This window comes from Amia ocellicauda, chromosome 9, assembly GCF_036373705.1.
Source record: "Amia ocellicauda isolate fAmiCal2 chromosome 9, fAmiCal2.hap1, whole genome shotgun sequence".
Taxonomy (NCBI): domain Eukaryota; kingdom Metazoa; phylum Chordata; class Actinopteri; order Amiiformes; family Amiidae; genus Amia; species Amia ocellicauda.
The window spans coordinates 42,356,799-42,485,059 of NC_089858.1; the positions used below are offsets into that span (position 1 = coordinate 42,356,799).

The window sequence follows — 128,261 nt, forward strand, 5'->3', positions numbered from 1 at the left end:
GCTGAAGCTAGTGTCACTTAAGACTGCTTTTTTTTCCAGCTCTACAGGTTGGATGTGACAGGACCGGTCCCTTCCATTGGGAACCTGGTATTGGCTGCAGTTGAGCCCCAGTAGTTCACGGGCTCTGTCTGTCCCTGTTAAGCGCATCCTGATGGAGCTATTGGAACCATGTCTTTCCCTTCCACCGGACTATGCCTTCCAGTTGAGCATCCATGCAAGCTGCTCCTGGACTTGCTGACAGCCTGTTGATGTGTTCCCAGGGTCTGTCATGCGGCCTCCAGGTACATTGCCTTACGGGGCCGCCCTGTATATAGTTTGTTAATTATTGCATTGTGTTGCGGTGGTGCATGCGTCTGGCCTGTACCCTGCTATGTGTATATAACATGTGTAAACAGCAGGACTGTGGCTCCATTCTAACTTGTGTAGCTGTTCCCAGATGATGGCACTCCAGCTGTTCTCGCTGTGTATATAGTTCCATGGTCAGCAGGTCTGTGGCCTGCTCTGGCTTTGTGCCATAGAGCAAGAGGCCACTGCTGCTGCCCTCAGCAGTAAGCACTTAAGTGGGCTCTCATTCCGCTGTGTACATAGTTCGTTTGTCAGCAAAGTAGAGCTAATATTGTCCTGCGTTAGCTGGTCTAATCAGCAGGCGTCAACTGCTCCTGCATTCTGCGGGTGGCGCATGAGATGGTTCCTGCGCCCCGTGGTGTATGTAGTTTGTTTGTATGGCATTGTAGAGCTGGTGTGGCCTCGCTCCTAGCTGGGCTAGTGGAGCAAGCGGCCAATGCTCCCATGTTATGCAGAGAGTGCATTAACTGTTTTCCTGCACACTGCAATGTTTATGGTTTGATTGTCATGGTAGAGCCTGCTGTTGTCCTGCATTAGCTGTGCTAATAGGTGACAACTGCTCCCATGTGACGCGGTGGGTGCATGATCTACTTAAGAACATAAGAAAGTTTACAAATGAGAGGAGGCCATTTGACCCATCGTGCTTGTTTGGTGTCCATTAATAACAAAAAGATCCAAGTCTATTTTCAAATGTTCCCAAATTTTCAGCTTCAACCACATCGCTGGGGAGTTTGTTCCAGATTGTGACAACTCTCTGTGTGAAGAAGTGTCTCCTGTTTTCCATCTTGAATGCCTTGAAGCCCAATTTCCATTTGTGTCCCCGGGTGTGTGTGTCCCTGCTGATCTGAAAAAGCTCCTCTGGTTTGATGTGGTCGATGCCTTTCATGATTTCGAAGACTTGAATCAAGTCCCTACGTAGTCTTTTCTGTTCCCGGGTGAAAAGGTTCAGTTCCCTCAGTCTCTCCAAGTAGGACACCCCCTTCAAAACTGGAATAAGTCTGGTTGCTCGCCTCTGAACTGCCTCTAGTGCAGCGATATCTTTCTTGAAGTGTGGTGCCCAGAACTGTACACAGTATTCCAGATGAGGTCTATCTAGTGCATTGTACAGTCTTAACATTACTTCCCTTGTTCTAAGTTCTACACGTTTTTATTGCTTCCCCACATTGTTTGGATGAGGAGGGTGAGGAGTCCGCATAGACTCCTAGGTCTTTCTCATGCGTTACTTCATCTAGTTCTATTCCTCCCATAGTGTAATTATAGTGGACATTTTTGTTACCTGCATGTAATACCCAGGGCCGTGTTTGCCAATTTTGGGGCCCCAATCAAAGCTCAGTTTAGGGCCCCCTCCACCTCTACCTGTCATGACAATTTTAGCATCACCACACACACCAGTGTCTGCCACAGTCCTGTGTCATTATAAGGGTGGGCTAGAGTATCATCAGTGCACTCGAACTATAAAATAGGAGAGTGAAGGATTTTCTTACCATTGAAAACTTCTTCACTTTGTGGTCTTTCAATGACTGAAGCTGGCAAAGGTACGGTGGCTCAAATGTGTCATGAGGCTAAATAAAATTACCGTTTGTAAATAGATAGACGTGCAGATGGGGTGTGTAGGTCACTATGAAATCCGGGTTGTGGAGAACACTGACAGAATCGCGGAATTCAGGGGGCTTTGTTCCGCTTTCTGAGAAAGTAGGAGGAGTCTTCAGTTTTATTGTTCAACCAAACAGTAGAACTAGTTACTACACAAATACAAAATAAAGGTAGTATTAATAAATACACAACACAAACTGAATAAAATACATATTTAAAAGACGGATGTGCAAATTACATTGCAAATGGTTTAATTGTTATAAAATTTCCGACTTTAAATCCCGACTTTAAAAGGAGCATTTGAAATACACTTTTTAGATTAAAATATATATTTTAAAGAACTATATATAAATGAATCCGTTTAATTGTTTTTATTGTTGTTTTTAAGTTTTACAAATGTGTGATTTCAGTGAAGTTGTGTGTGGAGGTTCTGTGCCACAAGTACTGACATAACTGCTGCAAAGTACACATTTCGTTTAAAAAAAACAATTATTATATGGAGCATAAGGTATCCCGTCAATTTGCCACGCATATTTCATCACAAGCTGTTTTATCACAAACAATAAGGTCGCTGACAAAAGATTGTCATCAAGTTATCTTTTGGAAATCACTACTTAAGCTGTGCTAAAAACAAATAGCGCTATAATAAATAATACATAACAGATACAGTATGTATTCTGTTCAGTAGCTATAAATAAAACCTGATCACTTACTGTCTCGTTTGATTTAGATTGAATACTTCTTAATGTCCTACACGGCCTTTAATTAAATCATACAGTTAGCCACGCAGTTGTAGTCTTTTCAACTCTTTAATCCTTTTTATTGATAAGTCCAGCTACATGGTTGTAACAAAGCAGGCTTCCTATAGAAACTATAGAACTACAGGCATCACTCTGTTGGCTTGTTGACATGGGGTGTGTTCACATTGCACAGACTTTTGTCATTCTGTGAGGAATCTGACCATTGAGTCAATGAATGCTCAGACTTTCGTCTGATTCGTGTGACTTCAGAGCTATGAATACAAACACACTTCTTAGCATAACTATACTAAATACTGAAACAAAAATAGCCCACAATGTTAAAAAATAAATGAGAAAAATGCCCAAATGTATTTTCTGGTATAATAGGCTATGATGATTCTAACGTAAAATGAAACTCAAAAACTGCTCATTGAACGGCTACAGTGAGATTTGAACCTGGGTTTCCTGGACATGCAAATCAATTCATAACTTTTTTGAAATGCATTTTTCTGGATTTTTTTGCTGTTACTCTGTCTCTCACTGTTAAAATACACCTACCATTAAAATTATAGACTGATCATTTCTTTGTCAGTGGGCAAACGTACAAAATCAGCAGGGGATCAAATACTTTTTTCCCTCACTGTATAATAGCTGAGATACGAGCTGAATTGTATAAGCCTCCCCAGCTCTCTGGCCCTGCTCGGTCTGTAACCTGACACTTATCTGCTGCCTGAGACAGGGTTTTTTGGATTGGCTAGTAAAGGCAGATCTTCATGGCACATGACACACACAATAACATCATCTCCATTGGGCAATTCCAGCCCCATGTCCTGCAATGTGCATTGAATTTCTAAAACCAGGAAGAACGCGATGTAAACAAACCGTACATGACTCTTTTCAGCAGAATCTCAGCTACGCAGCTAAAAACACCGCACGTCTTTATCTCAAATCGTTTATCAGATAATTCATACTTTGTAATCGATGCCCGAATTTTGGGCGGATCCGCCTTAGTCGTCCTTTAATCAAACAAATACACGCTAATTAAACGTTTTACCTATCGTGCCACTGTGCGTGACAATTTTCCCATCAGCCTTAAACGCACCATCCCCAAATGTAATACCTACAGCAAATTTACGGTAAATTGAAGACACTTTATGACCTTTTTTATTTTAAGACCTTTTAAGACTTTTTAAGGAGCTGCGGGAACCCTGTGTTCTGTATTTCCATTTCTTTTAATTTCATCTATGTTTAGGGTATCTGAGGAATTACTTGGTGAGAAGAATACTTAGAAAAACCCTAAAACAGTCAAGGTCTCTATACATTTCTCATTATTAGACATTACTAATTAGCTCTGTGTAAAGAAAATACTTTTTTCTTCTTATTTTCATTTTAATTATTTTTTTATTATTATTTTCTCCCTAAGTCCACTGATTTCTCGAGGATGTGGTCAAGAATCAGAGCCATGTGGCTCAGAAGCTGCTCCCTGGATTGTGAACAGACCAGCCACGTGTCCCTCATGCTGGCCCGGAGAGAGCACTGCACTGCAACGGGTACCTCACTTGCGCTCCACACCACAGCTTGGAAGGGGGTGGATGGGCCTGAACTGTAATTAGTAGCCAACTGTTATAATTTGGAGCACCCAGGAGTCCTGGGTGCAGGTTTGCCAGTTGCTGTGTGCCTACAGCTGGAGTTGCTGTTGGGTGTACTAGTGGGTCAGAGGCTGTTGGAATGTCTCAGGGATGTGGCGCCGGAGGCAGAGGGGGCAGGTGTTTGTTACCCTTCTGTCTGGCATGGGCATTGGGGTTCTGCCGGTGTTGCTCACTCCTGATGTCTGCCTGTGGGGCAGAGTCGGGGGCGTGGCATGGGGGTAAGCCTGTGCCAGCTCCCTCTCCTGGATGAAGCAGCTCAACATCGCCTCCACATAAGGGATGGACGTAAAGGCAGGGTAGATGGGCACGTACATCAGTGACAGCCACAGTTGACAGTGAGCTGCCATCATGGCAGCCAGGGAGCAACAGTTGGCCCGAGCACTGTGATGCATGACAGTGACCAACAAGTCACAGGCCTATGGCATGTTGGCATGTTCCGTAGGTGGGCCGCTTGGGCTCTAGCCATGTAGGCCCACCAGAGCAGGTTTTCAGTGACACTGCACTGCCTATTAAGACTGGATAGCCACAGCTGGATAATTCAGTTAATAATAATGGAACTATATACACAGCGAGGCAACAAGAGCCAACTCAAGTGCCTTCCGCTGGACACAGCAGCAGCGGCCCCCAGCACAGCTAGCATAGGCCACAAACCTGCTGGCAAAGGAACTATATACATAGTGGGGCACAATGTGCCTCCACAAACAACAGGAGCAGATCTCCAAGCTCATCTTAAGAAAGCAGCAGACAAGGTCTACTGTATATACCAATGAACTATATACACCGCTGGGTGTAGGAGCCAGCTCCTGCACCAAACGTGGGACACAGGAGCAAGTTACACACTGCCGACCAGCAGCTAGCAGCAACAGGCGATGAACTGATGTCAATAATAAACTATATACACAGCGGGGCAACAAGAGTTAACTCAAGTGCCTCCGGCTGGACACAGCAGCAGTGGCCCTCAGCACAACTAGCATAGCTAGGGCGGGGCCACAGACCTGCTGACAAAGGAACTATGTACAATGTTGGGATACAGGATGTAAAAACACATGCACTTCTGCCTACAGAATTAACTATACACAAGTCTGATAGGGAAGGAAACTTCTCCAAGCAAACCCAAAAGGGGCAGACAGTTATAAAAAAGCCAGGAGCCAGTGCCTGATGGGCTACTGAAGCTCAACTGAAGCCAACACCAGATTCCCAATAGAAGGAACTGGTGCTGTCAAGTCCAGCCTGTAGAACTGAACAAAGGTGTGCGGCGAGACCCAACTCACAGCCGCACAGATGTCTGCCAGTCTGCTTTGAAAGGGCCTGGGCCTGTGTCCGTGCTCCTTAGGACACAAACAATTGGTCCGAGCGCTGAATGTCCTTAGTCCCGCGCAGGGCTCTCCTCAAACAGCTTATTCTGCTCCTCTGAAGAGAATGGAGGAGGATGGAAAACCATCAACTCAATAGGCCTCTTGATATGGAAAGGAGATAGCACTGTCGGAAGGAACGCAGGATTAGGTTGAAGCGTAACCCAGGACCCATCTCCCGCAAAACGGACACACAAAGGGTGAACGGACAGGGAGTGTAACTAGTTCACATGTTTTGTGGACGTGATCGCCAACAAAAACGCCGTCATCAGTGACACTAACCTGAGGTCAACTGATTGCAAGGGCTCAAACGGGGCCTTGGAAAGCACGTCTAGCACTACATCAAGGAGCTACGCGCACCTTTCAGAAACTGCTGCGCCAAGAAAATGAGACCCAGGAGGATCACTATCAGTACTGACATGAGGAGAAGGCGGGCAAATAAACCTTGAGCGTGGACGGGGACTTGCCCTGGTCCAACAGCTCCTGCAGGAATTGCAGAATGACACCTATATGGCAAACACCAAAGTTTGAAAAGACCTCGTAGAGGGAGCTCTCGCCTACTGAATAGTGGCCACTACCTTGTCCGACAGACCCCAAGCCATCAAGCGATCCTGCTCAGGGGCCAAGCCCAGAGCTGGAGCAGGCCCAGAGTTGGGATGCCACATTGTGCCCTGCAGCAAGTCCGCCCACAGGGGAAGCTGCCAAGGCTCTCCGTCCAAGAGGGACACCAGGAAGGGAGACCTGTCCTGTGTCTGACTTGGGTAACTCCTAAACAGTTCTATTCACTAGCTGTTTTTCAGGAGCAGCTTAAATACCTTTGTGATGAGCTTCTTGCCACCAACTGACACCTCTCTGACTCACTTACTTCACCTCCAGTTTCCTAAACTAGGTCACCTTTCCTTCAATCTTGTTACTCTAACAAACAAACAAACAAAATAATTAATTAACTACAAGCTGAGCAAGACAAAACAAAAACTATATCACTCTAGATAAGCAATTATGTTTTTTAGCTAAGGGATATGCAACCCAACCTCCTGCTCCTTCTCCTAGTCTCTACTCTCCCCCTGACTGGTTTCCCCCAGTTTATATTCCTGGAAACCCAACCCCTTCTGGTCTATTCCAACACTGAATTCATAAACCCCGTACTGAATATCCCACCACCATGAACAATCAGTCATTTATAACACGTTTCTCATAATTACTCCAATAAATTCTCCATACCAGAAATGACTGTACAGCTACACCTGGTACATCTAATCTGGTAAGTAATTGAGTATTATACACTAAAACACAAACAATGTATGACTTGTTCCCCCTAATCATGGTAATTCTTTCTGGCATAAAATCAAGGCAGACGTTCCACTTGGGCTTACCATCTTGGGTCCTAAAATAATACCGTGCACGTTTCCAACCCTGTGTGCACCCACCGCAAGAGGAGCCGGCGGCACTTTGCACAGCTCCGACTTACACCACCAGGAACAGAATAGATGCAGAAGAAAAGGAGAGATAGCATACACCATGTAAATGTATATTCGGGGTTGTGTTTATGAAAATGTACTGTTTATGATTATGAGCTGCCCGCAGATAACGTTGTGTACCTATGATCGTTCTATCACACTCTCTCACTGTCCTGTGTCGGACTTGGGTAACTCCTAAACAGTTCTATGACCGTTAGCAGCAAATTTGCCACCACAGCGAACTCCCCTGTAGACTGTGCGGCCCCGACACCATGGGTGTTGCTGTGCAATGTAAAAAGCCAATAAGGACTCAGTGGGTCAGTGCTTGGGCAGTGCTTCTGACTCAAAAGATAACCAGCATTTATCTTAATTCCAACAGCAAAGTGCCAACAAGCCTGCAACTTCAAGGTTGACCAGTGAGATCTCTAATGTATGGCTGGTTTCCAGTTGTCCTCTAAGGGAAAAAAAAAACGCCTGCCATGGAAATGTAATGGTACCTTTCTCATATTTGCTAAAGATCGTGCCAAAATTGAAAGAGGAAGTAATAAAATAATAGGCCTAAATAAAATAATAACTACATAAAATAAGAAATAAATACACACAATACAAAATAAATAGATACAAAATTGATATTTTGATGTATGTCCTTTTTTAGTCATCTATGTATTTATTTATTTCGTATTTTATTTATTTATTTATTGCACGGATTACTCTTCATACACTGGTTGTTCATACTACTAAACACTTTGGTATATTTCACCTCCAACCGTTAGGGTGCAGTAGTCCACTGAAAAAAGCTCTCTCTCTCTCTCTCTCTCTCCGTGAGTTGGTGTGTACGTGTTTCGGCGAGGCTCGCTTCCTGTGTTTAAAGCAAGGCTAAGATACCAATCAACTGCTGTAGCTCTCATAGCTAACAATATTGCATCCTATTGAGTTGCTCTGTATCTCCACAGACGAAAATACACAGGTAGTGAAACCATGTCTGTCAACCTGAGCAAAAATGGCCCGGCACTCACAGCTGCCTACAAAGAAGTAGTGGACGTAAAATCCAAAACGGACTGGTAAGAAACCTTAATAATAATAGATTCAACGAAGGATGTCATTTTTCTTTCACTGTATATTTTCACTGAGCTCTCATGGGGAAGCAGAACAATTCCCCACCCGTCTCAGCATGCCTTTCCTGGTCCTCCGCACTGATTTCTGTATTTGCTGTTATCAGGAAACACCCATTTATTGCTTTGCATGCCTTTTAGCACTAGATATCTTTGTTTATTAAACCTCTTTAGAAAAACGTAAACGTAAAACTCCTTCGGAATTGACCTTTTTTTAATATGTATCGTTGCAGTTTCACTTTTTACAATATACTTCCTGTTTAGGCTAAACGATGTATAAGTTAATATTTATTACTATTAAGAATACGAAACTATTGTAATTGGATTGAACATATATTATTAATGGAAAATCTAGGCGAAATAGAAACCTTTTGTGTGTAAACTACTGCACTGTAGTGAAGGAGGTGTTTCGTTAATACCCTTCATCAGGCACAGGTGATGTAGTATATATCTTCTATTTCTGAAACTTGTAGTTATTTATCAAACGTCGTGACTGAGTTTGCATTATGGAAAGGCGTTTGCTGGTTTTGTTACACAGGCTCTTTATATAAGGGATAAGAGCTAGAGTGAGTCATTCCTAACACAAGATAAGGTCTCTTCCTTACGTCCTGGAACTTGCTAGACTGTAACAAATACAGTTACGCAAACGGTAGTAACGTTTAAAGTTTAAGCCTTCATAGATTCTTAAGAAACCTGAAAGTGTTCAGGTTTTAGACTTTTTAATTTTAGGTTTTTATTTATCCTCCATATGCAGCTGTCTATATATCTAAATATGTGTAATGTGCACACATTACCGATCTGCAATGGGTTATTAGCAATTTTACTTCAGAAATTAGTACATTAGTTAGGAAGCCCATTTATACCAGGCTGCATGAGAAATAGAACAGACATGGAGACAGTAATGATAATTGTTTAGTGCAGTTTGAGATTGAAATGTCTACAGCTTACACAACCCTCCCACCAGCTGAAAAGAAGGAATAATGTTGACCTTTTTGTCAGAAGAACGAAGAAAAGCAGGAATGCTTTTAAGTTCTAATCATAAGTCTTAATTTTCTTTAAGGCAGTTTACATGATTTAACAAATAATATCATTCAATTTTTACACATTACAAGGGATTCAACTTCTCTTAAGACGTTTTCTATGAGAAGTTACTATTCTAAAACCGTTCGAGTCTGAACAGTGGATTTGAGAGGCATAATGAAATTGAATACTTTGTAAGTACTACATTGTCTGGGAACAACATACGTAAGATAGGACAAAGGCAGACTGAAGTATTTTCTGTAAAAGCTTTATATTTATACTATGGCTGAGGGAATATAGGCCAATTCCAGACTGCTTTACCTGCTTTAATATATTCCAAGTGTGAATAACAAACCCAACATGGGTTAGAAAAGAGAAATTCAGTCAAGTCTTCTAAAAATGTGTAACTTCAAAGAAGTGAATACAGACCATGCATCTTCAACATGTACAGGCGGTAACAGAACATGCTGTAATCTAAAGTTCCAGCTGGGTAATTGTATTTTGGTACATTATTGACATACCAGTGTGTGAGGAATATTCCTGCCAACATCTGACATCTAAGCTTTATTTCCAATACTATAACCCAATAAGTAAAAATTGGGTTTTATTAAGCCTGTGATTTATGTATTTGAAAAATAGCACTGACCAGAAGTGATTGATCTAACCAAGAAAATGTCGGGTGAAAGGACAAGAAAAAATGTAATCATAAGCTTACAGTAAAATTATGACTTTGTTAGTTGTGCTGTTCTTTATGTATCTCTGTACACCAAGCCATACAATAATCATAGTAATGGTAGTTTGCTATAGAGATTCATGTCTGCTATATGTTTCCCATTTCATCAGGAAGAGGCATACTTTGTTGTTCTTCATGCTAACAGTGACTCTTGATACTGACATCTTTCAAGTACAAGAAGCTAAGCCAAAGAGACGTAGGATCTTTTATTATAGCACATCATTAAATTACAGCCAAACATTACTATTAGTGTTTAAAATGGAATGCATTAATTATACAAATGTTGAAAATTATTTTAAAAATGATTTAAACAAATTCAGAAGTGATTTTTTTGGAAAGACTACACACACATGCTCATTCTGTGTTTACTTAGTTTCAATCAGTGTTTCAATCTTAGGTTAAATGTTAATATAGGCCTAGTTGAGTGAAAATGCATCTTTTGTCAAATCTCACTTGTCTAGTCTAGTTCCCCTATTTGCACAAACACTGAAGATATTTTTGCATGCTAAGGAGCAACAGTAACATATTAGGCCTATTACCTGTTTCAGAGTCATAGGGCAAATATTGAACCCCATTTTGCAAGAAATCAATGAAATAATGTATTAAAGTTCCCTGCGTACTGAAAATATATTTTTTAATTATACCTGTTGATTGGAGTGATTAAGAGCATCTAGTTTTAATTAACCTCAGTTCAGCATCAGGGATATTGGTGCTGCATTACACTGCCAGAGTTCATTACAGTATTCATAAAGCAATCAAGGCATGACTAACAATTGTTTGTGGGATAAGAGACATGCCCCACCCATTCTTTGGTCAAAACTCTCCTTTTGTTTTTGTTGTGAATTGTCAGCTCGCTATTGACACACACATTGTGTTTTTTGGCTTGTTTTAGTGTGCTATTCTGATGATAGTAATCTTGGATTTAGTTTGTTTTTTAAACCTGCTTGTTACCTTTGCGAGACTCAGTTCAAGGAAATTATCACACAGATGAGCAAGCACTTTGATTTTGTAAGAAACAAAGTTTACAAAGTCAGGGGGTTACTGTGTCTTGCATTTAATTTAGTCAATTCCTCAGAAGTACTGTAGTTGCTGAGTTGTCGTATGCATCAATGTTACCTTTTCAAAATGTTTCTTGTGAAATAAACTACTTAGAGCAGGAATTATTTTATTAATCTACAATGTTTTAACTGATGGCAGACAGTGGAATTACAGTGGAATTCTACAGAATGGATCTCGGGAGTATAAGCTGTGAAAAAGTCTTAATTCAAGTCGAATTAAACCTCTTCTAATTAGCCTATGTAATTCAGTTAATTCAGGAATGAAATACTATTATAGGTTGCAACATAAATCCTATTGAAAAGCAGTCTTGGCCTCTTGCATTGAGATGCCAGTGAGTCTGATAAAAGGTGGGACACATTTCCTGTATATTTTCATTTATAGGATTTTGTCCTAAAAATGAATGCAATTGTATTATTGAAAGTGTTTTTAAGGTTTTTAATTGCTTACTCATGTTGCAGTTAAATTGTATGCCAATTGTTTGAAATTAGTTGCCATTGAGATTGTTATATATATAAAAAAGCTGTTAGTGTTTTAATTTAATGCAGTTAGTCTGATACATTAAATAATTTTCTCAAGCTGTCTTACTCTTCTTTTAATATAAAGGCATACAGTCCTTTATTATTTTCTTCCTCATTATGCATATTTTTTGCAGCAGCTCACTTCCTTTAAAAAATGAGATGTGGTTGTGCTTTAAAAAAGGAAGTTGTAAGAGCTTGTACTTCAGCTCATATAGGCCTACAAGTTGTTAATTTATTTCATGAGATAAATTTGTATCTGGTACCCAGTTAAAATAATACCTAAACGATGTTCACACATTGGGCCAGGATTCTTGTTCTAGGTTTGATCAGAGGTTGACTCTAGGCTTGGTTATAGCATATGGTATAGTCTATATGCTCCAGAAAATGAATTACACAACCTTCTTATACTAGTTTAAATTTATTGCATTAATAATTAGGGTAATTTCCTCATAAATTATAATTATTTGCTTTACAGCTTTCTACAAGACAATGTGACTCAGATTGAACAAGAAACTGTGAAAATGTTAAATGCAGTTGGACAAAGGTTACATATTATGTAGTGGTGTAGCATAAAATGTAATTTAGAAAATGACCAAAAGGAATTGCAAATGATTTTCAGGGGTACAGTATACTTGAATAATTAACATAAAACTACCTTTAATGTTTGTAATCTAGTAGTCACAAAGCAAACTATAATAAACGAATATGATGCAAAACAGATTGAAGGGTCTGCTGTGGTTTGAATAGCTGCGTTTTCTGAATGTGGCAGGAAGTGAGAAATTATGTGATCAGCATACTGTTGTTTTAAATATATTGAACAGCTGTCTCAAATGAGGGCAGTATCTCCTTGCTTTTGTTCCAAGCAAGATTCAAGTAACTGAATTGTTCTGATTAGTTGACTAATTGCAAGAATTAAATGTACTGCTTAAAGGGAACACTTAAATCATACATCGGATCTCGATGAACGAAATATATTAAAGATCAAAATCTTTACTGTACATTGTGTAATTCGTTGAGAACAAAATGATGTAACAATGGTCAGTGGAAACCAAAATCAACAACCGATTGAGGGCTGGATTCAAACTCTCACCGTAAATCAAAGTAAATAATTGAAATCACAGGCTTTTCTTACTTGCGTGAATTTCATCATGGCAACTCATAATGTGACTCAGTAGTGTGTATGGCCCCCACATGCCTGTATGCACTCCCGACAATGTCTGCGTATGCTCCTGATGAGACGGCGGATGGTGTCCTGGGGGATCTCCTCCCAGACCTGGATCAGGGCATCAGTGAGCTCCTGGACAGCCTGTGGTGCTACTTGGCAGTGGCGGATGCACCAATACATAACATCCCAAAGGTTCTCAATTGGATTCAGGTCTGGGGAACGTGAGGGCCAGTCAATGGCATCAATGCCTTCGTCATCCAGGAACTGCCTACACACTCTGGCCAAATGAGGCCGGCCATTGTCCTGCACCAGGAGTAACCCAGGGCCCACTGCACCAGCGTAAGGTCTGATGATGAGTCTGAGGATTTCATCCTGGTACCTAAAACCTGTCAGGGTACCGTTGGCTAGCATGTGGAGGTCTGTGTGACCCTCCAAGGATATGTCTCCCCAGACCATCACTGACCCACCGCCAAACTGGTCATGCTGGTTGATGTTGCAGGCAGCATAACGTTCACAACGGCATCTCCAGACTTTCATGTCTGTCACATGTTCAGTGTGAACCTGCTCTCTCATCTGTGAAGAGAACGGGGCGCCAGTGGTGGACCTGCCAGTTCTGGTGTTCTCTGGCAAATGCCTGTAAGCACAGGTCCCACTAGAGGACATTGGGCCCTCATGCCACCCTCATGGAGTCTGTTTCTGACGTTTTTTTTTGTTTTGTTTTTTTTTTAAGCAAAATTTTATATTTTTGTGGTAATGTTCTGTTTTTAATAAGTTGTAGTCTGCTTAAAACAATATTTAAGTACATTACAATATGCGTTTTTATCTCATGATAGTTTTATTGTGTGTTACATTGACAACACATGAGTCAATAAACATGTTTTGTAAAAAATGCAAAATGATAAATATATAAAAAAGTAAAGCTATTCAATGTTTTTGTGTAAGTGTGTTGTACAGCATAAATTGCCGTCAATCGTTTACTTTTGGTACTTAAGTGTTGAGGTTCTTTTCTTGTGTTTCAATTCCTAAACTTAATTTAACAGAAGAAAAAAATAAGTATCTGGTAATACTACTAACTAGGTACAGTTGCCTCCAGAATAATTCAAATCCTTAATAGACTACAGTGGGTTCCCTGCTAACACACAATGTTGCCACAACGTTGTAGCAATGTTGTGTGTTAACAGAGATTTAGGGACAAAAAGTGAACACTCAGTATTTCTTGCTAAAATTTATGACAACTGTTTATTAAAGTGTAATATGTATTAAAGCATATTCAATTAATTTTTAAACCCTGAGACTGGAGTGTCCCTTGAAACCAGCTGTAGTAGTAGCACCAGTGATGTTCAGAAAGGTAGGAAGTGGTGATTATTGTTTATACTTTAGTAATAAAATTGAACTTTGTAAAAAAAACTTCAGTTGCAATTACATTTACTTAATTATTCTTATAGTTTGTACAGTGCATTATGCAAACAATTTTAAAGGACTTTTTTTCATGATCAGAAAAAGACACGTTTCATTGTGCCAGAACATCGACTGGCAAGAGGTTAATAAAGCCCCATTCACACTGAAATGGTGCCAAATTGCAGGCAAATTGCCGGCAAGGATGCATTCACGCAGAAAACGGAGATTGCCGGCAAGAGCTGTGTGGCCATGGGGATGAGAAGTATCAAATATGTTGGACAACATGAAGTAACTTTATTGCCGTCATTATTATTTATTTATTGGCAGACGCCCTTATCCAGGGCGACTTACAAATAAGAGCAATACAAAGTGCAAAAATACAGTACAGTTCAAAGCATAATGCAATTTACACACGTGTATAGGAAATATACAGTAAACAATACAATGTAGTCGTATGTATGACTACATATGTGAGGGGGTAATGTTTGCCTGTATAGAGATAATATATTTTGTATTATTTATGGTACATAACTTCTGTGACAATAGTTAGCAATACATACGCCAACCTGTTGGTTTATCAATAACCCTCAGAATTGACCTTTTGCAAAAGCCCCGCTCACTTAGTTAGTGTTGCTACGCCTGTCAAGCTGCGCTTCTTTGTAAGTGGTAGCTACTGTAAACACTTAGCATGGAGGGGAAAGTAGCATATTACCGCTCAGTGCAAGTGATTATTTTTGGAGTAATACCTCTGCGATATCCTTCAGATCGAGGCAAAAGGGATTACAATATGCAGTGGAAGGATATGTTCAGAATATTCAAATCAACAAGGAAGGGGACAAAACAATAACTGAAGCACAAGCATACAGATCTCAATCAAAGAATGTTAAACCCCATAAACTCATCCTAAAATGTGATCAGCAAAGCCTTGTGGAGCAGTCTTGATCTTGCACTGCCAGGTCAGCTCTGTTTATATAGCTATTATAGAAATCTTCTATCGAATCGAATCAAAGAATGAAGAAGTAACTCTGCAAAACCCTGTCAGCACCCCCCCCCCCCCCCCCACCCCACATGCAGCCCCATGAAGCCCCCATAAAACCTGAAGTCTAGACTCGCTGCTGGCATTAGCTAGACAATGGCAACATCATTAGCTGCCTAGCTTACCTTGGAGCAGACAAATGTATGTTTGTTAATCTTTGTGGTATTTAGCTGGGAATGGGGCCTCCCACACTGTTTTATCCACTGCCGGCATTTTTCCTCTTGGGTTTTGGGTTTTGGAAAGGGGAAAAAAATTACTCCCCGCTCTACACTTCTGGGGTATCTGATGTTGGGTTTGCAGGTGGCGCAGGCACAGCGTTTCACCATTGTGAGTATTCATGACGAAAGCTTGACGGACCTTCTTCGAGTAGTGACCGGTTGCTAAGGTAGGATTGGACAATTACCGTTTGAGGACGGGGCTTTGCGAAAGGTCAATTGCTGCAACAATATTATTTTCAACCTCCGGCTTTTCTAACAACACGGTCCGTTTCTCGTTACGGTCACAAGTTCTTGGTCAAAGGTGACTTAACCTTGTTGGGTTGTGGTTGCAAAAATGTGCCTCTTTTCTGATTGGTTACGGCAGTTAGCTGACGCACTGCGTCAACACGCAGGGACTTGATGCTGAATTTGCCGGCAATCATTTTCCTGCTCCATTCACATAGACACATTGCCAGCACATTGCTGGCAATTAGACTAGGACCCTTGCCGGAAAATTTACCCATTCACACACACCTTGCCAGCAACAAATTGCGGACAAATTGCCCACAACTGTTTCAGTGTGAATGGGGTTAAGAGAGGGTCCCACTTCAGCAGTGTTCGATGTCTACCCTTAGCAAACCCCAAGCGAAGATGTTTTAACTAACTGGGCTGAGTAGGGCTGTCACGATTCAGTAATTAGATTTACAAAAAATCCTGGATAACAATTTCCTGCCTTGAGGCTTCGTTCTATTAAGCAAGCAGCATGTGCGCTGAGTCCAGTATGAACAGTTTTTAAGTCACAATATTGGAAGATGTGTATGGAGTCCGGATAAAATGGTTTTGGGGTCTGCATTCAGAGCGTGGTCCACCAGTTGGGAACCCTTGCCCTATACAGTCATATAGGCAACAGAACATGGGTATCATTTCATACTAAATATTTTTTGGTTTGTAAAATTTCAGTTTTATATTTTATATGGCAGATTTATTGCTAAATTAGGCAGGGTAATAGTTTCTTCTGTGTTGTTTGTTGCTGTCCTTATTATGTGATTCATGTAATAATATTGAAATATCAAAATTTAGGCTAGACCACAAGTCAAGATACAAATGCACAAACTCATCCTTTTGGTTTTCAAAAGGCACATCAGATTACCCTATTCATTGTCTGTGACTCTTTTAGGGCTATATTTTTTTCCATAAGAATATATTTTTAAAGCCAAATTATCAGACTACTTTGTAAAATATCAAATCTCCCTTGTTTTATAAACAAGAACAAATCTATTGGCCTTCCTGTGATTGACTGATAACACCATGACGTGGCATATATTTGAAATGATTAATGATTTTTGAAAGACAATGTATTCTAAACCTAAATAGAGAAACAAGTGGCCTGTTTTTGCAGAACTACCCCATGATACTTCACTTTTTCATGTTTTTTTTCATATTTGTTATTGATTATAGGGCTATTAGTGATTTAACAATTTCATAATTTTTTGTTGGTGATGAACTGTCACTGGTGATGCAAAGTGTGTGACAAATTGACCAGTACCTTAGGCTACCATTTAATAATTGTTTTTAAAACTAATAACAAAACATTGCAACTGCAATTTAAAGCTGGACAAAGTAGATAAGTTTGTATTTTTGGCACAGAACCTCCACATACAACATAACTGAAAGCATATGTTTGTAACCCTTAAAAACAAAAACAACAGCATAAATTAAACTGATTTAATTTAAATACTTTTAAATATTTATTTGAATCTAAAAAGTGTATTTCAAATGCTCCTTTTAAAGTTGGGTTTTTAAGTCAACGACTTTATAACACTTAAAGACACTTGTGTTGTGTATTTGTTAATTCCTTTATTTAGTATTTGATTGAACAAAATTAAAACACAAGCCCTCTTGGTCTTGTTCCGCACCCTCCCCGCTCTCTCATTCTGTAGGTAAATAAATAACATCAAATGTGTTAACATCTCCATAATCTGTAGTTTGTGCACCCTCTTTGAGTTTGAGACTAAGAAAATTCATCCTCTGGTCTTTAAGAAAAATCTGATCATTAAACACAATTCCAAGTGTCAATGAGAAGCAGTTTGCAAATTCATACAAGGTTTGCACAAGGTCCATGAAGTACTTAAAATGCTTGAATTTGGGTCGCAGAAATTGAAGTACTGGCATACCTGGAAAAACACCCCCTTTTGTGATTTAAGTCCTTGAAAAGTCCTTGAATATAAATATCCAATATCTTAATGCCATGTTCTGATTTTCAGATTAAGTAAAATACTATAATCGCTTAATATATCTAAGCTCGGTATGAGATTCTAAGGCTGCATCAGCAAGGTCTCTCCCAGGCAGTTATTTCAAGGTAGACAGGGGTTTCCAGATGTGCTGTCCAAGCTCTTTTGAAGAGAAGCACAACGAAACAGGCAACGTTGAGGACTGTAGACGCAGTGGTCAGCCAAGGAAACTTACTGCGGCAGAAGAACGACGCACTTCACTTTGCAATCGTAAGATGTCCAGCAGTGCCATCAGCTCAGAATTGGCAAAAAACAGGGAGACCCTGGTACACCCATCTACTGTCCGGAGAAGTCTGTTCAGAAATGGCCTTCATGGAAGACTTGTGGCCAAAAAGCCATACCTTTGACATGGCCAAGTGACTCAACTATGCACAGAAACACGGGAACTGGGGTGTAGAAAAATGGCAGCAGGTGCTCTGGACTGATAAGTCAACATTTGAAATATCTGGCTGTAGCAGAAGGCAGTATGTTCGCCGAAGGGCTGGAGAGCGGTACACGAATAAGTGCATGTAGGCAACAGTGAACCATGGTGGAGGTTCCTTGTAAGTTTGGGGCTGCAAATGGAGTTGGGGATTTGGACAGAATGAATGGTCTCCTCAGTGCTGAGAAGTACAGGCAGATACTTATCCTTAATGCAATACCATCAGGGAGGCATCAGATTGGCCCCAAATTTATTCTGCAGCATGACAACTATCTTCAGCGTAAAGAAGAACAAGGAGTCCTGGAAGTGATGGTATGGCCCCCACAGAGCCCTGATCTCAACATCATCGAGTCTGTCTGGCATTACATGAAGAGAGAGAAGCAACTGAGGCTACCTAAATCCACAGAAGAACTGTGGATAGTTCTCCAATAGCGCTTTTCCGCCGACAAGGAGACGGTGCTGGAGCCGGAGCTGGTGCTCGGACTGGGAACCAGCTGATGTTTTTGCGAACCGGCCCGCTTTTCCACCAGTTTTGGAACTGAACGCTGACGTCGCTGGATGTGGGAATTCCCAAGCATGGAGTAGAAGTGAGAAACACTCTGCAATAATAATCAGCACAGAGGCGACTGCGTCTTTAAACCCTTTTTAACCATCATAATCAAACTCATTCAGTGTCTATACAGCACACATACACTGTAAAAAAAAAAAAAAACGCGAGATCACACATGTAGCAGAAACTAAAATACAACTACGAACATGATCAGATAACTCAGCCTTTTATTTGTATTTATTTTTATTGATGCATTAAGGGATTTACACCGATTCGCTATTTCAGACACTTTTACTGTCTTAAAAAAAAAAAAAGTTAACATGCATTCGTCACCACGCACAAAGTTCACATTTTCATTCATTTTGTGGCGTATTTTTAATTTTATTTTATAAATATAAATATAGGCTAGCCTATTGATTATGGATGCGGCTGTTTTGGGGGTATTCGTGGTGCAGTCGTGCGCAGATCAATAAACTGTCGGACGATCTCGGGTGATGTTAATGGTTTGATGGGAAATTGTGCTTATTGATGAAGTCTGGGATGATGGTCCCAAATCACTGTTGCATTGTCCCTGTTGCCAGACACGCAGCAATGCTCTTATGTTCTGAAAGTCACCCTGGATAAGAGCGTCTCCTAACAGATACACAATAATAATAATAAAAATAATAATAATCCATTGTCAGCACTGCTGGCGTGTGATCGCTCGCCATGCGCATCACTGTAACAGATCTTCCTGTGTATTTGATCTTCTCTTACTGTAAAATATGTTTTGTGTAGTTTGCCCTGTGCTAAGAAAATGAATTTATTCATAAATTATTAATCATGTTCAAACCAACCCGGGACACATGACTCATAGGGACACTGGATTCGGCATCACACCGGACCAGATAATGACCAGTTCATTAACAAACATTTCCGTCCAATCTATATCGTCGTAATATCATCATAATATCACTGTAACACGTCTTTGCTTTCACAGAAGGTGAGCTCAGTCATCTCTCATTGCTGCCATTTGCCAACTCCTAACTAGTGAGTGGACCTGGTGAGACCATATTGTTACTGTAGTGTCTCTCTCTGACAGACTGCTGTTTGCTGCTGATTTCCCTCATTTTTAATCAAAACTCTCCTCACTGCTCACGTCTCTGCTGACATTTTAAACATGGCGGCTGAACTCCAGCAAATAACTTTTGGTGGAGACGACTTTACCCCGCCCCCCAGCCCCTGATGTTACTGGTTCTTAGGTTCCAGACCAGCAAGTTTTTGGTGCCAGCCTGGAGCCAGTTCTTTTGCTGTGGAAAAGCAAAAAATGGTTCTAAATTAGGTACCGGCTCCGAACTAGCACCGGCTCCTTGTCGGTGGAAAAGCGCTACAAGATGTTTGGGCCAACCTACCTGCCGAGTTCCTTCTAAAACTGTGTACAACTGTACCTAGAAGAATTGATGCTGTTTTGAAGGCAAAGGGTGGTCACACCAAATATGGATTGGATGTAGATTTTTCTTCTGTTCACTCACTTTGCATTTTGTTAATTGATAAATCTATTTTTGAAAGCATTCTTACTTTTATAGCATTTTGCATTCTGCCTAAAACTTTTGCACAATACTGAACATCATGTATTGTTTTGCACTATATAGACAAATATAAGAATTTGCATTTTTTTTTTCCTATGCTGCCAATAAACCACAATCGGGCAGTGTTTTCATTTATGATATCATCTACTAAACATTACTATAAACAAAACGTGTGGGATTTAAAATACGGTATCAATTGTAGATATGGTTAAATGGTGTGTGGTGAACTTTTTGTGGGCAGTGGACAGTATATAGTGTAGTACAATTTGTTGAAACAGTATTTTCCCTGGTCAACAGATTATTCACCCCTCACAGCAAGTAATGAGAACATGAAGTTTACAAACGAGAGGAGGCCATTCCACACATAATGCTCATTTGGTGTCCATTTAAGAACTAAGTGATCCAAGGATACTATCCAGTCTTTTTAAATTTTCAAAAATTTTCAGCTTCAACCACATCGCTCAGGAGTTTGCTCCAGATTGTGACTTCTTTCGTTGTGAAGAAGTGTCTCCTGTTTTCTGCCTTGAATGTCTTGAAGCTCAATTTCCATTTGTGTCCCTGGGTGCGTGTGTCCCTGCTAATCTGGAAAAGCTCCTGTGGTTTGATGTGGTCGATGTCTTCAAAATCATGAAAAGCAAAGTCACCACATAGTCTCCTGTTCCAGGGTGAAAAGGTTCAGTTCCCTCAGTCTCTCCGAGTAGGTAACTGCCTCTAGAGCAGCGATCTCTTTCTTGAAGTGTGGTGCCCAGAACTGTACACATTATTCCAGATGAGGTCTAACTAGTGCATTGTACAGTCTTAACATTACTTCCCTTGTTTTAAATTCTACACTTCTGACAATATACCCTAACATTCTGTTTGCCTTTTTTTTTATTGCTTCCCAACATTGTTTGGATGGAGAAAGTGAGGAGTCCACATAGACTCCTAGGTCTTTCTCATGCATTACTTCATCTAGTTCTGTTCCTCCCAAAGTGAAAGTATACATTTTACATGTTATCTGCATGTATTACCTTGCACTTGTCCACATTGAATTTCATCTGCCAGTTGTCAGCCCACAACTGAACAGTCCCTTTTGAATAGCCTGTGCTGCTGAGATTGTATCTGCTGAGCCACCTATTTTAGTATCATCTGCAAAGTTTAACTATCCCAGAGTCCACATCATTAATATAGATTAGAAAAAGCAAAGGCCCTAGTACTGATCCCTGTGGAGCTCCACTAACAACCTCACTCCAGTTAAAAGCAACTCCTCTAATTGACACCCTCTGTTTCCTATACATCATCCAGTTCATAAGCCATCTACAGTGGGGGGAGAAAAGTATTTGATCCCCTGCTGATTTTGTACGTTTGCCCACTGACAAAGAAATGATCAGTCTATAATTTTAATGGTAGGTGTATTTTAACAGTGAGAGACAGAATAACAGCAAAAAAATCCAGAAAAACGCATTTCAAAAAAGTTATGAATTGATTTGCATGTTAATGAGGGAAATAAGTATTTGACCCCTTCGACTTAGTACTTGGTGGCAATAACCTTGTTGGCAATCACAGAGGTCAGACGTTTCTTGTAGTTGGCCACCAGGTTTGCACACATCTCAGGAGGGATTTTGTCCCACTCCTCTTTGCAGATCCTCTCCAAGTCATTAAGGTTTCGAGGCTGACGTTTGGCAACTCGAACCTTCAGCTCCCCCACAGGTTTTCTATGGGATTAAGGTCTGGAGACTGGCTAGGCCACTCCAGGACCTTAATGTGCTTCTTCTTGAGCCACTCCTTTGTTGCCTTGGCTGTGTGTTTTGGGTCCTTGTCATGCTGGAATACCCATCCATGACCCATTTTCAATGCCCTGGCTGAGGGAAGGAGGTTCTCACCCAAGATTTGATGGTACATAGCCCCGTCCATCGTCCCTTTGATGCGGTGCAGTTGTCCTGTCCCCTTAGCAGAAAAACACCCCTAAAGCATAATGTTTCCACCTCCATGTTTGACGGTGGGGATGGTGTTCTTGGGGTCATTCCTCCTCCTCCAAACACGGTGAGTTGAGTTGATGCCAAAGAGCTGGATTTTGGTCTCATCTGACCACAACACTTTCACCCAGTTCTCCTCTGAATCATTCAGATGTTGGCAAACTTCAGACGGGCCTGTACATGTGCTTTCTTGAGCAGGGGGACCTTGCGGGCGCTGCAGGATACAAATACTTATTTCCCTCATTAACATGGAAATCAATTTATAACTTTTTTGAAATGCGTTTTTCTGGATTTTTTTGCTGTTATTCTGTCTCTCACTGTTAAAATACACCTACCATTAAAATTATAGACTGATCATTGCTTTGCCAGTGGGCAAATGTACAAAATCAGCAGGGGATCAAATACTTTTTTCCCTCACTGTACTTACATTACCCTGAATGCCTACAGCTTCCAATTTGAGGATCAGTCTTTGGTGTGGAACCTTATCAAAAGCTTTTTGAAAATCTAAGTATATCATATCAGATGCTTTCACATGATCTACAGCTGCAGTTGCATGTTCGATAAATTCCAATAAATTAGTAATACATGATCTGCCTCATATAAACCCATATTGACTATCTCCAAGAATATGGTTTTCATTAAGATGCTACTCTATTTTCTGGCTAATCATTTTCTCCAACATTTTACAAGTAATGTGGGTGAGACTGATTGGTCTGTAATTTTCTGGCTTAGTTTTGTCCCCTTTCCTGTGGGTTGTTATGACATTTGCTGTCTTCCAGTCAATTGGCACATCCCCTGTTCTAAATGTCATTTGGAATATTTTAGTTAGCGGCCTATACATAATGTCCCTCTTTTTTTTTTTTTTTTTTTTATAAGTACTATTGGTAAGATCCCATCTGGCCCAGGTGATTTGTTTGTTTTTAATTCTGCTAATCCCTTTAGTACCTCCTCCTCATTTATCCTGATCTCTCTTAGGATTTGTCTGGACTGATTGTTAACCTGTGGCATGTTATCTGTTTTTCTTTTGTTTAAACCTCTGTGAAATACTCATTTCGAACATTTGCCACATTTTGTTTGTTTTCCAAGATACTTCAATTTTTGCCCTTTTATCTGTTTCACTTCCTCCTTTATTGACCTCTTGCTGTTGTATTATTGAAAAAGCCATTTGTATTAGTTTTAGCTCCGAGAGCCATGTTTCTTTCTATTTCCCTCTTTGCTTTCCTGATCCCTTTCTTAAGATGTCTTTGCAGCTCAACATATTCTTTGTATTTTTTGTCTCCATCCTTTTTGTATGCGCTACACACCATTTTGTTTCTCAATATTTTTATGCATACTTCTATTAAACCATTTTTTCCAATGTTTTTTGTTCCTCAATTGGGTAGAAATTTCTCCTGAGCCTCAAGTAGTATATTCCTAAAATATAACCATCCATTTTCAACTGAATCTGTATCTGTTGTGCTCCAGTCTAGCTCTTCTAAGTGCCGCCTCATACCTTCAAGGTTTGCTTTTGTAAAATTGTAGACCATTGTTTTAGACTTGGACCTTGTTTTTTAAAATTATGCCTCAAAGTTAACCATATTGTGATCACAGTTTGCCATTGGTTCTCAAACTAGTGTCCCTCTGACTCTGTCTTGCAATGCATGCACTCTCCCTGGTTGGTTCCCTGACAAATTGAGTTAGAAAGCAGTCATTTACCATCTCAACTATTTCTATTTCTGCTTCTGTAGTCCCGACTAGGGATGTCGCGATTACCTGATTTCACAATTTAACCACGATTTAAAATGGTCACGGTTATTAGACCGTAAGAATTTGGAAGCTAAGGCTAAAAACCGGAAAAAACGACCATGTTGTCTATTTATTTTAAAAAATGTACTGAAAATGTGTCTTTCAAGTGTGGGTCTAACTACTTGCGCCGCATGTGCGTGCTGCATGTGAGGCTGTTACTATGGTAACGGAGTTCACAAGGTGATTGTCTAGTTAAGGCCGGGCGAGTGCAGAGCGTGAACTTTCAGCGCACGTGAAACTCTCAAAAGGAGAACATGGTGGAACAACACAATCTCCTGCACTTGTATCCGCCGAAGAAGCTAATTAAATCAGTTATTTGGGAGCATTTTGGCTATCGAAAAAATGACAGGAGTTTTTGAAGAAGGGTATCCAGTATGCAAAACGTGCAGATGAAAATTGTCAGCAGAAGCGGGGAACACATCTAATATGTTCCAGCACGCTTTACTCATTCTTATTGACCACCTGCATAGCCTCTTCTGAGGACTGTATTATGCATGTGCAGCGCGCACGAACGAGTGCTTTCTGCTTTCATACGTTACATTTGCACTCGTCCATGCGTGCAGCACATGCATCATAATGTCCTCAGAGCAGGCTATGCAAGAGGTCAATAAGAATGAGTAAAGCGTGGGTATGCTGTTGTTAGAAGATGTCTGGAGTGGGCTATTCACACATTTCCCAAGTTCCCTGCCCTGAGCAACCTGGCAAGATATGTTCTTTGATTCCGGCCACGAGTGTACCTTCAGAGAGAGTATTTAGCCTTTGTGGTCTGATTTTGGAGGAGAGACGTTTGGTACAGAAACCGTCATCAGTCAGCGACAATCGGTTCTTGCATGGATGTTTTAAATAGTTAGGTAAAAAAAAATAAAAAAAAATTGCAGTGTAGCTAGTAAGCCAACAGTTTTCATTTGTTTGTTTGTATTTTTTGGCTTATAATTTTGAGTGACAGATGTCACAGAAAAATAAACAAAACACGACATTTTTCTACTATGTTGACAGTAAAATATGTTAAAAGAATTCTGCATCTTGATAAGACGAATAACAATAATTATTGTATAGCCTACATTTTATATTTGTTATCCCCAATCTCTCTTTCTTTAGGGGAAATTTTAAATGTGAGATTCTGGAAACAAGATCTAAATTTAGCAGGATCGGTCGGGAAGAAAATCAATCTAAGCCGATAGCGGGTGAACACAGAGTGAATTTTAAGAGGGAGCGGGCGGGTGCAGAATAGAACTTAGTGGGAGCGGGCAGGAGCGGGATGAAAAAAAAAAAAAAAAACAGTCCTGTGCAGATTTCTACCACAAAATGTATACTGTTTAACTGTTACAGCTGATTAAATATCCTAGAAGACAGTGGCTGAATTATGTCATGAAGGCAATGCTTGATTGAATTAATCCCTCACACAGAAATGCGTTAAGAGCTAATAAGTAGCCCCCAGAACAGAGTAAATACAAACGAATTGTTTTATAGACCAGACTGAATTAGCAACATGAAACCATTAATAATATATAGAGAATACAAAGGAAATAAAAGTAAATTTTCCCACTACAATATCCTAATTCTAGCTTTTTCTATGTACATGTCAATGATGCTAAAGCCAAACATACTTGCATCGTATATGAAAATATGACTCCAGAACCTTCCGTTTGTGAAAGTATGTTATAATTAAAACCCATAACCACTTCTAACAGAAGTGGATAGAAGTTGCCAAAGCCAGACAGGACAGGTGAGAGAGCAATCTTGTTGTGTTTTCTACTTTCAGACACTTATCATTCCTAATCTTTTTTCTAGTTTGCCTTAATTGTAGTTAATTTAGTACAGCTGCTGTGTTGGTTATAGTAAATGGATTGAAGGAAAGGTGATCTAGTCAAGGAATTTGGAGGAATTCTGGAGATTGCATTGTGCCAGGTGCGGCCAGTTAGATGTCAATTGGTGGCAGGTAACTAAAATAAAAGGTAAAGTAAAAGGCAGCTTTCTTGGTAAGACAAAAGTCGAGCACTTGAATTGGGGACAAACACCAAGAGAGGTTTTAAGGCACCAACAACTTGCTAAATTTAGAATCATGTAGCCACTACAGTGTCAGGTTTGCAGAAAAATTGCCTCCAAGAAGATTGAATCTGAACGCAGTCCATGTTGGTCAATCAGAATTGGTCAGTGAGCCCATGAGAGAGATGGTGTGCATACCAAAACCTAGGAAGGTTGAGCCCTTAGAAAAGAAAAGTGTAGAGAACAGCTGACTTTACAGTATTTTTAAAACATTATTTCTATTTTTGATTAGCTTTCTATCCATGCTAAGGTAGATGGAGTAAAGCCATAACACCTAAGTTTTTCCCACTAGTAATCTATGATCGATAACGTAAAAAGCTGCGATAAAGTCTAACAGTACTACAATATTCTTTTGATCATAATTATTTATCGAATCGTATGTCATTTGTGTAAGCGCTGTGCATGTGGCATGCTTTACTCTGTAAGAGTGCTGGTAGTCACTTATCAAGTTGTTCACAGAAAAATAGCTTTGCATCTGGTCAAATTTTTTTTCAAAGAGCTTGTAGTCTGTAGTAACCACAGAAAAGGGTGTGCAAGCATGAGCCAAGAGCTAGAAATGCCCAACAGTTGGACAATGACAGCTCAAAAGGTAATGGGAGGGCAGTTGAGCTCCATGGTGCTCACTCCCCCCCCAGAACAGAGAGGTAATTATTGAGGTGTAGATCACACAGTGTGTTCTAGTGATAAGGAGACCTGCATAGTATCTTGCCTGCCTGGTACTCAGGTTGCGGATCTCCCTAAACTAGTAGATGGGCTACTGGCCAAAGCCAGGGGGGTCCACTGGTCATGGTACACATTGAAACCAATGACATAGGAATGGGTAGGCCATAGATCACACACTGATCTGCGGACACAAATGGAAATTGGGCTTCATAAACCATGAGAGACCTAGGAGTCTACGTGGACTCCTCACTTTCCACATCCAAACAATGTGGGTAAGCAATAAAAAAGGCAAACAAAATGTTAGGCTATATTGTCAAACGTGTGGAATTTAAAACAAGGGAAGTCCTGTAAAGACTGTACGATGCACTAGTTAGACCTTATCTGGAATACTGTGTACAGTTCTGGGCACAACACTTCAATAAATACATTGCTGCTCTTGAGGCAGTACAGAGGTGGGTAACCAGACTTATTCCAAGTTTGAAGGTAATGTCCTACTTGGAGAGACTGAGGGAACTGAACCTTTTCACCCTGGAACAGAGGAAACTATGTGGGCACTTGATTCAAGTCTACAAAATCATGAAAAGCATTGACCACATTAAACCAGAGGAGCTTTTCCAGATCAGTAGTTACACATGGACACATGGAACACACATGGATAATGGACTTCAAGGCATTCAAGACCGAAAACAGGAGAGACTTTTTCACAGTGTCTTCACAATCTGGAACAAACTCCCCAGCGATGTGGTTGAAGCCGACAATTTGGAAGCATTCAAAAATACTCAACGTGATCCTTGGATCACATATTTATTAATGGACGCCAAATGAGCATGATGGGTCGAATGGCTTCCTGTTTGTAAATGTTCTTATGTTTCTTATATAAAAAATATATTAAAAAATCTACAACATGCTGTTACAGAGAAAGTAAGCTTGTGGGACATATAGAACTCTATTTGAATTATGTATTTTATTTAGAAAGGCTTTTTTTATTTTTTTATTTAGTACACACATAACACTGTTTTGTATACCTGCATGTTTCAATTTGTGTGTGATGTTTGGGATTTCTTTTTCTTTTTATAACTCTTAAGGGCCTTATTTACCTATGAGGGAAACAGCAATGATATTCGACTGGCTGCAAAAGGAGGTGAGTAGCCCACCTGGACACATTCATTCAAAAACACTGTATAGTCCTCTTCTGTATGTACATGAAATGATTGTTGCATAATAAGTAAGCTTTGAGTGGAAGTTATTTATTTATACAAATATATTATTCTTTGAGATTTGTCAATTATTAGTAGACTCAACCACATTTCAAAGAAACCTATAGTAAAAAGTGTAAATATGTACATGCGTAAAAATATAAATATGCCTAAAAATACCTCACAAATCAGAATGTAGTTTTGTAGATAGCTAAACAAGGTGATTCTCATTCCCAAAAGCCTGTCTTATCCATGCTGAACAATCAGTTATATGCAAGGTCCTAAATGTTGTACCAGTCAATGTTGCTTGTGATTTCACTACAATAGATTAAATTGTAAATTGCAATGTAGAACTAACAAACACTGTTCACTGTCATGGGACTCTACATAGCTTTACTTGAGCCTGATCCCTGCCTCTTAACATTATGACAAGTCATTATTTTCTGGTGTCAAATTGGAAAAGGTGAAGTAACTAACGCAAATCTGTGTTTACCCCATAAAGTTGCATAGTCAGGGGGTAGTCAGTTACTAAATTGTGGAGGCCGGGGATGTCCTAGCAGATCATCGAACAAGAGTGAGGGGTGGAGCCTGTGCGCTTGTTTAATTTGTTTTATTTTTATTTCCGGTTTATTTAAGGGGGGCGTCTCGTGATCTTGGTGCTGCGGGCCGCTCGCACGATATAATGGTGGGGGAAATGCTGGGAATTAATCTTAATTTTGACCACATATCTTGTATTTATGATTTTATTTTTTTTTCTTAACGTTTTCCATATTGTAATTTGTCTATGGAGTCCAGTGTATAATATGTATTTTGCCCTTGATTGTGTAATTTAGGCTGCTCAGCATATAGTGGACTTAATTCAAATGATAATCCAAAATGGAACATCGTTATGCAATCCCACAATTGTATAATTGTTACATTTATGCACACATTTGGGACAAAATTTAAATGAAAATGCAATAAACCTATTTGCATTTGCATTTTCATATACTAGTATGCACATTTGCTGATGATATTAAAATGTTAATGCAAAAGCCAACTGCAATTTTATTTTTGGGTCTTATCCCTGCTGAATTGCTTTATCGGATTGTAGTATTTTAATGCCACAATTAAATGTAATCCTAATGTATTTGTATTGCTTAAAGCAGCGTGATGGAATTGACTGAATTAAATGTAATGCGTCAGTTTTTTGTTTTTACACTATGGCTCTGTGTGAAGAGTTCCAAAATGAATCGCAGTGTATCGGTGGGGATTGGATGCGATTAACATACGCAGTCAAAACAGCAGAGTCCTTGACCTCCTTCCGGTGCTTACTCAAGACACATCTTTTCAGACAGTATTTGTAATATTAGTCCTTTTAATCCCCTGTGAGACAGCACTTCACAACATTTTATCATGCTTCTTGCATTACAAATACTTGTATTATTGATTTGATTTCCCCCTTGCTCCCTTTCCTGTAGCCCTTGACTTTGACCTAACATCTTGACAGCACTTTCCAGGATGTATGACCTCATGTACTGTACTTACCTGTGCAAATTGGAATTTGTAAAGTGTATTATACTTTGAATTGCTTTGTACAATGTAAATTTGAATTTGCAATGTTTGATGCCTTGTACTTAACTTTATTCTTGCACTTGTATTGCACTTATGTTGTAAGTTGCCCTGGGTAAGGGCGTCTGCCAAGAAATAAAAATAATAATACGGAGGCAGGATTATAGGCGTGCCTGGAGTTAAACTGATTGACTTTCACAGCCCAGCGAAACCTCCACAGTCAATCGGTCTCGTCTATTATGGAATCAAACGAGAGAACAGTCTGAATCAGTAGCAGATTTGATGCGAGAAGCGGCAATCGCTTTGCAGCCGCAGAACCAGGGCAGTCCGGCCCGAACCAGGCTAGTTGTTTCAAGAGATTTAATTCTTTCAAGGCAGTAATGTGAAACTTACACAATGTAATGTCATGTTTATTTTTCATTTAAGTTTAGATAATTTAACTTTGCTGGAGCATGTTAATACTCAAATTTCACCTAACACATTTGCAAAGTCACCACCTTAATCCGCAGAGGACTAGCGGGCCGAAAATCGGCCGTCCCAGGGGTGTAGCTAGATGACTTTTCAGTCCTCTAACATTTGACCGCTGAACACACCCACACAGGACTCTAAGCACTGCCATTAGTCAGTGGTCTCTGTTCACGGTTCTCTGCTCTGTGGTCTCTTCATGAGAGAAGCGCTCGATTTCAAGTATAAGTATTGATGCAGACCTGGAAATCGGACAGCTCATGGAATTACGATTATTTTGAATGTTGCTCTCGCTTCCTTTATTTAAATAAAATATTCCTTTGTGTTAACTATACCTGACATACAGTATACAATAAACTCAATATAAGTGATATTTTAAATGCTCTGTTTGCACAGTGTTTCTGATGTCAAAAGTGATTTGGCACGAGGGCTGGCATTATTGCGTTCTATATTAACAATATAGGTCTTGTTTGGGATATGAAATTAGCCCACAGGACCTACACTTGTCGCTCTGTACAGGACACCTCCACTTCTAATTTTACTTCGCTTTAATTACAGTCAATGTTGTCTTATGTATTCAGGTTTTATTTAAATAATAGAAACGAGAAACATTCAAAATCGTAATTCCACGAGCCGTCAGACCACGATTTCCGGGTCTGTATCAATACTTATACTTGAAATCGAGCGCCTCTCTGAACAGAGACCACAGAGCAGAGAACAGCAAACGGAGACCGCTGACCATTGGCAGCCCTTCGAGTCCAGTGTGGGTGTGTTCAGCAGTCGAAGGTTAGAGGTCGGTAGACCATGATCATGTATTTGCAATGCATTTTCATTTTGTCCGGAAAACGGCATAAGAGCTATGACATGCATTTGTAAAGATGGATGCTGCTTTTCTATTTTCATAAATGCATTATTATTTGAATAAAGTCCCCCTTAAAGCGGGGGGAGTCTCTGAAAATGCAGTTGCAGTTGGCTTTTGTCATTCACTGACAATATTAAAATGTTAATGTGTGTACTAGAATATGAAAATGCAAATGGATTTATTGCATTTTCATTTGAATTGTGTCCTAAATGTGTGCATAAATGGAACATTTATACAATTGTGGAACATTTATACAATTGTGGGATGCATAATGTTCCATTTTGCATTATCTGAATTAAGTCCACTATATGCTTCCATAACAAACATAATGCTTAATTTTATCTTATCCCTGCAGCCTTGTTCATGATAATTTTTGTTTCAAATGTAATATAAACATTTCCATTTAATATTTGCTTATGATATATAAATTTGTGATATGGTGTATGTTTTAGATGGGGGTCTAGAGGAGATGGTGGAGGAGTTGAGCAGTGGGAAGGTGATGTATGCATTCTGTCGTGTGCAGGACCCCAACTCTGGACTCCCCAAATATGTCCTTATCAACTGGGTAAGTGCCATTCTAAGACGTATAGACACCCAGCCCTGATTTTGACTGGTCCTCATTGTGTTTTTTTTTTTAATCTTATTCTGTACCACGCTACATATTTCAGGAAGAACCAGATTGTGTTTTGTATACATTTCTCAATGAATTTTCAAAAATAACAGCCTTAATTAAACATACTATAAATATGCAGAATATTAAATCAGTAAAAAAATTACTAAATTACAAAATTGAATGGATGTATTCTATTCACTTTGGATCAAATGAACTCCACTTGACCTACAGAACTTTTCATATAAACCAGTTCAAGGAAGCTTTGCATTTGTGTTCAATACCATTTCAAGTATTGTTTCCAGCTAAACTTGTTTTGTTTTGTGCAGCAGGGTAAATTATTTTTTGGGGGAATTGTGCCCTTTGCAAGGTTGCCACAGAGTACTTCAGAGATTAAATGAAATACAAAAGTGATTAATGGAAAATGTAAAAGTAATCCATTAGGCACGGAAGGCGTTCCACAGTTTAGGCCTAGGCTTAAACTGTGGAATCACTTCCAAGCAATAGGCTATAACATAAACAGGCTGCATGAAAATCTAGTTTCCACTGGCGAAGGGGCCATACACGGCTGGCCGTGGCTGGCCCCAGCCGCACTACAGCGCTTTTTGTAAAACCTGGCCGTTGTCAGAAGTTCATCACCTAGGCGATTGTGGGATACTGTTACCTTTTTCAAGAAAATACATGGAGAGGATTTTTTTGTGGCTGTTTTATTCTTTCTGCTTTACATGATTGTAGACCATTTGATAAATACCCAGGTTTAAACATTAGGAAGAGCTAAACGTGTCGACATTTTATTCAGACAAGCATTACATTACTTTAAGAAAACGCTTCCATTTGCATCAATGAAGTAGAGATTTGCTATAGATCGCTTGTTTTCTTCTCCAGTACTAACTAGTATTGTGCTTCAATCATTGCAATGTTTTTTTTTTTAATTAGTTCTTCTTCAACCTGTTATTAATCATCAACTAGATGGAACTCTGGGGAAAAAAATCAATGTTAAGTGGTCTCAATTTTTTCCAGAGCTGTATGTGAAGGTAGAGGAAACACGTGGCTTTTAAACTGTGCAACTTGAGTCCCTTAAAGGGGTCATGAACTGATAAATCAAAATTCCCTTGATCTTTTGACATACAAGGTCATTGTACCATAAAAACATCCTGTAAGTTTCAGAACTCAAAACTTTCTCGTTAGTCTAAAAACAGCTTATATTGAAGCCAATCTGCAAAAACGACAGGATTTGGAATGTGCCACTTTATTACGTAATAGTGTGGCTAAACCACACCTCCGCAGAAAATCAACGCCTGCATCTACATTACTGCCTGTTGAGCCCCGTCCACCAATTAACACATATAGTAGGTAAATAACGAGAGAGGCAAACGCAGGTCTATGCAGAAACCAAAAGATAAAGATGGCTCCGAAGACAACAATTGACAAGTTTTTTACTTTAATGAAATTGATGGACATTGAATATAAGAATGACAGCTTGACAAACGATGGTACATTCATTTATACTTTGCTTACATGTAGCAGTGCGAATTATCCTTTGTCAGATATAACTGTATTACGCCTAGTATCTAAACTTTATATGCAACAACCAATGAAATATAAAACGTGTAATATGCATAAATGTTAACATAACTACACAAACCGCTTTCTGTAGCGTCTTCGGCTAAACTCTAATATAATGTAATAGGCTAACTGCCTCACAAATACATAAAGTATAAATAAAGATGATTATTTACCACGCTGTTGCAGGCTGTAGTATCCTTGCCATTTGAGGTGCAGGTTCGATGTCTTCTGATTCGGGATCAGACTCTGGATCAAACATGTTTGGCTGAATTTCACAAGCTGCCATTTCTCAACATTGGACATTTTCAAAACAATTCCACACGTGTACTGACGGGGAGTTGAAAATGTTTAAATATGCAAAATTGTTAGCCAATCATACCAGTGGGCGTTTACAATCCGCCACGCCTATTCAAACGGTGTGTTCCGATGAGGGGGATCAAAACGGGACAGAAAATAGCCTATAACTTCTAAATGATGTTATTTGATGTAAAAATCTTGATAACATTATAAGTGGACCTCGGAGAACAGTACAAAATAAAAACAAAAGGCAGGTCATGACCCCTTTACTGTATTACTCTACAGATTTGTATAGTATAACTGCAAACTACACCGTATTCTTATTCTGTTTCATTTGCAGGATCTAATTTGAGTTATTCTGCCTCAATGGAATTGTTGATCTATAATGCTATCCAACCACCTCTTTTGATTTATGCATGTCTCTCCTAAATTGTGTGTATCCTTTCAACTTGTATTCATCCCCATCATTTTCTGTAAGCCATGTTTCTGCCACTCCTACACCATCATAGTCACACGCCAGTACTGTGGCTTCTAGGTCTAGGTCTGTTCCTTATACTCCTGGCATTGAGGTACAAACATTTCAGGACTTTCCTGCTAGCAGTTTCCCTTTGTTTTCTTTCTTTAGTGGAACATCTCCCATTGTCAGATCTCCCTGCCTCCCTGGTCCCTAGTTTAAAAGATCCTCAATTACTCTGAACATACACTCTCCAAATGCATTAGCCCCCCTTCTGTTTAGATGTAGACTGTCTGGTTTGTACAGGTCGCATCTATCTGAGTAGAAAAACCAATGCAACATAAATCTAAAGCCCTCATCCCTACACCAGGATTTCAACCACGTGTTGAACTTTCTAAACTCTGCCTGTCTCCCTGACTTGGCATGTGGTAATGGTAGTATTTCAGAGAAAACTACCATGGAGGTTCTGCTCTTTAGTTTCTTACCTAACTCTTTAAATTTGTCTTGCAGATCCTCTGGCTTACCCATTCCTATGTCATTGGTTCCAGTGTATGACCAGTGGATCCCCACTGGCTTTGGCCAGTTGTCCATCTACTAGTTTAGGGAGATCTGCAACCTTAGCACCAGGCAGTCAAGATACCAAGATATGCGGGTCTCCTTATCACTAGAACACACTGTGTGATCTACGCAGAATCAAGAATCAAGTCTCTTACTGAACTAACTCCCTGTCAAGATCACACTCTGTTCACTAGGACCTCAACATGCTCACAACATTCACAGATTAAATTTTTTTGGATGAGTTCATCCAGGAATGCAATGATTCGGCAAACCTGACACTGTAGTGGCCGCATGCTTCTCTTGGTTTTTGTCCCAAATTCAACTGCTTGACTTTTTCATTACCAAGAAACATCACAGCTGTCTGAAAGTAGAAATACAACAAGATAGCTTTCGCTTGTTCTGTGTCAGACTTTGGCAACTTCCAAAGTCCCTTTTTTTTTAAGGTAACTGCCACCATTTGACACCCACCCACCTCCAAATACCTTGACTAGATCACCTTTCCTTCAGTCTATTTACAATAACCAACACAGCAGCTGTACTGAATGAACTACAATTAAGGCAAACTAGAAACAAGATTAGGAATGCTAAGACTGTCTGAAAGTAGAAACACGACAAGATGGTGATCTCTCACCTGTCCTGTGTCTGACTTTGGCAAACTTTGTGTTTGACCTTAACCAAAAAAAGACTTGAATTTAAATCACCTGCTTATATTTGTGCATTGTTACTTGATCTTTTGTTACATCTTAACTAATTTCTATGGAGAAATTAGTTTCTAAAAAAACTGACTGTTAAACAGTGTACAGGTGACATCATTGTACAGTATTAGATTAATTGTCAGTTTTCAACTAATTTGCATGTGAAGTATAATGTACCCCACCTGTGTGCGTAAGCGCAATATGAATTCGGTAACAATGGAGAATGCCAGCATGCTTAAAATAGCATATATGTTGTTGCACTCAATGGAATATGTGAAATATAAATGGTAAAGTACAGCTGAAGTGGCTAGTGAATAATCACACTGTGCTAATCTTCTCCACAGTTCAGTTGGAATACTGAAGAGTAACACTAGTCTATGCATCTACATTTCAGACTGGTGAAGGGGTAAATGATGCCAGGAAAGGACTGTGTGCCAATCATGTCAGCACCATGGCAAACTTTTTGAAGGTAGGTAGTTTCCCACCCATTCTGATTTCATGTGTCTCCTCTTGTTTTCCTTAGCCCTGTTACATACCTATAATACCTGGATGGAGTTACACAAGACCCTGTAGGATCAGCACTGTGGAGTTTACCTAGTTTGTACAGGCAGTTTCTGTTCTCCATTATTAGTTATTGCTTGCACACTACAGTATACTAGTGATCGGAAAACGAGTTCTATCATCTAGTGTGTGTGTGTGTGTGTATGTGTATATATATATATATATATTGTTTTTTTCTGATCCAGGGATTTGGAGCAGCTATATTTGAACTGGTCTGCTCCAGCTCTGGCTCAAATTAAATAAACTGTATAATAATTTGAAATAAAAGGGATATAAAAAAAAAAATTGCAAATCAATTTAACTTAATTCTGACTGTTTCCACCTGCACTAAATCCATCAAATGCTTGAACATCGTGAAGCATGAAACAAGACTGGAAGAGCCATTCAGTGAAAATAAACTTGAACGTAAAATGGTCAGATCTTTTGTAAAGTTATTTTCAAATTTGTGAATGATTGTATTGCATCAGAAAACTTACAAACTTACAAACTTTGAGATAAAATGCAGACCGGTAAAATTGTACAAAAGTGGAATTTTATTCCCCATCTCATCTAAGGTTTTCAGCAAGACATTAAAGAGAAGAAAAAAAAAAATGCTCCAGCTCTGCTCCATGCACCACAGCCCTAAAAAAAAAATAAAAAAAAATAATAAAAAAAAGTGAATAATTTCAGTAATTTTTTTTTTTTTTTTTTTTAAGTGTTCAGATAACTGGATAGTTAAGTTTAGCTTGTTGTTGCTGTTGTGATTTACTTCAGGCCCGGCGCCATTTGCCCCATCAGTCATGTCCACCCGTTCTGTTGCGTTGATTGTGTTGTGTAGCGGCATAGAATAACATCAAACCTGATGTTTTCAGGAGCACACAGCTCACTTCCGGTAGCTCATTAATATTAATATTAAACAGTCTATATGCTTCATTCATGCAATTTCCTAGCACCATTCATTCTATTCACAAACATTTTACTAGTTGTATAAAATCTAATTTTATACCAATTTAATATATAATTTACTAGATTATCTGAGTAATTGTTAATGTTATGGCATCCCTGTATGTTTCTGAAATTATGCATTGTTTAGTTTTAGTCCAGAGCATAGCTTAGAGACCTGTATCTGCTGCTTAAGATCATTTGAATGTTGATTTAAAGTAAGACACATGGCTTTAAAATGTCAGTAGGTGGTATTTTGAAAAAACGGACATAAACAGGTAAGCGGCCAGGTTTCAAAATGGCTGCCAAAATCCAAGGAGGCCCCCCTATAGCAACCAGATGAAATAGTCATATCTCAAACTGTTTGATCTAGAGGGGGAAAATGTTGTCTTTCCAACCAAATCAAAGTTGCCTCATTGATTTTAATGGTTTTTGAGGTTCGTTTGGGTTTAGTTCACCATATATTTCAACATGGCTGCCCATAGCAACCAGCTGAAATTTTCTGATGGTCATAACTCTGAAACCATTTTACTTAAATGGGTAAATAGGATGTCTTTCCCAACTAAATCAAGGCTGGGTTTTTCAGGTTGTATCTAAGTTATCTAAGTTATCATAAGTCAAAGCTGGCAGCCCATAGCAACCAATTAAAATTTTCCAATAGTCATTGAACTTTGAAACTATTTGAACTAGACAAATATTAGAGAGGAGGCCATTTGGCCCATTGTGCTCGTTTGGTGTCCATTAGTATCCAAGTGATCCAAGGAGACTATCCAGTCTATTTTTAAATGTTCCCAAATGTTCAGTTTCAACCACATCGCTGTGGAGTTTCTTTCCCCAATAATTTGAAATCTGCAAACACGGCTAAGTCGAAGGTTCATTATCTCTTTCATCAGACGATATCTGTGAGGGTCTGGTATGGAAGACACCTTGAGACAGAGGTGTTTTGCAGGCTTACTTTCAGTTCTTTGTTGGAAGGCACCCATTATGTCGGATGTTATTATGAGAAGAGCAAGAGCAGACCGACAGTGAAGTTTTCTGAGCTGCTTGCACAGTCTGGTCCTATTCAAGAAATGTTTCAGTCCTTCCTGCAGTCTGAGGTATGCCAGTACTGGGGGGGTCTTCCAGCAGATGGCCCTTATTATCAAACAGGTCATCTCTTCTGATTGTGAAGGCAACTTTTTGCTGCACATTGCATCTGTTGAGAAGTCTCTTTCCATCTTCTGAGAGTATGACTCTATCAGCTACATCTGATATGGTCAATTCTACATTGAAACCTATAAGCTGCTACAAAGTACTCATCTAGAGGTCTTTAGGCAGTTGATGTGTGGCCATTTTGTTGTGAAAGACCATGCTGTCTGCTTCAATGCCGTATTACCAGAAATGAAACTTGAGCAGTCTATCCAGAGGGCGTCTAATGCCTCGGTTCCACTGGCTTAAGCGTCTTTGCCATGCCATGCCGTGCCGGACACGTCCGTCCTCGGACGCGTCCCAGAGCTTTTTTTTTGCAAAACCAGGCCGTTGTGAAGTCTGTCCCTCTTATGGGAGGAGCAGCGACTGTGGGTTTGGTTTGTGTTAAAAACAGATAAAAGGCATTTGAGTAAAGGTGGAATTGTTATTTTTGGTAGCTATCTGGAATCTTCTGTCAAAGGGGGTGAGAAATCTGGCATGCTGCTGGAATTGGAGCTGTTTGATATGGTGTATATAGGTCCAGATGTCCCAAAACCACAACAAATGGACAAGTTCTGTACATCACCGAGCAGTAAGACTAATTTACAGTGTCTGACGTGTCCTTGCTACTGAACAGCACTCTCAAAGTCCCATCATTCTCAGTGGATGCATTCCTGATGATTAAGTGGTTCCAGCTGAGTTGATATGCCATGAGAAATCATCAGAAGAATCCTCACTGCCAATATTGATAAGCTGACTGGTAGTGTAGAAGAAGTGAATGATAGGCTGGTGCTTCATCAGGGATCCAGACAAAAAAAAACAGTTAAGGAGCCATTGGCTCCTATACGAAAAAAAACAGGCGCCAAATAATTTTTAAGTGCCACATAAGAATGAACTTGCACTTTAAATGTTTTACTTACTTGGTCATCCTGTCATGTGTGCATCTGCCCTCCTTTTACAACATCAGCATTTTAACCCACTTTGTGGATGTCCTGGGAACTGAAGTTCACTTAAAGCGGGAACTGAACGTCTTTTCCAACTTGAGAACTATATACAGTCTCTAAGAACGGTTCTTTATTCTGACTCTGATTCAGTATCACTGACCATAATTATGTCAGCATCACTTGGCCACTGGGTGTAGTTTGGCCTCCTCCTCCTCTTTTTTTTGCAGAAAGCCAGCATTTGACACATGGTTCAGGATCAAACTGTTCAAGTAATGGGCCCTCTGTGCTGATCCTGATCAAGTCTTCCAAGGTTGACACATGAAGTGAATTGCGTACTTTTGATTTTATCCTGTTTTGAAATGAAAAGCCACGTTTGCACTGGCCAACTTTTGACTCTGACCCGGTAAATGTGAGGCAACCAGTGCTGGGTCTTCATTGCAGAAGGTGTTCATATGGCGCAGCCTAACTCCATACCGATTGCTTTCAACTCCCACTTGCTTTTGGGGCTGAAATGGTATGTTTTCCATACCAGCTGTAGTAAGTCATAGACCTTTTCCACCATTGGAAGAGACCTCTGAACACCCAACATGGCTAATTCCAGTCTGTTTGGCATACAGTGAAAGGAAAGAATGTGTTCGCCTATTTCTCCCCTTAGGAGTGCACCTACTCCACCTGAGGCATCCATGTTAACGTTAAAATGTGCCTGCAGTATACAATAAAAAAAAAGTTAAGCTCCTTCCATTCTTTCTCGTCATGTAATTCGCATGCACGAGACACCGCCCGTGCTAGCGGTGATTTTTGTGGAGCACTCGTTGCGATTACATGGTCACGCTTTGGAACAAAAGTCACAAAACATTGTCTGTGTGCCTTGGTCGTACCTGAGCCATGTAAACTCTTGAATCCATGACGTTTTGAAATGCCTTTCTGCACTTTTACTTGGGTGTTGTACTCGGGCATCTCCGTCGTTTTCCATCTCACGCATGCTAGCACAACTGGATCCTGCAGGTGTGCCATCAGCATTGGTGCTTGACAGAGATGAGGATTGAGATTTGAAAAAGTCAGATATTTTTCGTTTTGACATGCTTTCTCCGTGCTTTTTTTTTGCTCTTGAACTTCAACTTGGTGAAAGTTTTTTTTTTTTTTTTTTTTTTCTTTACTCAAACTTACAAGACCGACGCCTTGCCACTTGGCCACCATGCCCTCTTCTTCACTCATACTTGCAGGGTCTCATTTTCTCACAGAACACGAAAGTAAAAAGACATTTTACAAGCACATTTTAAAATCATAATGTGTAAATTTATTTTATCGTCAGTGGCGATCTGAGCAAAAATATCAGTTGCAAATAAATATTTTTGGACCGTTTTAGGCGCTATCTGGAGCCCTGTTCATTGTGCATGGGAGGTGGCCCGAGGCTGTAAACTTCTAGTGATTATCTAATGACACAGATGCAGTGGTAAGGCTACTGCCTTTTTTCATGGAGTGGTGAGAGGTCTACGTGAGCTGTGGGTGGAATTTGGCTCTCGTGAGCGTAGAAGACACCTACCACTGCACATTCTTGCTGAGAGGCTAGGTCTAAGTTTGTGTCGGGTTCTTGTGAAGATACTTATACTCACTGGAGATTATGCTCACAGTAAAATTGGGACAAAACCATGCTGCTCTCACATGTGATCCTGAAAAATACCTAGAACATTTAGCAGAGTCCCATGATTTGAATGAGGAGTCATTACAAAAGGTTGAGGGATATCTTGTTTGAGTGTGGACTGGTGCTGTATGCAAAACATCTTCTCTAACATTTGACCAGCTCCAATTTGAAAATGTTATCAAGGGTGCTACACCACTGGCACAACTGCCACCCAGGTCAAGTGTCATTCTAAGTCATAAATTCACAAATTCGCCCATTTTCTCATTGGAAATAGGTACATTTCTAAATATCACTGTCCTGGTCACAAAAGCAAAGTTTGTGGTGAATAATAGCCATTTTCTATACTTTTGAGGCATAAGCAATTAGGAAATAACACTTACCACCCAGGAACAAAAAATGTGTTGCATAGTGTTATTATAGATGATAACTCAACTGTATTATTATCATTTTCTAAACTTCTCTTTTGATGTTCACATTTGGAATAGACCTGGTGAGTTTAAAATGTATATATCCCCGTACTTATTTTACTACTGGTCACGTATGAGGGTAACCATTACTCAGATTCAGTGAATTGCAGCGTCCATATATGTCGTCATTTTCCTGTGAGGGGTGTGCCATGTAAGTGTGGGTGAGTACTTATACTTTTTCAGTTTGGTGAAATGACGGCTGTTTTTTTCCAGGGGGCCCATGTGACAGTCAATGCTCGTGCGGAGGAGGATGTGGAGCCTGAGGTCATCATGCAGAAAGTGGCCAAAGCATCAGGTGCCAACTACAGTTTCCATAAGGAATCTAATCGCTTCCGAGACTCGGGACCACAGGGACCAGTGGTAAGGATCTTGTCACGGTGTCCTAACAAACGCACACCTTCCAAACTTCTTTGTAGGGTGCAGAATAATAATAAAAACAAAAATCACTGTGTATTAGGGCTGCAACAACTAATCGTTAATGTTGACAATTAAAAATAGTTGGCAATGAATTTCATTGTCAATTAGTTGGGTCTACGTGGGGCCCAGCTACAAAAAAAACAAAAAAAACATTAAAAGATAAAGGAGGCTGCAGCTACACGCATGGAAAGTCATGTAAGTGTTCTAAAGTATGGGAGCACTTTGCATTGTGCCCCATTTGCTGAAAATGTGCAAAGCTGAACAAACACGGCACAGGACAGCACCTGAAGAGAAAACCTTGGAGCCAAGATGAGGATGTTGACAGCTCAGTACGGTAAAGGCCATTGCGCACTGGATCTGACGTTATTTGCAGTGCATCACCCGAAAAATTGTCCGTCAAGGACGTTGCACATTAGATCCATTAAAACCGCACAAAGTACATAGCCTTTTCTGCCACTGTTTCTTTACTGCCTCATCTACAATATTAATATTAATGCATTTTATTTATAAAGTGATCTTCTCATACCCAGAGTGCTGCAAGTCAAGCAAGAATAAAAAAGACAGTAAAATAACTCACATATTACTTAATCTTATTATATTGGCAAAATTCCACATCCAGGGTTTGTACAGGTGCTTGAAATCCTTGAAAATGCTTGAATTGTAATGTGGTATTTTCAAGTTTGTGACAGTACTTGAATTTTGTTAATTTACCCGAGTTTGCTTATTACTGTCACAATAAATCGGCAATCTGATTAAATTTAATGGGATATAGTTTGAGAGAGCCAGTTGATTGCTTTATGCTGCGGCCAATGTGACTCCTATTTGATCTGTCGATGTGTTTAGATGTGGCTGTGAGGGTGAGCCGCTAAATGAAGGGAATGAGAAAAAAATCTAAATGTTTGAATTTAACCACCTGAGTTAGGTATTCTAATTTAATTTGCACTTACTGTCACTAAATGTTTTGTCGATTTGCTGCATCATTCAGGCTTCTAAATGTGTTGTATTTGAACAATACCACTTAAAACACATGAAACAGAGTATTCAATTTCTAGCTACCATTTGGGCTGAACTGTAAGTCACACACACACCAAATGGCCCATCCCTAACTCCACAATATCACTCTCTATATAATCTATACGTATCTTAACTTACTGTGTAGCTTATTTAGGTCTATGCAACTGTGTTTAAGGATTTGAACACAATTTTTCTTGTTTTTTGTTTTTGTTTTAGGATTATACTTGCATTTTAATGGCGTTCTGGTTACACCACGGACCGCCTCTGTCGTCTGCTGCAAGTGGTACATTAATTGTTTCCAGTACATTTCTATATAAAATACTACCAGATACCAAGCATATGCCTTGAGTGGAATTGTACTGCATCAAAGCAATTTGCTCATTTCTGATTATTTACTGTTAATTAAAAAACAAAAAAGATCTATTTAGTGACTCACTCTCTGTTAAATACAGATTTTTTTTTTTTTTTTTTTAAAGTACATCTTTGTTGCTGAGACTGTCTTTAGATATCATCCCATATGAAATCTCACAGTATATCATTCCGAGTAACAATATCAGTCCGCTAGGACAACACATTTTCCTTGTAAAAATACATAACTCAGTGTCCTTGAGTTAAGGATATAACAATCGTATAAAGCATTTTCAGACATTTCCCAGCATTCTTCACTATTCAGCGTTATGTTTTGGGTGACTAACTTCAAAAAATGTGCCAATAGAAAGCCCAAATTTGTGAGATTAATTGTGATTTTATTAATTTATTTATTTTTCTGGACTGAATGTTTGTTGAGATCAAACTATGAATACTTACCCTCTGAGCTGTCACTGTCCAACTAGTTGGAACCTGTTTGGCATTTCTACCTCTTGGGTTGTCTCTTCTAAGCTGTGTGCATGCCCTTTTCTGTGGTTAAGACCTACTGTAACACAGCAGTTCTCTGCACTTTCCTGCTCTTAGGGCTCTAATGAGCTGATTGACCAATTCATCCATATCACTAATACAGTGCAGATTAGCAAACTGAGCCTCAAGATCATGGACTTTGGTCTCTAGGACCTCAACATGCTGACAACGTTCACAGATTAAATCTTCCTCGAATAATTAGGAATAAGATTAAGGCAAAACTAAAAACAAGAATTGGAATGCTAAGAAACACAACAAAATAGCTTTCTCTCTCACTTGTTCATTGACTTTGGCAACTGCTAAACAATTCTGTTTCGGGTAACAGGAATGTTTCCGTGTAAATTAGGCGGAGTTCACCATCTTATTTAAATGGAGGATCTTTAGCACCCCCTGCTGAAAGGTCATAGTGACTGTCACAGTGAACTCGCACTGTGAGCTAATGAGGTTAGTTCAGTTTGATGTCTGCTCTGGTGAGCTCACAGCATGATCTACATGTGAGATTATTGTAACCTTGTCTTTAGCTGACACCTTCACTGGGCTAGTATTGGATATAATTTGAATGTCCTTAGATTTGACCTTTGACCTCTTGTCCACTTTTCGCTCTATAACAATTCACAGAGAGGAGAGGCCCACGGTCTATATATAATGCATATAGGAAACCATGTATGGGCTTTCAACATATGATCCTGAATTTCACCTTTGACATTTCCTTCAAGGTCAAATTTTACTATGTTCTCCTGTTGTCATTGTTTGAAAGTGTTTGCTTATGAGTGTTTGTAAGTATGTATTTTTCTGCACTGGCTTTTGCTTATAGTCTCAAAGTAGTTACACTTTTAAAATGATCTGAGTAATTCTAATATGTATTTTGTTACATAATAAGTATCCCATATGAATATTTGCAAATATTTGATTGATTAATATAGGCAGAGTGGGCTTTATCTATGAGTACTGTACCAAAGCAGAGTAATGCTTGATAGATTTTTCAGAGATACTATTGAGATGACAAACTTGTCATTTTGCCATAATCAATTACTTCCGGGTTTTGTTTTCTCAAGAATTTATAGCTACAAGGATATAGCACATAAAACACAATCAACTAATAGATTGGTAGAACAAAATATAAATTTTTACATCAGACGACTCAATTACAGTTACACAGATCTTACTTTTTCTTCATGTAGCCTAGTATTTAAGGCCAAGGATTTAAATGTTAAATATCAGTTCACCCCATAATCCTCTAATTCGCAAGCAATTTAAAGTACTATCCGAAACCAAAAATACATAATACCTCTTACCCTATTTATAATAAACACAGATGTATTACCATATTTACATTAATTGTGATGCCCCCATCACAATATGTAATGTTGAAAGTGTGCATATATGCGTGTAACTGGTTATAAATCTTTTTTTCCCCCCAGGGATCGGTGTATCAGAAGACCAATGCAATGTCTGAAATTAAAAGGACCAACAAGGATAATTTCTGGGCCCAGGCTGAGGTAGGAGCTGGTCTCCTTAACTCTGATTCATGTTATTTCTGACATTAATCTTGCAATTTAGTTTTAGATTTACTTTAATTTTTATTTTACAAAGTATAGATATATTGAGCTGTGAGTATTTACATTGTGAGTGTGCATATTCTGTAGTTTTCTGTATTTCTTGGTTCCAATGTAAATTGAAACAGGCTTGAGGTTAGTGATGTGTAATATTCACTCCTGTATGTATGCTTTGTAATGTTAAATATACAATTTTTAAATGATTTCAAAAGTAGAAGTTTCAAAAGAAAGTAACAATCTCAAGTTTTTTCCACATGTACTGTTTCAAGTTTGGGTGATTTCTCAGTCTTACCATTAGGGTGTGGTCAAAGCTCCTGATTAGACTAATAACAAAATGTGTCCCACTGTTCAATTTAAATTTGAGCATGCATGAGTTAATGCTAGTCATTTCAAACAATATACTAATTTTCTTTTACACATGCAAAATTTCTCAATTTGTGCTTTACAGTTAGGGTCAAATAAACTTACTGCCTTAGCTAGTAATTGTCCCCCTTTTTATTATATCGATATTATTATTATTATTATTATTATTATTATTATTATTATTATTATTAACTTGGCATCTTTTTTCCCTATATTTTTATAAAGGTTTTACTACACGGTTGGTCCAGCTTGTGTTGGTGCTTAATATGTAATTGTTTTGTTTTGTCTAAGATTCAAAGATAAATTGCAAAAATTATCATGTCAGTTGTTTGTGCTACAGTATTATTTATTTAACAAATGAAAGAGAGCTTAAAATTAATGTTCATGATGGTTGAAAGCATTTATTTTTAATAAAGGCAGTAAAAAGTTTTTTCCAATCGGTACCTTTACTTTTGCTTATTAATACATCATTTGGTAATGCACCTAACCTAGTTAAAATAAGTGTAGATGCTTATAAATGCACCTTCTAACAATGACTTCTGCATTAAAATCTGTGTGATTTTTTATAATTTAATGTTCAATTGTGCTATACCTCATAAATCTGCCTATGCTGTTGCTTGTTGTTTTGAGGATTGTGTCCATGTGTATACGGGGGCCAGTTGCATAAAACTATATTAGACTAGTCTAAACCATTTGACTAGTCTTAATTTGACTATTAGAATAGTCTAATGCAAGTTAGTCAGCTGCATAAAAATTAAGACTTAGCCTGAAAAGTTAACCTCACCCCCAGGCTAACTCAGTTTTTTTCCATGGAAACTGCTTGCCAGAGACTACAATGAGTGATTGACTAAGTAAGACCAGTCAAAGGAGTGTTTAGCGTTAGTATGACTTACAAGTCTGTTTATGCAACCGGCCCCGGGCGTTAACTTTGCTCCTGAATGGTCAGTTTCCTCTGAATCACATGATGGGAAAAAATTATACAATGTATATAACTTCACAAAGCTACATCTGATATGGAAGCTTGCACTGACTTATACTTATGTTGCTTGTGCTCAATGTGGATGTAGCCATAGTGTACTGAACCGGGTTATGTAAATTGAGGAAAGTGTCCTTTTCAGAAAAAATACGTTTCTTGTGCATTTTCAAACCATTCAACTCATTTTGTTCATCAGAAAGATGAAGAGAAGCGGCGGCAGGAAGAGCGTCTAAAGGTGGAGGAGGAGAGGCAGCGTTTGGATCAAGAGAGGAAGGCAAGAGAATCTCTGGAGGCAACAGAAAGAGAGAAGCGAGACAAGGAAAGGGCTAGCCAGATTGATCAGCAGAAGTAAGAGAACTCTTGTTTGCCCTAGCAGATAAACAGATCATTTTGATTTGGTTATCTTCTGAAGTGATGCCTTGGTTGTTTTCTTGAACTGCATAGTGAGAAGTGGAGCTCTGACACTAACATCTGGAGGGTGCAGTCTTGCCGTACTTGCATTCAAATGCTACACTCACCTTGTGTTCCGCTTTTAGTCGGCAATTGTAAAAGATCGCAGGCCTCTACACCTGGCAATGCAACAGAACGCAGCTGTAACTTGCGCCAGGTGGAACCAAGTGTACGCCTCATTAATACAGCTAATTTGCAATTAACCACCCTATTTAAATGAGGCGTGCGCTCAGGTTTGCAGTGGATGGAAGTGAAGATGGAACACCACCCAGCAAATTGTGCATGTTTTCTTGTATTGGAGATATTGGGTAGTAACTTTAATCACTGTCTCTGGGTGAGAGTAATGTGTGAATGAATAGGGCTTTCTATTTATTTTCAAGACCAATGCAACTAACATATACAGATCTACTTTCAGCAATCGTTTGCAAGCCCTAAATGTGTAAATTAATGTAAGTACAGTTCATGTTCATTTAATGCACACTATCAAGGGTTAACACTTTATTTATGAATCATCTGGATATGAGAATGTTTTGAGTTAAGAATGTGAATAACACTGCTGTTAATGTATGTGTTCTGATATGCATCATTGTTTAGTAAAACGAGAATACGTGATATAATCCAGGGTAGTTTGTGAGAATATTTGTAATGATACATTGATGGTCACATTATTTACACATTTAAGGAGTAATCCAGTTTGTGATTTCTGAATGCAGCCTCATTGATGTTTGGTCATGTTATTGGAAAATTAATCCTGTCTATACATCCCATGACCTTTTGGGATTCCAGACGAGATGTAAAACTCACGTTTGGTCTTTACTTGATCTCTTTCTGAAATCAGAAAGCGAATGTAGTGTGTCATGCTGAAACAAGTGACGAACTACATTCAGAATTTGTTAATCAAAGCATCCGTGACTTCCGCAATACATTTTGATAATCAGGACTGTGAAATACCTTGTCGGTCACCGTTCGATTTAGAGGTCTGTGACAGCTCGTAGGCAAAAAAAATGTGTTAATAGTCAATACAGGAATTGCATGATTCCTTCTGGTGGGTGATTTCTAGATCACTGTGCACAATGTCACATATATCTAAAATGGTCTGTTTGTTGAATCGGTATTTTCGTAATATTTGCTGCTCAGTAGCATCCATAATGTTTTCAGTATATAGTCTGTCAACTTTGCCACCAGAGCACCTGGAAAGCCATTTTTTGCAGGAACAAATTAGATATAAAGAATAGCAGCTTGGACTTGCACCACATATTACCTTGACTTAGTTCAACCAGGCTGTGAGGGATGATACGTTGTGCTTAAAATTTGAAACTACCAACGTAAGTTACCTGTGCTTCTCATTAACAACATGTTTTATTCAACAGTTTGCTTAGGCAATGTACAAATTGACACAGAGAACTTAGTGGAGCACAAATGCAGTTACACACACACAACGAGACTTGCACCTTTTTAAAATCCACCTGCTAGTATCTTACGTTTTTTCCATTTGTAAAATATTTATTTTATAAACCACGACTTTTTCACAGACTCAATACTTTACTTCACATTTAAGACTGAACAAAATGTATAAAATACAACATACTTTACAATATAAAATATGGATACACTAAGAATAAAATCAAAAGATTAAATTAAATCCATGCATAAATGGTCAGCATTTGAATTTGAGGGCCATCACTACAGAATGCTCTATCATCCATAGACTGGCATCCATATCTCCACATCTAAGTCCATTTAAGTGCTGCTCCTCATGGAGCTACTGGCAATATTTCTGTAAGTATTTTTCCAACAGAGTACTATTGAACTCTGCTTGACAGGAAGAACCAGCAGAAGCAGGATACTCAGGACAGAGACCAGGAGAAACAGCAGTGGGTGAGTGACTGAATTTTCAAATTATTGCTTTACAATCAAGACACAGTACAAGTATTGGCATATTTGTGCCTGATGTACACCACTTTGTAAAATCCCTACATTTTTCATTTTCTACTCTGATATATCAATAAGCTAAATCTGTATGAGGGGCTGTACAAGCCATTATTCATTCTGGGCTTCTCACATACATACATTCTCCTTTCACATACATATATTGTCACTCGCACATACATACATTCTCCTCTCACATACATATATTTTCACTCACATTCATACTTTTGCTCTCATGCACATGCAGTCAATGTATACATGTAATATTATATATAATATATGGATGTAAGAAGAAAATATATGTATGTGAGAGGAGAATGTATACATGTGTGAGAGAGTATAGTGGAAACGGAAGGCAGGTCATTTATCGCGCTGTGATTGGCTGAGAAGCTTGTACTGGGTCATGTTCAGGTCACAGTCAGCGTGGACAGTTAAAATTAGCGAGCACAGAAATGCAACTTGTATGTGCAAAACTATACTTATGGTTTTTATTTTATGCTTACAATTAAATTCAGTGCTTGTTCAATCGCTGTTCTTTTTGACTGTTTTCACATGGACTCAAACATAGCGTGTAGATCAGGCATCCTAGATGATCACCACACTATCGATCTCCATTCTCATCACACATGGCTGGCCACACGGCAGCACAGGCAGGTTGTGGGTTCTAATCTCGGGTGGGATAATGCTGTTGTACCCTCGAGCAAGGTACTTCACTTAGATTGCTCCAGTAAAATGCCCAGCTGTATAAATGGGTACAAATGTAAGTCGCCCTGGATAAGAGCGTCAGCTAAATGACAAATGTAATGTAAAAAGCTGAACTGTCTTGTCTTTTCTAAGCCCTATATTATTGTAGCCAAGCTGCATTGTGCTTAATGTGGTTTACTGTACTTAAAACTTAACCATTGATATCCAGATTTAATAAATGACAAGACTGACGTGAAGTTGATATTGACTGTGTTAAGTTAAACGCCTCTTCATTTGTATAGGACTGGTAGGTGCGGGTCTTGTCGTTAGTAAAGCCAGGATCTAAGTGCTTCACTTAATAACCAATAACCACATATAAGCTTTCAATATGAAGCACAATTCACACTTCGCTACAACAAGGCTTAACAAGTTACTTTTGCTTTTAATATCAATTTGAACATTACATATTGTGTCTATCAGCCTGGGTGGTGCCAGTCTAGTTAATTATAAAGTTTGAATATAAATGGTTACATTTTAAAGTGCATTAAAACACGCGAGTTACGTCTGGCTAGGGCTAACACGACACTTTAAACATTCAATCCTTTGTGTAACAGTTTGGAAAGTGTTAGTCTTGGCATAAACCACGTTAAGCTTTTGTAGACTCTGCCTCTGCTGCCTTGTGGTCAGCCATGTGTGATGAGAATGGAGATCAATCGTGCAAATTGAATTGTAAAATAAAAACTAAGTGTAGTTTTGCACGTACAAGTTGTATTTCTGTGCTCGCTAATTTTAACCGTCCACACTGAGCGTCACCTGAACATGACCCAGTAAAAGTTTCTCAGCCAATCACAGTGCGCTAAATGACCTGCCTTACGTTTCCACTATACTCCTTCCATTTCCACTGTACTCTCTCGCACATGCATACATTCTCCTCTCACATACATATATTTTCTTCTTACATCCATATATTATATATAATATTACATGTATACATTGACTGCATGTGCATGAGAGCAAAAGTATGAATGTGTGTGAAAATGTATGTATGTGAAAGGAGAATGAATGATGGCTTGTACGGCCCCTCATATGAAAGTACAAAAGCCAACAAAATAGCTCTCGCCTGTCAAGTGTCTGTCTTCGGCAAGGCGCTTAAGTACCTTTTTTACTTTAGCTAACTGTCACCAATTGACACCTAAATGACTCCACCTCCAAATTCCTCGACTAGATCACCTGTCCTTCAATCTATGTACTTTAACCAACACAGCAGCTGTACGGAATTAACTACAATTAAGGCAAACTAAAACAAGATTAGGAATGCTATGACTCTATGAAAGTAGAAACACAATATAATAGCTCTCTTCCTCACCTGTCCTCTAACTGTCTTTGGCAACTTGTGTAACCAATTCTGTTGGTTGCTTATTCCTTATTTTTACTCATTTCCGATTCATGGTTATTGAAAAAGTAATGGTTACTAATTCCTCATTTCAATTTTTTTGTTAAATAATTAATGATTATTCCTTTTTTGTTGTTTTTAAATAATGATTACTAATGTTTGGTAACACTTTACAATTAGCACCCCTTATCACACATTAGCTTATAATGTTAGTTAACATGAACAAGCCAGTAACCAATGCATCAACAAGTTATGAAAAGCAATTTGTCAGTGGGTAACTAATGAATGAACTCCTGCATGAATTTATGTATTGGTTTGTCTTCATATCTGGATATTTGGACGCAGTAACTAACATGAACACATTACTTTGTTAAACATATTTAGATTTTTGTTAATCCTAAGAGTTGTTAAAGTAGTCACCAGATTTTCCAAGATGAATGTAATGATCTTATGAAATAACATTTTATATAGGAAAATATTGTTATTTTTACTAAACATGATCAGTGCTTATTCATGTTAACTAATTAATCAGCAAATGGTTTATTAGATGTTTATTAGGACCTTTGTGCATCATGGTTAATGAGCAATGATTTAGCAGGATTTAACAGGAATTATTATATTCTCACAACAAAGTAGTAGTAGTAAGTGTTGAGATGAATGAACAGGGCTTTAATGGAGGTATGACTTAACTTGCTGCCATCTTCCTCTGCAAAACAGGTTGAGAATGGTGGGTACCATCCGGGGACATCTGTGTGTGTTGTGTGCTTTAAATTTATGATTTATGCCTTATTAATGGATTAAGAGTTATCGCACATTACGGTAAGCTAATTTGTGAATTAATTAACCCTTTTGGAAGTGCCTGATGTAGTGGAAACTGTTCATGACTTATCAGTGCATTACTAGTGCTCCTTATGCATTAGTTAACATCAATAGGGTCATCTTAAGACATTTTGGTGTACCTGTGGTAAAGTGGAAACTGCATTTGGAAACCATTGGTTTGGAATGGAAAGTGTTCTTTGTTTTAATTTTTAATTTTTAATTTAACTGCACTGGTATAAATAACACAACCGAGTCTCACAATGTCAATAGGCTAACGTTTAGGCACTGCGCTGTTTTCTGCTAGAAACGCGTCACCTGGACACTGTTCCTACCACTGAGAAGGAATACATGCACTAATAGAAAGCTACATAAACCTTCCGAACCCAATAATAATAAAAATGCTATTTCTTCAATAATAATGTCAGACAGGCAATGTAATAGTCATAACAACAGAACAGAGAATACAAGCCATTTCACTCAAAGTTTTTAGTAGACTTTTAGTTATACTGATGTGTAGCGCATAACACATTTGAATGAGAAATACCCGATAATAAGTCTGTCACAGAATGACAATGGGTCAGCTGGGGTTCAAGTTGATAGATGTTTTTATTGGAAATCTTTTGTTTTGCAGTAAAATAAAATGATGTATCCCCTCACAGAGGAGTCTTCAAACGCTGTGAAGGGTTTAGAAACCGCAAAGTAAAATAAACTTCAAAAAGAAACAAAAAAACGCAGGGGTTCTTGATTCACGGCTTCTTGCAAACGGAGCTCTTCTGTACACACCAAGGGCCAGCGCTTGCGTTCTGTGTCAGTCTACTAAAGAAAAGGAGAGAAGTGTTTAATAAGGTGAGGAACAGCTGTGGTGTGGTGCTGATTGTGACTGCCCTCACCGCTTCAGTTGCATCCAGTTAGGAGGATGACCAGCTGATGGAGGGGCAATCCCATCCCCACTTACAGCCATGTCACAGAGTCAAATAGATTTGATTGGTAATTGTGATGTATTGGCTATTACTTATTTGCTGCTCATGTATGGTTTACTATGAATCCACAAATTCATGAAGAATCTAATTAATTTGAAATAGCTTAATGACAAACTCAAATTAAGCTATATTAACAACAGTTCAAACTTGTTGTAATGGTAGACAGCATTCTTGGAGACTATTGGAAATTTTTTGATGGTCACAACATCCATATATTATAACTTGTGTGCAAGACTTTTGCAAGTCATTGTATATAGAAAAAGCCTCACTTATTGCTTTTCCATTGAGAAATGTTAGTGTCTGTTGCAGCTTTAGATAAGTAGTGTAAATGTTATTTACAGTGTACAATTATACTTCTGTTAACATCTTTATGGGCCTTTTACCACCTTATCAAATTATCTGACATCCGCACATTTAATGTTCTTTATGAAGAAACATCCAGTGCAAGCTCTAAAACATACATTTTCTTAAATACTGATATTAAAATACTGCTTTATAAAACACTGCTTACACAATTACTAGATCCTAATTTGAAATTAATAGGGAATTACAGTAATTGGACTCGCTAATATGCTGTTCAGAAAAAACATAATTAAAACCAGCAAAATATCACATTCTAATAAAGAGGAAATAACCTGTTTTCTGAGACGGTCTTGTTTCTATGGGTAAATACTGAATATTTATGGTGCATTTGCTAGGAAGACCAGGAGAGGGAGCACCAGGCTGTCCAGAGGAAGGGCTTCAAACGCAGTGAATCAGTGGAGAAAGCCAATGTGAGTAGAATTAATTGAAAAAGTGTGCACTGAAAAAACCCTCTTGCCTATTGATTTTAAAATGTTGTGACCACACAGTAGCCATAGTTAAATCTATTAACTATGGCCAACACATTTGTCATGCAGCAGGAACAAAAATACTGGAGCACAGCTGTCAAGAAATTCTTCAAACTGAGTGCTTACCTAATTTCTTAAGTATGGGCTCAAAGTAGCGCCATAAGTAACACATTAAAAAAAATATATATATTGTAAAAGCACAAAAAAAAAACTTGATTTTGAGATTAAAAAAAAAAAAAATCGAAAGCAAAATGTATAGAATTGTAAACATTTTTTTTTTTTATATCGAAACCAAAAAATAAATAAACTTGAATGCAAATAATGTAAAATCGAGAGCAAAACTCGCCTGCAGTCCCTGTTTTTGCTCGCGATGCTGCAATCTTTGCTTTCGCCATCAGTTTCTGTGGTTTTGATATTTTTTTTTCGTTTACAAGTTTTGGCACTGTTTTGGCGTGAGGGCGGGACTTATAGGGAGATGTGGAAACTTGGGTCTCCATTTGGTCCAGTAGGTTTGAGTGATGGTTCTTCCTAACCCAATCAGTGATGAGGCTGGGCTGGTCTCACAGTCACCACTATGGAACACATCCGACTTCACCACTGATTGGACCCATAGACTGAGTGGGTGCAACTATATGGCTTCGGAATTGAATTATAAACAAAGCATGCTTTTAATAAAAGTTGTGGACAATCGCTTTCTACATATTTATTTTTTGTGTTTATTTTATACAGTCTTTATTCACATCTTTATCAATGGAGCCAGTAGGTGACTGTGCATGCATATATATATATATATATATATATATATATATATATATATATAAAAAAAAATGTGTGTGCATGCGTGTGTGTGTTTCTTACCTAAACATAAACTGGGACATCACATGCTCTTAATGAATACGATGCCCCTCCATGTGCCTCTTGCTAAATGATGTGAGCTCCATCAGTCTGGCGCTGTGTTATCTGAGCAGCTGAATTAAAGTGCTCTGCAGGTTACATTAATACGAACATGATATTAAACATGTTACTGTGCACGTAGCCGGTGAATCCTGTGTTTTGTTTCAGTGCTGTATGTATGGGCTCAAATGGCGTTGGGATCCAGTTTTTTCTAAAAAAAAAAAAAAAAAAAAAAAAATGGTTTATTATATATATTATATTATATTATACTATATATATATATATATATATATATATAATTTTTTTTTTTTTATGCGTTAATTATGGTGCTAATTTGAGCCCATAATTAAGCCCATGACTTCATTAACTTACAATGTGTTACAGATAAATGTTCAACTGTTTGAAACTGAATTTATGATCACTCCGATTAGGCAAATCATTATTTCAGTATAGCCTTGGGAGGGTAGTTTCACAATGACATACAGCCAGTGTATGTCCCACCAGCGAAGACTTATTGTAATTCAACTAACTACAAGTATTTTAAATGAGATTACACAAATCCTGTAGTGTATAGTGGCTTTTATACATAACATTTTTGATGTCTTTCTGCTTACATGAAAAGAGGGACCTAAAGAGGAGCTAGCAGGGTTCCTAAGATTCGTTTTATGCATCTTTTCATAAAAAGTGTTGCTATAGTATGTATGTTTGATGTATACCACTCTTCCAGATCAGTTCTATCATATAAGCAAGTTTTAAACAATCTAAAACTTAACAAATAATGGATTTGAAAAGCCAGCATGTATACTCCTTCAGGGTTTCAGGCTAGGTTGTATCGGAACTACAAATTTCTCTTCGCAGTAGGAACTCAAGTCAACCGAGTGTTAGCGTTTCCTGCTCCATATTCTTACTCCTTGATAATTATAGTTTTCATAGGCAACATGATGTTTTGCCGTGTCCATGGCTACAGGAAAAACTGTGAAGATGGAGTTATTATTTTTATCTTTACAACAGAGGAGATTAATGCGCAGTGGAGGTTGTTTTCAAGTTATCATATAAGCAGCTTATAACACTTTAAAATATAAAACCCCCAAAATGTTTGTGGATGTCTAACGCAGGCATGTGTGTTGGTTCAGGATGTTCAAGTCATAATTTCTTGGATAGAGGAAACTCAGTTTAAAACACTACAGAAATACCTGCTCCAACTTGGGTTATTATGTTCCCTGGTGCTTTACTGTTAACGTCTTAAATAGTAATATTTTACATTTTAATTTTCCTTCAAAATGTACAATCTGTTAAACTATGTAAAAATATTTTAATGTAAATATTAAAAGACTTGCCATTAAAAAAGCCTAATGTCCCAAAATAATTTTAGCTTTAAACATGTTTTGTTTAGTAATATCTTTACATAGTTTACAACTGACAGTAGTGGCTCAGAATTTCTTTTAATATTCATTCCGTTTCCCCAACATGTCATATGAATTAGATTTGTCATTGCGATGTTCCTGGCCATTTTATATAGCAAAATGTTTTAGTTTTTTTTCTTTCACATTTCTTTGTTTTTGGCTTACGAACATTAGCAAAATATCTTGTGGTCCGTCCTCCGAAGTCTGTCTGTGCGTCCAGATCTTTGCCACAGTTCTGGTGTGAATTGGTCTGGTGCCTGAGAAAAGTGGAGGATGAAATTCATGCCAAATGTTTTGGAAAACAAGTGTCTTGGAAGGGATGGCTCCAGTAAAAGTTATGGCTAAGTGTGGCTAATACCACAATTTCCTGTTGGACCTGTTGTTGATTTGGCTTTTCTATGCTTTCGAACATAACAAATAATTCTATTTAATGTAACATTTTAAAAAATTACACCTGTAAACTGAGCATGAATTATACCTACCCATAGTTCTTTTCAGCACTGTTTTATATCAGTGTATGAGCCCTTTGTTTCAATGGCCTTACCTGAGGACTGAGACTGTTTGCAGTAATGGCAAATGTGCCATAAATGTGCATTATATAGTGGCTATAAGTGCTATACATCTTACTTATACTATAGCGACATTATACCACACTAGTTCCCCTGTTAGTCTTTTTATATAATCAGGTTTATTTATGTATATTATTCATGTGTAAAACCCACATTAAGCAAAGTTACATGTTTGATCTTACTGGCTGTATAAGATAAGACCCTGCCCCCCCCATGATGTACAACAAATCTGAATTGTTTTTATCCTGCTAAGCTAAGTGACACAGTTTCAAGCTGCATTTATTGGGAAAAGTGGTTTTAATCAGAATTAACCTTGGATTATTTTATGAATGTATAACCCAGTGGGTTGTTGTAGCTCAGTTCCCCCTTAATTTACCCCTCAAGGTTTCCTGGCATGTTGAGCCCACATTTTAAGCTACTGTCTGTAAAAAAAAATAAAAAAATAAAAATCTATGTACTAATTGAGTACTATGTTTGGAACAGAAACTGGGAGACTTCAGAGATCTGAGTTTGACTCCCTTGATCTGGTGAATTTGATTATTGGAAATAACCTGGAATTGTTATGAGATTATAGCCCTGGCCTCCTTCTACTCTGAAAACAGACCTGTTTTCCTTTGCAGGAAGCTGCTTCTGTCATCTCCCAGCGCTCAGTGAACCCTAGGGACATATTCAAGCAGAGAGAGCGAGGTACGCCTAAGGACAACAGAGACGTGGCTGTCAACTCACAGCCAGGTAAGAGGTCAAGCGTTTGCCCATGTTCATGAAACTATATCCTATTTACACATGGTGTGGTCACTCAAAATGTGTGTGTAAATGTATTTATATATATATTACACTCATACACACACACAGACGGGTGATAAATTAATAATTAATGGATAAACCTGAATAAATGAGTGGAGGAACATAACGAAAGCAGATGCCTCCAATCAGGTGTACTGCATGATACAATTAAGCTATTAACATCCTATCATTCTCTGTTGCATGTATAAAAATGCAGAGCAGGTCCAGTTGACTTGATTTTGGATCAAGATGGCAGTGCATAAATCCCTCATTACAAAGACAAATGCACATTTGAGAGTTCAGTGGTGCAAAAACCATGGGCACTGGTCTAAAGAGATGTTGAAAAAAGTGATATGGTCAGATGAGTCATCCTTCACCATATTCTCGACAGGTGGGCAAGTGCATGTGTGGCAACGCCAAGAGAACGTTACAGGCCTGACTGCTTGACCCCTACAATGAGGAGGTCCGGAGGCTCTGTTATGCTGTGGGGGGCATTTTACTGGCATGGTTTGGGTCCCTTTGTCCCCTTAAGGCCGATTTTATACTTCTGCGTAGGCATGCGTATGCGTCTCTGTGTAGCGATGCAGAGCAGGGGTTTCTGGGTAAGCACAGCCTGCAGCGGCCTGCCAACGCGCACTCCTACGTGATCTCAACAGCGCATCTGTGCGTCAGGCCAGCGCTGAAGTAGATGGATTATGTACTGGTTGATGTATAGGAAACGGAGGGTGTCGATTAGAGGAGTTGCTTCCAACTGCAGTGAGGTTGTTATTGGAGTTCCACAGGGATCAGTACTAGGGCCTTTGCTTTTTCTAATCTATATTAATGTTCTAATCTATGTTAATCTGGACTCTAGGATAGTTAGCAAACTTGTCAAATTTGCAGATGATACTAAAATAAGTGGCTCAGCAGATACAATCTTGGCAGCACAGGCTATTCAAACGGACTTAGATAATTGGTTGTGGGCCGACATCTGGCAGATGAAATTCAATGTGAACAAGTGCAAGGTAACACATGCAGGTAACAAAAATGTCCACTATAATTACACTATGGCAGGTACAGATCTAGATGAAGTAACACATGAGAAAGACCTAGGAGTCTATGTGGACTCCTCACTTTCTCCATCCAAACAGTGTGTGGAAGCAATAAAAAAGGCAAACGGAATGCTAGGGTATATTGTCAAAAGTGTAGAATTTAAAACAAGGGAAGTAATGTTAAGACTGTACAATGCGATAGTTAGACCTCATCTGGAATACTGTGTGCAGTTCTGGGCACCACACTTCAAGAAAGATATCGCTGCTCTAGAGGCAGTTCAGAGGAGAGCAACCAGACTTATTCCAGGTCTGAAGGGAATGTCCTACTCGGAGAGACTGAGGGAACTGAACCTTTTCACCCTGGAACAGAGGAGACTACGTGGGGACTTGATCCAAGTCTTCAAAATCATGAAAGGCATCGACCACATCAAACCAGAGGAGCTTTTCCAGATCAGCAGGGACACACGCACCCGGTGACACAAATGGAAATTGGGCTTCAAGTCATTCAAGACAGAAAACAGGAGACACTTCTTTACACAGAGTTGTCACAATCTGGAACAAACTCCCCAGCGATGTGGTTGAAGCTGACAATTTGGGAACATTCAAAAATAGACTGGATAGGATCCTTGGATGACTTAGTTATTAATGAACACCAAACGAGCACGATGGGTCGAATGGCCTGCTCTCATCTGTAAACTTTCTTATGTTTCTTAAGTGTTTCTGAAATAAACAAATACCAGATAAATGGAACAATGCAACTGCCATTCTCCTGCACAAGAATGGAGACGGAGAAGATCTGAAGAACTATTGCGTACTTCCCATCTTAAAGTATTTACAAAGATATTAACGCATCGCCTTCAAGACACACTGGACGTTGCTCACCCAATCAAACAAACAGGATTCAGAAGAGAATATAACACAATAGATCATATACAAGTTGTCAGAAGTATTGGAAACATGCAAAGAATATAAGCTTCCTCTGTGCCTGGGTTTTGGTAAATATGAGAGAACATTTGTTTATTTTGTTTGTTTATTGAGGAATTTGCTCACCAGAATGGAAATGTTTTGAAAAAACAAATCATTTTAAGTAATTTAGTGATCCTGTCAAATATTATATTGATAACTTTATATCAAATCCAGAAAAGGTATATTCCATTATTTTATCAACACTTAAATTAACTGAATGGTATAGTTAATGAAACCCATTATACAATGATTCAAATAACAAGGTCCATTATAGGACTGTCAAAAATGTTTCTAAGCTTTCTGAACATAAAGAAGTTAAAATGAACCTGTAGGCCATGGGGACTGAAGTATTTTAAATGCCAAATTGAACATTTGATAATCCAGTATAATAAATACATAAATAAATGCTTTCAATATATTAATGTACAGTTCTGTATTTTAGGGATGCACCGATAAGACATTTATTGGCCGATGCTGATGTTCATATAAGAAGAAAGGTTCTTTCACCAAGAACATGAAAAATAATTGTGAGGAAGACTAAGAACAGTCCCAGAGTGAATTAGTCTGTGAGTGGGACTGACAAGTTGATTACTTGGCGAAGGTCTCAATGCTGCTCTTAATGTTTGCTAAAACATAACAATAATGAATGATGGATTTAAGTTCTGGTTAAATGTTTTGTGGAGTGATTAAATATTTGGTCACCTTGATAGTCATTACAATTGAAGAGGGTCTATGAGTTAACCTACACAGAAAAGAATACTATAACTAGGGATGCACCGATAAGAAAATTATTGTCCGATACCGATAGCCGATGTTCATAAAACATAATTGCCCGATGCCGATGTTTTGACATTTCTGTAACTTTCTACCCTGTCGTAAAATAAATAAAAATGTTGCTTCTGATGAGGCTTCTAATTTCAGCTTAGTTTAATTATACAAGTTATTTTTCCATATATTTGAATAAGAAAAGACTTCTACCCCGTTCAGACATAGGATAAAAGGTCACCAAACTGACATATGGTGTATTTTTTAGAAATTAAAGGTACGCAAAGGGAACCATACAGGCAAGTACAGTAAGTGAAGTCCTACATCCTCGACGGTAAAAGCTAAGTGCTGTCAAGATGTAGGGTCACAGTCAAGGGCTAAGGGAAAGGGAGCAAGGAGGAAAACAATCAAAAACGTAAGAAGCATAATACAACATAATGCTATCTAACGGGGATTAAAAGGATTAATTAAGTACTGTCTGAAAAGATGCGTCTTGAGTAAGCACCGGAATGAGGTCAAGGACTCTGCTGTTTTTTTTACTTTGGTGGGAAGGTCGTTCCACCATTTAGGGGCCAGGGATGAGAAGGAGAGGGCTCTAGAGGAAGGAGAGTGGAGAGGAGGTAGAGTTAGTCTTCTGGCACCGGAAGAGCGCAGTGGTCTGGAGGGGATGTATGGAGAGACGAATGTGTCTGAAGGTAGCTTGGTGCAGTGTGGTTGAGACAGCGGTAGGTGAGGGTCAATGTCTTGAACTGAATGCGTGCCGGTATCGGGAGCCAGTGGAGGGAGCGGAGTAGTGGAGTAGCATGTGTGAATCGGGGCAGAGAGAATATCAGACAAGCCGCAGAGTTCTGGATGAGCTGGAGCGGGTGGGTAGTAGTTGCAGGCAGGCCGGCCAGGAGGGAATTGCAGTAGTCCAGGTGGGAGAGGACCAGTGACTGGAAGAGCAGCTGCGTCGAGTAGTCGGTGAGGAAGGGATTGATTCGGCGTATGTGATGTGCTGGGTGTAGGAGAATGCACGGTCAAGGGTGACTCTTACAGACAAACCGGAAGAGATTTGAGAGGGGATGAGAGGGTCAGAAGAGGGAAAAGACAGGAAGATCTGTGCATCATCTGCGTAGAAATGATAGGAGAAACCATGGGATGCGATGAGGGGGCCCAGGGAGCAAGTGTAGTGAGAGAACAGGAGGGGGCCCAGGACAGAGCCTTGGGGTATGCCTGTGAGGAGAGGTTGGGGGGTGGATGAGGAACCTCGCCATGTCACTTGGTAGGACCGGTCACTGAGGTAGGAGGAGAACCAGGTCAGAGCAGACCCAGAGATTCCAAGGTCAGCGAGGCAGGAGAGGAGGATGGAGTGATCGACGGTGTCAAATGCTGCAGAGAGTTCAAGGAGGATGAGGACTGAGGAGAGGGAGGCCGCCTGAGCACAGCTGAGGGAGTCAGTGACTGCCAGGAGAGCCGTCTCAGTGGAGTGAGCTGTGGGGAAGCCGGATTGCAGAGGATCAAGGAGTGTTGGGACAAAGTCAGAGAGCTGACAGTGGACTGCCTGCTCGAGAGTCGAGAGTTCCTGCTTGAGAGGAAGGGGAGCAGGGAGACGGGGCAGTAGTTCTGAGGAGAGGTGGCATCGAGGGTTGATTATGATTTCTTGAGGAGTGGGATGACGGCAGCTTTTTGAAATGCAGAGGGGTAACAGCCAGAGGGGAGTCAGGAGTTGAGGAGGGAGGAGATGAAGGGGAGAAGAACAGGAGCGGTTGCTTGGAGGAGGCGAGAAGGGAGAAGGTCCAGGGCACACGTTGTAGGTTTGTGACATATGAGGAGAGTGGAAACGTCAGAGTCCGAGAGAGGTGAGAATGGGAATGAGAAAAGGAAGCTTGGTCGGTGGGAGGTTTTTTGTGTGGGGAGAAGAGGGGGGACTGTTGAAGAGCTTGCGGATGTCTGCAATCTTGGCGGAGAAGGAGGCAAAATCATCAGCAGTGATAGATGAGGGAGGAGGAGAAGGTGGAGTAGAGTTTGCGGCGGTTGTTGACAGTGGATTCAAAGAGTGATTGGAAATAACATTTCTTGGCTGTGGTGAGTGAGGAGGAGAATGTGGACAGTAGAGAGTTTGAGGCCATCTGGGAGTTTGGTCCCTTTCTACTTCTGTTCGCCGGCACGCAGACTAGTTCGGGTATAGCGGAGGACAGCAGAGATCCAAGGCTGAGGAGGGGAGGGACGGGCAGGATGGGACGTGAGAGGACAGAGAGTCAAGGGAGGAGGTGAGGGAGGACAAAGAGGAGATAGCACAGTTGACAGATAGATGGGAAAAACAGTCAATGGAAGGTAAGAGAGTGAGGGCAGTGGAAGCAAGGGTGGAGGGGGAGACCAAGCGGAGATTACGGCGGAAGGTGACGGAGGGAGTGGGTGGAGTAGGGAGGGAGGGGAGAGAAAGGGAGAAGGAGATGAAGAGGTGGTCTTAGATGTCCATGGGTGTCAATGAGAGTGTCGAAGGGGAGCATCCTCTAGAGAAGATGAGGTCTAGCTGGTGGCTTGCCCTGTGAGTGGGGGGAGACTGGGGGAGAGAGTGAAGTTAAAGGAGTGGAGAGGAAGAAATCTGGCACAGTGGGAAGGATTGGAGAGGTGGATGTTGAACTCTCCCAGGATGCTGGTAGGTGAGGACAGGGAGGGAAGGGAGGAGAGAAGAAAGTCGAGTTCATCCAGGAATGAGGCAAGTGGACCGGGGAGACGGTAGAGAACTAGAAGGAAGAGGTGAGAGGGAGAGGTGATTTCCACTGCATGGAATTCAAAGCTGTGGGTCGTGATAGAGGAGAGAGAGGGGGGACAGAGAAGAGGAGAGAAGGGGAGAGCAGGAGCCCAGTTCCTCCTTCCCGCCCGGTAAGACGAGGGGAGTGAGACAGGACAAATAAAGAGGATAAGGCAGTAACCAAGGCAGTAATTATTACATAAGGCAGTAATCATACAGTAACAGCAGCTGCAATATAGCAGGTTATAATTTAACTATAGTGTGCATGTTTCAGTCTTGGCTTTTATGGACTTACGGATGCATTTATAGCTTGTTTGCATATGACGTCATGTCACTGCGTTGCTGTGGCACGAAATGCAGATGGAGGGCCTGTGTTTTGCATCATTTATGGTTGCTCAAATCGATCAAACTGAGAAACCACAAGGAGCTTTTATCGTCTACCAAAAGTTGTTGTTCATAAGGGGGAAAAATGCAAGAAATTGACTGAAAAACGCCAGAAAAAATGGCTTGCAAACCTGCATCTGCGGTCGGGAAGAGCCGAGTCCGATAATGCATGTGTGTGCAGTGACCACTTCGTCAAAGGTAAGTTATACAACTTATGTGGCTATGTTAATGTTAGCTGTTTCCGTACTTTGTAAAGTTAAAGTAATAGTTTTTTTATTTTCTTTGTTTGAGTTTGTATCCTTGTAACTGAACAAAAATACGTAATGTTAACAAAGCTAACTACAAAGTGTTTTGCAGGGTGCAGCCTTGCTACAGTGTTGTTCTCTTTAGGTCTTAAGAGCTACGGGAGCAGCAGGAATCTGGAAAATTTGACAATTTGAAAAGCATAAAGATCATAAAGTACACACTTATGTGGTCCATAACATGGAAAATTTAAGATGACATTGCAACTACAATTTGTGTTAGTCTTAGTCTGGCCTCCGGGCCGTATACGGCCCCTGAAGCTGTTTGTTCTGGCCCTAGAGTCCATTTGGAAAAAATAATTTCTGTGACATACACTTAACACTAATGCGCAGAGCTTATGTAATAAACATCTCTACTGCGTTTTAACTGCATAAACACGAAAATAAATGTTATAAACACATTTATCTAGAATAGCCAAAATCGGGATATTTTCACTCAAATAAAACCCATAATCCTGCCTGCCCTTTACAATAGAGTCAGTCTGGCGCTCAAGTGGTGATCTCTGTCTACAGTTTTTCATGTGCTTGAAAAACACACACATTGTACAGCATTATAGGTGGTTTCTTACAACTGTAGGCAGATTGAGTGGATACAGTGATTACCCACAAATAAACATCGGGATTCCAAACGGAGAAGAGATCTCGTTTTGGACATGCCGCGTATATGAACATGACTGATTCAGGGGCATCAGTGATACTGGGAGTGACCGTGATGATTGGTGGGTTTGTGTCAGTGTTGTGAAAACATTGCGAGTGAAATGCCAAATGGCACAGTGTGCTTTTACTCTACTGATCAGTACGCGATTGCTACTGCACATAGTACCTAGTGCAATAGCGCAGGCACATCGCACGCAAAATAATGATTCACAGACATTATCAGCGGAGGAGCATTTATTGTGAGGCTATTTATTCCGGGAGTAAAAGTCACTATGCAGTGTGAGGTACGAGCTCATGCAAGGAAAGTGGAAAGGCTAAATATATAGTAGTTTATTGAAATACACTGATTTTATTCACTGTAGCTTTGTATGTTGAAAACATAGTTTACACAGTGTTGAAAATGTTTACTTCAGTGTACAGTTATGTTTTGATAAATGCAATAGTTATATTGAACTACAAAATATTGCTTTTGAGCATTATTCCAATATTTACATTTACACATGTTTCATTATCTTATAGTTTGCCTTTTTTGAGCTTTTTGCCTATTGTAGGCTATATATAGTTATTTATGTTTTGACTGCAGTGTTTTAGAAAAAAGTGATTTTGTTCTTGCATTAGAATGTGAGTTTCATCCGTATTAATGTTTGGATGTAGGTGTATTAATTAAGGTTGTGGCCTGTGAATGCATTTGTGAACATTTGTGAAAAAGGTTCCCTACCCCTGGTCTAAGACAAACCATATGAATTGTAGTTGCAGTGATCTTACTTTCCCTGTGTTATCTGCAGAAGTGTATTTCTGTCATTTCCCTTAGTAGAGTAGGGTACAAAAGAAAATAAATGATATGTACAGTACATTTAAACACATTTTTTACATGTGATGGCATCAGCCACTTGCACTTTTCTGTTATGCAGCGTCAATGGAAAAAATAACTGCCCCTACATGAGAACAGGATTCTGACAATCTGAGAAAAGACTAGAATAGACATTTTTCTTAACCACAAATGGAACATTGTATTTTGCATAGTTCATCTGTGGGTGTGCACTGGTGATTGTATTTAAAAAAATGGATAGTACAAGCAACACCACAAACTCTTAACCGTTACACAAAATACAACGTAAATAACTTACCCTGCCATGCAATTGCAATGAGCTGCAATGACTTCTCTGTCTTGTTTCGCGATGATCCACGTCTTTAGTGGGGTTTCGGTGGACTTTTGAGAGTGGTTAATGTAATAACGTAAGGTAAACAACCATAATGCTAACATCGAGAGCCGCAGCAGTGTTGAATGTTTGTTGCTAGGTTAATCCACAGGACAAAAAAGAAATGCCACTCACCTGGGCGAAAACCAAATGACAGTCATTGTGGAGCACCTTGGTACCGAGGTTGTGGACCCAACCACTAACAAAAAATATGTATGCCTCCATACTTTTGTATGCTTTCATTTGTTTTCTTGAATAGAAGGATATCTGGAGGACAAGGTAGTTATATCTACTGTCTCAATGGCATGCAAATCTTTCAATTCAGTTGAAAAATCACTCCTCTTCATAACATAAGAATCGCATCCAACATATGTTGTGATTTTCTGTTTATACCTTTCTCTCGTAATAGCGTCTAAACTAGTACAGTACGGACTTTCCTCCATCTCGTTCATTCTGCTTTTCACTTCCTGCCCTCCATCTTAATTTCACGAGTCATCAGAATCACGTGACTGCAAACAAGCTATTAAACCAGTCCTTAATGTTTTACAGGGAAACCCAGATCTGCTGTATTTATGTATTCATTAATTTAACTTGTAAATGGACACACGTTAACTAAATCGTGTTCGCCTTCATACTGATTGTCTCTACAGGGCTACAGACCTACAAACCATTCACAAAACGAGAGCCTAAAACACCGTCCAGTTGTTCATAAAATATTAATAAAATCGTCTGCTATCGCTCTGATTATTATCCTTCAGTTTATTTTTAACTAGTAACTGCACTGTACCGGGGTCCTGTGAAATCCAAGTTTTTAATACACTCGCATATTAACTGTAAGCAGTAGAACATTTAATTGTTTCTGTATGTGTATTTCACTCAATGCTGCTAATAAAACTGTAATTTCTTTGTAATCCCACATGGCATTTGAGATTATATCTTCTGATATATTGTATCTGATCTCTTCTCTGTCAAGTCAAGCACACATCTCCGCTTCTGAAAGTGAAGTATTTCCTTAGTGGGCGTGACGGACCATTACGGCCACGTCTGGCACCAGATAGTTAACCGTCCACAAAACCTGGACACGTCTGCCAGTGGAACCGGGGACTTACAGTGAGGGGAAAAAGTATTTGATCCCCTGCTGATTTTGTACGTTTCCCCAATGAAAAAGAAATGATCAGTCTATAATTTTAATGTTAGGTGTATTTTAACAGTGAGAGACAGAATAACAACAAAAAAATCCAGAAAAACGCATTTCAAAAAAGTTATAAATTGATTTGCATGTTAAGGAGGGAAATAAGTATTTGATCCCCTATCAATCAGCAAGATTTCTGGCTCCCGGGTGTCTTTTATACAGGTAACAAGCTGAGATTAGGAGCACTCTCTTACTCTGTATAAAAGACACCTGTCCACAGAAGCACTCAATCAATCAGATTCCAAACTCTCCACCATGGCCAAGACCAAAGAGCTGTCCAAGGATGTCAGGGACAAGATTGTAGACCTACACAAGGCTGGAATGGGCTACAAGACCATCGCCAAGCAGCTTGGTGAGAAGGTGACAACAGTTGGTGCGATTATTCGCAAATGGAAGAAACACAAAATAACTGTCAGTCTCCCTCGGTCTGGGGCTCCATGCAAGATCTCACTTCGTGGAGTTTCAATGATCATGAGAACGGTGAGGAATCAGCCCAGAACTACACGGGAGGATCTTGTTAATGATCTCAAGGCAGCTGGGACCATAGTCACCAAGAAAACAATTGGTAACACACTACACCGTGAAGGACTGAAATCCTGCAGTGCCCGCAAGGTCCCCCTGCTCAAGAAAGCACATGTACAGGCCCGTCTGAAGTTTGCCAAAGAACATCTGAATGATTCAGAGGAGAACTGGGTGAAAGTGTTGTGGTCAGATGAGACCAAAATCCAGCTCTTTGGCATCAACTCAACTCGCCGTGTTTGGAGGAGGAGGAATGACCCCAAGAACACCATCCCCACCGTCAAACATGGAGGTGGAAACATTATGCTTTGGGGGTGTTTTTCTGCTAAGGGTACGGGACAACTGCACCGCATCAAAGGGACGATGGACGGGGCCATGTACCGTCAAATCTTGGGTGAGAACCTTCTTCCCTCAGACAGGGCATTGAAAATGGGTCGTGGATGGGTATTCCAGCATGACAATGACCCAAAACACACAGCCAAGGCAACAAAGGAGTGGCTCAAGAAGAAGCACATTAAGGTCCTGGAGTGGCCTAGCCAGTCTCCAGACCTTAATCCCATAGAAAATCTGTGGAGGGAGCTGAAGGTTCGAGTTGCCAAACGTCAACCTCGAAACCTTAATGACTTGGAGAGGATCTGCAAAGAGGAGTGGGACAAAATCCCTCCTGAGATGTGTGCAAACCTGGTGGCCAACTACAAGAAACGTCTGACCTCTGTGATTGCCAACAAGGTTATTGCCACCAAGTACTAAGTCGAAGGGGTCAAATACTTATACTTATTTCCCTCATTAACATGCAAATCAATTTATAACTTTTTGAAATGCATTTTTCTGGAATTTTTTGTAGTTATTCTGTCTCTCACTGTTAAAATACACCTACCATTAAAATTATAGACTGATCATTTCTTTGTCAGTGGCCAAACGTACAAAATCAGCAGGGAATCAAATACTTTTTTCCCTCACTATAAGTGTGAAAGCTCTCACCTTATATACAACAAAGCAGCCTGACACTATATTATCTGTCATTGACACGTGACTGGAGAAAGAAACATTAGCCTATTATAAAAATTAGGTATGCATGATGCCTTCAGACACCACAATTGGTCTCAAGTAATCAGCCATTTTAAAGTATTCAGCAGATACCGATTTATTACATTTTGTGCATTTATAATTTGCAGATACCAATTGCTGGCCAATTAATCGGTGCATCCCTACTGTATTTCATACCAAATTATGTATTTTAAATGCTTTATTAAACAATTCTATTACTGTGGGTAAATTTAGGTCTCTCATTTGATGTACAGTGGCCTATCCGAAAACAGGCCACTTCTTTTTTTGATGCAGAAGCTTGCTTATTTGATACTGTTTGAACAAGTTGTGAAGATCTCGTTACATTTGCATTTTTATTCTGACTCTGCAGTCCCTTGATAGTCTTGTCTACTGCTTTCTCTTTCTCTGTATGTCACTGAATTTTCTGTCTTTTGCCAAATTCTCTGCTTGTCTGTCTCAGGGCGGTTACATAGTCCCTTTCTGTCAAACCACCCTGGTGAGCCAGAGCACCCCAGCTCTCCCCTGCGCCAAACATCACCTGTGCCCGCCTCGCCTGCCTCTCCTTCCCGCGCCACAGGTCTGAAATAATCATAGTGCAATTTTGCATATATGGACACTTGTGCACACATGCAAAATTGCTTAGCTGACTTACCTGCCTATATTCCATGTTGATATGTTTATGTTGATATTTTGAGACCAGGAATCATCAAGCCAGTTCTGTCGAGGTTGCATTTCTTCATACTTAATAGGTATTTTCCCATTCGAAAATCCTTAAGACCTAGGGAGGGAAACTATACTCTTGTTCTTAACTGATCAAAGAGTATCCAGTGTTACGCCCATATATTTGCATAGGTAAGGGGGGTTGGGAGCTTCTGCCTGGGTCCGTGTAACCTTTATCAATATAATTGACGTATGTGTTTGTGTATGTGTGTATATATGTGTGTGTGTGTGTGTGTGTATGTATGTACACACATGTATATGTACAGTTAGGTCCATAAATATTTGGATAGTGACACAATTGCCATAATTTTGGCTCTGTACGCCACACAATGGATTTGAAAGGAAACAAAAGAAGTGCTTTTCATCATAGACTTTCATTTTTAATTTGAGGGTAGTAGGAATTACACCCATTTTTTTATATGTAGTCCCCCCAATTTTAGGGGTTCATAAGTATTTTCACAAACTAACATAATATTAAATTGTGGGTTTCAATACTTTGTTGCAAATCCTTTGCAGTCAATGACTGCCTGAAGTCTGGAAACCATAGATATCACCATATGCTGGATTTCCCTGGTGATGCTCTGCCAGGCCTGTACTGCAGCTGTCTTTAGTTCTTGCTTGTTCTTGGGGTGTTTTGCCTTCAGTTTTGCATTAGAAATCAAAACAAACCAGTCTGAGAAATAACAAAAACATTAGGTGAGTCCAAATCAACTATTTGGTACATTCTTAAAAAGAAAGAACGCACTGGTGAGCTCAGGAACACCGAAAGACATTCTGGTGGATGACAGAAGAATTCTTTCCCTGGTGAAGAAAAACCCCTTCACAACAGTTGGCCAGATCAAGAACACCCTCCAGGAGGTAGGTGTATCTGTGTCAAAGTCAACAATCAAGAGAAGACTTCACCAGAGTAAATACAGAGGGTTTACCATAAAATGTAAACCATTGGTAAGCCCCCAAAACAGGAAGACCAGATTAGAGTTTAAAGAACCCTTTACAGTTCTGGAACAACATCCTATGGACAGATGAGACAAAGATCAACTTGTACTAGAATGATTGGAAGAGGAGTATGGAGAATGGAAGGAACTGCTCATTATCCAAAGCATACCACCTCATCTATGAAGCATCGCGGGAGTAGTGTTATGGCATGGGCATGTATGGCTGTCAAGGGAACTGTTTCCCTTGAATTAATTGATGATGTGACTGCTGACAAAAGCAGCAGGATTTTTAGTGTTTAGGGCTATATTATCTGCTCAGATTCAGTCAAATGCTTCAAAACTCATTGGACGGCACTTCACAGTACAGATGGACAATGACCCGAAGCATACTGCGAAAGCAACCTAAGACTTTTTTTTATCGATGATGTGGAATGTTCTGCAATGGCCAAGTCAATCACCTGACCTGAATCCAATTGAGCATGCATTTCACTTGCTGAAGGCAAAACTGAAGGCAGAACGGCCCAAGAACAAGCAGGATCTAAAGACCGTTGCAATACAGGCCTGGCAGGGCATCACCAGGGAAGAAACCCAGCATCTGGTCTAGGCCTGAAGTCTGGAACCCAGTCATTGACTGCAAAGGATTTGCAACCAAGTATTGAAACTCACAATTTAATTAATGATTGTTAGTTTGTCCAAATACTTTTGAGCCCCTACAATTGGGAGGAACACATATAAAAATGGGTGTAATTCCTACACCATTCATCGAATTTGGATGTAACTACCCTCAAATTAAAGATGTAAGTCTACTTTTAAAGCACATATTGATTGTTTCCTTTCAAATCCTTTGTGGTTGCATACACAATTGTGTCACTGTCCAAATATTTCTGTGTATGTGTGTGTGACCATTTTTTTTTCTTCAGAAAACGCACTGGAATATACCAAAAGTAAATTTCCAGAAAACTTCAATTTTCAATCAAAATTGATGTAATGCACATATGACAGCTGACCTTCACTTCTCAGCCTAATACTGCAATTGCATGAATATCCTGTGTTTTCCAAATGAAGATCTGTGGATAACTTTCGGTACTGTAACTGGTTTGTCATGTAAACAGAAGAAAACAATTTTGCTTAGAATACAATTTCTGATTCACTTTTCTGAATACATGTAAATTTACTGCGTGATGACTATTCAGCCAGACATCTTCTTAAATCTTTGGGTAAATTTAACTAGGAGCCCAGGTTTGGCGAAGTAGATGTTTTCTACAGAAAGACTGAAGCTGTCTTCCTTTTTGTTTATCCATGATCAGAGCCCACTGTCTTGGAGCAGGCCCGGTCCCATTATGTGGAACCTGAGAAGCCTCCTCAGGATGAATGGCAAGGTGTGTTTGTTTGTCTACTCCATATTAAAAATTGCCTACACTTGATTCCTGAATATGGTTAATCTTGGGAGTTGTTGTTAACTTTTCCTTCTAGCTGTAAACAATAATAAACTTAAAAGACCCCAAAATATCTTTGAAACTAATTTCAGAAACCTGAAAAAGATGGGGAAAAAAAAGTGTTGAAAGAGAGAAGAACACACTCAAACAAATGTTTTCAACCTGTATTTTTCCTGATTTTCAAGCTCCAAGGTATCCTGCAACAGAGCTTGTGCCGAATTAAATATAGGTATAGAGATGTAGGTATAGATAGACAGATTTTAAATCCAGAAAAAGAGACTCCACATTTACACTACTTTTTCCTTTATTCTACTGCACAAAATCTGAGAATCTGGGGGATCTGACACTTTGGTCCAGTCTTTTATTTTTATTTTATTTTTTTACATAACTATCATCACTAATTCTGAACTGTTCCTGGTCCCCACATCCTGCAATCCTGCACCCAGAATAACACCCACTCAGCTTTCAATGACGAGACACCTCTGTTCATCAACCCTGCTGACTTCATCCCACACTACTCCATAAAATGTTTCACTTTTTGCTGGTCTGTTGAAAACCTCTTCCCCACCTTCATCTTGGTCAGCCTCTTCCTCCACCAGCACACCTTCAATACTCCATTCCATACTCTCCTCTAATGCTTCACAGATGGTGATTTTTATCACATCATTAGGAAAAATGTGTAACACCCTGATTTGTGAATCTTAGAATAAACACACCTATTGTTTGCTTCTATAAAACTGCTTATGATCCTTGTTCTGGAAGACTGCCTGGATGGGTACCCTCCTGAGTGTGATTAGCGCAGTGACTTCTTCCTTGCATGACTCTCAAACTCTTCACTGTCATGTCTCAATGTAAAGGCTACCTCAAACCCTCCCTTGGCGTTATCGACTATCATGTACCCCTGCCTCTGAAAATACAGGACATGCTTGAGCTCCCGGGCTTTACACCCCAGAGCGATATACTTCATACCTGACATGAGCTTTCTGTTACACATCAGCTCTTTGTTATCGGACTGAGAATAAACTGCAGATCATTGGAACTCATTGGTAACTCGTGGAGCAGCATTAGCCAAAGTGATTAACTACAATCCTGTTGTACTATAATTTGTACCATATCCTCTGGGGCCAGAAACACCACCACAGCTTTTCTCATACAGAAGGTTGATTTTACATTTGTGCAGCCCACTCTCCACACAATTAGAAGGCACTCTTCCACGTTAACCTGCTCCAGTGATATAATTAGAATGGCATGCTGATGAGTACATTTTTCAAACAAAAAATTCTTAGAACTCCCACCAGCCCTAGCCATGGTAGCCCAGCCACGCACACCCCATCTTCAGGACCAGAACTACACAAGGTCAATATCCAAAAACAGAAAACATACACGCATTCCTTCACTCACAAATCCCTCCACTGCACTCCCACCATGCACCACGAGAGAAAGAGAGCGAGAGAGAGAGAGAGACGGTGTGCATGGAAATATGCATTCTTGGAATAAAGAGACCGGAAAACAAATGGAGGAAAAAAGTGTGCAACATTATTAAAAGTGAAAATTTAAAAATGGTAATGGGCCCTTCACATTGCAAGAAGAGTAGACCAAAGATGGACAAAAGATTAAACAATACCTAGAAGAAGAATGTATAAAAGATGGAAAGATAGAATATGAAGCTTTACTGACATGACCTAAAAAAAGAGATACTGCTAATCAAAATAAGTGGAAGCATTTCGAGGAGGCTTTCATCCAGAAGTGAACTGATAAAGGATGATTGTGTCTGTGAATGTGGTTGAAACTATTCTAAAGTCCATTTGAATTGGGCAGTAAACTCTATTAACCCAACTCAAACTATAACTGTAATTTAGTAGTTTATTCCCACTTTTTACAATGCTAGTGCTCATGTTGTTTATTTGTGATTTCCCCTGTGCTCTCTACCCCTTAGCTATGTCCTCAGCACATCTTCTCTGCACTTTTTAGCTATTAAAGTCTAGGATGTAGGACTTGTATTTTATATTAACTGTATATTGTACCTATGCACTTCTGTAATGTTGAACCTTTAATTGTAATATGTAACTTTATTATTGTACTTTCATATTACTCTTATATTCTGTAAGTAGCCCTGGGCAAAGGCGTCTGCCAATAAATAAATATTAATCTATCTCCCAGAGAAACAGCGTGCAGTTGGTGACCATTATGATGTGGATTTAAACCAGGCCAGCCCACAAGAAGATAATCTGTATGAATCTGCCCCAGAACCTGATGACATCTATGAAGAGCCTCCTGAGGTAGGGACATTATTCAGTGGGGGAAGAAAGCATAGTATTGGAATCCCTTCATTCAGGCTAACTTATTGACACATTTTACTCATAGCAAGCATTGTTATAAATGCGCTTTACATGAAAATCCTGGCCAATAGAAGCCCTATTTTCCAGATATGAAAATGTCATGGAACATTTACTAAAGTAAAGCCCTGCGAAACTAATGTTTTAAATATATACATATTAGCAATGAGTTATAATACAGAGTAGCCTTCTGTTGTTGTTGTGTGCTGGAGGATTGTTTGTACATGGCCTTAAATATTAAATTAAATATGAAGACTACAAAATATTTAAACCTGTAATTCTGACATATCAGTGCATTGGTGCAGTCTGATAAGAATCATGCGTCTCATCCTGCTAGCACTTATGCAATGTATTGACCTATGCTAAGGAGTTTGACACCTCCCCCAAACAGAGTTGTTTGCCCCCTATTTATTGTTAATGTGGAAATCTAATTTATCTTTCCCAAAGCCTTTTCCAATTTTATAGCTGTGTATGAGTCTAATTTGAAGATTAATTACTATTAAATTAAAAAAAAAAAAAATACTATCGAGTTGCTAGGTTTGTTATATGTAACTGATACCTGATGAGACAAAGCAGTATAGCACATCAAAAAGTAAATTTTGACCAAAGTGTTTTCATCAGGGAAATGGTTACACTGGCTTTTTATAATTTATGTAAAAACAACAGAACTAAATAAATGAGACCTAACTTTTTTTTTTTTTTTTTTTAGAAAGTAAGGCTACATACTTTTTTTTGTTAAGCTCAGTAATGATTATATATTCGGCATATTTGCACTGCCATTTCTGATCCTGATCAAATATATTGGTAGCATTTGATCCTGCTCAGAAATGGCAGTGTAAATGCTCAGTGATCGCATCAAATGTACCTCTCAGGGAGATATTACAGATCCAGGTTAAATGCAACGGTAGCATTTGATCCTGGCAGTGTGGACATTTGACTGGCTCACGTTTCGGCATGCACTACGGCGGCATTTGTTTTAGAGGTAGGCAGCAGACAAACATAAATTGCATGGAGCAAGTGGAGCAGATAAGAGAATGCTTCTTTACTTCCATTATTATGAAGTAAATATTGTTACAATTAATGGTAAATGGCTTGATTTATGTTATTAAAAAATATTTATTTTTATTTCAAATGCTTTGGCGGCAATAAATATGCAAGTGCATTTATTTTACTTGTTAGAATATTTTTTAACTAGATAAAATGATAGTTTTTGATTTATAGCTCTGTTCTAAATTAATTTAATAATTTAGTGTGCATGCAAAGAATCCTTGGGATGCTGACAGTTTATCCTGATCAAATGGCATGTAAGATGCAACACCACTGATCCTGATCAAATGTACTGATGCATTTGGGGCAGGAATAAATCAAAAATGTTCGCAAAAAATTCAGAAGAGTCGCGAGACGGAATCTCGCAGCACAGCTTCTCACTGAATTAAATCTAAAATATGAGGACCTGCGAACGGTGAGGAGACATGTTTTGCTGGCGTGGCTTCTCAAATGGGCAGGCATCGCTAGAGGCACCACAAGACAATCACAGTGTCTGTTATTGATGAAAAACCGGAGCCATCATTGATGACAACTGTATAGTTATTATCTAGGTGTTATCCATTAGCGGGTGGATCAATGCTGATGTGTTCACTCATACGTGAATAACAGATCAATCTTTTATTCAGCATCCACTTATGTGTAGCGGTGCAGATTAAATACAAACTGTGAGATATTAGGAAGAACTAAACGTGTATAGACACATATTCAGACAAGCACATTCCCATAAGAATACATTTCCATGTGCAACAATAACAATACATATTTGCTATTTAGTATTATCATTTCTGCTAGTATATATGTATATACACTCTTATTAACTTATTACTTAGCAGACGTCCTTAACCAGCGTAAATTACAGTTGAAACAAAATACACACGTTTCACGGTTAATCATCCAGCTACAATATAGCAGGTTATAATTTAACTGAAGTGTGCACGTTTCAGTCATGGCATTTATGGACTTATGGACGCATTTATAAAACCAGTCCTTCATGTTTTAAAGGAAAACCAGATCTGTTGTATTTATTTATTCGTTAATTTAACTTGTGAATGGGCACACGTTAACTGAATCGTGTTCACCTTCCTACTGATTGTCTCTGTGGATTGTCCCTGCACACCATTCACAAAACGACAGCTTGAAACACTGTCCAGTTGTTCATAAAATATTAATAAAATCGGCTGCTTCAGGTCCAATTATCATCCTTCCCGGATGCGTCCGCCAGTGGAAACGGGGCAATAGTTATCACTTCCATAAGTGCCTGATATAAAGGCAAAATGTTGACCACCCACTACAAGATAGTTAGTATTTTTCTAATATTAAATTGTCTTCCAATCTTAAATGTATCCATTACGTTGTGCAAGTTTGCCTTTAGAGGATTCATGTATTTATTTATTTAATCGACCCAATATGCAGTGCACAAACATCAGACACTGGATCTGTTGTCTTGCAAGTTGGCTATCATCTTCATATGCTTTACCTATTTGTGTAAATTATTCATAATGGAAATTATACTGAAAGTTTAAGCTACAGCTGCTTTGACAGCAGTGTCATTCGATGCAGTGTTTGTCTCTTAAGTCAACTTCACTCTCATATATACACTACCAGTCACAGCACCCCCATTTTTCTAGTTTTTGTTGAAATTTAAGCAGTTCAAGTCCAGTGAATAATCTGAAATGGTACAAAGATAAGCAGTAAACTGCCAGAGGTTAAAAAAGGTTTAGGTTACCAAAAACTGAAAAATAATGTACATTTCAGAGTTATATACTGTGTTCCTACACCCTCTTAAGCATTATTTGTCAGTGTTACACGCAGCTCCTGTGCATAGAAGTTACACTGTATCCATACAATGCGCATATCATTTGAAAGCTTACTCTTGGCTACTAACACATTTCATTCTCAAACACATCCGATTTATAGTTTGCATGTCGCCCGCTATCATTCAGAGCCCGGGAGGTAAACGGTCAGTCTGCTCCTGGGGGGGCAGATCCAATTATGTAAAATCGTGGTGTAATAGTACACTGTAAACAGTTTTCCATCTTGACATTTTGAGATCTCTATGGGTGTTGTGTTGCTTCTACCAATACGTAGATGGTCTTGTTTTGATCAGTAGACTGTCTGGTTCTAGAATATCATAATTATCAATATTTTCTGAGATTTTGTATTCCTATTTAACCTTAAGTATCCCCCTGCCCCCTATTTCAGAATGTGTAAAATGTGAATGTGGGGGGGGTGGTATAAAAAACAAATTTCTCGCATCAGAGAAAGCTTCACATTGTTAGAAAGCTGAGAGTCTCAACTTTCATGGGATACCAAACACTTGGCAAACAACACAACAGTGAAGAGTGCACATGGTATTGAATTGAAGCACACAGATTTGGTGCCCTTTTACATAAATAAAATGCACATTTAAATCTGCGGTGTTATTTTATGTGGTTCTACAGTAAAGATACACTGTAAGAAAATAAACTTAGACTGATTTCTAGGCAGTATCTGGATATGAAAACGGTGAATGCGCAACTCAAGAACTGCTGATGTTATGCTGATGTATTTTAACAAGAATATGTAGGCTAACCTAATATAAATGGAAACTGGCCTGCAGTACATTTGTCCATCTGTTGTATATACCCCGTCTGGAATAACTGGTTTGTTCACTGGTGAGTGCATTTTCTCATTTTAAAATTGAAAGGAACACAGCCCACCTTTTCTGTTACATGTAAAACTTTATAATATCCCCCATATATAAGTACAAGTGAGGTTTAATATTTACTTGATAGTAGACTTCCACAAAAGATCTGTTAAGAAGGAAACCATTTTTAAAATCAGTTTTCAGAAAAATGAACAAATGCAAGAGCAGAATAAATGAATGAGTGAAAAGTCACGAACAAATACGTAAAAAAAATTATAATGTAAAATTACATTCAAATGTCAACATAATGTCTGTGCACAAACAATAGGCAACATTTAATTTGTAATTTGTTACATGCACTGTTTCATGTATATTGCGGTTACTGTAAACAATAAGCTTAAGTTGTGTAGTTTTCTAGTAGCGGCTGTGTGAACATTGTTTTATTCCCTCGTGTTGTGCAAGAAAAGAGCTGCAAGAAGGTAGTTTTGCGGAATCGTGTTTAATATCACAAAAGTTAAGGAGCGCGATATCTATTCTCAGACATGCTTCTGCGCAGTGCAAACATTTATTTAATTGGGCCTTTGGCATAGATCAGAAATGGCTGTATAAAAGTGCCTAATATATAGCTTTTTCTGATGTTCATAAAGGTTTGAAACAAAAGTTTTCGTTTTGGATTACATTGTCACATTTTCAGTACATCAAAAAAAAAGTTTTTGCCTTACAGGATTTGGATTGTAGCTCAGCATTATTTTAGAAAACTCTTCAAGTTCATGGTGTCAATAAACTTTTGTAGCTCTGCCGGTGAAGGCAAAAGCAATCAGATCGCAAGTCCCAATTAAATGAAAGTTCATCACAAAGAGTTTGAAATTAGTGTAGTATGTTTATTAATTACTTTTATTAATTAATTAATCATTTTCACAATAGTCGAAAGAACCTTACGCATTTCGACCGGAATCCTCATTCAGAGCATACTTTCCTACCTTGAAAATAATTTATATTAACTTAAGTAATTTAAGTCTGAGTATTTCACAATCTGCTCAGTTACTGGGATTTTCATGCACAACCATTTCTAGGGTTTACAAAGAATGGTGTGAAAAGGGAAAAACATCCAGTATGCGGCGTCCTGTGGGCGAAAATGCCTTGTTGATGCTAGAGGTCAGAGGAGAATGGGCCGACTGATTCAAGCTGATAGAAGAGCAACTTTGACTGAAATAACCACTCGTTACAACCGAGGTATGCAGCAAAGCATTTGTGAAGCCACAACACGTACATCCTAGAGGCGGATGGGCTACAACAGCAGAAGACCCCACCGGGTACCACTCATCTCCACTACAAATAGGAAAAAGAGGCTACAATTTGCACAAGCTCGCCAAAATTGGACAGTTGAAGACTGGAAAAATGTTGCCTGGTCTGATGAGTCTCAATTTCTGTTGAGACATTCAGATTGTAGAGTCAGATTTGGCGTAAACAGAATGAGAACATGGATCCATCATGCCTTGTTACCACTGTGCAGGCTGGTGGTGGTGGTGTAATGGTGTGGGGGATGTTTTCTTGGCACACTTTAGGCCCCTTAGTGCCAATTGGGCATCGTTTAAATGCCACGGCCTACCTGAGCATTGTTTCTGACCATGTCCATCCCTTTATGACCACCATGTACCCATCCTCTGATGGCTACTTCCAGCAGGATAATGCACAAAGTCACAAAGGTTGAATCATTTCAAATTGGTTTCTTGAACATGACAATGAGTTCACTGTACTAAACTGGCCCCCACAGTCACCAGATCTCAACCCAATAGAGCATCTTTGGGATGTGGTGGAATGGGAGCTTCGTGCCCTGGATGTGCATCCCACAAATCTCCATCAACTGCAAGATGCTATCCTATCAATATGGGCCAACATTTCTAAAGAATGCTTTCAGCACCTTGTTGAATCAATGCCACGTAGAATTAAGGCAGTTCTGAACGCAAAAGGGGGTCAAACACAGTATTAGTATGGTGTTCCTAATAATCCTTTAGGTGAGTGTATAATGTATATACCCCTGATGGGTGGGGTAGATGGGTCCTGCAAATGGGAGATATATTAATATATAGGCTATATGGGATCAACTTCCTTTTATATTATGAAGGAGACTGGATACAAAACCCATAGACATCGACAAAAAACAGGTGGTGGTGGTGGCGGTTGTTACAAACTACTTGGTACATCTCTCCCATAATGTACAACATGATAGTGGCATTGGTCAAGAGTCCACGCATGTCTCAAGCGGCTCCCCAAACATTGAAGGAACGTGCTGGTGTGTCTAGGTACATGGACATCCATTACATTAAAAATGTACAGTAGATGATGCGACACAACACATTGTGATGCACTAGTGTCTGCTTAAACCATAAGGGAGACTGCTTAAAAAAAAAAAAAAAAAATGGCTCAAAAAGTGAGCCCCTACAGTAAATGGAAATAAATAGAGATCGTATGCAAATAGGGAAATCAGTGATTAGCTGGATCTCATTGGCTATGCAAGTGCAAACAAAGCTAGATGCTGTCAGCAAGCTGTTGTTGTTCTAACTTGTGTCTTTAGAATCACATTACAGCATTATAAAGAATCTGCATTGTATCGGGTAGTGCTAAACAGGATATCTCAAGTGCAACAAAATGATCGGATGACTATTGCATCAAATTACTATTTACAATAATTCTCAATTAACTCAAACATGAAAAAAATATATATTAGTAGATTATCATGTATAAACTTCAACTTTTTATGATTTATTTCTGAAGTTACTTACTTACCAATTTATTCCAGCTAAGAATTTGTCATAAGTCATGACAATTCCAAGTCTATGGAGCATTATGAGGGTCGAAATTAGATATTTAATTAATACATTTTGTCAATTCAGTAATTTATTTACTGGTTTGCCAAATTATCTTTCCGTTTAATTTGGCAGACTAACTTTGTCAAGGTTATCAATCATCTGAACGGGCAGGTTTTGACATTCACAAGGTACCAGTTTTGAACCAATTGAACATAGGGGGGCGGGTTCAATCGATGGTACTGTAATTGTAAATGAAAACACGATAATTTAGAAATGTATGTTACTACCAGGGCTTTTGGTGCTTAAGCTGGTTTCAGTTGTCTCTTAGTTTCTGACTTCCAGTGGCAAATATCCAGCAGTTAAATATCCATATTCACTATGTTTGAAGAGATCAATGAACAATGACAAATGAACTCACTTGCACAGACGATCTTCATTGAAATGTGTATATCTAATTACATGGAATTGAGAGAAGATTCACACTTTCATTTTTCTATAACGGACTCGACACTGGTGTACCATTTTTGCATCCGGATTACAATGTGAACATTCACTTCTTTCTGCAGAGACCTTATAGTTTGAACACAGGGTTTTGAATGTAGTCATCTCAAGACATCACGAAGTCAGGAGATTCAGAGTACTACATTATATAACATTACATTTTTGGGGAGTATTTATCATTAACAAAAGTCACAGTTGGACTCTTAATGTTACAAGATCATGATAAAAAAAATATATATATATATTTTTATCTCCTATCTTATCTGAGCTCACTTAAGGAACTTGTTGAGGAATTGCAAATCACATTGTCCACACATAAAGATAGCATTAAAGTTCAACTTGACTATTTATTGAAAATGTAATTAACAAAAAAACGGTTTATTAGTATTAGACAGACAAGTGTTCCGTGACTCTTCTTTAGGGCAGACTTTTGTTATTCCAAAATCAGTAAAAGTGTTGATGCATATCATCATATAGCAAACATGCTACATAATTGTAATACTTATAAGGTATTTTTGATAATCATGTGTAGAATACTGTAACATTTATATTTAAACCCTAAGGACTTTAAATTGTCACCTGATCATTTGAAGTAACAGAACTGTAAGGCCTTCACAGACCCTGTTTAAAACATTTTTTTTGTTTTGTTTTGTTTTCCCAGGTTGAGGAACATAACACGAATGACTATACGACTGAGAACACTGCTTCAGACACTGCAAATACTGCAGACAGGGGTACATGTGCTAGAGCCCTGTATGACTACCAGGCTGGTATGTACTCTAACCAAGATTTGACTATATTATTTAGCAAGGGTACAGTTACCTGATATGCTCTTGCCTGTGAGGTCCAGTCAACCAGGTTTTACACTTCACTGTTAAGATCACATTGTTGAATTCGGTCCACAGAAAACAGGTTCAGGCCCTCGTCTGCAAAGGTATATTAAATGATCTCTCATTAAACAGCCGGCCTTAGGATGAAAAAAGAAATAAAGCACAGTCAAGACCCTGAATCAAAAAATTACATTGAACTGTTCAAAAGGTTAAGTAAACATGTATTACTGAAGATGTAAAAACATTCTGTAATACTTGGAGAAAGCATTGAAAATAAAAGGAACATCAAAAACGCACAAAAAGTCTCCTTAAAGAATTAAGTCATTCCTCTGAAATGATGGCGGCACAACAACTAAAAGCAATTATTAAGAGTGGAAGATTTCTGCAGAATCCTGCATAGAGTGATAAAAGTTAACAAAGAGATCACAATGAACACATGTGAAATACCAGGTATGGTTCATAAAGATGAAAAATTGGGAAAATACCTGCAGATGATGGAATCACAGTGCAAAACAAAGTGCAAAAATAGTTAAGTAAAGGCATCAATCATTACAAATTCAATTTACATAAAACATAGCAATTCAAAATATAATACATTTTACAACTTCCAATTTACACAGGCAAGTACAGTAAGTGAAGTCCTACATCCTCTACGGTAAAAGCTAAGTGCTGTCAAGTAGAGAGTGTGGGGGATTCTAAGGGGATCGAGATGGAGAGGTCAGCAGAAGGTGAGGAAGAGTGGGGGGAGAAACAGGAGATCAGATTTGGAGAGGTTGAGCTTGAGGTGGTGTGAGTGCATCCAGGTGGAGATAGCAGACAAGAAGGAAGAGATGCAAGAGGGGATGGGAGGGTCCGAAGAGGGAAAAGACAGGAAGATTTGGGCCATCATCAGCGTAGAAGTGGTAGGAGAAACCATGGTATGCGATGAGGGGGCCCAGGGAGCGAGTGTTGAGCAAGAACAGGAGCGGGCCCAGGACGGAGCCTTGGGGAACGCCTGTGAGGAGAGTTTGGGGGTTGGGTGATTTATTAATATTTATTGTTATGGTGGTGCCTTTATTTGTGATTTACCAATAATATAGGGAAAAAATACAATGGACAATCGTACTCCCGGTCAGAAATTTGAAAAGGAACTCTTACCACAACCCAAAATCAATGCAAAAAGAAAACTCATAAAGTGTTTGTAGTTTGGATCTGGAAACCATTCTGTTTGATTACAGTATTTTATGCTGACTTTAAATAAAAAATTGACGAATACCTACCATATGCAAATAGAAAATTCAGTGTAATGTCTTTGAATGAAACTTTTGATTTAAAAAAAAAAAAAAAAAATGTACAAAGTAAATCCATGAAATAAGATTGGGTTCACCAACTATGCTTAATTTTAATAGCAAAATATAATAGATAATAATAATACATAGTGACACTCCTGTGTTGCTTGCAAATAACATTTTAATATTCTGTACAAATACTGAATTGATTTTTATTATTTTGCATAATAATAATTAATAGATCATTATTAATTAATAGGAAAAAAAAATGCTTATTGGTAAAAACATAAATAAAAAAAAAATACCAAAAACAAATCCCTTGGCTGAGAGTTGAGAAATGTCAGATTTAGAAGGTATGTTTTTATGCGAATTGGCAAATTTATACATTTTTGGTTTTAAATGCACCCACTTTTTTTTTTTTTTGTGACTCTCGTTATTACGACTTAATAACAAGAAAGCAAATCGACCTGCGGGGAAAAAAGTGGTTGCATTTTTCAATTTTATTTTCATGGCGGAAATGGGCTTCCTAGACCATGCTGACCGTGGAAGAGGAGAATGTTCAAGGAATTGAGATAAACTGATCTTATTTAAGCAATTTATAATTTTGATCTTATTTAAGCAATTTATGATTTCCTGATGACACCTTAAGACGTACAGCTTCTAATCCAGGTACTCTTTAACTCAAGTTAGAAAACTCTAAATTAATTTGAGACCAAAGTCATGTTCAACAGCTTCAAAAACTAAGAAGATTGAAACATGTCAAAAGATACTTGAATTCAACTACCTTGGGTCTACCCTGGTCAAAAACATTGTGCAGATCAAATCTTATTGAAGAAATCATTCAGAAGAGTGAAAAAAGGATACTGTGCATCTTGAATAATTTGGATTTTCTTATTCTCATTTTAGGATTTTCTTTTGTATACCACACGTTTTGTTTACGTGGATGAGAACAGAAAATGGTTATTCAAAGATAAATGGGAACCTAACTTGGATAAACATGGGAGGTTCTGCTAAAATACTAGATCAAAAATACAAGAAATTTGCAACTTTCACTCAACTTAAAACTAGTACCAATGTATTTGTAATATTTTAAGCATAAGCATCCATCACGCCCCCTAAGAAAATACTTTGCATTCGGAAGCAGAGATGTGTGCTTGACAGAAATAAGTTTTATTAGCAGCATGGAGTGAATTCCACATAGAGAAACAATGAAATATTTTACTGCTTACAGTTAAAATATCTGAGTATATTAATCCGCAGAGGACTAGCGTGCCGAAAATTGTCCCACTCAGGGGTGTGGCTAGAGGACTAGGGGGACGATGTTCGGCACAAAATTCTGTGCCCTTTTTAGCCTTAAAATGTTTTTTTATTGGACAAATCTGCATAGCAACACATTGTTTTAACCAATAGCAGAGATGTTCATTGAGGGAATGAACCATTCAAAAAGCTTTTAAAACAGAGGTTTTGTATTGGTTAAAAAAAAATACCAGTCTCTTAGAGAAGACTGGAAAAGATGGTGGCGCGCTGCAAACGCTCACTACATGAGAGCGCTTTTAAAGTAAATGTCAAATGGGGGATGTTTTGAACATTTTACTACTTCTGAGACTGGTAAAACTAAATTAAACAAACTGTTTAGTATTGTAAACTTTTAATTTGGCACATTGATTAGTATTGTACACAATTATGACCGCAATTTGGAAGAGGGGGAGGCAGACGTTTATCACGGGAATGTAATGTGAGGCGGTGACGGTGCAGATTAAACGTATATTTTATTTCCGCTGGTTTTACTGCTGGTTTCCGCTGGCTTCCACAAAGTACTGGAAGCCTATTGTTTCTGTTAGGATTTTTATTATTATTAGGCTTCAATGCATTTTTTTATTTTTTTTTCCTTCCACCAAAACGTATAATGCACCTAAAACACTCATACATACATTAATACTCACAAAAATCGCAAGTGTTGTAGACACCACTTATACCTACAAATGCAGTGAAAACTACACGTCGGTCACATGGTGCTGCCGCCAATTGTCGAAATTGTGAAATGCTACAAAAATCTTCTTCTCCGAAACCAGCAGACACATGCATATGCCACTTCATACACATACACAGTTGCTCGGTCTCAAGCTTTGTCCGCCATGCTGCGTTTTCTGATTTCAAGCTTTGGTGCCTTCTACTCCATGCCCACTGTGACACAAATTGGCATGCATGACACTAGTACAGAGTCCTACCAAGGCTGTTAAGGGCTAGTTGCCCCAGTGAAAAACATGGGTGCTGTGGGCCATTGGAAAAAAAAAAAGTATGCATCTCTTCAGACAAGTATCACATTACCTCTACACTGGAATGCACTACACACATGAAACTCAGCACCTATGTCTATGTCTGTGCATTGAACATAAACCTGATAATTAAGATTGTGGGGTACACGGTTAAACTGCAATGTTGGATTTAACATCGTGCAAAAATGAAAACCGCTACTACTCCGGAACTCTAAAGCCCAGTGCCCTGAAACTTTGCATGTCTTACATAGACACTGCTATCTATCACGTCTGCAAGAGGCAAGTGCCTGCCTTCAAAAACATGGCAGCCACAAGAAATGACTGTGCATGAATGCAAAATACGCATATTTATTAAAGCATGAAATTTACCCCAGAAAAACCTATAAGCAAAATTAAAAAAAACTCACCAAATTGTTACAATATGTCACAGCAAATATCTTCAGAACTATAGCCTAATGTACTTAAATTGTCAGTGATTAAACTAGTAGAAAGATCTGTCAAAGTTGATGAAGCCAAGTTGATAGGACACAAAACCTGGCTGCTATACACCAACCAAAATGACAGCTTCACATGTCAGCCACATCATGACATTCCTTATGTAGACCTCTACCTCCATCATGTGGCCAAACTTGGTAATTGTATTCTGCATCTTGAATGACACAATAATGAAAACTTCACATATATGCTAGAATTAAGTGAAAAATACAATGGTACCTTACATCATTGAAGCAAGCAATGAGGAAATTGAAATTTAAAGTCCACTGACTTAGAATACATACTTCAAATGAAAAAAATGAAAACCGCAAATCTATACTACAGTGGATTGAAATTGAAAATTACACATTTAATAACACATGCATTTAAACTACAAATACCTGCTGAAATCTGAAACCTACTGATACAACATGGAAGCCTTAAAAGTTGCATGCAACTTCTAGTTATTAAATATTACTGGTAGTAATAACGACAACAACAATAATAATCTGTACATTTTGAAGATGTTTTTATATTTATTCAACACACAGTTATAAGGCCCTCTGTGGGCCTAGTACTCTGAAGGTTAAAAACTTGTATTTCGCATTGACCCCGGTGCAGTGCCGTGACTACTTAAAAATAAACTGAAGGATAATAATCAGAGCATTAGCTGCCGATTTTATTAATATTTTATGAACAACTGGACGGTGTTTCAGGCTCTCGTTTTGCAGGTCTGTTGTATAACAGCCCTGCAGAGACAATCAGTATGAAGGCGAACGTGATTTAGTTATTGTGTGCCCATTTACAAGTTAAATTAATGAATAAATAAATATAGCAGATCTGGGTTTCCCTCTAAAACATTAAGGACTGGTTTCATAAATGCGTCCATAAGTCTATAAACGACATGACTGAAACGTGCTCACTTTAATTAAATTATAACCTGCTATATTGTAGCTGGATGATTAATCATGAAACGTGTGCATTTTGTTTCAACTTGCCCTGGTTAAGGACATCTGCTAAGTAAATTAAAAATAACATGGCAAAAAGTGTTTGCAGTTACAAATCTGTAGTAAGAATAATAAGTTAAGGGAGTCGAGTTGTGCCATGTAAAATACATATCTACTAGCACATATCTTGATAATGATTACAATAATAATAAATAGCAAATGTATTTTATTGTTGCAAGTGGAAACGGTTTCTTACAGTAATGTAATGTTTGTCTGAATATAATGTTGTCTATACACGTTTAGCTCTCAATAATATAACAAAAGTATGTATTATGCGGTCTCCAATCACGTAATGCATAAAGAATAAAATAGACACAAAAGTCCTTTCCACATCAGGCTCTATCACATGTAGTGTTTTCAGTTTTGGTTTTTAAAATGAAACCCAGTTCTTCCGTTGACGTTTTTTAATCTTTAAAATAGACAGTGTTAATAAACGGTTGTTTAAATATTTTAAAGTTCGTTTTTTGCAACTTACTGTGATAAACTATGTTATGAACTCATCTCTCTGAAATAATATATATATAATGTTCCTTCCCCGCTCATTTCAGATATCATATGCGTAATGTATGAAGCCTGCAACTATAGTAGTGAATAATAATCTTAAGAAGAATTTGAATAAGATGTGCACATGGATATTTAATTATCCTACTGCGTTAGACTATATTGTACGTTATTAAATACACTAGTCTGTAAAGAAATCACATATAATGTGTTCTTATTGAAACTATTACCAAAGTATTAATTACAAAATGCCACAAACACTTGTACCCCATCCATACAAATCCGAGGTAAAATAGACTACCTCCGTTGCAGGAAAGAAAGGTATCGGCTTTGTAGAAGGGTTTCCCTTGCGTACCGTTCATTTCTAAAAAAAATACACCATATGTCAAGTTGGTGGCCTTTTATCCTATGTCTGAATTGGGTAGAAGTCTTATTCAAATATATGGTAAAATAACTAGTATAATTAAAATGAGCTGAAATTAGAAGCCTCATCAGAAACATTATTTATTTTATGACATGGTAGAAAGTTACAGAAATGTCAAAACATCGGTATTGGCATCTGCCAATTATGTTATATGAACATTGGCTATCGGTATCGGACAATTTTCTTCTTGGTGCATCCCTAGTTATAATATTCTTTTCTGTGTAGGTTAACTCATAGACCCTATTCAATTGTAATGACTATCAAAGTGACCAAATATTTAATCACTCCACAAAACATTTAACCAGAACTTAAATCCATCATTCATTATTGTTATGTATTAGCAAACGTTAAGAAGAGCATTGAGACCTTCACCAAGTAATCAACTTGTCAGTCCAACTCACAGACTAATTCAGTCTGGGATTGTTCTTAGTCTTCCTCACAATTATTTTTCATGTTCTTGGTGAAAGAGCCTTTCTTGCAGACTAAGAGCACTATGAAAGTAACATCAAATGAATAAATATATTTGTATTAGCATTAACTTTTTAATTCAACCACTTCTGCTTTATTTAGTTTGACAGAACAGTCTACATATACACACTTAAGATTTCAAAGATTCTTTTAATTTGGAAAGCTCTTTTAGGTTAACCTCTTGACTTCTGAGATTATATGATTTGTCAGACTTGTTTCTTCTACAGCTGATGACACAGAGATTTCTTTCGACCCTGATGACATCATCACTGGGATTGAGATGATTGATGAAGGCTGGTGGCGAGGCTATGGCCCTGATGGAGGGTTTGGGATGTTCCCAGCCAATTACGTGGAACTTCTCTAAGCCATTGCCTGCCCACTTGCGTGAAGTTCATATTAGAAGTGGGCCTTCCCCTCGAGATCAGTCCCACCTTCAAGGACTACACAAACGACGTGGGGGATCAGGAAAATAAGGCCTTTGATTGGTTTGTTATTACAAAGAGTTTGATGCAACAGAATAAGGACCAGCTCCATTGAAGACAAGGCATGGAACTTCAGAAATTAAAAAATTTAGCATAGAAATTTGAAATTATTTACGTTAAAGAAAAATTAATTCGTTTTTAGAATATTTTTTTATTGTTAATGGACCAGTGCTTCCCCTAAACTGTATATTTTAAAATTGATCGACTAGGCCATCCATTGAAATATAAAATTCTCGTGATGCATAACATTTCAGACAAATTAATCCTAAAAAGAATTTATAACGCTGCATATTAAGTTCTTAGCATAAAATTATTCCAAAGACTGCTTCAGCTGTCACTGTATTTTGTTAAACAAGGACCCAAAAGTATATATTTTTTCTACCTTTGCAACACTTAAGTCTGATTTAATGTAATGAAAATACACTGACCCAAAATTATGTTGGGGGGGGCAGTAGTTATATTTTGAATAAGGTATTGTAAGGTAATGAGTTATTTTGCCTTCGTTCAGCCTTTAACTCTGAAGAAGGATAGTGGTATTTCTTTTTTCAATCGTGTCACCTTCATTCTTACAATTTTGCTGCATTCATACTCTTTTATATGGAGTCTGATTATAATGTGATTTTTGGTAAGAATTGTTCATAGTGTAATATCTGGAAACTTGATATTACATGGGGAGACTTGAACATTATTCAAATAAAATGAGCTTGCTGTGAATTAACAAAATGTAGACTTTCAGATCAAGGTTTGATTATTGCATAAGCATAGTGAACAAATCCATCAAGAATTAGCAGAATTAGCTCTGCTAACTGTATCCCACTATACAGTTTTGCATGAGCTCAATGTTAAAATAAGCCTTATTTTAGTCCCCTAAAGCAAAGGGTTGCAGTGGTGGTGTTGAAATAAGATTTTTGTGTTGGTTTCATGATTCTTCACTTGTTTATTTATGGGTCCTTTATGCTGTGTGCCTTTAACAGATTCCGTGACTGAAGATGTTTGCTCCTGTATGTATGTGTGTCCAAGCTTATAGATGCACCTAATTTATTGGAGGCTGATGTGTGGTGTAAGTGGAGGAACATCAGCTATAGGTTGAGGGTTGAATTCTAACAATGATTATCATATTTGAGTACTGGAGGAAGGCGGAGCTACAAAAAGTAAGCATCTTCAAGTGCTCTCAATATTTTCCCTTGCTCTTTTAATGTCGTCTTTAATCATATTGTTGAAAGTGTTTGCATCTGTTTGAAATTCTGTTTCTTTCTGCTTTTAAACTTCAAATTAAATATGTGAAAGAATGATTACTGTGTAGGAAGCTGTCACTTTAATTGGAAATAAAGGAATTTAAAAACAAAATAACCTGCCTTGCTTATTTAGATTTTTTCTAAATGGTCTTCCCAGTGTAGTTTTAATACATCCATTTTGTAATACTTTTGAATCTGTATTCAATGTATTATTTGCATTTGGTGCCTCACTTTAATTATATGATTGAGGAGGACTGAGGATCTGCTATTGGTCTTCAAATAAAATATCCACAAGGGGGTAGTATTTACCACCATTTGTGTAATCAAAACCTTAAAAAAAAAAAAAGTTAAATGATATTCTGTTTCTGCAGTTTGTAAATATATCTTTCTTTATGGTCAATATTACATGTTTTGTACAGATATTCAATATTGGCTGTTGTTGGACATGGTCAAAAATAGTTTGGAAATGCATTCACCTATAAATTCATGCTGCCAATTTAACTCAGATTTGGTACTGAAAAATATATATTTCTATTGATTAATTGAGTTTTAATTAATTAAGTTTTTTAATTCCAATTAAGATGGACCAAATAAGAATTATAATTGAGCAACAGTACTGGTGAAAATCTAAATATATGAGAAGGGTGGGGGGGTGGTCGGCGAACATGTAATTACACAATACAAATTTTAAGAGGCAAATGGTTATAACCTTTTCCCATAGGTTTTTAAGATGCAGCGTACAATTACGAGGTAAGGAAAGAAAATATTAATTGCATATAATGATGGAATAAATGGACATTGACATGACACATTCAAAAAGCTTGATTATCACTAATGCAACCTAGCTACACTTTTCGTGGAACATCTTCTGCTAAGTTGATCACAATTTGATTGTTACATTTTTCCAACATGTTAAATTATATATATTATAAAAATCTAAACAACAATTAAAACTTTGTAAATTCTGAATTTGTTATTTTGAGACCTGAGTAGTGAACGTCCAAATTAAACACTGAAGGGGCCGGATGTCATGCAAGAAACGACAGTGAGCAGCCCACAGTAATACATACACATGAAAGTGTTACTGCTAGGTAATTTGAAGAGAAATCATTTGAACAACGGAAGTGTTCAGGAAATATGGCTGCTTTCATTAATTGTGGTTTGCGTTCATAGCTGGAGTGTACATTGCATGTTTTTTGTGTGTGGGGAACTGTTAGGGGGTCAGTGTTCAAACAAGCTAGCTGCATGCCTGCAGATGCAAGTAGACTGCAAGGAGGCATTGCACAAACTAGTCAATCGGTTCTTTTTATTTATTTTGAAATGCCAATTACAAATTTGTATAAAATAAATGGAAATTGAAAATTAATGTTCAATTATCGCACTTGTTTACAGATATGCAATGTAGCCTATTATATAGTTATTGGTGGTACTAGTTGAGTTGTTTATTAGGCAGTGAGGATTATGAGAGCTACACTTTGCTTGAGGGGTGAATTTATATAGTGGATTTATTTCTAATCTTAGAAATTATTGAATTATGGTAACTGTCATACTTATACAACTTTGCGTGTCCATGTCTGTCACGACTCAGTTCAAGTGCTTGGGGGGTAAATTAGCCTTTGGAAATTAGCCTTTTTAAAACAAGTATTACAGTAATGAAGTAAAAAGAGTATCACTTTTAGTCTCAAAGTGTAATTAAACCTCCGGCTCCATATACTCGTGAAACCTGTTCTGTTTCCTGGAATTTAATGACGGTACGATAACAACGGTTGGGGATTTTTATTGTTATGTTGTGTTAAGTTTCAGTTTAAAAGAAAAGACGGAGGTGATGTACTTTTCCCCTAGTTTCAGCACAAACCCAGTCAGTGTCACGTCCTCATATCCCCTAAATCCCCCTTATTTTATTTTTTATTTTTTGCCATTTTAGTTCATAAAGCAATTGTACTGACATCTGCCTATTTTGTTATCACATAAATAAGATTAGAATAATTTTAAATTGCTTACTGTAATTAACTGCATAACTTTGCATGGTAAGGCTTGTACAACACTTTTACAACAGGTTTGCAATTCTAAACAAGGTTCTTTTTAAATCATATAATTAGTACTCAAAACAGTTTATCTGGGACAGTGGAAAACAGGTATGTTTTTATTTTTAAATGCCCATCTTTATAAATAAATGAAAACTATATTTACTTCAGAAAATATTTGCCATATTAATTCAAATATGTACAACTCAATTTTTCTTCACAGGGCAACAAGTGTAGTAGTAGTCCTGTCTTTGTTGAAAAGGTAAGATGATAAAAGCAAGTTCCATTAAGTGTTAATACTACTGTTTTCATTTAAGGTAGTGCTGTTTTCGTGTTAGCTATCCTATGTGCACATTTTTGTATGTTATATAAATACATATAGTAGTATGTGATGTAAAAAGAAATGTCTTAAGACACTTTAATTGGAACAAATCTTGAGGTCGTAATGTAAATTAGAACTACTAGAACAATGATGCAAGTACTCTGTTTTTTTGGTTTTATATAAATGTGTAATCTGTATAGAAATGTACTTCTATTATAAGTAATGAACTGTACAGTACAAACAGCTTGTGATATTTTTTTTTAATGAAATATCTTATTGAATTTACAGAATAAACAAAACCTCCGTAGGACATTATCTATGGCTGGTCATACATGCTTGTCATTGCTTTGTGTAGTCCATTTGAATTTGGTAACAGACATACGTAATATGGCAGACATTAAATCTAGCCAAGAATATGTTATTATGTTGGAGCTACCTGAAAAAAATATTCAACATGGAATATTCAGCATTTTCATGCAACAGAACTGTGTTGGTTCCTGGTGGTAACAATTGCAGCCTATGGTATGATCAAGTGTGGCTTGTTTATATGGGCAGGTGGGGCAGAGCCCCACTAAAACATTCATCCACCCCAAAACATGTACAATACATTAATCAAATTAGTTATTTCAGAGTTAAAATCACTATTTCAAGGATTTTGCAATATTGGGGCAGGGGAGCTCAGCGCCCCACTCCAGCAGGCAGGTTAATTATGGTGCCTTGTGCTCAAATATGGGAACTGCAGGAAGCACTAATAGAGGCTTATAGGGGCAGTGAAGCGTCTGTACCTCACACTCCACAACTCTGGACCCTCCACCAGTCTCTTCTGTCAGTCTGCACGTTTAGGCAACTGTAAAGATGGTGATCAATGCAGCTGTGCTACTGTGTGTAACTGTAGAGTTTCTTAAAAATAACATTTGAATGACAACAATTACAAGACAAGTTGGTGTTTAAGAAGCGTGGCCCTGACAGACCACTTCAGAACGGGCTAAGATACACGAAACACAATAATAAACTGAAAAGAGGATTCAACCCTCATGCTCCTGAAGGGTGATCCTATTTCTTGTCAAATTAAAAACTCACATATCCTTCTCATTGTTTTGAAAATGTTTAAATTGGAGTTGACTATTTTAGACTATCTTTATGCCTTTTTTGTCAGGCACACTTGGGTTATAGGATAAAGAAATAAAGGATAAAGTATGTGCAAACTCAGCGTTTTTATGGGCTCAAGTATGCTATTTACAGTATTCTTATAGCCTAAAGTAGTCATAGTTGACTCTGCTTGCCTGAATTCCATTTAATTTTCACATCATTATGAAAATAATGGTTTCAAAAGTGGGTGTGGTTAGTGATTTGGGGACTGCCCCATCAGTATTAGTGGCAATGAGCCCCACTATTGGGTATGATTGCAAGTTACAATTCTGAAATGCATGTATATAAGCAGTGGACAAGGAGTCTGCTATGGTTCAATAGGGCAAGGGGAGAACTTTTACCCTATCAACTAGAAAGATATGCACAATGTTACTAAATTCTGAGTCAAATTGATATATTTTGTTTCATCTTTCTGACAGGTGAAGAGTTAATTGTCTTACTAAATTGAAAATCCTATTATTATTTGAAAAGGAGAGGAGGGGACCAATGTCCAGATTCAGGGGCAAAATGTGTTTTATCATGCTTCCCATACCCATTATTAATTTCTGCACTGGATGCTTTCAAAACTGCTCAGGTATTGCTCAGGTTTGAGACCACTGTTTTAAGCCATGAACTGTGTAAAAGACCTTTACATACCAATTCATCAAAGTGTAATTTTTAAATAATATGGTTATTTAGGTAATTGACAGCTACAGTTGGAAGAACAAAACAGAAGGCACTGCTTTTTGAGATTTCTAAGATCCGATCATTGAAAAAAATAATAAGCTAGTCTGCCCACTTTAATTTATAATATTTTTCCTCTGATCTCAACATGATAAATCACTTGATGAAAAAAAGGTAATGTCTTAAATTATTAAGTACTCAGAATTATGTGCACATTTGGCATATAAGGCATCTTATGATTATAATGTATAACATAATGTTATGTTTTATAGTTAATAAATATGTTGTTAATGGGTATTGCACTCTTTTAATATCAATCAGTGATCTTTAAATACAGTGGTCTCCACACACGTATATTAATACCCTTGTTACATTTTAACAAATATTATTTAACCAATGAAATGCAATTGCAATCACTTAACCAGTTAATTGTAGCATTATAATTATCCAAAGCATACTCCCAAGTGTGAGCTTCTTAGCAGAGGGAACCAGGTTTTGGGGCTAAATGTCCTGGTACATGCTTGAATCCTCCACAACCAGAAGATGTAAGAATCCCCAAAGCAAAATAGATTCACCTCAGAGAGTGAGTGATATTCTTCTTAACGTGAGCTCCACCTTTTTGACAACAAATTTAATGTTGATGAGCATGTCTGTAAAGCTCAGTTTGTGTTTCATCTGACATGGTCCCAAGTGTCATTAAGATGCAGTATGGCAAATTCATAGTTTTATTTCTGTGTTGTGCTGTCAGAAGGGTCCTTCCTTCCAACAGTATCATTAACACCAAATTTCATGCAGCCAGTGTAAAATTAAAACATTGTATCCTGATGATGCCAAACTTTTGGAGATCTCCAACCCTTGCCTAGTATTTCTGCTTGCCTCCTAGACCACCTTTATACCTCTTTTACCTTCTTCCTATCAAGGACTGTTGAAATTTAGCCTTGATGATGGATGCTATTGTGGACACTGCTAGGTTCAGTGTTTGGTGAATTTGTTTATATCCATTGCCCAACTTTCGGAGGTCAATCGAGGACCATTTTCAAATAGCTCATGGTGGACTAATGGATTACTTCTGTGTGCAACCTCCTTTTATATCCTTTGGAAACAGGTGACCTTTGGAAGCCACTTTTTCCAGATGCTTCTTTTTACCTTTCAGACAACAGAAAGTTGATTCAGTATTCTTTTTTCAGGATTGTATTTGGAGATTAGATTTTTGTATTTTTTTTAAATGCAGTCATTTGTAAAATGTGTTGCTTTGTGCAGTTTTATATATTTGTATTTATTTGAGCAAAAAAAATATATTGCACTTAAATTCCCACCTGCTTACAACCTTCAGACAGTACTAGGTTCCTTTAACTTGGCAAATAAATTGTTAAATTAAACAAGTGGGAGTTGAGGTGAAATTCAAAGCTTTTGTAATAGTTTCTCCACGCACAAAATAAAATAGCTTGATTGACCCATGATATTAATAAAATATGTCCTGTCTTTGGGAATGCTACAGTAAATTCTTTGTTAGTTTGTGGTTTTCTCAGTATTATACATCCAAACTGATATCACCCATTTTTATGTTTGTGTCAGAATCAGTGATTACACATACTAATTCCTTCAGCCGTTTCTGCATTTGCCAGTTGTTTGGTTTTAATGTACTTTTCAGGCATGTAACATAATTTCCAAAATGAGTATGTGTTAATTTGCTCATATTGGTCATGGCAATGTCTGTGCATAGATAATCTTTCTGTGAAAAGCCACAATCAGTTAAAGAAATGAAAAGCTAAAGTAGTAGCTTATGTCATTGGTGTTGGTCATATTCTCATATTACTTCTGTGTTTAACGTATTGTGTGTGTGCTTGTCTTTCTCTTTATATTGTTTTGTTTAGGTTACTTGGCTGGCTTACAAGGTTGCCATTCCTGAAAATAAGAAGCACTATAAAAACAAACTACCGATAGAACAATACAGTTCTTGGAACTAACAAGGAACACACATTTGTGTTGCATGATACCCCACTCTAGTCAGATATCTGTGTGTGTATATGTAGCCCAGATAACCAACCCCTTCAATCATAGTGTACAAATAATCAGAAACTAAACAAATGGCAATTACCAAAGTGGAGACACAGTGAAGAGTGAATAGAATATATAACATGTAACACAGGTGCCAGCCATATGTGGATCATCTCCCAGGCTTCTGACTCAAATCTAGAGGAAACCGTTGCCTAGAATGAGTTACAAGCATTGCATTCTGGTTAACTCTTTCACGTCTGAACAGAACTCTCATCCCCACCCCCTGAACAAGAGCTAGAAATGAATCGCTGGGAATTTTTTTTTTTTTTACCTCTGTCTCTTGCTCTCTCTCTCTCACACACGGCACACACTTAAAAGCTTTCTTTTTTCTTACCCATTTACAATGACTCACTCACACATGCACAGGGTATTTTGAAAGTTTTACTATATTAACAAAATTGTTCAGCCTCAGCTGAAAAAAATATGAATTGTATTCTGGTGTTTATAAACATGCCTTATAAATTTGGTGTCACCCTTGATCCCTCACTTTCCTTTAAGAATCTTTGCTTGTATGTTGTTGCCATTTAATTTCAAACTATCTAAAGAATACATCCCTTTCACACTACCAGTTCTACTAAGAAGACTGGAATACTGCAACTTTTGACTGGCCTTCTTGCTTCTGCTATTCACCATTTATTACAAATGATTTGCTTGTTATAACAATGTTTATTCTCTCTGCCTTGTTCCGCAATCAGTGTTCCACAAACAAAGATATAATTCATATACATATCAATAATTCAATAAATTAAACTAAATTAATTGTTGAATAACAGTTTCAGAATATGGTTAGAAATACTTTAAATGGAAGCTGTACATATACAGGAAATACTGTTCCTTTGAATGTGACAACCAATTAACATATCACACCAAAACAAATACACTAACATATTTACAATATAAAAAAAAACAGTCAAGCCTAAACCAGTGTAATGGAAGATTTTTGTGGCAAGAACAGCAAAGGTTCCAGCATTGCTACAGAACAAAATTTTGTAGTGTTTCTGCATTGGTTGGAAAAGGATCATGTCTATGCCTTTTCATCAAGATGTATACTTAAAAGATGGACTTGCAATTAGTCATATAAGTCAACTTATTAAACAGTATCTAGCAGTTGGAACAAGTAGAACATGTAGAGCTAGGTACCTGCTGCAAAAAAGAAAATAAATCCTTAATTTCCTGTTCAGATACCAAATAACCTAAATGTTGATTAACTTGTTCACAAATATTAATATTCTAAGTGCTTAAACAGTTAATATATTGTATAGACTACACAGACATCCAGTTTCAGGTCAGCAGATTTTTGTAGCCTTTATTAATACTGAAAATGAAAGGATGAAAGAAAATGAAAGATGTTGGGTGTGTTCCTTTTTTTCACTGTAGTTTGCATTAGAAATGTATTGTTTGCGGTATCGGTTTGTTTTCTTTGGTACTGCACTCACAGGTTTTTGGATAACCTTAAGTCTATATAATCATTTTGGGGTGAAACAACATCTGTACAAAAACTGTAGTCAATACTAATGTCTTATAATGTTATATTTGAAAAGGTGTTTTTGGTTTAAGTATTTTGTATTTGGAATCCATATGATGGTGCAGGGGTGTTACCATGAGTATAAAAGTGAAGGAACCAGAATGTTGGACAGGGAGCATACCTATAGCACAAACTTATTACTATTACTTCACATTTCTACTTAACTCAAATACTAAACTAAAATATTATATACAGTGGAACCGAGCTGGAATAATAATACTGCAGTATGGAAGATGAAGTGGTTAGTGGGATACCGGAAGAAGTTAAATACCTATCCACCAAGGTCAGGACTGCAAAGTGCCATGACCATATTTTGGCGTCTGCTCAAGACACACCTCTTCAGACTGTACCTGTAATACCAGAGCCTAATCTGCTGTACATCAGCACTTTTGCACTTCATGCTGCCTCATGCTCCGGATTACTTTTTAAAAATATATATAAGCACTTTGATTATTTTACTGTAACTGTAATTTCACCTGTTTCTATGACATTCCTAGGCACAGACTGGACTACATGTTTGCACTTGTTAGCTCATTTGCATAAGTGTATGTTTATTGTATTTTGCACTAATTGTCTATACAGGACTTTGTAAATGTTTCGAATGTCTTGTGAAAACTGAATTTACCTGAATAAGGACATCTGCTAATAAATAATACTAAACAATTTAATTTGGTTTAACTCAGTACTTGTTTACAATTTAATTGAAAAAGTTAATTTCACTCTATTTTCAAAGTCAAATTGCAAACCAAAAGTATAAGAAAAATAAAGCACTGAACATTTATGTGGACAATGTTTACCTTTTCAGATACTTGTGTAGAGATGTTTGAAAATGTCAGCCACAATTTAAGTCATTTTCCAGGTATTCTTGCTAGCAGGATCAGCAGTTGGTACAGTTTGCTAGTAGCTGCAATATTAATATAACAATAGTGCTGCTTCCCTAACATAAAAACATAATAAAATAACATTGTACGTTTTTACAAAAGAGGACATGCAAGACTCTAAGTTGCTCAGAAGTGCATAGATTTTTTTTTTCTCATATAATATTAGGAGCATTCTAAATGTAATACCAATTTATAATTATTTTATTGATGCCACTGCTGGGCAGGCAAGTGATTTTGAGATTATTTAAATGGAGTGAAAATAAAATATATTACGTGAAGCTTGTCTAATTCTAAGTTGTACTGGTAAAAACAAAAACATTTTCATATTAAACAAAAATTGATAACATTTTCCTCAAAGCTGTAGTGCACTCTTGTATATTAAAAACAAAATGCTCTCAATATTTTAATATATACAGATGTTATTGAGATAATGTTTTTCTCCTATATATACAGTGTGGTTTGTGGAAAAAATGAGGGGGGTGGGGAATGTAATGCATACCATTAACCCTTTTAAGGCCATAAAGTGAACTAAATTATATATATGAATCACTTAAAAAGTGGCAGTATCCATGTAGTAGGGTGTTTATTATATTACAATTAGTTTATATTATACTGAAATAAATTCAGTAGGAAATTGTATTGTTTTCTCCTTGGATCAATTGTAATGAAAGCAGCATATTAATTGAGGATGATCCCATGGTTAATACACAGCTCTGTACAAACTAGTACAAGAGCTAATTACCAATTGCAGCACACTTGGCTGCTGAAATAAGTCCCCAGCTCCATACTGAAAATGTTCTCAATTGCAACAAACCAGAGTAACAGATGTTTCCCTAGAGCAGTGGCCTGCAAAGTCGTGCCCATGGTCATTTTCATGCCAGTGATGCTTTCTCAACATTTTAAATAAACAAAGGTTCTTGAGGGGAAAAGCACCAAAAGATATGAATTATCTAAAATATGAACTGAAAAAACTAAACACAAAGTTGTCAGTCACTCTCCTGCACAAACATTCAGTGTAAGTTCACCAATTAGATTTTAAGTTATTACTGATGTGTATGCAAATGAGGAGCATTCCAGCAACATAACAGACACCAGAGGATGGCGAACACCCCAAAAATAATGTGCAATTCATGTTCTCAGTTCAAGTCAACAAACTAAGAATTCCACACTGCTGCTAGGATTTATTAATTGAGAAAAATACAAAACTGGAAATTGTGATTTTTTTTTTTAGATTTTTTTTGTACAAAATAGCTCAGCTGAACCTGCTTTAGGGAATTGGTAGCCATTGTCATATCACCAACTTTTAGAAGGTGCATTTTTAATTGTTTGATTTGAAGTATTGGGATTTAATGAGGAACTTAAAACATTAGAAAGTTCAGTTCAGATTAATATAACAGTAGCTTGGGCTTTAGAAAAATCATGCCTAGAGCCCATAATCCATCATTGAGGTGACTATTAATGACCCTAAACACTGCCATAGAAAAAAACAAATTTACTTCAAACATTGCTGTTACAGTGGCTCTCAATAGTATTCACCCCCTTGGACTTCAAATTCATTGTGTTACAACATGAAATCAGAATGGATTTAATCAGGAGTTTTTGCCTGGTTTCTACTTTATTGTTTACAGACAGAAAGCCAAATGACACCTATAACACATTTGGGGAAGGGGGGTATGTATATCAAACATGCAGGTTTGCACATTTTCCATTAAAATAGTGCCTTATAAGTACATTACACATGCATATTACATAAGAACATAAAACAAGTTTATAAATAAGACTACTCACATAGGATCACAGTTTTGTGGATTTTAAGTGTATTTTAAAAAGATTGGTAACAATTAGTCCAATGCTTTCAATTGACTCAATGTACATCAGTTGGAGGCCATTTATCTAGTTTGTGAGCACTTACGTTTTATTTTCCAATTGCTAACATGCATTGGTCAAAACTAAAGTCACATTGTCAAAACTCTTCACACAGTCAGCAAAACAGAAGTGTATGTGGACCAAACTGTGAATAATTTTTCATTGCTTTCGCACAAAATGCATTCAATGACCACATTCTCCAAGATCCATGAACTCTTTTCTCATTCATACTCCACCACCTGCAAAACTACAGTGCATCCGGAAAGTATTCACAGCGCTTCACTTTTTCCACAATTTGTTATGTTACAGCCTTATTCCAAAATGGATTGAATTAAATATGTTCCTCAAAATTCTACAAACAATACCCCATAATGACAATGGGAAAGAAGTTTGTTTGAAAAATTTGTAAATTTATTAAAAATAAAAAACAAAAAAAGCACATGTACATATGTATTCACAGCCTTTGCCATGACACTCAAAATTGAGCTCAGGTGCATCCTGTTTCCACTGATCATCCTTGAGATGTTTCTACAACTTGATTGGAGTCCACCTGTGGTAAATTCAGTTGATTGGACATGATTTGGAAAGGCATGCACCTGTCTATATAAGGTCCCACAGTTAACAGTGCATGTCAGAGCACAAACCAAGCCATGAAGTCTAAGGAATTGTCTGTAGACCTCCGAGACAGGATTGTATTGAGGCACAGATCTGGGGAAGGGTACAGAAAAATTTCTACAGCATTGAAGGTCCCAATGAGCACAGTGTCCTCCATCATCTGTAAACGTAAGAAGTTTGGAACCACCAGGACTCTTCCTAGAGCTGGCCACACGGCCAAACTGAGCGATCAGGGTAGAAGGGCCTTAGTCAGGGAGGTGACCAAGAACCCCATGGTCACTCTGACAGAGCTCCAGTGTGTGGAGAGAGGAGAACCTTCCAGAAGAACAACCATCTCTGCAGCACTCCACCAATCAGGCCTGTATGGTAGAGTGGCCAGATGGAAGCCACTCCTCCATAAAAGGCACATGACAGCCCGCCTGGAGTTTGCCAAAAGACACCTGAAGGACTCTCAGACCATGAGAAACAAAATTCTCTGGTCTGATGAAACAAAGATTGAACTCTTTGGACTGAATGGCAAGCGTCATGTCTGGAGGAAACCAGGCACCGCTCATCACCTGGCCAATACCATCCCTACAGTGAAGCATGGTGGTGGCAGCATCATGCTGTGGGGATGTTTTTCAGTGGCAGGAACTGGGAGACTAGTCAGAATCGAGGGAAAGATTAATGCAGCAATGTACAAAGACATCTTTGTTGAAAACCTGCTCCAGAGCGCTCTGGACGTCAGACTGGGGTGAAGGTTCATCTTCCAACAGTACAATGACCCTAAGCACATGGCCAAGATAACAAAGGAGTGGCTACAGGACAACTCTGTGAATGTCCTTGAGTGGCCCAGCCAGAGCCCAGACTTGAACCCGATTGAACATCTCTGGAGATATCTGAAAATGGCTGTGCACCAACGCTCCCCATCCAACCTGATGGAGCTTGAGAGGTCCTGCAAAGAAGAATGGGAGAAACTGCCCAAAAATAGGTGTGCCAAGCTTGTAGCATCATCCTCAAAAAGACTTTAGGCTGTAATTGGTGCCAAAGGTGCTTCAACAAAGTATTGAGCAAAGGCTGTGAATATTTATGTACATGTGCTTTTTTTGTTTTTTATTTTTAATAAATTTGCAAAGATTTCATACAAACTTCTTTCACGTTGTCATTATGGGGTATTGTTTGTAGAATTTGGAGGAAAATAATGAATTTAATCCATTTTGGAATAAGGCTGTAACATAACAAAATGTGGAAAAAGTGAAGCGCTGTGAATACTTTCCGTATGCACTGTATATATATTTGCAGCACGTTTTCAAATGCTAACAAACTTCCCAAAACAGTTAAAAACGAATTCAAAACAGAATGATGGCAAATGTCGTGCATTTCTGCAGTAACAAGAAGGAAATATATAGACAATGTTCACAGAATATTAAATCATTCCAAACACAGCTGATTGTAATTTCAGCTGAAAGCCTACCCAAGTGTCCTGTTTTTAGTCGCGTAGGTTTATGACCACCATCCACATGACCAGATGTCCTTACTGGATGCCATGAATGCGGGGTGTGGACACACTTCTCCTGAAGACTGCCAGGGTTGGATTAGACATTCCAGAAGATACTTTCCAAGATGCATCACCAGAGAAGACATAAGATGTGATGTTGATGAGAACTTGTGAGCAAATGCAGGAGAGAGGGAGAACTAGAACCCTCACAGTACTGCACAGTATGATTGATTATACTATACATGTTGTTGATGTTTTTTATTATTGCAGCCCTGGAATTTCAGGAATTGTTTTTTTGTTTCAACTTTTTATTTTTCACAAATAAATTACTATATGCAAAAATACAGAAAGAATAAAGGATATTGAAGCAAATTGCTGCATTTCTGATGAATTCTTGTTACATATACTTTAGTACAGTCAATAAAGTGAAAAGGTGTTATTCTTATTCTGTAATGAAATACTGATTTATGTGAAATATCATTCAAACGTCAAAGATATAAGTTCATAATTTATGTAATGCTCCCTGTTGTTAGTGTTTTTTAGGTCCATGTTATGAGTGACAATCAATGTTTTCTGAGTGAGAATTGTTGCCAGTGTTATGGTCGAACAAGCTTATTTTGAGACATGTATGAAGTGTTTTGGTAATTTGAGTGAGTTTTGGAGGTGGGATTAACTGTTTGGCCAAGATGCGTGTTGGTAATGCAGACTGTATGAAGAGTTTTGAAAAAGTGGCTTCAGTAATGACCGATGCTTGTTAGCAATTGAAAAAGACTGTAATAGGGTACATTAATAGGGATATTGTATTTTCTGTCCCAGAAAGGTGACACCACATTGTGCAGTTTTCCAACATTACAGGAAACTCGCTAGAACTGTTCCTCTGATCTTGTCAAATTAACATTGCTCTCTTATGCATATATGAAATTTAAAGCACAAAATGGAGCAGAAACAAACTAATAAGTACTTGGTAGCTTACTCTTCACTTGATGTTAATGGAAAATAATTGACAAATTCCATTATTTGTGTACGGGGCGGGTTCTCCTCTAAATGAGGAAGCGCTGTGTGCAAAACAAATAGAACAAATGCCTCATAATAAAGTGTTCATTAGCAGTCATGTCTCATTAAACATTCAGCTGTTTCCCTTCTCTTCAATATTTCAGTACATTCTGTGGTGTGTGGAATGTTTTGACTAACCACAGAGGAACACATTGACTCATTGTGATGGTGTGGAGGGTTTAGAGTGAGATATTTCTGCAGTGATAACATTTCCTACATGTGTCTTGAAAATGCAGGGGAGATCAATTTAGTTGAATTCAAACTTAAAATGTATCTGCCTACAGCAGAAAGAAAGTGTTATATGATTTGTTTCAAGACGTTTAGCATTAAAAAAAGGTTATGAACCATTCCAAAAGATATGTTCCTATATCTATTTAAAAAAATGTTTTCTGAGTCATTTCTATCTATACATTCTTCCTATTTCAATGTATGCATGTTAGTTCAGGAAGATTACAGTCTTAAAGTTAAAGCAATCACTTTGAAAGCCAATTACAATTGTGCAGCAATGAATATCTACCCAGTGACAATTTGCTGCAGAAATGATCATGTTAATAAATGCTGGATGAAAAAGACACAATTAAAATAATTGTTGTTCTTCAGAAAATCAGAAATAATGCTTATTAAAGCCAATTTAAAATGCATATAATATATTACAAACGGGGAAAAACATCAGTAGTTTTATTCATATTAATGGACTTTTTCATTATTATTATTATTATTGTCAAAAGCTTATTAATAATGAAGGAAAATTAGTTATCTACAAAATGTCTTTGAAAAGTACCTTAGTATAAAAAGGCACGTAGTTGTCAGTAAGGTATAGGTATGACATTTAAAGGTTAACCCTGTCTAAATGTCATGGTGTGTTTCTAACAAAAAGGTTTTCTCCTAATCACAGTGAGCTGAACAAGACTAGAGCCTATGGTATATATAGCTGCTGGTCTCATTTTTCTATCTCAAAACAACTCTGAGTGTCAGGTTTTGTCAGAAGTGGCAGTTAGAAGAAAAATAATAAAAGGGGAATTTCTGACATTTAAATTCATAATTATCTTTAATGTGGATTTTTCACTGTTCAATCAGAATATATCAATAACAAGGAAGCTGTGGCCTATACATACTTTATTATTATTATTGTTATTATTATTACTGAAACTAAATTTAAGCAGATTACATACAATCTTTACAATATTTTTTATACAAAATATAGTATTTGTTTTTAAATTATTATATTTATATTATTTTATTAATCTTCTTTCAATGGTTCTGCTTACATTCTTGTGTGAGAATCTGCCACATGATTATAATAATAAGAATAATAAAAAATCACATTTCTTTTTTAACCAGTTAAGCCTTTTTAGTTTGTTTCCTAAACTACATTTATACATATACAGATCCTAGATTAAGTCTGATTTATATTTGGAATGCATCAATATTTAGAAACCTAAAAATGAATGGCAAACAAAAGACATTGTATTTGACCAAAATGAATACAAATTTTATAATTTGAGAACAGACACTTTGTCATTGTGTGAAGTTCCTTTGTACCTATCCTATTGCACTTTCAACCCCCCACATTTCTTTAATATTTAAGTGTTAGCTTTTGCTTGCCACGGCAAATACTAAGATTACTAATATTGAAACTCTCTAATGAATCTCTGTTCACTTCATGACTGCAGTTCTAACGTCTGCCCACTATTACTAAAGCTAAATTCCGATAATGCAATATTAAAACGAATACTTCCCTCGAGAAGAGAAAGTACCACTTTTCTACTGAAATGTTTCTGTGTGTGTCTCATTTTTGTCTGTGCATTAGACAATGCTCGGATTGTATTTAATTCTTTGTGGTTTCCAAAAAGATACTTATTTGTGTTTATATTTGTCATAGAATTTCTATTTACAGAATACTGTAAAATATTGTTATGCGGTGGAAATTTGAATTACCATTGAATTCCTTTCATTTATAAAACAGCTGTAAATTATTTGAATTGTGAGTTTTAAAGAAATTGCTTAGATAGTCTAACAATTTATGAATTTAAACACTGCTTCAAAACCTCATATACAAAATTGTAATTTATCTGAACACTATGAAGCATACTGAAAACTGCTTAATACAAAACAAATATTGCAAAACAAAACAAAGCCATGACGACATTGCTTTCTGATAGTTGCATGTGTTTTACAACAGCAACAGAAAAGAAGCTACAAATAAAACAGTTTAAATATTAATTTCTACTATTTTTTGTTTTATTTTTTTTTCTGATTTGAAAATGTTATATTTTATACAGTAGTTATTTGTAGGTTTATATAATAATATCTATGTTATATCATTAAATGAGATTCCAAACTTTTTTGTCCATAACTAACGAACATTCGGATATCTTCCATCTTTGTTTTTCTTTACAATGATTATATATTTAGTTATTATTTGAGAATCCTCAGGGTGTTTACAGTTTGACAACCAGAATATTGGGGGCTTTTTTACATTTTGATACATCTGTTTGTAATTTTTTTTACCCAAGTGTGTGTATGATTTCTTGTTAAAGGGTTTTGTTAATTCCAGTAACAAACACTCAGGTTTATAGTGTTATTGTCATCAGCTTACATCAGCTGCACACACATTTAGATGTAACAGGTTGAAAGGAAATGAAATGCAGTGCACTGATATTTCACAAAAACAAAAACATCTTTGTACTAGATGGTCATAGATAAATGCCATTGGAAACCAAACTTGACTTCATAAAATGGGTCACCAGTTTAGAGTAGGGGAGTTGATAATTTTCCAGTAATACAAGTCTCACAACCATGACAAATACTAAACATTAAAATCTGAAAGCAGTGTGGCATAAGCAATGTGTTCATGTTATTTTAAAATTGGAAAGGGGAAACACGTCTTGATGTCTCTAGAGGTGAAAATAGCACTGAAAGATTATTAATATATATATATATATATATATATATATATAAAAGCATAAATAAAAGGTACATTGTGTTTTGCATCTCCAGCCAGCTGTCAACCCTTCAAGTTTCCGAAAAGATTGGAAAGTGTGCGTTAGTGACCGTAATATGTGGGCTTGTGGCCAAAGAACAGGAAAATGAACCCAGGGCTCAGCACAACTTTCACTACAGACTTCTCAATATGAGAGCTCTCAGTCTGACTATGAGGGGAATCCCCCTTCTAAGGCAGAATCAGATAAACAAGAAAATATCACCAGGGTTTTTTCTTCTTTCTTTTTCTTAAGCAATAGTGCATTCTAAGCTATATCCACAGAGCACTGAATGTTTTGGATGTGCATAGTTAATGTTTTTCATTTTCCTTGCTAATGTTAATAATTCACCCAGACATTCTACATTATTTTTGTAGAAATATTTAGCAAGGTAAATAATAATTTAATAAAATATCAAAATGCATTATACATAACATAAAAAAAATAAAATGTAAATTGTTCATAAACAATTTACTTACCAGCAGTTTTAATGAAATTTGGCAGTATTTCAAATTATGATACATTAGTGGTTGATTACTGGAAGATTTTTTTAAATAATCGATCCAATTCAAATATTTGATTAATTTATATATATTTGTGTCATTTATAATGGCACCCTTACTAGATTATATTCTTTAATGTTAACTCAGAATTACAGTATTCATGTGGTTGTCTTACTCTGTTCATAGTCTAGCAAGTATTAAAAAAAAACTCAGTTTACACTTAAATTATATATATTAATCAGATAATTATTCTTAATCATTTTTCATCAAGAACGGATTAATACTGCCAGTTCATAGCTAGCAGTTTGATGCATTTCTTGTTCTACAAGAAGCAGGTTCTAACGCCATGCATGTACAATAAGGTAAAAAAGTTTCTTTAAACCTTAAAGAAAAACAACTTGAGAAAACATAAGGTAGTTATGTAAAATAATAAAACAAATTAAACAAAAAAAACTTTGACTTAAGGTATATTTAGTATTACAAAACAACACTAAACCTTTCCGGAAGGAAACAAAAACAAGTATAGTTGTGGAAATTGTTTCTTGAAAACTGCTCATATCAACAAACTGTAACATAGCCAAACATGTTATGAAACAACAGACATATAGACAAACAGAACAATATGTGAAATGTAGAAATCAATCAATCAATTTATTTTTGTATAGCACCCTAGCCACAGAACACTTTACAGATTGATAAACAGACAACAATTATAAACAAATAAATAGACCAAAATTAACTATAATAAAATAAAATAAGCTAAATTAATCTATAAGGCACAGAGGAGAGAAAAGCTAAAACTTTTATGGATGGCAGATTGTAATAGGAGAAAATAAATATCTGGGGTTCCATGGCTTAAGGCCTAGGCCTAATGGGTGATTTCCCTCCAGGCAATATAGTTGTTACAGCAGCAAGGAGATCAGAAAGTTCTTAAATGGTGCTGCTGGCTGTGGTATTCCCTATGGCAGGGCCTCTCACTGGCCCTTGCTGGGGCGGTGGAGGTGACCCAAGGGCTGTTGATGACTTCTCAGTCCTTGGGGTGTGGATGCACTGTTAGACCTCTGTGATGGGGTGCCTTTGCCAGCCCTCTGGGTTGGGTAGTGCCTCATTGGGAATTCAGGGTGCCTATTACAAGATAAAATTGTGCTCAGTTGCTGATCATAAAATACAGGAGATTACAGAATACAGAATACATTGTGCATAGCATGTCCATGGCACACAGCCAGTCATATGGGTTATATTGACTAGAAAACCGACACTAAAAAGATGATTTTGAACAAACTGAAGTCCAGAAATAGAAATGTGCTACCTGACAGAATGGGGGGATTACAGTACTCAGTGTCATGAGAGGAATTGTCTTAATTTATAATTTTTTCCAAGCTGGAGGAAGGAAGAATCTCGACACATTCTGAATGTGGGATTCAAAGGATAGGTTATGGTCACAGATGACACCCAGGTTCCATGCTGACTATCACCTAAAGGGAGCATGCATAAAAAAAAATAATAGGTCAGAGGACTGATCCCTGTGGTACCCAGTACTTATCTAAGACCTCTAGGGCCCGATATTCAAACTTCTCACAATTTCCGTGCAAAATATACGACTTGGCCAAGAAAGGAGAGATATTCAAACATTGCAATATAGCATTGTTTTACTGTGTCGTGCAAACCCGCCTCTGCCACTCCACAGTGCGATGTTATTCCCACTGAACAGTTTTCATAGTTATTGGATGAATGCGCCGCGCAAATATCACACAAAAACTGGTATATTCAGTCTAATTAAGGCTTTCACACAATTCAAATTCAATTGCGCTATGCGCATGTTTAATGTCAGCTCGGAATACATCTCATGTTTTCAACTACAGAGTAATTTCCATATGCACTCAAGTCTGGAATACAGACCTCCTTGGTAAAATAGTAGTGCACACCCTTATGCCATTGTCCTGACAGGGAAAACAATGAGGCTCATACACATAGTATTGAGTACAAAGACTATATTGGGGACGTAGTAGTAATAAATATTACCCAATACCCATAATTGTCTGTATGCATGTAGGTCGTCACAGACTCAAAAATAATCTTATTATGTACATTACTGCTGTTGTGTGTCCAAAACAGGTGTGTAGCACCTACTGCAGTGCTGTGTACCTGCCATATCCTTTTTCATTTCCATAAGTAAGCTTGTTTTTATCTTTTGAAAATACAGTGCTTACAGAGCACAAAGGGGGTGATATTGTGTGTGTGTGTGTGCGTGTGTGGCTCTATGATAAGTGAATGCACTCATAGATATGCTCATGTGGAGAACGTACGAGGGGGGCGAATTATGTCTGTGTGAAGCTGGTAATCCCTGCTGCATATCTTCACCTATGTTGGGGTTGCTGTTGCCGGGTGTATGGTGTGTATGTATGAATGTATTGCCATTCTCTCAAAAAAATAATGTTTGGAACTTGTTCTGGTGCCGCACACATACAACCATATATAAAAACAGGCAGCCCCATTGTTGACTGTGCGCTGGAATGTCCAAGAGCTGTCCCCCTGAAATAGCGCTGTCTGCAGAGTTAACGCCAAGCTTTTCAACTTGTTATTTTGCACATCACAAACCTGTTTTTTGTGCGGCGGACAGCTAATAGAAGGAATCACGCATAATTTCAGTGTCATTCTCCCAAAACATGTACCACTATCACAGTGTGATCACCAACTTGGCAATAGTTAAAAAATACATTTATACAAATCTCAACATATGTTGTTAGCATGCATACAAAATGTAGAAATAAATATGATAGTTTCAGTAATCCTTTTTGTAGACGCCATCTTGTCAAATGCTTTGTAGTCATCACAAACATGAGTATATTTTTTTACTAAAATGGCACATAATTATTGTCTGCCTTACTTATTCATTATAAACTGAATCAGGGCTGCCAACGTGTAAGATTGTTGGTCCATAATCCTTACAAAATTCAGAGTTTTCCTACGATTATACGATTTAACTAATAAAACTAACAATTTCATTCCAAAAGATCATATAGGTTTTTTTGCTTTTAATAAGAAAAGTGTTTATCTCATTGGCACTAGCGCTAATGCCATTTACTCCATGGGTGCAGCCATCTTGTATCACATTCTTGTGAGACTGGTAACTGCCGTGTTGGGGCGTTTTGAAAGGATTAACATCTGCAACTGTAATGTTATTTAACTACTTTATTAACACAGTTATTGTACAGACACCACGAGGCTCCCACTAGCTCTCGTGAACTCTGAACTCTTGACTCTCACATCACTTACACCACATCTCCCTTTCTTTGAGAGCAAAGGGTGGACTACCTTTGCCTCCGTGGTGTTAAGGGATTATTCTGCCATTATACTGAAAGACCAATCCTACTCAGGCTGCAGATCTCCCTAAACTAGTAAACGGGCTACTGGCCAAAGCCGGGGGGGGATCCACTGGTCATATTCCAAATTGGAACCAATTATATAGGAAAGGGTAGGCCAGAGGTTCTGCAAGACAAATTTAAAGAGTTAGGTAAGAATTTAAAGAGCAGAACCTCCACGGTAGTTTTCTCTGAAATACTTCCGGTACCACGTGCATGGCCAGGGAGACAGACAGAGATTAGAAAGTTTAACATGTGGTTGAAATCTTGGTGTAGGAAAGAGGGTTTTAGATTAATGGAGCATTGGTCTTTCTTCTGAGATAAATGGGACCTGTACAAACTGGACGGTCTACATATAAACAGAAGAGGGGCTAATGCACTGGGAGAGCATATGTTCAGAGTAATTAAGAATCTTTTAAACTAGGGACCAGGGAGCTCTGGCAATGGGAGATCTTCCACTTAAGAACGAAAACAAAGGGAAATTGCTAGTAGGAAAGTCCTGAAATGTTTGTACCTCAATGCCAGGAGTATAAAGAACAAGATGTTAGACCTAGAAGCCACAGTGCTGCCAGGTGACTATGATGTTGTAGGAGTGACAGAAACATGGCTTACAGAAAATGATGGAAAACAAAATCAAAAAGGTGGTGTGGTAGCATTATATGTCAAAAATGACACTGAGACAGAAGAACTCAAATTAGATCCTAGTAACGAAACAGAATCTTTGTGGGTTAAGCTTTTGAATAAAAGATCTGGAGGATTAGTAATAGGAGTGTGTTACAGACCACCCAATGCAGTTATTCAGAAATATGTTGCATTGTACAATGTAAACAGGACTGCATGTAGAAAGGATGTGGCTGTTATAATAGGGGATTTCAATTTCCCAAACATAGACTGGGAAAGCCCAGTTGGGACTACAGAAGCAGAAATAGAAATGACTGCTTTCTAAGTCAAATTGTCAGGGAACCAACCAGAAAGAGCGTATGCATTGACTTGATCTTTTCAATTGACCAAGATAGTGTCAGAGGGACTCTAGTTAGAGAACCAAACTGTGATCACAATATGGTTAGCTTTGAGAAGTGTTTCCAGCCTGGGGATCCGGTGCACTGAAAACCGAAAATGTTCCGATCCAAGCTCGGTTTGGTTCTACTTCCTACAAGAAGTAAACGGCCAATCAGCCAAATGCAAAAAGTATGCAAACAAGGTATTGCAAATAGCTGGGGGCTCTACAAGGTCGCTTCAGTTTATACAAATGATCAATACATAATAACTATGTGAATTAATAAATAATAACAATAATCCAGTATAACAGAGTTCATGTTTAATATCAGTTCCACATAAAATACAGACAAAAAAGGCGTTTAGAACCCCATGCCATATCGAGAGAGAGAGAGAGAGAGAGAGGCGCCATCGAAAAACTTTAGAGTGAGCTTAGTGTTTTTTATTTACTTATTTTTGTTTCCATATTGCTTATTTTTCCTGTTTGTATTCCTATGAAATCATTTTGTCATCAAGCCCAGGTGCCCTGGGGACCCCGGGTTTATAAATTTAAACTCCAAAAACCCAAGCCTGGAATTTTCTCCCGGTTTTGGAAATGCTAGCTTTGAGGCATACTTTCAAAAATCAAAGACCAAGTCTAAAACAATGGTCGATAATTTTACAAAAGCAAACCTTGAAGGTATGAGATGGCACTTAGAAGAGTTAGACTGGAGCACACTGGATACAGATTAAGAATACTTGACGCTCAGGAGAAATTTGTACAAAAACTTGAATTGAGTAAATTGAGGACTAAAAATGAGGCCCAAACGGTTTAATAGAAATATGCAAAAAAATATAAAGAGAAAGAAAATGTTGTATAGTGCATACAAAAGGGATAGAGATTAAACAAAATACATAGAATATGTTGAGCTGCAAATAGATCTTAAGAATGGGATCAGGAAAGCAAAGAGGGAAATATAAAGAAACATAGCTCTTGCATCTAAAACTAATGCAAATTAGCTTTTTTCAATACTACAACAGCAAGAGGTCAATAAAGGAGGAAGTGAAACAGATAAAGGGCAAAAATTGAAGTATCTTGGAAAACGAACAAGATGTGGCAAATGTTCTAAATGATAGAAATGTTCACAGAGGTTTTTACAAAAGAAAACAGATAACATGCCACAGGTTAACAACCAGTCCAGTCAAACCCTAAGAGAGATCAGGATAAATGAGGAGGAGGTACTAAAGGGACTAGCAGAATTAAAAACAAACATCACCTAGGCCAGATGGTATATTTCCAACAGTACTTAAAGAAATTAGGGAAATTATTAATAGGCTGCTAACTCAAATATTTCAAAAGACACATAGAACAAGGGATGTGCCAACTGACTGGAAGACGGCAAATGTCATACCAATCCACGATAGGGGACAAAACTGAGCCAGGAAATTACAGACCAATCAGTCTCACCTGCATTACTTGTAAAATGTTGGAAAAAATGATTAGACAAATAATCAAGGCGCATCTTAATAAAAAACATATTCTTGCAGATAGCCAACATGGGTTTAGAAGAGGCAGATCATGTCTTACTAATTTATTAGAATTTTTTCCAACTGCAGCTGTAGATCATGTGAAAACATATGCTATGATATACTTAGATTTTCAAAAACCTTTTGATAAGTTTCCACACCAAAGGCTTATCCTCAAGTTGGAAACTGTAGTCATTCAGGGTCTTTTAAGTAGATGGATTATGAACTGGTTGATGTATAGGAAACAGAGGGTGTCAATTAGAAGAGTTGCTTCTAACTGGAGTGAGGTTGTTAGTGGAGTTCCACAGGGATCAGTATTAGGGCCTTTGCTTTTTCTAATCTATATTAATGATCTGGACTCTGGGATAGTTAGCAAACTTGTCAAATTTGCAGATGATACTAAAATTGATGGCTCAGCAGATACAATCTCAGCAGCACAGGTTATTCAAAGGGACTTAGATAATATTCAGTTATGGGCCGACACCTGGCAGATAAATTCAGTGTGGACAAGTGCAAGGTATTACACGCAGGTAACAAAAATGTCTACTATAATTACACTATGGGAGGAATAAAACTAGATGAAGTAACGCATGAGAAAGACCTAGGAGTCTACGTGGACTCCATTCAAACAATGTGGGGTAGCAATAAAAAAAGGCAAATAGAATGTTAGGGTCAAAAGTGTAGAATTTAGAACAAGGAAGTAATGTTAAGACTGTACAATGCACAAGTTACACCTCATCTGGAACACTGCGTACAGTTCTGGGCTCCACACTTCAAGAAGGATATTGCTGCTCTAGAGGCACTTCAGAGCAGAGCAACCAGATATATTCCAGGTCTGAAGGGAATGTCCTACTCGGAGAGACTGAGGGAACTGAACCTTTTCACCCTGGAACAGAGGAGACTACATGGGGACTTGATCCAAGTCTTCAAAATCATGAAAGGTATCGACCACATCAAACCAGAGGAGGTTTTCCAGATCAGCAGGGACACACGCACCCAGGGACACAAATGGAAATTGGGCTTCACAATCTGGAACAAACTACCCAGCGATGTGGTTGAAGCTGAAAATGTAGGAATATTTAAAAATAGACTGGATAGGATCCTTGAATCACTTAGTTATTAATGGACATCAAACGAGAACGGTGGGTTGAATGGCCTCCTCCCAAGAGCCAGTTTTAAAAGTATAAAAAAGAGGAAATTACAAAGCCCAAAAAGAAGACAGTGGGCATTGGATAGTAGTAGTAATTTAATAGTAGTTCTAATAAATAATAATAATATAATAATAATAATAATAATAATAATAATAATAATAATAATAAATAATAGTTCTAATAAATCAAACAAACAAGACATCAAAAAAATCTACATATAAAGCACTTAAAATACTAAACTACAGTAACTATTTACAATAACAAAACTATCAAATGCATTGATGTTTTCAATTAATATGTGCATTTGACAGTTATAATTAACAATTTATCATGTCAATACTAAAATACATAATTACGGTTTAAGAAAATCAAATTTTAACTAATGTTCTGTTAGCTGTACAATAGAATTTAAGATCATTAACATCATTAACATCACACGAAATAATGACAATTTGTAATTAGTGTGTGTATCCAGACATATACAACATGATTGTAACTGATTAGTTGTTTGGATGAGACCTACCTCATGCTGCAAATATTAGCAAGTCTGTACACCATTCGCAAATTGCTTTACCAGGGCTATTGATTTTGTTTTATGCCGTCACCATTTTGCCTTCCCTCCATTGTTTGGTAAATTAATTTCAACTTCTTTATCTGACCCGGACCAGCAGAATTTATTTTAATAGCTGAATACATAAATTTTATCCATGAAGACTCACTAGCATCAATGATTGATACAAAAAACAAATTACATCAGAGGAGATCTATATCGCACAATTTGATTGGTCCATATTACAATGTACTTGTGACACTCTACGCGTCTGTCGTGTACATATATCCTAGGCATGCAACAAAGTCAGTGGGAATCAACCCCCATTATATATTTTTCATTGGATTCACTCTTATCTAAAAAAAAATGGGGCAAAGGGATTGCCTTAAATGTCAGAATTCTGACAAAAATCTGAAAACTCTCATGTCTGAAACAAACACATTATTCCAGGTTACTATGCAAAAGTAATATAGTTATTACATTTTTTTTCCTCCTGATCGAGGAAAAAAAAAGACAATACTGGAGAGCTATCCTGAACCATTTGTTGGCACCAGCCCTGACACTCTTCTTCTTGGTCTTGCTCCCTTTCTCTCCCTGGTCTGCCATTTTCAGTGAGTTTCACTTCACCATAGCTACATGTAAACACTTAGTTCTCAATAAGAAGTCAAAGCATAAAAGCCACATTAAGTTAATTGCATGAACGCAAGTCATTAATTCAAAAATACTAATAAATGGTTCAATATTAAAATAATGTATTTGATTTATTTGATTAATAACCCCAGCTCTGATTTTGTAGTTTGTACGCTATCTATGAAGTTATGATACAACAAGTCCTGCAAGCTTGAAGGAACATACATCCACCATTATTTGTTAAGTTTTACATTTTAGGTTTTAAAAGTTGCTTATCTGATAGTATCAATCTGGAAGAATGGTATACATGTACATTTGGGTAACATGTCAAGATTCATAAAACCATAGTTTTAGTAACTCTCAGTTTCCCTTTAAGTCTGTTTTAAATCTGTTTATAGTTCAACTGCACATCATTCTATTTTTATAGCGATGTTAGCATTTTTGATTTGTAAACCATGAAAATTGCCTTGGATAAAAGCATGTGCTAAATAACAAAAAATAAAATAAATAATAATAATAAAAAGAAGAGGAAGAAGTACTATTTGCAGTATTCTCCTATGTTAACACATCCCTATTCCACAAACCAACTAATCCATGTATATGAAGAAACTTAAGATTTAAAAATTATGTATTTAAGCTTGCTGTGCAAAGACTTGCATTTCTGCAGTGCCAGAAATGACATCCTTTAAGTGGCTGCATGAATTTACTGTACATAAGCTACTCTACACATTAAGATTCATGATGACCTAAATTGGGACCACTGACAATTTCATTATGAAGCTTATAACTTGCATTTCCTGAAAGCATCGGGTGCTTAGATTAAATGATTCATGCATGATTCACCTCAGTTATGCACTGCAGTCTAATTTGAGGCCTTTGTTTACTAAGGTAAAGAGTTGTGCCCATTTTCTTCCCAAAATCCAAGCCTGTGCTTCAGAACAAGTTCAAGTGATGCAGGAAATCAGACTGCAGAAGCCCTTCAGATGCAATATCATTGGAGAGTGATATCATGAGAATTACATTTTGTGGCTTCAGCTGGAATACTGTGTACAGTTCTGGGCTCCACACTTCAAGAAAGAAATCACTGCTCTAGAGGCAGTTCAGAGGTCAGCAACCAGACTTATTCCAGGTTTGAAGGGAATGTCCTACTTGGAGAGACTGAGGGAACTGAACCTTTTCACCCTGGAACAGAGGAGACTATGTGGGGATTTGATTCAAGTCTTCAAAATCATGAAAGGCATCAACCACATCAAATCAGAGGAACTTTTCCTGATCAGTAGGGACACACGCACCCGGGGACACAAATGGAAATTGGGCTTCAAAGCATTCAAGACAGAAAACAGGAGACACTTCACACAGAGAGTTGCTACAATCTGGAACAAACTCCCCAGCGATGTGGTACAAGTTGAAAACTTGGGAACATTAAAAGCTAGACCATAGTATCCTTGGATCACTTAGTTATTAATGGACACCAAACGAGCATGATGGGTCGAATGGCCTCCTCTCGTTTGCAAACTTTCTTATGTTCTTACACATATACCTATATATGTTTCTGAATTACAGTTCATAAAATTGAATAGATGGCATGTTGCTCTGGGGAGATGTGTATTTGCCTACATATAGCTAACTATAAAGAGGACAAACAATTGCAGAGATTACATTATTTTGTTTACCCGGAACATGGTGTATTACCAGCAATGTGATACATTTCTTGCAGTAAATTATGCTCACTGGCTGTGCTGCACTTTATTTGTACAGTTAGTATGCTGTCTTTTGCTATTCAATCAAATGGAAAAGTTATGTGGATAAAGAAATAGTACCCCCAAGTCAATATTAGAAAAGGGTATTCTTAGAGACTGAATTATATATATACAGATGGGTGACAAATTAAAGGAAAAACCAACATAAAGTGTCTCAGTAAGGTGTTGGGCACCACGAGCCGCCAGAACAGCTTCAATGCTCTTGGCATAGATTCTATGAGTCTCTGGAACACTACTGTAGGGATGGAACACCATTCTTCCAAAAGATATTTCCTCATTTGGTGTTTTGATGATGGTGGTAGTGGTGGAGAGTGCTGTCTAACATGTCGGTCCAAAATCTCCCATAGGTGTTCAATTGGGTTGAGATCTGGTGACTGTGAAGGCCATAGCAATCTGATTCACATAATTTTTATACTCAAACCATTCAGGGGCACTGCCATCTTGATCCAAAATCATTTGTTATGTTCATTTATTCAGGTTTTTCCTTTAATTTGTCACCTGTGTGTGTGTGCGTGTTGTATGTGTAATTGTAATGCATGCATTTTTAGTAGTATGTTTGTGAAGCATAGTGCCAAAGGAAGATGCTGAATTGTCATAAAAAAATTCTGGGGGCTGGTGTTCTGTAGGCTTCTATTATTAAGCATGATGCACTAAGCGAATGACACAATGTGATTACTCATGTTCCATTCTACCCTTGGCACTGTTCTACTGTCCTTCCCAATCATGATACTCCACAGCCAATCAAAAGACATTAGTCATTGGCCAGCCAGCTTACAAGAACACAGAAACTGAGTTTTTTTAAATAGTTTTATTGTTTTCAGTCAGATAAATGAAAAGTAATTTAGGATAATTGTCTGTTTTTTGTTAAATGTTTAACTTGGTGGTGTTTTGAGCCTGCACTTCTGATACACTTTTCAACTGTTCCAGAAAATAGTTGCTTTCAAAGAAAGTCCCTGAGGCTGAATACAAGGAGAGAGGGAAGTTTCAGTGATTGAATCAGATTCCACATGGTTGTTCACAAACTATGTGAACAATGCACTCATAAATGAGATCAAGCTATGAGATCAAATAGTGCTAGTTAGGGGGGACACAGGGAGGGCCCGGCTTTCTGTCATGGGGGCACTGGCCCCTGCCCCCACCTCAGAACCGCCACTGGTATAGTGGACCAGTCGCAGTAGAATTTTTTTTTTTTCTGATAACGAGCATTTGGCTGACTAGTGCAACTGCCAGCCCTGCTACTAAAATCAACGGGCCAGCCCGGCTTTCTGATTGGCTAAGGAAGGGGCTGAGCTCATGGTTTTGCAAATTAACATTCGAAGTCAAACGCGCCTGAGACTTGCTTTCACTCTCTGTCCTTGTGTCTTTGTTGATCTGGAAGAAATCCCCTGGATTGAAGAGATTCTGCAGAGATTACATGTGTAGTTGTCTTCATGTAGTTTGAGTATTACATTTGAATCATATCAGTGCTATATTTCAGCAAAATGTAAATAAAGGAGCAGACAGGGTCAATGTGAGTAGTATTGTTTCTTTAAGTCACCAAAGTATTTCATGAGACTTCCTCAAGAGCCAGATTCCTATAGGTTTTATAGGGTACTAATTACCTACTAATTAAGATATGGAATCAACAGATGATTTGACTTTCCTTAATAATAACTTAATTCAAGTAATTAAGACCTGAGATGGAATGAAAACTCGAAACCCTTCAATCCTCAAGGACAGGAATGACCTACCTGTTTTAAAGCGTGATGTACAATAAAACTGGGCAGGAGTTTCTAAGGAAACTCACAATTATTACTATATTTTGCTGTGCTAAATAACATATGGGGTTCTTTACTTTAGGAGCACAGAATGGTTTGATACTGGACATGTTTTGTTGGAAGTGATTAAACTCCAAATATGATTTAAAAGTTTGCATTGTGGGCACCATGCCACCACTAAAATCTCTAAGCCAAAGCTGGAGAGTGAAATGCCCTGCTTACCACACCTGGTGTAGCAGGGATCACTTTCTTCCCCTCTGCCATGTCATACTTTAATCCAGACACTACACTTCTTGCATCACAGGTACAACTCTTTATTGTTCAGATCTGCTAAACAGAAAATAATAAATCATGATTTCCTCCCCTCCCCTTTAGTACATTCAACTTTCCATGTGAGTTCTAGCAGAACAAGGGAAGTAATGTTAAGTCTGTACAATGCACTAGTTAGACCTCATCTGGAATACTGTGTACAGTTCTGGGCACCACACTTTAAGAAGGATATCGCTGCTCTAGAGGCAGTTCAGAGGAGAGCAACCAGACATATTCCAGGTCTGAAGGGAATGTCCTACTCGGAGAGACTGAGGGAACTGAACCTTTTCACCCTGGAACAGAGGAGACTACATGGGGACTTGATCCAAGTCTTCAAAATCATGAGAGGTATCGACCACATCAAACCAGAGGAGGTTTTCCAGATCAGCAGGGACACACGCACCCAGGGACACAAATGGAAATTGGGCTTCAAGACATTCAAAACAGAAAACAGGAGACACTTCTTCACACAGAGAGTCGTCATAATCTGGAACAAACTCCCCAGCAATGTGGTAGAAGCTGAAAGTTTGGGAACATTTAAAAATAAACTGGATAGGAACCTTGGATCACTCAGTTATTAATGGACACCAAATGAGCACGATGGGTCAAATGGCCTCCTCTCGTTTGTAAACTTTCTTGTGTTCTTTCTTGTGTTTCTTGTGTTCTTATGTTCTAGCATGGACTGAATAAAATGGCAAGGCCAGGTGCTATCTAGTAAATAAGGTAGGATTTATACCATTTATACCAGAACTGTAAAACACTAGAATTACAGATAATTACTTTATAGTAATACTTTACTTTATAGCTCATGAATGATAACTGTATATATTTGATCCCACTACTGAAATGTAATTATACAGCAAAAGCTTTTTCAATATTATTTTTCACCCCTCCACAGAATTCTTCCACAGATTGCACCATGCGAACGAATGAGGTAAACAATTTTGGTTCTGTTATGTGAAATGATTTGACCATTTAAGCATGTTAATAGCATACTTTTAAAGTTGGAAACCTTTAGCGACATGGGAGGGATTTGAATTTCACACCACAACATTTTTTGTTTGTTTAGTTTTTTCTGAGACTTCACAGAAACTGATAGTTTAAGTTCCCACAGATCCCTGCATGGCAAGTTTTACCCATGTATTTATTTTATAACATTATGCAGAATGCATACTAATAAAACATATGTGAATTATAACAAAAAAAAGTCACAAAAAACCCTGCATTTAAAACCAGGCAGGGGTGTTTTTATGGTTCCTTATGTATTTCCCCAGAGTGTTCTAAACAAAGGTAACAATGTTAAAGTGATTATATATAAAGTATAAAGTGATTATAATATACTATAATATACACCAATCAGCCATAACATTATGACCACCTGCCTAATATTGTGTAGGTCCCCCTTTTGCCGCCAAAACAGCCCTGACCCGTCGTGGCATGGACTCCACTAGGCCTCTGAAGGTGTGCTGTGGTATCTGGCACCAAGACGTTAGCAGCAGATCCTTTAAGTCCTGTAAGTTGCGAGGTGGGGCCTCCATGGATCAGACTTGTTTGGCCAGCACATCCCACAGATGCTCGATTGGATTGAGATCTGGGGAATTTGGAGGCCAAGTCAACACCTTGAACTCGTGATTCATCAGAACAGGCCACCTTCTTCCATTGCTCCATGGTCCAGTTCTGATGCTCACGTGCCCATTGTAGACGCTTTTGGCAGTGGACAGGGGTCAGCATGGGCACCCTGACTGGTCTGCGGCTACGCAGCCCCATACGCAACAAACTGCGATGCACTGTGTGTTATGACACCTTTCTATCAGAATCAGCATTAACTTTTCCAGCAATTTGAGCTACAGTAGCTTGTCTATTGGATCGGACCACACAGGCCAACCTTCGCTCCCCATGTGCATCAATGAGCCTTGGCCGCCCATGACTCTGTTACCGGTTCACCGCTTTTCCTTCCTTGGACCACTTTTGATAGGTACTGGCCACTGCAGACCGGGAACACCCCACAAGAGCTGCAGTTTTGGAGATACTCTGACCCAGTCGTCTAACCATCACAATTTGGCCCTTGTCAAAGTCGCTCAGATCCTTACGCTTGCCCATTTTTCCTGCTTCTGACAAATCAACTTTGAGGACAAAATGTTCTCTTGCTGCCTAATATATCCCACCCACTGACAGGTGCCATGATAACAAGATTATCAGTGTTATTCACTTCACCTGTCAGTGGTCATAATGTTATGGCTGATCGGTATAGATGTTCTGTGATTTTATAGCAAGGGAGTAAAAACAGCCAAAGATCTTGGACCTTATATAAAATGTTGATAAATCATAGTTTTACAGCCTTCGTTTGCATATCAAAATATAAACTATCCAATCAATTATTTAAATTATGCTATTACACAGGGGCGGACTGGCAATTGCACTGTGCACAGGGGGTGGATGTAAGAGGGTGGGTGGTTCAGATGGGGGACGTATGTGTGCGTGTTTGTGCATGTGTGTGTGTGTGGCGGGGGGGGGGGGGGGGGTAGTTGTTGTGGGGGGTTATTGTTATGTGTTGGGGTTGGGGAAGTTATGGTGTGGGAAGTTATGGTGTGGGAAGTTCTGGCGTTTCGTGGCTCCCCCCGTCTCCAGGGTTGGTTTGGCTGGGTTTAGCTGCCATTCATTTTTATTATTTTAATAATCACCCCTAACCCTGTGGGTCTTTACAATATTATTCACTATTTGAGGACTTTTTAAAGATTTTACGGATGACTGTTTTTAAAAAAGATTTTAAATAACGAATCTTAATTGTTTTTAAAGATTTAGTTGTTTTTAAATCACAATTGTTTAGGGGTTTTTTGGTATAGTTTTGTTATATTTTGTTGTCAAATACATTGACCGTTTTGGGTTTAATTTAAAATGCATTAGACTTTTTTTGTTTGTTTTTTATTTTTTCCTTTTTAATTGTTTCTTTATTTTGTTTAATGCATTTTCAGTTATTTTCAATGTATTTGACTCTTTTGTTGGTGTGCAGTTTTTGCTTTTATCACGTTTTGTTTATTTGATTTGAGCACGTTTATTTTAAAGTTAATTGTTTTAGTTTTGTTAAAAATCACAAAGATTTTAAATTTTTTTAAGTGATTTTAAGAATTGATATTTTAAATGATTTTAATCATAAGTATTAAATATTGAATTGTTTTAATTACGAAATGTATAATACTTTAACCCAATAAACAGTATTTGAGGACTGATGCCAGAAGGAGAGGACCTGTGCATGCCTCACAAAAACTCGGTGCATTTTTCATTACAATTAGGTTCTGTCATATGGTAATGCCGTCGCTTTCTACACGACACCCTAAGCATATGTGAAAAATACTTTAAAAAATGTATACATTATTATTTTGTTTAATTTTTTTTCTTGGCAGACGCCCTTATCCAGGGCGACTTACAAAATATAAGCGCAATACAAAGTGCAAGGCATCAAACATTACAAAATCAAATTTACATTATGCAAAGCATAATACATTTAACCACTTCCAATTTACACAAGTTAATACAATAAGTGAGGTCATACATCCTGGAAAGTAAAAGCTAAGTGCTGTCAAGATGTTAGGTCACAGTCAAGGGCTACGTGAAAGGGAGCAAGGGGGAAATCAAAAATACAAGTATTAGTAATGCAAGAAGCATGGTAAAATGTTGTGAAGTGCTATCTTACAGGAGAGTAAAAGGAATAATATTACAAGTACTGTCTGAAAAGATGTGTCTTGAGTAAGCGCCGGGTCAAGGACTCTGCTGTTTTGACTTCAGTAGAAAGGTAGGTCCACCATTTAAGGGCCAGGGATGAGATGGAGCGGGCTCTGTAGGAATGAGAGTGGAGAGGAGGCAGAGTTAGTCTTCTGGCACCGGAAGAGTGCAATGGTCTGGAGGGGATGTATTGGTAGGCGTGGGACTGAAGGTAGCTTGGTGCAGTGTGGTCAAGACAGCGGTATGTGAGGGACAATGTCTTGAACTGAATGCAAGCCGGTATCGGGAGCCAGTGGAGGGAGCAGAGTAGTGGGTAGCTAAAAAGAAAAAGAGGAGGTCTGATTTGGAGAGATTGAGCTTGAGGTGGTGCGAGTGCATCCAGGCGGAGATAGCAGTCAAAAAGGAAGAGATGTGAGAGGGGATGAGAGGGTCAGAAGAGGGAAAAGACAGGAAGATCTGGGCATCATCTGTGTAGAAGTGGTAGGAGAAATCATGGGATGCGATGAGGGGGCCCAGGGAGCGAGTGTAGAGAGAGAACAGGAGGGGGCCCAGGATGGACCCTTGGAGTACACCTGTGAGGAGAGGTTGGGGGATGGAGAATGAGGAACCTCGCCTCGGAACCTCGGAAATGTCACTTGGTAGGTCCGGTTGTTGAGGTAGCAGGAGAACCAGGTGAGAGTAGCTCCAGAGATTCCAAGGTCAGCGAGGCAGGAGAGGAGGATGAAGTGATCGACGGTGACAAATGCTGCAGAGAGATCAAGGAGGATGAGGACTGAGGAGAGGGAGGCCGCCCAAGCACAGCTGAGGGAGTCAGTGACTGCCAGGAGAGCCATCTCAGTGGAGTGAGCTGTGTGGAAGCTGGATTGCAGAGGATCAAGGAGTGAGTGATGGGACAGAAAGGCAGAGAGCTGACGGTGGACAGCATGCTCGAGGGTCTTAGAGAGGAAGGGGAGTAGGGAGACAGGGTGGTAGTTCTGAGGAGAAGTGGGGTCAAGGGTTGGTTTCTTGAGGAGTGGGATGACAGCAGCTTGTTTCAATGCAGAGGGGAAACAGCCAGAGAGGAGTGAGGAGTTGAGGAGGGAGGAGAACACAATGTTTGAACACTGCAAAAGTGTATTGGAACGTGCTAATTTTCCGCATTGTCATTCCATAGTTATGTAAAAATGTAAAAAATGACGCAGTTCCTCAGATACCAAGGTATTCCTTGTAGGCTTGTTCCAAAAAAAAAATGTATAAAAGAATTTTAATTGAAAAAAGTGGTGAATTTACTCAGCACTCACTTGTGACGCAGATCAAATTGCTGGTAATAATATGTAAAAACTTAATAAACAAAGTGATTGTTGTTTTACTATGTTATGTTTTAAAAACTATGTAATTATGTTTTTTTAAACAAACTGTTTGCATGGCTTAATTAAGCCCTGGTATTCAGTAATTTATTTTAGAGTTTTGCTACTTCCTCGTTGGCTTCCTCGTCAAAGCTGCCTGTCAATGAAGCTGCTGTTATTTTTGCTATTTTCATTAGGATAGCCTATTATTTGTGACATCTAGATCATGAAGTCATATACTTTGCCATACCTAAATTGCCCATAATATTTGTGAAAACCTGGTATTAGCTATAGCCTACAATTTAAGAAGTTTTGCCCAAACAATGTAATTTTTGTTTTAATCGATACTTCACCACAATGGCGCGCTCCATGCGCAGACTTCGTTATTTTATTATGTTGATTTTGGCATAAATGTGGGCCAGTCGACATGAACTTCCCGGGCCCATTTTTTCCACCCCTGCTCTTACAGGACAACTATGTAATTCTTACTTAATTTTTCACAGTGAGAATATTTTTGCATTCAGGCAATATTTCATTTTTTTTTCTCTCCTTGACATACATTTATACATCAAATATCATCACACGCTCAAACAGTTCCAGTCTTTACTCATGATGGCCTTGGATAATCATATCATTTCTAGCACATCAATAAATATGCATGACTCATGTCCTTTGATCTGTGTAAGTCTTCATTTCTGGAAGGGCATCTTACTAATCTGTGTCTTTCTGAAGGCTTCTAATGAAAATTGATAATTGTTAATAAAGCAAATTTAGACACTTTCAGCATATGCAGTAATCTGTAGCTGCATTGACAAAAAGGGACAATGTTTTTCTGTTCATTGCTGAACATGAAAAGCCCACTCTTCATGCACATCAATGTCTTAGAGTAGGCCTATGTTATGAATATATAAGTAAAACAAATACAGATTATTTAGAAACTAGTTACTTACTAATATTTAAATATTGCAATTCCAATGTTCATGTAGAACATCATTTTTGAGGGGCATTACATTTTATTTAAATCCACAAAAAGCAAGCATTCTAAATAAACCAAAGCAAGCATGTTCTTTTAATATAGTGTTTGGTGAAATGTGCATTTCCGTTTCCACAAAACCTGCATACAAATCATGTATTTGTAAAGATATTCAACAGCAAAATGCCAAGTGCCCCCTCGTGTAATGCATGACTAAGGTGGCAACCTTGTAGGGTAATGTACAGCCTTCTTGCTTGATTGCTTCTGTCAGGTTGTTTTTAAAATATAGTTTTCTGCTTGGACAATGTTTAAACATTTTTTTAATGGTTGCAACAAGCTTGTCTGCTTTGGGAAAAAATGTGTTAAGATGTTGCTGGCAAATGCACTTGCTCCAAAATAAGACAACAAACAAACACAACAATAATACATTAAAATATCAAGATAACTTTCATTCAATCCTGTAAATAAAATTAATCTTAGTCAGCTGCCTTAAATTATTAGCTAAGGACATAATTAATTCCTGTTTTGAAAGCACAATGAATCAGTTGAACAAATCTTAGTATATCTGTCATTGTAAACAAGACTTCATTAGCACATCCTCCAACATATGTGAGATGCTATATCCTGCACAACAGTCACATACAGTCACAGTACATATCAGGGTACTGAATTGCAAGGGTCTCCAGATTCCTGTCTAAAGGTTCACTGACCTTCTACCAATGCCTAAAAGATCTGTATCAACCTCAAGAAAAACTCACTCCCATCTCATGACTTCTTTCACAATTAACGAACTGCCTGGAGAGAGTTAAACCATTAAGGCTTGGACACTCAGAGTTTTATTTTACTCATCGAGATTTTTGTCTTGTTTTTCTGTTCTTACCTAATAGATATTTAGATTTTTAAGGTTATGGTGCCTTTGTAGTAGTACTTGTTCTGTCTGAAATTAGCCATTAGTTGTGAAGGGTATTATACCAAAAAACAAACACACATATATACAAATACATTAATTGATTGATTCTAATTGTAAGTAATAAAACAGCCATGATTACCAATTGTATTTTGTAATTGTATATTATAGACTGAATTGTACAATGGCACATTTAACCCATCAATACATAAACAACAAGTTTATGTATTGGGGCTCTGCACACCTTCCCAGATTAACTGTGCCACATGTGTTTGTTTGAAGTCTGCCATTATGGAGTCCTATCTAAATATGTTACAAATAATATGTTTATAGGATGATAGTACTCAGCAAGTATTGTATTATTCTATATATAAAAAAATGTAGAAATAATACATGGTCATTACCTTGTATTACATGGATGGTAGTTGAAAGACTTGCGATTTCCCAGATTGTCTTTTCCCAATAAAATGGGAAAGTTAACATTCCAAGTTAACAATTGGTGCTCAATCTCTACAGTAACCAACCTCTACTAGTATTTTTGTTTAGCCCCAGGTGTATAGAGAGCAGCAAAGTGTTGAATAAAGACATAAATGTAAGCTGAATATGTATAGTATTATATAGGGAAGGTTGTTTCACCACTTAGAGGTAGGGTTTATCTTGTGACTTGGGACCATGGTTTCATTGTAGTTTTGTAAGTCATGTCTCAAAAGTAAGGCTTTTTACTAGCACACTTGGGAGTTTAAATCTGAGAAAGCAATAACTTCATAAACTGATGAATATGATGCATTTGAATTGTGACACATCTTGGTATATCTAGGTAAACTGAGAGAAGATCCATATGACATGACTGCATTACATTATCGTCATTTAGCAGACACCCTTATTCAGGGCGACTATACATTTGTACCCATTTATACAGCTGGGTATGTTTACTGGAGCAATCAAGGTTACAACAGCACAAGTCCAGAGCCCTAACCACTACTCCACAGTGATGCCTTTTTGGCATTACATCCTTACTTTTGTCAAACCTGTAACACATTCACTAATATAGTTTCATAGTACTATGATTACATCTTAAGCCAAACTGAAAACTAATTAAACCTTTGTCTTTCAATAGCATTTGATAACTTAATTATCTTTGCAAGACTACAGAGATCGTAAATTGAAATTATTTAAACTATTACATTTGATGAGTTAAAAGTACTAATGATATTATAAGCAATAACTACAGCCACATTTTGTTTATAGTAGATATAATTGTTAACCAACTGGACTTCATTTTTTTAAATGTGCACCTTTTTTATAAGAACATACAGTGAGGGAAAAAAGTATTTGATCCCCTGCTGATTTTGTACGTTTGCCCACTGACAAAGAAATGATCAGTCTATAATTTTAATGGTAGGTGTATTTTAACACTGAGAGACAGAATAACAGCAAAAAAATCCGCATTTCAAAAAAGTTATACATTGATTTGCATGTTAATGAGGGAAATAAGTATTTGATCCCCTATCAATCAGCAAGATTTCTGGCTCCCAGGTGACTCTTAAAGGGAGTGCTCCTAATCTCAGCTCGTTACCTGTATAAAAGACACCTGTCCAAAGAAGGAATCAAACAATCAGATTCCAAACTCTCCACCATGGCCAAGACCAAAGAGCTGTCCAAGGATGTCAGGGACAAGACTGTAGACCTACACAAGGCTGGAATGGGCTACAAGACCATCGCCAAGCAGCTTGGTGAGAAGGTGACAACAGTTGGTGCGATTATTTGCAAATGGAAGAAACACAAAATAACTGTCAGTCTCCCTCGGTCTGGGTTTCCATGCAAGATCTCACCTCGTGGAGTTTCAATGATCATGAAAACGGTGAGGAATCAGCCCAGAACTACACGGGAGGATCTTGTTAATGATCTCAAGGCAGCTGGGACCATAGTCACCAAGAAAACAATTGGTAACACACTACGCCGTGAAGGACTGAAATCCTGCAGCGCCCGCAAGGTCCCTCTGCTCAAGAAAGCACATGTACAGGCCCGTCTGAAGTTTGCCAACATCTGAATGATTCAGAGGAGAAATAGGTGAAAGTGTTGTGGTCAGATGAGACCAAAATCGAGCTCTTTGGCATCAACTCAACTCGCCATGTTTGGTGGAGGAGGAATGACCCCAAGAACACCATCCCCACCGTCAAATATGGAGGTGGAAACATAATGCTTTGGGGGTGTTTTTCTGCTAAGGGGACAGGACAACTGCACCGCATCAAAGGGACGATGGACGGGGCCATGAATCGTCAAATCTTGGGTGAGAACCTCCTTCCCTCAGCCAGGGCATTGAAAATGGGTCGTGGATGGTATTCCAGCATGACAATGACCCAAAACACACAGCCAAGGCAACAAAGGAGTGGTTCAAGAAGAAGCACATTAAGGTCCTGGAGTGGCCTAGCCAGTCTCCAGACCTTAATCCCATAGAAAATCTGTGAATGAGCTGAAGATTCGAGTTGCCAAACTTCAGCCTCGAAACCTTAATGACTTGGAGAGGATCTGCAAAGAGGAGTGGGACAAAATCCCTCCTGAGATGTGTGCAAACCTGGTGGCCAACTACAAGAAACGTCTGACCTCTGTGATTGCCAACAAGGGTTTTGCCACCAAGTACTAAGTCGAAGGGGTCAAATACTTATTTCCCTCATTAACATGCAAATCAATGTATAACTTTTTTGAAATTCATTTTTCTGGATTTTGTTGTTGTTATTCTGTCTCTCACTGTTAAAATACACCTACCATTAAAATTATAGACTGATCATTTCTTTGTCAGTGGGCAAACATACAAAATCAGCAGGGGATCAAATACTTTTTTCCCCCACTGTATGCACCTTCATTGTCAGCTTCCTTTGAACTTTTTGTGTGGTTGGTCTTATTTATTTTTTTAATACTTTCTTTATGACTGTAGTACTCTGCACATGCATGATAATACACTAGTGTAGCCTGACTTTTTCAAATGCTTTACCATGATGCTCACAATGGCCTTATGTGAAATAAATACTGAATCTGAAGTGCCCACCAACATTGAGGTTCCGAAAAGTTCCAGATACTTATTTTATAAATATGGAATGAAACAGCACCACATTTATTTAATCTTCCACTAACGACTACACTCTTAAAAGCAATGTATTTAAGTTATACGCAAAATACATGATAATTTTACTGACGTTATGTAGTTTTGAGTATGTTCTGTGTTCTCTCCTAAATATTTTAATACACTCCCTGTGTTAAAATTAACCCAATCTGTCATGTCCTTTTAAAAAGAACAACAATGCAATATGAAATATATTTTACAAATATTTTATAAGAGTATGATATGGTACATTGTCCATTTGTACACAAACAAAAATGGTCTATTGTTTATAGCCCCTCCTTCCATGACGCAGGGGTAACTTTGAGGTAACTTTACCTGTAAAATAATGTCATCTGTCAC

General features: G+C 38.0%; 1 protein-coding gene across 5 annotated transcripts; it reads left to right on the top strand.

Annotated features, from left to right (window-relative positions):
* The first annotated feature begins 7,933 nt into the window (after window positions 1-7,933).
* On the top strand, window positions 7,934-88,853 carry LOC136759487 (drebrin-like protein B). Of its 5 annotated transcripts, XM_066714531.1 has the most exons (15): window positions 7,935-8,197; window positions 27,739-27,794; window positions 31,180-31,292; window positions 35,302-35,376; window positions 40,823-40,969; window positions 44,356-44,433; window positions 46,026-46,177; window positions 48,103-48,157; window positions 52,783-52,857; window positions 56,401-56,512; window positions 67,823-67,939; window positions 70,325-70,396; window positions 72,614-72,732; window positions 80,435-80,543; window positions 87,249-88,853. In XM_066714531.1, the coding sequence occupies exons 1-15, from the start codon at window positions 8,115-8,117 to the stop codon at window positions 87,383-87,385; spliced, it is 1,500 nt and encodes a 499-aa protein (XP_066570628.1). In that variant the 5' UTR covers window positions 7,935-8,114; the 3' UTR covers window positions 87,386-88,853. The 5 variants fall into 5 exon arrangements, with proteins under 5 accessions (XP_066570629.1, XP_066570628.1, XP_066570630.1 ...); XM_066714532.1 differs by lacking the exon at window positions 52,783-52,857 and having other exon boundaries at window positions 7,934-8,197; XM_066714533.1 differs by lacking the exon at window positions 67,823-67,939 and having other exon boundaries at window positions 7,936-8,197.
* The last annotated feature ends 39,408 nt before the right edge of the window (window positions 88,854-128,261 follow it).

Bases quoted from the DNA above. Each gene is read 5' to 3' on its own strand.
- LOC136759487 (XM_066714531.1), top strand. From the start codon at position 8,115: ATGTCTGTCAACCTGAGCAAAAATGGCCCGGCACTCACAGCTGCCTAC. The intron at 48,158-52,782 runs GTGAGTGACTGA...TGCATTTGCTAG, and splicing joins ACCAGGAGAAACAGCAGTGG to GAAGACCAGGAGAGGGAGCA. The intron at 80,544-87,248 runs GTATGTACTCTA...TTTCTTCTACAG, and splicing joins CCTGTATGACTACCAGGCTG to CTGATGACACAGAGATTTCT.